Below are 101,262 nucleotides of genomic sequence, written 5' to 3'. Positions count from 1 at the left end.
ACAATATTTCCGGCTTCTATGGAGTGGTTTAACAGCGATGAACGCCAGATGAACGAATTCGTCAACGCCAACAATTGGTACGTGCCGCCATCACCCAACCCGGATGCGACGCCTAGTTCAGGGTTGGCTACCAACATGGACATAACATCGCCAGTTAGCACTGATGAGTACGAAATCAGTTATATGGAGCCCGCTAAGGGAGGGGCAAGGGCAAGGGTGCGGATGATGAGAGGCCGAAGAAGTATAGTCCGCATAAGACATTGTGGTTGGCCAAGAACTTCGTCGACGTCTCTGAGGATCCTATCATCGGCAACCAACGGAGCGACAAAGTGTTCTGGCAACAAATTGCGGATAATTACAATGTTGGTCGTCCTAGAAGGTCGTTCAAGCGTAGCTACGTGAAGCTACGCAAGCATTGGAGTTGGGTCCAAAAGGAGATGAACAAATGGAATGGCAAGTGGACCAACGTAATCCGGATGTGGCCGAGCGGGCACAACGAGATGGACCTCGTGGAGAAGGCCAGGGCGGAGTTCCTCGTTGACGGGAAGAAGCACTTCAAGTACTTCGACATTTAGAAGATTGTCGAGAAGAGCCCGAAATACACCGGTGGGGTAGAACCGATGGCAAGTGGGGCGCCGAAGAGAACCAAAGTTTCCGCCGCCGGAAACTACTCTTTGAGCGAAGGAGGTCCGACGATCGACCTCAAGACGACGACGTCTTCCTCTCATCCCCTAGCACTCAAAGTCGTCCGATGGGAACAAAGAAGGCAAAGAGGAAAGCGAAGGGGAAGGCAACTGCGAGCTACTCCGCTATGCCGTCACCGCCGCCCAATCAGTCTCTGGATAAGATCTCCGACTCTATGTCGGAGATGAGTATTACCTGGCGGATGAGCCAGCTGACGGAGTTGATATAAAGGGATACCTCGAGAATATCGGAGTTCGATCTCGAGTTGCACCTTGAGATGATCGCCTTCGCGCACAAATGAAGAAGAAGTAGTTTTTTCTTTTTTAAAATTTTATGACTTGTATTTTTATTTTCTAGGATTTTTAATTTTCATTTTCTAGGATTTTTAAATTTCTTTGTCTAGGATTTGTAAAAAAAAATTTCGACTGAACAATGAATTTTCCCGATTTGAATTGTTCAACATATTCTATTTTACGAGTAAAATAGGTTGAAGTTGTGAATAGTGCAATTTAATAGTTGTGGCCCGGGATGGGGCCTGCAGGTTTAGAGCAGTTGTAGCCTGATACTCAAATTTAGGGGAATGATGACGTGGAGGGGACTTGGGCCTGAAATGGGGATATGGTTAATGATGCTCTAAAATAATATAAGCACTCCAATATTTGAAGCTCAATTCAGGTGAGACTACCATTCCTCTTCATTACCTTTTTTTCGCTACTATTCATCTTCATTACCTTTTCACTGTGACCAACCTCACAAATTCCATCTCTTTTTGCTACCACTCTTCTTCATTACTTCTTCACTGTGACCAGCCTCACAAATTCCGTTTTCTAGATCCGCTCTTGCACCCGTTCCATCTTTTTTTTGCTACCACTCTTTTTCATTACTTCTTCACTGTGACCAACCTCACAAATTCCGTTTTCTAGATCCCATTCCATCTTTTTTTTGCTACCACTCTTCTTCATTACTTCTTCACTCTGACCAACCTCACAAATTCCGTTTTCTAGATCCGCTCTTGCACCCAAATAAGATCTTATGTTCCAACTCAATCACCCACTATATTTTCTAGATATTTAGGCCATCCGCAATGGCGCGGACGATGGCACGCCCAATGGCGCACATCGTTCGCGCCCGCCATCGTCCGTCCCATTGCGGGTGCGTGACATAGGCCGCGGACGATCGTCGCGCCCTATACTAAGGGCGCGGAGTATAGCGCGGACGATGCCCATCGTCCGCCCCATTGCGGCCTACGCGGACGATGGCCGCGGACGACAGGCCATCGTCCGGCCCACTGTGGGCTACGCGGACGATCGACGTAGACGATGGCACGCGGTTTCATTTTTTTATAAATAGAGTTCATTTGTAATTTCATTTCACGATTTTACTTTTGAAACTTTTTACATTTACACAATTACTACGAAATTGATTCAAGTCCCAATAATCCTATGTTTAGCGGAGAGGCGCGTTGGCCGGGTACAGAACCCAGCGAATATCATTCGTTCGACGCCGACACCCAGTACGATCCCGATTTCAGTACGGAATCGTACGGGTTGTCTGACATGGAGCCGTCTCCAAACCGACCAAGCGCTCCCTCCCGCCGTGACGCCGCAGCGGTCGATCCCAAACCCGCCGCGACTGCTTTCGCCCCAGCCAAGCGGAACCGACAGCGAGCGCAGAAGTTACCGCCTCCCGGAAATTGCGATGAGTACGCCCCTGGCCGTACGAACTACACCGACGACGAAACCCTCATTTTGGCCCGGTGTTGGGTAGATATATCGGAAGACCCGATATTCGCGAACAACCAGAGGCAGGTCGCGTACTGGGAGCGCATCGCCGGCCTCTACAATGAGGCCAAGCCGCCAACCGCGTACAAGCGCAAACGTGAGCAACTCCGCAAGCACTGAGATCAAGTGAAGAAGCAAGTGAACTTGTACGCGGCGGAGTTCGAGAAGTTCACGAGGGCACAGGGGAGCGGCGAGAGCTTGAGCGACGTGCGCGCTAAAGCGCTGTTGTCGTATCGGTCGATGTACGGCGACTTCAAGCACGAGGCCATCTGGGCGCTCTTGAGGGACAAGCAGAAGTTCCAAGGTGGAATTCTGCACACTGGTGCGCCGAAGAGGACGAAGACCACCGAAGCTGGTGATTACACGAGCAGCGGCAGCGGCAATCACCCGGTTGACCTCAACCGGACGTACGTGGATGAAGGAAGTTCCTGCACACCGGTGTCCTCCCGGCGTCAAGGCTGCGAAGGCCAAGGGGAAGACTGTCTCGACCTCATCCTCGATCGCTGCAAACCCATCTCCGTTCCCGGAAACGCTCCCGACCCAGATGGCCACCGCGTTTGAGTTGTTGGCAACAACGTCGATGGCGAGGACGTTATTGCAGACGCACAAGGCCCTCAAGAAGTGTACCGACCCCGACGAAGCCGAATATCTCCGGGCGTTAATCGATGAGCTACGTCGGAAGTTGGGAATTGCACCGACTTAGTTGTTTTTTTTGTAAGTTGAATGGTGTAACTTTTTTTTATTAATGCGTCGCCATTTGTTATTTAGACGTTTTTTATTTACTCGTTACTTGTTATTTGAAAACATTTAAATTAATTAAACAAAACAATAAAGTGATGCTGTGGCGCGCCTTAGGGCGCCCCACTGCAGGTGGGGGGAAGGAGGATAAAACTGATGACGTGGCGCGACATAGGGCGCCCCACTACTGATGCCCTTAATACTCATATAATCTTGTTTTACATTTATTACAAAAAGTCAATTTTTACAAAATTATGTACCCATTTATTTCGAATTATCATTTAAAGGCTAAACTGGATTGATGAAGTAAGCTAATAATACTAAAATTAAACTACTAAACCACCAAACACTAAATTGCATCAAAAAAAATCATACACCAAACCACAACATATTGAACTTGGTGCAATATCCATAGAAAACAGAGTTTTTTAGTATTAAGTACACTTTTTATAGCGCCAAGTACATACAAATGGTGACTTGTGCTACCAGCACAATGAAGGCAGCTTGAACGAGAACGAAGACGAGAACGAAGACGGGAGATGTCCCGTCCTCCTTATATAGTCCGCCCGTTGAGAAGTCTTCACGGCCTTCTCGTTCAAATCTGCCTCAGCATTGGCACGTTTCTCCTCCGCTATCCTTCTAGTTGCTGCCAACTTGTTTGTGCACTTCTCATGTGCTCGAGACTTCAGCCTCTCGGCTTTCACCTAAAGACCAAGCCAATTTTTTTAGACACTAACGTGAAAGGAACACGAAAAATTTGAGAGGATGTGTTACCTCTACTTTCCTCATCTGCATTTCGGCTTTCCTCTTCTGATGATTTTCCCATGCTTGAATCTTCACTTCTTCCCGTTTAAACCTATACAACACGAACATTAGAAAACGAGCAAGTCGTCTACTTTGGGTAATAGAACAGATTGACAATACATGTAGCAACTTTTGAAACAGCACGAGTTTTAATGCACCTCATTAGAGAGAATAAAAGTTCCCTAAAGTAGAAAGTGCATAATTTTAAAAGACTGACTAAAATGGAAACAATTGCTATTTTTAAAGGACGAGTACTTTTTTATCTACCTTGCCATGTATTTGGCACGTTCGGCCTCATCCCAAGCCGCTGCTCGGGTTTCCAGAGGATTCGTCTTACTAGACTGATCATCCGTTTTGTTTTCCAGCACGTCCACGCCAACAAGGCCTTCTCCTCTCCTGTCAACGGGAGATGCAACGGGCAGGCCATTCTCAACCACCATCGCACCGTTCTGCCCCCTGGCCGGAGTCGAGGTCCCTGAAGAAACAGGGCTTCTTGCAGCAGGGGTGGTGGCCCTGATCGGGGTGGCTGTCCTAGACGGCTCCTGGCTCACCATTGGCGTCATCTCGGTCCCCATATCCCTCACACAAACCGACCTAACGACCGATTTGCAACTACTAGCAGGCCTATTGATCCTCCACACAGACTCATCACAGTCCACATTCTTAGTCTCCACATCAAACTGATCAACGCCACCCGAGGCATTCGCCCCCTCCTCATCCTCTTCGTCCTCGCTTGGGTAGTCCTTCTTGGGCACAGGAGGGGCTATCAGCCTCCGGTCATCAGCATTGGAGTTCCGGGGAGAGGCCTTGGTGGGATTCTTCTCCCCTCTGGAGAGATTGACGAGCCACTTCTGGGCGTCGTCCCATTTCGATGGAGTGGGTTTTCCCAAGGACGTTCGATGATGGTGGGAAGCGCTACGAGTGAGTGTGAGGCCGTTGTTCTTGAACTCGAAGCTCATACAACTAGCACCACCAGCTGCAGCTTCTTGTGTCAAGCACCCTTTATCCTCTATGGATCTCATCACTTACTTCATACACCTCTCTCTCAATCTTAAATCCTCCGAAAATCTTTCATGTTTTTCGTGTGTCAATTTCAAGAAAGTGAACCAGAAATCAGGATGAATATCTGCACTGTGTTTTGAGTAAACAACAATCCAATTAGAGACCAAAATTCATGCCAAAAATGAAGTAAAAATTGACAACAATCCATTATAAAAATACCAACTTGAAAGATAATTTTGAAATAACACATAAACATCAAGACACATAGCTCAACTCTTTTAACCTCAAATGCAGTAAAGATTGAATTTTTGGTGGGTTTGAGTAAACAACAATCCAATCACACAAAAATCCATTACAAAAATGCCAATAGAAAATATAAGCACATTACTCATAACTACCTACTTCACAACATCTGATAAAAATACCAACTTGATGTCAATTTCAAGACTTGTAAAACAAAACCCCATTTCCATGATGACAAGTTCAAGAAAATGATCCAGATCTCAGGATGAATATCTGCAATGTGTTTTGAGTAAATAACAATCAAAACTCCATGCCAAAAAAAAAGAAGCAAAAATAGACAATAACCCATTATAAAAATACCAACTTGAAAAATGAAAGCATAAAACACCAAAATCAAGGCACGCATATAGCTCAACTCTTTCAATCTCAAATGCACAGCAGCAACAGAGTAAAGATTCAAAAAAAATCACATTATTCACAGCTATTACTTCACATCACACCTGAGGAAAAAACTATCTTGATAATCCAGGCACACAAAAATCCCTGCCAATTTTTTTTTTTTTTTTTTTTTGAGAAAATATAATCACATTGTTCATAACTACTTCATACACACACAGAAATTTCAAGATTGATGTAAAATCAAACCCCAGCTTGAAAGATAAATCTGAAATCATAAACATACCCAAACCAAGGCACATGGGCTCAGCTCTTACAATCTCAAATGCACAAAAACACAGTAAAGATTCAATTTTTTTTTTAATTTGAGTAAATATAATCACATTATTCACAACTAATTACTCCATAAAGCATCTGAGAAAGCATAAAAATGAACATTAATATTCTCCCAAAATCAGTTTTGGAAAACCACATACATTTAATCTCTGCTTGAAGGAGCCGAGCACAATCAAATGGTGCAGAGAATGAAGGCCTCGAAACCATGAATGAGTTAGAGATGGACAGACTAGTTTATGAAAACTAGCATTATTTTAATGATATTTGCATAAATATTTTAATGCATGGTGAAGCAGTAAAAAGGATACCAGGCAAAAAGCAGTAAAAAAATGCATAGATTGTTGTACAACTTTGGAATCTTGGGAAGAGGTCTCAGTGTCGCCATCAACTCGTAAATAATTTATATTTAATTTTTTTCATTTCTTTCACATTATCAAGACTCAAGACCAAATTTCAAATGCATTACCACTTTTAAATGAGATTCTTTTGAGAGAGTAAAAAAATTGAAATGATGTTAGGAAAATTAAGTAATCCTTCCGTCCACCGTCCATGGAAAATATCCCATTTGACTATTTTTGTAGTACGTTCTTAAATTAATATACTCACTAATCTAATAATCTCATTTATTTATTTTCTATAATTGTTTCTATAAGGGTGGGATCACATTAACTTGTTTTCTCAATTTTCTTTATGAAGTTGAATAAATTCTAAATTCAGATGGAATTAAAATAAATTATGAATAAGAGACGGAGAAATTATTTGTTTTAGTTATTGTAGCGAGGCAAGCACTGCCTTTTTGAGGAAAATATATTGTGTATTTTTTAAAAATATAAAATTAAGAGAAGCACAAAATATCTCTAAATTGATTGTGGCTTATGAGCAAAAACAAATAAACGCCCATATTTGTGTAACACTTGATCGTTTTTAAAGTAGTAAAAAAAATAGAAGTATGATCAAATTAGTATATTTGTGCTACAACTTTGAAAATCAGTCGAGGAAAAGTTATAAATATTGGTTCTTAATTATTGCACGAAATTTATATTATTGATGTTTTTTTATAGGGTGTTATTTTCTTTATGAGTAGATGAAATCGTGTAACTCGTCAACGATAATGTTCACACATCATTTCTCGATTTCTATATCACTTACAAATTTACTAAAAAATATTGGCGTTGGATAATTGACAATAAATTTAAATTTTATGATCTCTACTATCAACTTTAGAAGTTACTAGTAGGTGATTACATTTTATGATTTTTCAGACAATTTGTCATTTGAAATATAAAGTTCAAGAAATGAAAACATAATTAAGATTTGATTAAATTGCAATGATAAGTGAGATTTAGCAAAAAAAATTAAATCAAGAATGACATGTGAGATTTCAGAATATATGGTAAATTAGTATGTCAGACTCAAGGGGCCATTTTTGGGATATTAATTAATTTCTGAGATATTTCACATGGGATGGATGGGCACAAATTGTTACATTAACTGGAGTGGTATAATTTTGGATATATTAATAGAATGATAGTCCCACAACTTGGCATTATATATGTCCTTTATTTTTTTTCCAACTATAAGTCTCCTGTCATATTTTATTGCATTCCCTAATTTTTTCGAACTATAAATCTTCTGTCATATTTTATTGCATTCCCTAATATAAGAGCATCCACATCTTTGCTCTTGCCAACGAGCACGGATGTGAGCCCGGACCCACTTTTACTCAATGTTCTTAGGCAATAGCACAACATCCACATCTGTGCTCTTCCGCAAGAACATGCTCAAGGGTCCCACCATTCTATTATTCAATTTAAATAAAAACATTTCCACAATATTAAAATGCATTAAAAATAATCGGAATAATATTAAAAATTACAAAAAAAATAAAAATTACATAATTAAAATCCTAAAAATTAAAATTTTCATAATTAAAGTCTTAAAAATTAAAAATTAAAAATTACATAATTTAAATCCTAAAAATTAAAAATTACATAAGTAAATTCATAAAATTAAAAAACCCCACTACTCGTGGCCGAATTTCACCCAAATGGATGATGAATGTGTGTATTTATAGATGATGTTGAGATTAAATTTTTTAAAAAAAAATCAAAAAATGGTAATAAAATCTGGATATTTTTGAGAATCCAAAAATATGTTTTTTTTTAATTTTTGGTATTATTTTCGATTTTTTTAAAAAATGAAAAAAAATGTCAAATGCCAATAGAAATGCGCCACGTCGCCCTGCTCGCTGGCACGGACGTGCTCTTAGCTAAGAGCAGCGCCGTGCCAGGAGCAAGAGCGCAGCGGCGGACAGCGGTGTCGTGCCGCTGGCACGGACGGACGGACAGCGGTGTGCTCTCCGCTAATGGCACTAGTGAGGGTGGCACGTGCATTTTCCATCAGCATACAAACAATGCATTAACTTCAATGTTTGATTCATGTTACGCTCCACAATAATTTATTTTACAGCTTATAATAATGTGATTAGTGATAACTCCAAGAGTAAAGACGTTACTCACATGTATTAAAGTATATTCTCCATCTCTAAAAAGTAGAAAGTTGAGAGTTGAGAGTGATGAGAGTTTGAAATTTTCAGAGCAAAAAGACTGGAGAGAGATGATGGCACGAGCATCAATGGATGCTACGCTATCTTATTAGAAAAGGAGTGGTACTTGTGAAAGCAATTGTTCCGTTGTATTGTATCTATAGTAGGGTCCGGTCGAATCGACTCTATCTCGTCTATTTACAAATGCTTAAACTCCATCAAATTTAGTTTTAGAATCACTCATGGCAACATAGATAAACTATGGCTCTTCTATAGACTTGTAAGGGCTTGCTCACTATTAGTACTTTCTAGTAGGGTTGTCGACCATGTTAGAATCGCCATCTGCATATTAGTTTGATATTATACATTTTAGGTTAAGCCCGCACGAATTTATTTTTGGGTCACTCATAAAAGATCTCAAATAAATTGGGGTTGGACAACACTTATGTATTGCATCTAACTTTCCTTCTTCTCCGATGTGGTATGAGTTTGCAACCCAACATGCCATTGCTTTTGGTTTCAATGAAAGTGGAACCGTAACTAAATCAAAAGTCTTATTTGTCACTTTGGTTTTGAACTAAAAAATACTAGTGTTTTTATTCGACTTTCGGCGATTTTTTCAATATTGTGTCAAAATCGTTAGTTTCTCGATATTAGACGGAGACTAGTAGAACCGATATGTTGATTCCGATTAATCCAAAATGCACACGTTACGTTCAAAAATCAAAACTGAGAATCCGATCAAAACCTGACAATCCTCCATGCTAGGCATTAGCCTTTTTGATACACCAGTATTTCTACGAACTATTAACTGTCGATGAACGAGTTTCTGTTGATGAACGAGTTTCTTGAGATTGAAATCTTTTATCTTGTACGTAAAATGATGATAGTATGGGCATGAGCGAAGACTTATTCACCTTAATCTATCCAATCACACCAAGATATATTTTTACTTTTAAATGGCAATTATATACTACAAGGCTCTTATATTTATTTTCCTAGGTATCTATACTACTTTTACCCCTTCCTCAATTAATACTATCAATCTAGACTATTGATTATGGCGTACTACTATATCTTCATATATTTGAACACCCAACTAAGTTATTGTATTTTAGTCCAACATTGGTGAAAGTTGTTACGAGTCTCAATCATCATCAATACTTTCATCTACTTTCTGGAACATAATTATAAGATGAAAAAGATCATGAAAGTAAACTTAAATATTTGCATATCTTGATATTGAGGATTTTTTAGGAGTTTTATTCCATGTTGGGCATTGGTTGGTGCTATCCGAATATTGAAGGAGATTATGATTAGTAGTAGTATTTCGGAAGGACACTATTAATAGATAATTTATTTAGTATTCATGTTTAACTATGATCCACATGTAATGTAACGATAATCTGACTTGCTATTGCATATGATGTGATTTTCATGTTATTATATAGAAACGTGAATTTTTGTATAAAATGCGTTTCGAATTAAATTAAATACAAAAATGACTTCTCAGTTAATAGTTGGGCCTACAACATTCTTCTAGCCCATCTATTAAGGGCCCTAGTTTCACCATTTCAGCCCAAAACTGCACTTATAATAGTTTTTCTCCTTTTGATTAATGATAGCTTGATAAGTACAGTATGAATATTGGATGGCCTCCATGATATATTGTGGATTATCAAAATGTCGCATATTTGACAGGGTAGATAACTCATCTAGAGATAAAATTTTATGAATAAAAATGTCACAAGTCCTGATTTATAAATATATGAATTTTTAAGCATGTAAAACAACAGTATTTGTGTTTCTAAATGAAATAGAGAAATCTAAATCAACATACTAATACTTTGGGTTTGTTATTGACATATCATCTCCTAACACACAAATAAAAAATCAATAGCATAAAGGAGAACATTTGGCACAACGGCAGAACTATCGTCAGCCAGAAAGTAGAACTGACATGAGTTGTTGAACCGATTAATGGAATTTTACAAATATACTTATACGTTTGGGTTTGTTATTGACATATCATCTCCTAACACACAAATAAATAATCAATAGCATAAAGGAGAACAGTTGGCACAACGGCAAAACTATCGTCAGCCGGAAGGTGGAGCTGCCATGAGTTGTTGAACCGATTAATGGAATTTTACAAATATACTTATACGCTGACGGTTGGTCAGGTCACCCTCCTCGACCCCACCTCCACCCGTCACTCGACTCGGATCCGGACCGATTAACCCGCATGGACTTTGCACGAGCCCGCACCGGAGACGGCCCAATACTTTCTTAACACGTTGAAACACGTTGTAAATTTGTAATGTTAGACATGGCATAATTCAATCCATGAGTTCTCCTACCTAATTCGTGTTCTTTAAATCTTAAGAATCATGAGGGTTTTAGCATAAATCCCAAGCTGTATTATCGCGCAACAGAAATAATCAAGATCACTACATTAGAATCAGAGCTTAGTGAATCTTACTAGAATTGTTGGAATTTAAAGTCTCGATTGAATAATTAGCGAAACCGAAGTAGAATTGGCGCAGTGGCTGCTGCAATGGCAGCTCTGAGGCTCACGAGGAGATTCCATGGATTCAACCGCACCAGATTACATAGCAATGCCGTTCTATGCTCTTCTTATGATCCCCGCAGAGATTTGTCAAGCTCTTCCGACGGAATTGACGGCCGCGATTCACGATTGCCTGTCTTGATCGTCGGCGCAGGACCAGTTGGCCTTGTTCTCTCCATTCTCCTCACTAAATTAGGTTCAATTTCCCTACTCACATCTCCGATTTTTCTATTTCTTTTCCATTTCGAAGAGTTTTTTGATGCTTGTGCTTGAAGTTTTTGTACATGGTTTCATTTTCATATATGATGAGGTTCAATTGCATTTTGTAATCTGTATTTATGCCAATTTTCAATTTTTATCTGTTCATTTGTATTACTGTATTTTCATGGCTAATTAATTGAGTTATCAGGGGTTTTGCTTGACGTCAAATTTAAGGTTTATGTATAACTTATAATGGTGCTTGGCTGGCAGGGGTTAAATGTGCAGTTTTGGAGAAAAGTTGTGGTTTCTCAAGACACCCTCAAGCTCATTTCATCAACAATCGATCCATGGAGGTTTTTTGCACCCCCCTTCTTTTTTATTTTTTTTTGGATTAATTTCGAGATATTGAGGCTTTTTTGTACTGAAGTAGATGGTTCGTGCCAGGTGTTTCGCAAATTAAATGGACTGGCTGATGAGATTTTGAGGCATCAACCGCCTGTAGACTTATGGAGGAAGTTTGTGTACTGCACTTCGCTCACCGGGCAAGTTCTTGGTTCAGTTGACCATATGCAACCTAAAGGTGTCTCTTTGTTTCCACAGCTCTTGAATATTGAGAAAATTCTTGTTCCTTGTTGGTTATTGAGATTCATTGTGAATGAAAGGACTCATAGCTAGTACTTACTTGACGTTCCAGCCTGGCTACAAGCCTTTGTCTTGAGCTTGGATTTCATGAGCTTGGCCGTTTTTTTCTATCTTTCGTTGATGATTGTTGTTTATCATGGTTTGCTATTTTAGTTTGTTAAGCCTGTATCTGAAATGTCAGTGTATAGGGGAAGCAAAAAGTTGAATACTATGCTCTCATCAACTCTAAGAATGATATATTAACAATAAATAACAATGGATATGCAACATTAACCGATAACTCACATGAACCTAAAAACACCATGGAGTGTCTATTAGCCGCTTTTCAAATTCTTATGGTGTTCACAAGTTCTGTTGTATGCAGATTTTGACAAGATTGTGAGTCCAGTTTCTGTAGCCCACTTTTCTCAGTATAAACTCACAAGGTTGCTAATTGAACAGCTCAAGCACATAGGGTTTCATGTCAGAAGCGATGTCTTGCTCAACTCTGACGACGTAAAGCTTGCAGAGCAGCAAATATGCTTGGGGCATGAATGCACTTCCATCAACACAACTGAAAATGGTGTAACCGTGACTGCTTCCATAACAAGGGAAGGAAAGCATGTAGAAAAAAACTTCCACTGTGATTTTCTTATCGGCACAGATGGTGCAAGTAGTACAGTAAGAAAACTAGTTGGAATAGGCATGAATGGCGAACATGATCTGCAAAAACTTATCAGCATACATTTTACTAGTCAGGACCTTGGACAGTATTTAATGAATGAAAGACCAGGCATGCTGTTTTTTATATTCAACACTGAAGCCATCGGCGTTCTTGTTGCTCATGACCTGATGCAAGGAGAATTTGTGCTGCAGGTGCTGTATATTCCAACCCAGCTTTAGTTTTGTGTGTATGGATTATCTTGTGCTGTTATGACGCCAATAACTTAGATTTCTGGCATATTATGTTATGCAGGTACCTTTTTATCCTCCCCAACAAAGGTTTGAAGATTTCAGCTCGATGGTAACTCCCTATCTCTATATCCATTTCTTCACCCGTATAGCTTGAGTTTCGTTATAAGATTTTAATGTAGGTGGCTAGGTATTCTTGTGCTGTTAAGAGCCAGAAAATTAATCATGATAAAACAGCTGTTCTAAAGAATTGTTTGTATTGTAGATGTGTGAGAAAATAATTTTCAGTCTGGTTGGTCGAGAGCTTGCAGACGTCAATGTCCTGGATGTAAAGCCTTGGGTAATGCATGCCGAAGTTGCTCAGTCATTCTTAGCTAGTAACAACAGGGTAATACTCGCTGGTGACGCTGCTCATCGCTTTCCCCCTGCTGGCGGCTTTGGTATGAATCTTCGGATATTATACTAAAATTGATACCTTTAGCTAATTACTGCATGCCATCAAAGAGCCAGTTATTCAATCCAGGACCTTTTGCTATATTTTTCAGGAATGAATACCGGAATTCAGGATGCTCATAATCTTGCATGGAAGTTGGCTTCTGTACTCAGGGGAATAGCACCACCATCAATTCTTTCGACTTATGAAACAGAGCGTAGGCAGGTATTGTATACTCATATGTGTAATTGTGCTAATCAGCATTTCCAGATCAAAATTCTTACAAAACCGTTACACTTGGTACTTGTCAGATTGCTCTCTTTAACACTGAACTTAGTGTTCAAAATTTTAAAGCAGCAATGGAAGTTCCTGCTGCTCTTGGTCTTGATCCAAGTATTGCTACTTCAGGTATTACATCTACAATTATGAAATGAACTTTCTCAACTGCTATTGGTAATTCATCAGGTACCTGCACCGTTTCTCAATTTGCAGTACATCGTACCATAAATCAAAAACTTGGTTCCATCTTACCTTCTGATCTGCAAAGGGCGATATTCAATGGAATATTTAGCATAGGCCGCATGCAGCTCTCTGGTTTTATTCTAAATGAAAACAACCCGCTTGGATCTTCAAGGCTTTCAAAACTAAGAGAGATCTTTGAAGAAGGAAAAAGCCTGCAACTCCAGTTTCCTGCTGAAGACCTAGGGTTCAGGTACCATCATTCATTCTAATTGCTTCTAAGCACAATGATTCGAAAGTTTACTCGTGTATGTGCCCCAGTGGGTACTCCGTGATGATTTGTCTAACTATGAGATTTTACCTTAGGTATTATAAAGGGGCACTAGTTTCCGATGGTGATAGTTTTTCAAGCACGCAAGAAAAGCCAACTGGACGGAGGCGGGACTACGTTCCATCCTCGGATCCTGGATCAAGGCTGCCCCATATGAACATTCAGTTATTGTCACATTCAAAAGAGGTATGCCATGCCACCTTCTCTAAAACTGTGCTTGTGAAGGTTTTTAAGCAAAACTCATGATTTTGTCAGGAAACCTGCTCTACCCTGGACCTTGTATCTGCAAACGATGTCGAATTCCTTCTTATTATATCCGCAATTGAAGAATCGTATCAACTAGCTCAGGCTGCATTTAAGATGGCTCAGGAATTTCAACTCCCACTTAAGGTATGCATAATGTGGCAAGACAAAGCAACATATGCAGTCCTTAGCAGCAGCGAAAGGCTACTTTCACCGTGGAAAAACTTCGTAGATGTTGTGGATGCTAAAACTTGTCCCGGTTTACCATCGTGGTGGGATCTCTGTCAGATGACGAATAGAGGAGCTATTCTAGTGAGGCCAGACGAGCACGTAGCATGGCGCACAAAGTCAGGGATCGAGGGTGATCCTGTTTCGGAGCTCAAGAAAGTTTTCTCAGCTATACTGAGATTAGATTCATGATGCAATTGGACATGTATGGAAATAAGAGGCAAGGTTTAGGTTTATAGAACCAAATTTTTCTATTTATCTTTACATCAGATATGTACCTTTAAGCTACCCATTCTCTTAAAAATAGAAATAAAACACAACACAGACTTTTGTTTATGAATAAATAAACATGAATTTTGAAGGTCGTGCCACAGTGAATTTGAACTCGAGACCTTTGGTCTCAACATTAACCACTCTACAACTAGACTAATACACGCACACAACACGACTTTAGCAACACTAAACAAAGTCTTTATCCTGATTGCTTCATATTAAATTTATAACTACTGCTGTAATTGATCCCAGAACAGCACCAGCAGCAACCTGAAGTTAAGCAATGAACACCAAAAAAAAAAAGTTAAAAGAATGAACACCATAATTAATAAAGCAATTAAGGGAGACTGAGATCTTGTACGTATAATTTACAATCGAGTATTTGGTCATGTTTTAAGGTTTCAAGCAACAAATTGATCGTTGATCTATGCAGCGCACGCAAGCAGAGCGCATACACGCCAGGTCGAAGATGGATGAAGCAGAATTTAGTGGAAAAACAAAAGGTGTATTCATTCACATGAGATTCAGAGATGTTCTTCAAATAATCCAAAGCATCAATTCGTAACCTGAGTAGGCGTGTGACCGAGAAGTTCGCGCAGAGGCATGCTCTCAGCAAGAGGGTGCTCAGCTGGAAGTTCACATAAAATCTGATTCAATACCTGGCAGATATAAAGCTAATCAGAAATTTTATGGATGCATTCAAACTCTAGTTTTTGCCCTTTGTTACACATTTATTTGGGTTCTATTTGTGAAATGAACACCAAACAAACTGCAAAATAAGCTACAAACCTCTGCTTGACGTCCGGCATGTAATCTTACACCAGTTGCATCGTACATCACCTGTCAAAACTTGATAGATTAAGACCAGCAGCTACCACATTCCAAGAAAGTACATAGTACTGCACAATATACGGAAGCTTAGAACAAGACTGTAAGTCGACTGTGCAAGTAAAAGCGTATGTCGAAGCTCGGGCATGAGGAAAACTAGGACTCAAACTCCCAAGCAACGTCCCTTTCCCTTAGTATTAGTTCTAAAGAACTTGATCAAATACAATGTACTGTACATCTTTGTATCTTTTCAATATTACTACTTTGATAAAACAGAACAATCATTTTGTAAGGTTATATGAGTGCACATTATGTACAAAGCAAAACTATGCACAATGGAACAAGAGAACATACCACACATGCCAAGACTAACGCAGTTGCAAACTCCGGCCCTCCAAAACCCTCTTGTAGGCCAACGCCAACTGCAAGCGCGGTCACAGTAGCTGAATGTGATGACGGCATGCCACCAGATCCGATAAGTTGCTTCGGATCCCACCGGTTTTCCCTGTACCTGGATCGATACAACCCTCGTAAGACTCCCAAGATTGCAGTTTGCTCTATAACAGAACTCATTAGATCACTTTGGACAGGAAAAGCAACATAAAAAGGCTAAAGAATGAGAATGAATCTTGAATTTATTTGGGGGGAAGAATTTTGCATTTATTCATTAGAGATTGAATGTGGCTGGATATAGCTTAAACCAATTAGTGTTCATAACATAGTAACATACTACTATAAAACAGTAGTATTTCCATTAGAGAGTGGCCAAATCACATAATCTTTCAAATGCAAAGATTCAGTTTATGTAAGAGAACAAGACGCATCTACTTGATAAACTCATTAGACATACACATATTAACATATAGTACCAGAGAGTAAAGAACTTAATGGACTGAGCAATAGCGAAGCCAAGAAAGGCAGACAGCAACGCATGATTTGTGAGAAGCGCCAATATTCCATTTGACAAATCACCCTTCATCTCAACTGGGCTTTACCTTTTCTTCTCAATTTCAAAGCCGATCTTCGGAATCTATACATACATCAGCTGCGTCTTTAACTTAACTAACAAACGGTTGACAATTACTCCTTATTTTTGCTTATGGAATCTGGTATATGCTGCTTTCTATATTCGCTATTTTCAAATTTTTGGTTGCTTTTCGAATTCATCATTTCATTCTTTTCTTCCTCTCTGTCGCTGTGTATTAAATATCTCCAAGATTATTTTGTTTTCATATTTTGCCACTACATAATTATAAACTAAATCGTGATAAAAATACTTTTTTATTCTTACGAAAAATAATTAACCAATTTACAAATTGGCTTATTCCAAAAAGTATATTACTACCTACGTTTCGATCACTTATGTAAAGTTGTTTTATCAAGTATTTTAACTAGAAATAAGAAAAGTAAATTTTATTCTAAAATATGAAAAAAATACATTTAATTGGGACAAATTAAAAATGAACGTACATACTTTAAATGCAGCAGATGATTTAGTAAACGACATGCATATTTCCATTTTTTCGTAAATAAACCAATTAACCCCGCTTTTACAAAAATAAGCTAACGATAAGAAGCACCTAATCTATCGTGCAATTACCAGCTACATAGCCCCATATGGATGGTCTCAACACATGAACTCCCCTATGAAAATTACTACTATAAGCATAACGTGATATGAAATTTGTAGTAAAAATTCTTTTCTTATGCATATATTGTATGAATACCGAATCAAAATCCTTCAATAGTGTATCTAATATATGTATCCTTCAATAGTGTATCTAATATTTTTACATATATTTTATATCTTCTTCTCCATCTACAGCATAATCGATGTTACACATGTAGTAGGAGATGGAGTAGGAAATGACATGGGTGATCTCAAGTGCTTAGAAATAATAGTACAAATTTACTCAATAAGAGACGGCTAATGAATACAAACATACATTCCAACCTGCACGTGCGTCTTTATTGAATAAAATGGCATTACAACCAAAACAAATAGCTACAATTAAATGACCAAGAATAATTGTCTGAATGCACTGTTCTGGTCTGGAGCACCAGAACAAAAGAATCAACCTATACCAAGCACTAACAAGAATGAATACCACACACTATTATCAGCCTAATAAAAATTGCAACTTTACAAAAGGGATTGCATCTAATATCATCTCTTTAATAAACAATTAGCATCAACAAAATCAAATCTATTAAACGCACGTGGTTACCATCTCGGGCTTCACATGATGGTGCAGTTGCACTTGGACTCCAGCTTCGGAGGAGGACGTGTGGTGGCCTCGCCCTTCCTGATAGGGGATCTCACGATGCGAGGACTAAATTTTTCTTCCGTTTCAGGAGTCACAGGCCTTGGCTTTGTCTCTGTCTCTGTCTCCAATCTTCTGTGGCGAGCCTTTTGGGACTTGGAACTGCGTTTACCCAGTGGCCTTGATCGCATCTCCCTTCTGTCGGGATTGGGTTTGCCAACCACTGTCACTGTTGGTCTCGTGACTTCAAGTGACGAGCTCTCCTTCTCTATGGCTATGTTTGCCGCCTCATATGCCAGATTGTGGACAATGGAGCTGCAGAAGAGGATTGTGTCTGTCGCTTCCTCGAGGGTCAGGCTTCTAGCGTTTGTTCCACCAGCGTCTTCTCGTACAATGGTAAAATCTTCTGAAATTCACAAGAGAAGTTAGAGACCTCAAACGGTCAGTCCCAGATCATTAGGGGAGAAAGACATAGAATGATGCAAAGCAGAAAGTATTATCAAAACTTGAATATACTATCTTTCACAAAGTTTACAGGCAGGAGCACCTGCATGTATGTACAGCAAAACGCTTTTCGGGAATTTTTTAGATAAGATCAAACACAAGTTTTAGAATATAATGAAAGCTAAGGCATAAACACATCTCCAAGTCAATATTACGAGTCTTATAATATTGGTAAAACCACTATGGCACAAAAGAAAAAGCAGAAGAAGAAGCTAAATCATAAAGAAAGGGGCAGACTAAGATAAAAACACAACATTTAGAATGCAAGATGCACATACCAAGGACAAAATTTACTGGAACAGGGATGTCAAATTCTTCAGTAGTTTCTGTCATGATATCATTCTGTTCCACTGAGACAAAAGGCTCCAGCAATTCATTCGTACATGTCTTTGAATTTGTGGAATCAACATCAGATTGTGAGTCACAAGATAAAATACCAGAATTCTGAATTTCCATTTCAGATATATCATTCAAAGAACTCAGATGAGGAACTTCTGTGACATCCACATTTCCCCTACAAGAGCTTTGCATGTCTTCCCCTAGGGTAGAAGTCTGTAACTGTGTAGCTGCTGTTTCTTCTCCACTGGATTTGTTTGTCAGGTTTTCACCACTCTCATGTGATACTGGCCCTTCAGAAGCCAGAATTGACTCCTTCGGACTACCTTCCAAATGGGCATTCATCAAATCACTCGATAATTCTGCAGAAACCTTGAGGGTTAGACTGCTTTCCAAATCTGCGCATGTACTTTCTGCTTCTTTTTCAGAGGGCAGTGACTGGATAGGAGGATCTGGATATGTTACCCCGTGAACCTCCCTATCCTTGTCAGAAGACACTAGCTCAAAACTATCCCCTAGGCAACTTGGTGTTGTACTTCGGACCTGGGATCCAAGAGCTGATGCACCAGACAAAGAGGAGATGGAGCGTTTATGCTTCATAGGAATTTCATCTCTGTAATTTTCAATGTCAGATCTCTGGCCACTTGATTGCCAACGAATACGTGCCTCTGTTTGCCTAGAAGATCCCAGATCAGTGGAGGATGATACAGATGCATTACTATACCCACCGGAGCTTCTCATACTATTTATGCTATCCCTCAGATAAGAGAAATCACCATAACAAATGTTACTTGCGGTGAAACTCCTGCTTTGGATGAGATGTCCTTTACTGCTACTTGATGACTTCAGAAGCAATGTTATACCTGTACCTTCTGAAACATCAGCTTCTGAAGTTGAACAGACACCAGACTGGTGTAATTGTTGGGGGGCGGAGTGAAGTTCCACAGCTCCAACTATCTCTTGCTGGCCGGTGACCATAACCTCACTCTTCTCAGACTGCAATACTTCATGATCCATGCTTGGCTCAGTCTTTGAATATTGATCATCAATTGCAGTAGAGTCGAGGTGGTGCATTCCTATTTCACCAGCAGGTACTGAATCTTGAATTGAGAGAGATTGGTCCAAATCTTTCTTCACTGTTGTCACTGGGAGGGTTGCCAGTATATTTGTTTTCAAACTATTGCATTCCAGACAGAACCATAGGTCACCTTCCTTTACCAATTCACTTGAAGGAAACGTGTCACTGCATCGAGCGCATACTTCCATATCAGAAGTCCCATCAACATCGGAATACTCATACTTCACATCCAAGCCTACATCTGCAGAAGTGTCAAGTTGGATGCTACTCTCAGCATCTGACAGAGAATTAACTCTAGCGGGGTTACCAGTTTCCTCATCCTGACAACCAGGTACCTCAATTAGTCTATTCTCAATTGCTTCATTTACTGCATCAGTGTGATCCATGGCAAATACTTCGTAGTGCACAGTTGGGTACTGCCCCTTCACAAAGTCGCTGGTCACATCATCTTGGTTTTGCTCATTTTCTTCAGTGTCAAGTGCACCACTTGTCCCTTGATCAGAACTAGCATTACTGCTAGTTGTGATTGAAGAATTTCTTGATGTCAGGGCGCGATGGTGTGTACTTGTTTTCCCTGCATAAAGTGTTGAACTGGGGACACTGGACAGCAGGGGTCTGAACATATTCTGTGGAGCCTTCCTATCCTGCATAATACACATGGATATATCAGATAAAGGTAGTGAGAGTAATTTGAACAGAATCAGTCACGAGAAAATTGATAATCATGTCCTGCCCAACTTGTAAGTGGAAGGCATTTCATATCTTGAAACGCCTAGAATCTATAATAGAATCCATAATAGAATCTAAAATAGCAGGCTGCCTCAGCAAAGGAAAGAGTATGATAACAGAAGAAAGGTGTTTACCATTTGTCGAAGTGCCAAGTCAAATGACCTTTTGGGAGCAGAATTTGACAAAGTTTTGGCTGGTTTCTTGGAAAATCCCATAGTTTTATTATTTGGGGATCTACCTACGCTTCGTGGAACTGAGCGGCCAGAGGTGCTGATAGGCACAGATTGTAGTGAGTCTGCATCATCATCACCAGATGATGCAGCTGAACCTCTGCTGTAGGAACTAAATTGATCCCTTTCATGACTATGAGATGAACCGACACTTCTAGAGGCAGTTGGGGACATAGACTGCCTAGCAGATCTGGACCCATTTCTCGATGCTGGTGAGGAACCTCTGACATATGATGCTGGCCTATCAGCCAGTGAGGTGCGAAGATTAGGAGGCGCCTCTAAGGAAAACCCAGGGATGTTAGATTGCCATGCTTTTATTTTAGGTGAAGCAGAGTTACCCTGACTTGTCTTGACAGGAGAGGCACCTCTCGCGCTTGAAGGTGCAGTAGCACCAGCTGAACCCGTGCTCATGCTCCTAGGTGTCGGTGTTCTATTCCTTGGAGCAGTTATTGGCTTACTTGGTGGGGGAGACAGCCCCCTTGAAGGAGAAGAACGTCGCAAAGCAGGAGGTGGACTGGAATGTGTGGCAGAAAATGGTCTGCTTTTAGACTGCAATGGACTAGTACCAGACCGAGGAGATGGACTAAGGCGACGGGGACTAGCACTGGTCCTGCCACTCTTATAACCCTTCTCCATCTAAAATTCAACATATTCAGAAACCATTTGGGATACTTATAATCTTATTGCTGTTTCTATATTTGATATCATACCGTGGATGATCGCGAGATTGTAATAGGTTGACTCCTGGGCCTGCCTCTGGGTGCAAGGCTAACTGTCGGTGCTTCGTCATCCAAAGAAGGAAACAGAGGAGTTTCAGGAGGGGTTATTAACCTATAATGACAACATGTATTAGTTGAAAACAAATAAATGTAGCGATGTATGCAAAAAGTTATTCACACCTAACATCAATAAATTACTTTACATATCATGTGACCTATTTATTAGTTCTCTTCATTTAATCCTTTCACAGTTCAGTAGCGATGGCATCTTCCGTTTCCCGGATTGAGTGATTACAGAAAGAGACTAACAAAAGAAACAATCTGAACTAACTAAACTAAATCCAGAAAGTAAACACAGCAGTGATTATTGTTCATAAATGAAACACCAATCAAGATAACATGACTAGTACGCAACATTCATAAGCAAAGAGAAACCTACCAGTCATAGTCATTTTTATCTCCTTCTGCATTAAGCAGGTCACTACTCTCCCCTCGGGCAGGAATGGATATTCCAAGCTTGTAATTCAAGAACTGTCTTGGCCTCGATGCTGTGAAACATAAATGGTAAACATCGACGTATATGTCAGCAAGAATTCATTAAACATGTAAAGCACGCTGCACTAGTGCCAAAACAGGTTCGAGAACTTACAAAACATGTCATCAAAGTCATCATTCGTCTGGAGCAAGAAACTATCAGTTTCTTTGTTCTGCACCTCATTGAACAGAGCAAGATCCTCATCCTTCTCTCGAAAGAGAATCCCACTCTCAAAACTGCCGCCTCTCTTGTGATTCTCTCTCTTCATCTCCCTCCCCGGGGAAACTCTAATAGAAGGTGATGGAGGCATATCCAATACTCTTAAACTTAAATTTAAACACACCTTATAAAATCTCAATCAAATCCTCAAAAAACCAAACCTAAAACTAAACATCATGAAAATCTCTTAAACTCCAACACACCGAATAGAATCTCAATCAAATCCTCAGAGCCCAAACCTAAAGCTACACATTGTGAAAATCACAAAAACTGGTCAGCTGCTGAAATATGAAACTCAACTTCCATCCTCCTCAACCATATAGAGCCAAATCCAACTTCACATTCTCAGCAACCATATCAAATTGAGAACAATTCCTCTTCACTTCCCAAAACCCCCACCTCAAATCACAGATTGAGACGAAATTCACGTAAAACCCCCAAACCCAATCCAATGTGTGAAATATACCAGAATTTAACTGGCAAACCCCTCAAATTTTCTGAAGCAGCAAGCAATAAAGGTGCGTGGATCTAGAGAGGGCTGGAGTAGATCAAAAGAAATCAGAGATCAGAAAGAAAACCCTGAGAGCAGAAGAAGATAAAGCAAAAGAGGAAGAAGAAAAGGTGTGATTATGCTTCACGTGAGAGGTGGATTGTGAATTGAGAAAGAGAAATGTAGCACCACCGCCACAACCACACCACAGCAGCTGAGGCGAAAGCAAAATCAAAATGAAAAAAGAAACAGAAACAGAAACAAAAGAGAAAGCAAGATCAAAATTATCCTTGTTCATGTGATTCGAGTCATAGCAAATACTCCTAGTAATAAAATGAAAAACAGAATCATATCTCAATTTTGTTTATTCTCCACTAGATTTCCAGTTCATGTGTCACTGTCTCTCAAATACACAATTTTAGTGTAAAAAAAATTAAAAGTAGAAATAAAGATGATAGTTCACAAATTTGCTCCTTTCTTTCTCATTCTTTCAAAATATAAACTTTAATTTAACAAATACGATTAGTTAATTAAATATTGTACAAAGTCTTTTTGTTATATGCAATATAATATTGTTTTGATTGACGTTCGATACGATTGTGTTAGATAAGTAAATTGCCAAACAATGTCAACACTTCAATTTTAATTAATTACTAATTGTTGCAAAACGAATACAAATCACTAATTTTTCCAATATTCATGTTTCAATAAGAGTATAATTTATCTAAGAAGTTGTATCATCACCAAAGCCAATGTAAAAAGGGCTTCATAATTCACAAGTTATAGGTCTAGAATAGACCACAAGCCAGCATCTAGAAAGATAATGATGACAATGTTGTCTTAACTTGTGCTTACAATAGGCTAGCTATAAAATCATTTTTTAAATTGGTTGTTTTAGTGATAACTATCAAACTAAGCTTTGGTCATAATGGATAAATTGGTGGCCTCTCTTCTTCTTAGCATTTAATTAATCATGGCTTTTGCTAATACTTATCTCATAATTGCTAGTTGTAATCGACCATTATTGGCGAGCCAAACAAAAACGATTGTGATTTGATTGATAAATTAATAAAGTCGATGTTTTAGGATTATTGATTACGCTACAATCTTAAAATGGTGGACTGTTATTATAGATAGATAGATTACTAAATTGTAGTAATGAGTTCTAGAACATCCATATTTATCAAACTTGATCTCGATAAATTGTAGTCCATCTTTTAATTTGAATAATACTCCACAATAGTCTATTGACCTATTCACCTATTGAGATAGATGAAGATAGAGACTTCGAATCTATTCCGATAATAAATCTCATTCTTATTTCTTTTATAAAAATTAATTAAAATAATACTTTTAAAGACTCCATCCGTCCCAGTTTAAGAATCATGATCACTTTTATATTTCTATTTTATAAAAGTAATAATTAATAATTAAAGTGGAAAATGATAAAGTAAAAAAGAATAATGTTGAGAAAATATGTGATTGAGAGTTTGAGATGAGAACGTGAGGTAAAATATTTTTTTGTTCTTATTTGGCAAGAATTCATAAATAGCCGCGACGGCTATTTTGGGGGACAAAATAGTTCTAAACATTTGATTCTATTATTTCTTTAAAGTTATAATTCAATTCTTATTTTTTTCATTATTTTATTTTTAATATTTGCTATATATATTTTGTGCCGTCTGAGAAATTGATGAGAACATTTGATAAGAGCATAAATTTAGAAATGAGAATTAAAAATTATTATAATGAAGATATTAACAATTGAATGGAACACTAAAATTTCACATACGTTCCGTTCCAGTAGAATCCCTAGATATTCCGGCGACAGGCGACGGCGCAACCGCAATGTGGTCAGCTTTACGCCGCGGAGCCCTATCATCTTCGCATTCCGCCATTTCTCACCACTTGAAAAACCTAGCCTCCTCCAGTCCCATTTTCAGCCGTAATTTTTCTTCATCGGCCCTCAGCAGCGTCGAGAAGAACAAGGAGCTGTTGAGCTTGGCAGAAGTTGAGAAAATACTCCAAGACGTCAGGGCGGATGATGTCACGGTTATCCCGGCGCCAAAAGGCTCTGAATTCGCCGATTACATGGTAATCGCCACCGGTCGATCTCCGTGGCACGTCCGCAATATCTCCCAAGCCCTAATTTACCAGGCAGGTTCGATCGATCCAATTTCCACCACACATGCTTTTGGTTGTGTTTGAATTCAAGCATATCGCGGGCATCTTTTTTAATCCGTTCAAATGAGCGGCGCTATTGTATTTTGAAGATTGATGTGATACGGATGAAACATGATTTTTTCGATAATAGGTTTACCCTTTGTGCATATGAATGTAGATTTGATTATCAGACACATGCTCTTCTCGCGAAGTTAACCATTTTTTGTTAAGCACTTTGTTTCTTTTATAACATGGTTTGCAGTGGACATATATGAATCATTTGATCAAGATGAGCTGTTAGTTTGTGTAGGACTCTACGTGACAATCACTTGGTAATAATTTCGCTCATGTTTTTCTAACCAAGCTATCCAAATTTGTTGGAATAATCTCCTAATAACGACCCTCTGTCACAAGAAACTGAGTGTTCATCTTATAAATCTTGATTTATAGACAGTAATGCTAGTGGACATTGCTTGTCATTTCAGTCAAGTAAGTATCCTAGAAAACTGGAATCGTGCACTTGACATGTTTTTGGGTTCAAATGAGCAGGTTAAGCAAAAGCAGCGAGGTGCAAAGAGAATCTTGCTGCCTAGTGTGGTAGGACAAGAGGGAGGAAAATGGATTGTTATCGACTCTGGTATAGTTTCTGTTCTTCCTCAATCCGTCTCCTTGAATTTACTCATATATTCATCTACTCAATAAAAGCCTTGCCATTAGTAAAGGAAACTGGATTAGTAATAAAAATCTTGTTTTGACTTTTGAGAGTAAATGTATTCAGGAGTAATCGTACTTAGGTGTATGATTCTAAAGATTATGTCATTTGACTCATTTATTGCATTTCTGTAGTATAGGTGATCTCCTAGTACTACCATGAACTGCTCATTTTACATTTGTGGTCAAGAAAAATTTGAATAGGCCAAAAATATGTGATATAGTTGAGAACGTTCCTGTACATATATTATCCATGGTGACAAACTGACAGTATCTCAAAAGCAATGGACTTGATAGACACTATGTGATAGGTAACAAATGGGCTAGCTTTCATCTGAAAATCATTTTACTCAAGCAGGATGAAACTAGATGGTGCTAGATAACGAGTTTCATGTATAGCTAGTTCAGTGTTGCAAGGGGTTTGGATCTTATGTGCTTCACTGAGTAAAAGAAACTTGAAGCTGGCTGTAATGTGGGTGCACCCAACTAGATTAGTTTGAGAAGTTTTAATAAGGTGGTATACTAATTGGTGATTCTGGAATATGTCTAATTTTGCTTGTTGCTGCCAAATTATTAGAAAATATTTTTCTTGACCAGGCTTTGTATACAATGTTTCTTTTTGTCTGAGGTAGTTGGATTATGATCCCATTTTGAGCTGTTTACATAACTAGGGCAATAGTTCATGTAGTAAAATGCAGAGATTTTGACACTTACGGTATCCCCTTAGTGCAAAATTAAGGGGAAAATATCCATGTGTAACTTCAATATGGTCTAACTAGAAAATGGTCACATTGACGAAACAAACATTAGAGGTCGAGTGAGATCTCCCCTTTCCTTATTTTGTTCAAAGTTTTTGGGTCATTTGGTTTGGCTTTAGGTTTTTTACTATAGTGTGAGATGAATCTACGTATTGTTGAAGGCTTGAAGCTCATACGATTAAATCTGACATTTGGGCTTGATCCAAGTTTTCTAATTATGGGCTTGAAGCTCATAAGATTAAATACTGGGAATCTGGGATTAGGGAAGAGAAGTAGTAGTACTCCGTGTATATGTACCAGGAACCTTTGGAATTGTTTATTTCATCTCATGTATGTCTCATTTCATCCTCTGGGGTGCATGTTTGCTTCAGTACATCTCCCATACTCGTGTATGTAACTTATAAAACGAAGTTTTAAATTATAAGTGAAATCCAAAGGAGATGCTTGATATTGAATTATGAGTCTATTGTACCATAAGCATCTTGCCTAAAAATTGATAGCTGGGACTTTATTATAGGTAAGCTAATTGTTCATGCTGTTGATGAGAAAGCAAGATCTTATTACAACTTCGAGGGGCTATGGGCTGCAAAACCATCAAACGTAGAGGATAGTCAGGTAAGAGCGCGGTCACCTTCAATTTCTGATTTATGAGTAAGAGGAAGTGTATTACTAATTCATTGTGAGGTTAAAATGTTTGTAGGATTTGGAGAAGGCTTTCGTGAAAGTTCGCCCCAAGAATAACTCCAAGAAACGCCCACAAGTGCGTGCAGCATAGTTAAATGTTGTACTTCTGGGACGAAAGCTACAAGTTTTCGTTTCTCTCGTCTTCGAGAGCATAATTCATAAGCTCAGTTTGGATATGCTAGAACGAATTATATATCATAAGTTCAGTTTGATGAATATCATGTGCAATGCGTATTGAACAATGAAGCTATAAGTCATTAACTAAAAACAGGGGTCAAATTATATAAAACCTACTTTTAACCGTAATATCTATAGTTGGATGCTACTATAATATAGACCAAATTAATAGTTAAACGATGAGTATTCAATTCAAATTTAGCTAACCAATATTAATGTTGTAGACATTGTCTATGAATTAATAAATTCATTAATAAATTAGTCTAAACTTAATAGGTTCAGGGAAAAACATTTAATGCTTAAAAAGACAATCTTATTGACCTTCTTTTCTTCTACTCCAAAATTTGCAATTTAATTTTATTATTTAATTTTAAGGGTACTGAATATGATTTCGAACAATTTATCGAATCCCATCTCAAATGTGATTGCATTCACCCCTTGAGCCTCACAAAAAAAAATTAGACAATACAAAAATCAAATCATTACCCTTTTAGTTGAGTTACAAGATAAAATTATCATTTAAATCATTTCCACACCACCACTAATTTAGTTGAAAATTAGTCTTGTGGGACAATTGAGAATTTATTACAATTCAATCTCTTGAATCAATTGTTTTTAATTACCATGATTGATAGAAGTCAACAAAAAGCGATAAATTTCTCTTGAAACATTAATTTTTATAAAAAATAATATGTTTTCGCAACAATTAATTTTAATCACAACCCGTGTTGCTTTTTTATTTGAGATATACTTTAGTTATAACAATAGTCTCATTATGATATTTTAGTCCGTTTAATATAATTCATCTATTTTAATTTTGATAAATTTAAACCACATTACACTTCTAATAATAACAATAGTCTTATTATACTTTTTATTTTATTTTTCTATTTTATTTGTTTCGCATTTAAACATGTGTTAGTTCCCTCAAATCTCAATTTGTAGAGAAAATGAGTTCGTAATTTTTATTTGTAAGAAATTAATTTATGTAAAGGCGCAAACGGAAAAAAATGGACATAGTTGTCATCGACAACAGAGTCTCTGCGGAAATACCCAAGCTCCCACCTTTCCGTATATAAACAAAGCACTCAATCTGTTTGTGATATTTCCTCAGTGGCGACTCTCCTCTCCTCTCGTTTCCTTCTCCCCCTCCGCCCCGCCCTTCTTACCACAATGGCCGCCGCCTCCCCCGCCGGATCTGCCCTCCTCTCCCTCAATGCCTCCGGGATTTCCCACACTAAACTCTCCAATTTCACCCAGGCTTCTCTGCCGCTTAAATTTCCTGGCTCCTTCGATCTGCAAACCCGATCTCTTCGCGCCGCTCCTTCCTCGGGTACGCCTGCTGCAAATGTCTGCCTGTCTTCAAATTATGAATTCGTATCATCAATTGATTATTTTAATTGATGGTAAAAGGGGAAGAAGCAATGTTGGAGACATGGTGGTTACTCTTCAAATGGATATCGGGCATGGTTAGGAAAAATAGAGAAGAATAAGTGTTTATTGTATATTCCTTGATGATTATGTTCTACATATGCTTCCCCTTTTTATAGGTGTCATACAATATTCATATATGGAATACTATTAATGCTATCAATCTACTCCTCTAATTCTATTCCATGATTTCTGCAGTATCATTGGTGATTGATAGTCCTCAATCTTCCCTTGTTTAGCATAATTGATACTCCTCAATCTTCCCTTGTTTAACACTCCCCCTCAAGTTGAGTGGTGAGATCTCCAAAACTCAACTTGCACAATACGCTCGTGAGACTTCTCGAGTTAACAGCCTTGGTGAGAATATCAGCTAGTTGATATTCAGATCGAACGAATGGTAGCTCTACTGCTCCATTTTCAATGTTCTCCTTGATGAAATGTCTGTCGACTTCGACATGTTTCGTCCTATCATGTTGTACTGGATTTTCGGATATGCTGATGGCTGCTTTGTTATCACAGAAGAGTTGACTCTTTTCTAAAGTGAGTCCAATCTCCTTCATTAGTCTTCTTAGCCACAGTATTTCCATTAGCCCACTTTTGATCCCTCTGAATTCCGCTTCGGCGCTTGATAATGCCACTACTTTTTGCTTTTTACTTCTCCAAGTGACTAGATTACCTTCAACAAAGGTAAGATAGCCCGCTGTCGATCTTCTGTCAACTGGGTTGCTTGCCCAGTCAGCATCCGTGTATCCATGCACTCCTCGGGATTCATTCTTCTTGAACATTATTCCATGTCCGACCGTTCCCTTGAGGTACTTAACTATTCTCAATGCGGCTTCATGATGGTCCTTCTGTGGTCGATGCATGAACTGACTCACAATTCCGACGGCGTAGGCGATATCAGGTCTAGTGTGGGATAGGTAGATGAGCTTCCCTACCAGACGTTGATATTGACCTTGGTGTGCAAGCTCAGCTCCCTCGGAGATCTGCAGTCCATGATTAACTAAGATTGGTGTATCCGCAGGTTTGCAATCCAGAAGTCCTGTCTCAGCTAGGATGTCTAGTGTATACTTCTTCTGCCTCAGGAAAATCGCTCCTTCAGATCTGAGTACCTCTATTCCCAAGAAGTACTTAAGATTTCCCAAGTCCTTCATCTCGAATTCTTGGGACAGACTTCCCTTGAGTCTTTCGATCTCCTCTTCATCGTCTCCAGTTATGATCATGTCATCCACATAGATGATCAAGCACGTAATCCGGCCTTCTCGCCTCTTCAGGAATAATGTATGATCCGAATGGCTTTGTTTGTACCCATATTTTGTCATCGCCTCGGTGAATCTTCCGAACCAAATTCTTGGGGATTGCTTGAGTCCATATAAAGTTTTCTTCAGTCGACACCCTTCTCCTTTCTTGTACCCCTGTGAGAATCCTGGTGGTGCTTCCATGTATACTTCTCTCTTTAGTTCCCCATGGAGAAAAGCATTTGTGACATCAAATTGATGTAGTGGCCAGTCTCTGTTTGCAGCAACGGACATTAGCACTCGGATCGTGTTCATCTTTGCTACTGGAGAGAATGTGTCATCATAGTCTACCCCATAGGTTTGGGTATACCCCTTTGCTACCAATCGTGCTTTGTACCTTTCTACGGAACCATCTGGTCGGCGTTTGATAGTGAACACCCATTTACACCCGACTGCCTTCTTTCCGTCTGGTATCATGCACTTTTCCCAAGTATTGTTCCTCTCTAGTGCCCCCATTTCCTTTAGCATGGCTTCTCTCCAATGCCTATGTCTCCAAGCCTCTTCCACCGTGCAGGGAATTTCTTCTTCCTCATAAAGTGCTGCTTCAAATGCATGTGCCATTTCGGATAGTTGCCCTTTTGCCATATTTGCAATTGAGTACTTAGCCTTCTTGCCTAATATTTCAGGGCTGTATCTTTTTGGTGGAATTCCTCGGTTGGATCTCGGTGGTAGTATTTTGTATCCTCCAACTCCTTCATTCATCTGTTCTTCTAGTAAGTCGCAGATTTCTGGTTCAGCTCCATTGTCTGGTTCGGACTCATTATCTGTTCCAGGGTCAGTTTCATACGATGTAGGAACATTGTCACCGATATTTCCACCTTCAGAAGGAGTATCGAGAGTACTTACAGCGGATATCAGTAAAGGGTTTTCTTGGGCGATGTCACTGATCGGTGGTCCGGGTTGTACTATTTCGTTGATGACTTCCTTTGGTGGGCCTGGTGGGCCTGCTGCTGAAGGATTTAACCGACTTAGTAGGTCACTATCACTCTCCCCCTGACTAGTAAGGCGGTTAAAGAAGTAGTCTGTTTCGAGGAAATCACAGTTCATGGTGGTAAACATGCGTTTAGATTTAGGATCAAAGCATCGGTATCCTTTCTGGGAAGCCCCATATCCCACGAAAACACACTTTATGGCACAAGGTGATAGTTTGGTACGTTCATGCTTAGGGATGTGGACAAAAACGGAGCATCCAAATACTCGAGGCTGAAGAGTTAGGGGCAACGGAATTTGTGCTTGTGTTGAAAGGACTTCTAGTGGTGTCTTGAGGTTTAGTGTGCTAGAGGGTAGTCGGTTTGTGAGATATACAGATGATGCAATAGCTTCGGGCCAAAAATTTCTGGGGGTGTTGGATTCAATTAGCATTGCACGTGCCATTTCCAGAAGAGTACGGTTTTTTCTCTCAGATACACCGTTTTGTTCAGGGGTATATGGACATGTAGTTTGATGGATTAGACCCTTATCGTGACAGAAGGTTTTCATGCTCAAGTTTACAAATTCTCCCCCGTTGTCGGACCTAAGGGTCTGTATGTTTTTCTGAAATTGGGTTTGTACCAGGGTGTAAAAGTGTTTAAAATGATCGAAGACCTCATTTTTGTGTTTCATAAAGTAGACCCATGTCATGCGAGAGCAATCATCTATGAAGAGAAGAAAGTATTTAAACCCTTGTCCCCCTATAACCGGAGATGGACCCCACACATCAGAGTGGACTAGAGAAAATAATGAATCAACTCGGGTGTTATTGGATTTATAAGAGTGTCTATGACTTTTGGCCAACACACAGGTTTCACAATACATTTCTTGACTAAATTTAGGAAAGAGAATTTTTAAATAACCCGAGGATGGATGTCCTAAACGGCGATGCCAGAGCCAAGCTTCCCTCTCGGACGATCCACGAGTAAGCAAGGCAGTTCCCTGTTGATCTATCTCGTCCACATAATACAACCCGTTCCTTTCAGTGCCACGTCCAATAATTACCCCTGTTCTGATATCCTGCAAAAGGCAAAAGTTGGGTTGCATCAGGAGAGTACAGTTTAACTCTTTTGTCACATGGCTAATTGATAATAATTTGTGTGACATGGAAGGAACATATAAACAGTTGGATAAAGTCAAAGCAGGCGAAATTCTGACAGTTCCTGCTCCTTCCACAGAAGTACATTCTCCACTGGCCGTTTGGATATGAGTTTTTGGTGCCCTATGCATGTTAGAAATATCAGCAATATCATAAGTAATCGTATCGGTGGCTCCACAGTCAAAAATCCATTTGTCAATTTTATTTCCGGAGGAGGCTGATAGGGCGTAAGCTGTGGGCAGATGTTCGAGGACCTGAAATCTATTTTCACAAGATATATGGGCTGTTTGGGGATATCTTGAAGTTTTAGGATTAGGTTTGGCATTTTTCAAGATTCTAGGGTCGATTTGGGAATTTTTAAGAGTTGAGGGTTGTTTCTGCGGTTTTCCAGGGTCATGGGGGTGAATTTGAGTAATATTTTTGATGTGGGGTTTCTGGGGTAATAAATTAGAAGTTTGAGGATTAGAGATTAAATCTCTAACCCTAAAAGTACCTCCGTCTAGATTTACCGCCTCCACATCCGGCTCGGCCTCTCCTCTGGCGATTGACGCTGTCCCGACCGCTGCTGTCCCGACCGCCGCTCCCTCCGTTCCGTTCCGGTTGGTAGTAGCGGCGGCGGCAGGGATTCCTTCACCTCCGGCCACGGCTGCAGCTGCCCGACCCCCTTTGAATGGCGTCGGAGATGAGTGGTGCTTTGATTTTCTTTCTTGCCACCATTCCGGGTAGCCGTGTAACTCGAAGCACGTCTCTCGTGTGTGCTTTCGCTTCCCACAGTGAGTGCACAACATTTTCGACTTGTCTTCCTCCGGTCGTCTGCTCCAATTTCCGCCATTCTCGCCGCTTCGTTGAGGGGGGTTGCGGTGTGCTGCCGGGGTTTTCCACGGCTGGGTTACTGCCAACCCGGCCCCAATCCCCTGTGCGCCGGAGTCTCCGATCTGTAGGACTGCGGATCTGGCGTCTTCTCGCCGGAGGGCAGCATATGCGGCCTCCACTGAGGGAAGTGGTTCTTGCCTCAATATCTCTTTCTTTATGCCTTCATATTTGCCGCTTATGGCTACGAGCAATTGGAACAGCCTTTGTTCTTGTTTCTCTTGGTTGTAAATCTCAATGTCTTCGGTGTATTTCATCCGATTTGGTTGTCTCCTATCAATGGAGATCCATAGATCATTCAACGTCGTCCATATATCCTCCAGGGATTCTTCCTTCTGTTTTAACGTTATTGCCTTTGCGTACAGGTCGTACACTTGAATCTTGTCTCCTCCGCTTGAATATGTGATCTCCAAACTCGTCCATATATCTTTCGCCGTTGGATACTGAGTCAGACGGCTGACTAATTTTTGTTCGACATTTTGGATCAACCACGTAAAAACGCAGTGGTCTGCCTGCTGCCATCTCTCGAAGGCTTGGTCGGTCCTTGCGGGGGGAATTGGAACTCCCGTGAGGTGAGATATCAATCCCCTTCCGCTGACTGCCGCCTTCATGACGACGGCCCATGTGGAGTAGTTTTCGCCGTTTAGTTTTTCTCCGATAACTAACGGTGATGAATCGATTCTGTGGGGTTCAAATTTTTGGTTTGGTGAGGCATCCGTGGTAACTATTTCTCTCTGGCTGTGCGCAATACTTGTGCGCATGAATTCGGCAAACATTCGAGCAAATTGCTCTGTTTCCGATGGCTTTGGTGGTTCATTGCTTTCTGACATGGTTTGGGGTTTTGGCAGGATCTGCCGGGTTTTAGTCGAAGGGTTCGGGATTGGTCCGAGACAGTGATGAGACTACTCTGAGTCTCACCCCTGCTCTGATACCATCTTCAAATGGATATCGGGCATGGTTAGGAAAAATAGAGAAGAATAAGTGTTTATTGTATATTCCTTGATGATTATGTTCTACATATGCTTCCCCTTTTTATAGGTGTCATACAATATTCATATATGGAATACTATTAATGCTATCAATCTACTCCTCTAATTCTATTCCATGATTTCTGCAGTATCATTGGTGATTGATAGTCCTCAATCTTCCCTTGTTTAGCATAATTGATACTCCTCAATCTTCCCTTGTTTAACAGTTACTGCATCAATTATTTACCTCGTTGTGTCTAATTAAGTTATAAATGCAGGCATGAAGGCGCACGTCGCAACTACCGAACAAGCGGCTACTGAAACGTCGCAGAAGGTGGAAGCTCCTGTTGTTGTTATCACTGGAGCTTCCAGAGGAATCGGCAAAGCTGTTGCTTTGGCTCTCGGGAAAGCTGGCTGCAAGGTTGGGTTATTTGTTTCATTGCCGGACATGTTTGCATTATGATGTTCGTGTTCGTCTATTTTTATCGCGTTAGCTTTCTGCAATTATAGGGGTTGATGTTATTTGTCAGTGATTAATCGAGTTGTAGTAGAGGAACAATGTATGATTATGAATAGTTTCTTTTAGCAAGCTACTCTCTAAGAACTCGTAACATTATCTGTGTCTTTTTAGTTTCTTTGTTTTGTTGGCCAGGCTACTGGTGTGGGAGGAACTTTTGTGCTTTCATCCAGCTAGATGAATAAATAATTAAATATACTAGTTTATCATATAGTTGAATATAATACTACTGATTACTGAGTCAAATGAAAATAGTTTATCATCTAGTTAAATATACTAGTTGTATGTTGCTTTGACATATGGTATGGATTTGTGATATTTGGATTCTCTTTCACTTATACTATTATTTCTTGAACTAATTAGGCAATATGTGCTGCAGATTTTAGTTAATTATGCCAGGTCATCAAGTGAGGCAGAACAAGTTTGCAAAGAGGTAACTTACCTCTTACATGAACACATGATGTACTTCTTAGAACTATTTGTTATACCAGATATCTGGGTTGTGACTCCTACCTCCTACCTTATCTTAAAAACTCTCTAGAGATTTGCAAGAAAAAAAACCCCATCAGTGAATCTTTATTGAGCTTATCATAGAAGTTTTTAAATTTTTGGAAAAGGATTCTCAAATTCAAATTTTCAAGCCCAGACCTTCAAATCCTCATAAAGGTTATGGTTGAGTGGTTAGTGTATAATGTGAATGATCATCGTTTATTTCTTCGAGAGAGTATATGTTAAAATTCCCATGTTCATATAGATCCTTCGTATGTTTGGGTAGTTGATTTTCATGACGACTGTATGTCTATCTTCCCTTCTTCCCCAATTCATCTTTGAGAAATACATGCACGTGCATCTAGGCTACCAGCTCTCTTAAGAGAAAATAAGAATTTGTAATCTGATGTTACCAGGATTCTTACAAAGTACTCCCTCCGTCCCACTTTAGGAGTCCCGATCACTTTTGCACACCCGTTTTGTAAAAATCATAATAAATAGTTAAAGTGGAAAAATGGTAAAGTAAGAGAGATAATAATGTAGACAAGACTCTTCTCTATATTATTTTCTCTTTTACTTTACCATTTCTCTACTTTAACTATTTATTATGATTTTTACAAAACGGGTGTGCAAAAGTGACCGGGACTCCTAAAGTGGGATGGAGGGAGTATGTTACTATGTAAGTTATACCGAGTTCTTGTTGCTTTAATGTAAATGCTAAACTTATAAATGGTACTTATTGCAGATAGAAGCATTTGGTGGACAGGCTCTTACTTTTGGGGGAGATGTTTCCAAAGAAGCAGATGTGGATTCAATGATAAAAACTGTGAGAGATTCTCATATTCTGTTGTTTTTCACCTTATGCTGCATGTGTCATTGTCTCAAGCATGTCTCTCCTGCAGGCAGTTGATGCATGGGGAACTGTAGATGTTTTGATCAACAATGCAGGTAGTTGAAGAATCCATTTTTTTGTTGTAATTTGTAAATCCATGTTTTGGTTGTAAATCCGCGAATAAATCACAGGAATTACAAGGGATGGTTTGCTGATGAGAATGAAGACATCTCAATGGCAGGAGGTCATTGATCTGAACCTTACCGGAGTTTTCCTATGCACACAGGTCAATTTGCCACAGCTCCTTTATGTCTGCTGATAGTAATGCCCAAACTTATATTGAACTTAATTCTGATATTTTCGTTCTCTTCAGGCAGCTGCCAAGGTTATGATGAGGAAGAAAAAGGTAACTAGTACACTTAGTTTCCTGATGGTTTGGTTGTGTCCATGAGCTCATTTCTTGTTGTAAATATATCCTCCTAGTTTCTGGACGAGCACATTTGTGTACTCTATTTTTGTGGATTCTTTAATAATACTATTATTATGTTAGTGGGTAGTGGTACTAGAACCTCTGAAATTACACGTAATTGGCCATTATGACTCCTTGTTTAGTTGTTTATATCTTTGTTGCATTCAGAATGTTCTAAACAAATTCTGTGACTCTTAAGTTACTATTCCACTATGCAATATGTTTTCAATTTTTAATGCAATGTAGTTTTTTCTCTATAGGAAAGAAGGTTTATTAATATCTTCTTTTTTTGAATATATAGGGAAGGATCATTAATATCTCATCAGTCGTTGGTCTTGTTGGAAATGTTGGACAAGCCAACTACAGTGCTGCAAAAGCTGGGGTTATTGGACTAACAAAGACAGTTGCCAAGGAATATTCAAGCAGAAATATCACCGTAAGTTTGCTAAAATGGTTTATCTTAACGTATTATGCAAATTGTATGTATCTGCACTCTGCTTCATGCTGAAATTTGAAAATTAATTTATGGTCATATTAACAGGTGAATGCTGTTGCTCCTGGATTCATTGCATCTGATATGACTTCTAAGCTCGGGGAAGAGTTTGAAAAAAAGATATTGGAGGCAATCCCATTAGGTCAGTTGATTTCTCTGATCCTAATCAGTGACATACATGTCATTCACCCTCTCTTTGTGACACAATAAAATCTGCAATTACTATGGACCATGTTTTTTTTTTGCACGTCTCCTTCTGTTAATAGTTTCCAATTGCATCTGAACTTGTAACTATTTAGCCAGCATGAGGCAGATTATATCTTCCATCTATTTCTTGGCCACGTTGAACAGGTTTATGGGAAACCATGAGATGTCTCCATCCACTCATTTTTACGTGTTTTACTCAAGGATGTAAAGGTTAATTTAGTGAATTTTATCAACATGAGGACTGCTTTAATCGATGATAATGCATATTGGTTCATCTTGGCATGTCAATTGCAATTGCAATTGCTCTTGCTCAGAATCACGTTGATATGAAAATATTTTACATTTACTAACTGCTTCGCTATGCAAATTCAGGAAGGTACGGTCAACCAGAAGAAGTCGCTGGGTTGGTGGAATTCTTAGCCCTTAGCCCTGCCGCTAGCTACATCACTGGACAGGTTTGTAACCGATCAACCACTTAGCCTTACTGCACTAATAAGGCACCCACAAAACCTGTCTTGGTAACGCGTTTTATAGTGCTAAAACCAGATTGGTTCTTTATAATGTGCAGGTGCTAACCATTGATGGAGGAATGGTCATGTAAGAAGTTCCTCCCGATTTTCACCATGAGTCGCCTCGCCCGTATGCGTTTGTATTGAGTTTTGACCTTTAAATAAATGCTGAAAGAATTTGATGTTAGACCAAGATTTTAGTTTATTGAAAGCAGGTCGTTTTAGTCATTTTTGTACTTCAAAGTGATGTCATGTTTCTAGGTTTGAAAGACCAGCTGATCAAGTAATTTATGTATTTTGCCAATTCTTTTCCTAGTATTCCCACATCTAAAAGAAAAATGAAAAAGTATTCCCATGTGGTGTGACACTCCACAAATTTTTTAACTTTAAAAAACAAGCCATATTTATAATGATGAATTATCATGAATATTCCAAATTATATCTTTAAAAATGGTTTAATCGCTCAGAAAATCACGAATAATATATCATTTCTGATTTGTCTTGTACACCTGCAGATCCATCTCGTAACAAGGGGTACTATTGTACCCCCAAATATGGCTTGTTTTTTAAAGTTAAAAAAATTGTAGACGTCCACCAAGAATATCGTTTCTTATTATGAATTCTATAGGTAATACTCCATTTATTAAAAAATAGACAAGTTTTATTATTTTGGGAGGTCCACTAAAATTAAATAATAGATAGATGACTATTTCTAAATACCGCAACCTTTAATCAAGTAGGCCATTCAGTGACTATCGAAATTGTGATTTTTTTTGGGATCAACTGAAACACCTAAAAAGTTGAGCATTTTGAAGTCAAATGCTCAGCATAAGAATTCATGGGATCAGCAAAACATAAGCTATTCATCAAGAAAGTAATATTTCCACAAGAAAAGAGGAAGAGGGAAAAGACAAAAAAGAGAACACTAATTTTTATGAGATTTGTTGGAGACTATATTGGTTGAAGATTTTACTTGAGATTAAATTTGTCATGGAGTAAGACTAAGATACATATAACAAAACTGATTCTACCTAGCATCATCCCAAGATTAAATATCGGGCATTAACTACTCAACCGAACAACATTCATAAGATTCAGTCAGTATTATTTAATCCATCGAATCAAACATTGTAATTACAGTCTAATACCTAAATAATTACCAAGGTCGAAGAGACAGATTTATTATATAGGTGCACTGATCCAAAAAATTAATGAAATGGATGATAATTTTGAAACTCTCCTTGTTAGCATATGCAGAAGTACACTATGTTTGATGGTAGTATGTTGGGCTGATAATTCAATATAAACCAAAATATCTCCACATGATGTTGATGCCTTTGTCTTTGCTTTCAAATTTTCTGCAAGAGCATATATATGTACTTGGATCAGAAAAATTAATGAGATGCTGCACAGATCAGAAAAATGAATATCTCACTGTAGGCATTACCAAATTTTAAAGGTTCTAGTTTTGGCTCTGGCTTGAGTGTCTCGTAAGATGGCCCCAAGTCTCCAACTGCCACTTGGATCATTATGCGCCAAATGCCCACCTAACACGAGTCTGGACTGATCTCACTTGGAATGCAGATCACATCCCTGATGGGACACGTCATGGAAACATTAACGTATCTGGTTGCCCCGTCTCTCCCATCGAGCGACATTTTTCAAACTTCATTCGAAGCAGGACTGGCACAGTGGCCAATTCTACTAATGAACATTTTTCAAACTTCATTCGAAGCAGGATTGCTGCACAGGGGCCAATTCTATTAATGAAGAAACGACTCATTCTTTAGTGTAAACTCACACACTTGTCTAATTACTCGACTCTCCCTAACTTCAGAATCAGTGGTGGATTCAGATCAAACACAGGCACAATGGTTGTTAGTCTACATTAACAACAATGAAAACAAGTAATGACTTCAAAGATTCAATGAATACACCCTAATCCAACATATCAAGTCCACCCATACTTTGATATCACTTATCAAGCATGATTCTTCGATATATTTTTGATGCACCAAGAGGAGAAATACACAGATTACAACAACACAGTTGGGGGCTCGAAGATGACCTCTTTGTACAAATAAAACTATATGCAAAAACCATAGCAAGAGTTTCCTTTCTCCTGCCCTAGGGTGTGATTTATATTAAACTATGATATCGCCACAAACACACTCAATAAATGATCAGCTGGGAGAGATCGGGCAACTATTCCAGATAAAGTAGTAAGTTGTTTACCTGCAGTTTTTCTGTCCAGGCGATTTCATTTTCTTCATAACGTCTTCAATCATCTCGGCTGCACCATACATGTTTTTCTCTCTCATTTCTTTCAAAAGCAATGAACATGTTACATATCTAGGCTTTATATTTTGACCTATCATTTCCTTGAAAAGCTGGTATGCCCTCTCATATTTGTTTCCTCTGCAGAATCCATGGATTAAAAGAGTATAAGTTGCCAGATCAGGACATAAATGGTGCTTCTTAACCACGCCATCTACGAGATTCAAGCACTTGCATGCCTTCCCATCTCGAAAACACAACTTCAGCAACAGATAGAATGATTGAACATCAGGTTTACAGTATGGTGACTGTTCTAAAATCCCAAGGTACTCCAGGGCCCTTTGCTCTTGTTTGTGATGACAAAACATAGCAATCATAGAATTGAAAGTTGAAGTATTTGGGTTAATTCTATGTATCAGCGCATTATAGAACTGTGTATCGGGTTTGCAGCCTGCTACTTTCATTTTCTCAGCCACCCGTAATGCTTCATCTATGTAACCTGACTTCGTAAAAGAATTCATAATGGTGGTGAAAGTAACAACATTGGGAGGACATCCTTGCACTTCCATTTCGTCAAGCAGCTCACAAACCCTGTCGAATTTGCATTGCGAGCAAAAAAATTGGATTATGATGGTAGAATAGCTGATGACACATGGGCGAAAACCACGCCCTTTCATTTCCTGGATAGTCCATTCTGCCTCCTCAACCCTCTTTATTTTGCACCATCCATGGATAAAAATGTTATAGGTGTTTGCATTTGGTGCAATATGTGATTTAAGCTCCAAGAATAGTGCACGCACCTGCTCCACTTTGTGTTCTTTGCAGAGGGTATCAAGAAGTATGTTCATAGACTCGGTTTCTTTTCCAAATCCAAATTTCTCTAACTCATCAAAAATCTTGACAGCTTCTTTCCATTCTCCTGCACCAGCCAATCTCCTCATCATCTTTGCTATTGTATTGAAAGAAATGAGATGATTTTCACATATTTCCCCAACTAGTTCCTTCATCTTCTCCATTTGTTTCATCTTTCCCAATATATCCACTAATTTTTCATAATGTTCCAGCAAAGGTTTATACCCTTGACATGTTTCCGCCCATCTAAAAATACCAATTGCAGACTTCAATCATCTTGAAAACGATGAAGCAACCTTTTGGCCAAGCTGTGCGTGATTTGTATCTTGTTACACTCAATGTCTTGTGCCAGAGACTGGAAGATTTCGGATTCACTTTGTGCATTGAGAACTTTGTTGATGATGGCATTAACATCATGATTCCTTTTCTTGTCTCCACATTTTTCAGGTTGCTCAGATGATAGATTGCCAGACAAGGGATAACCGTCTAGCGCAGGAACATCTGAAGTAAACAAACGACCAAAGAAGCTTGTCGAGACAACCGCAAAACGAGCCTTCGATGGAAACAGAGGGAAACTGTTGAATACAGCGAGGATTCTGCCACGAATGACCATGAAGGGATCCTAGCGTTTTTCAAGCCTGCAGCTATAGAAAAACCTAACCACTTTAAAAGCTCATTACGATCATGTAAACAGTTAAAGCAAAACATGCGTATAGATTACACTGATAATCAAAAAAGCATTGATGATCAAATAATTATAACATTCTAGATTCAAGCTCCACCAGTTAGCAATTGAAACATTGATGACAACAACCATGTATAATCAGGGGCGGAGCCAGGATTTGTCCTTAGAAGGGGCAAAATTATAGTACATGAGAAAAATTAGAGTTATTGAGAGGGGCATTTATAAAGAAATATGAATAAAGTTGCAAATTTATCAAAGAAAATATAGTAGTACATGTTAAAGTTTGAGAGGGGGCAAATGCCCCACATGGAGACCATGTGGCTCCGCCCCTGTGTATAATCAAAATATACATGTATCAATTGGACGAATGCTTAGCTTCTGACTCAAGATCATCACATGTACCATACAGGGATTAAACCAATTCTATCAAATTGCATCTCACCGTGCTTTCATATTCTTCGTTTGCATCAAGCAACTCTGCGAACTCCCTAACTATCCTCATATCCTCATTTTCTGCAATGTAATTCCCAAACAAATTCAACATTCAAAAACACAAGAGATGCAAATATTCACATAGACAAGAAAAAAAATCCTAGCTAAACTCGAGCATAAAAAATCTTAGCAATATCAAAGCTGGAGAGCAAATAACCTCTCTCTTTCTCCCTCTAAGGAAAATCTTTTATCTCAGTGATGACCAAGACAATATTTTTCATTGACTAAAAATACAGATGGAGTAATTTATCGTACAAATCAAACCTCATTTCTAATTATTCTGTCAAATCAAATATGAACAAATAAAACATTTTTCCAGTCTCACAATCATCATTTAAATTTGACAGAAAATGCAGCACCTAAATTAAATTTCAAATAAAAAATGACATCTACAGGCAATGAAAGTGCGAGTGATTGGGTGAGGTAATAAAAAGGAGAAGATTAGTAGTACCTGATTGAGGAAAATGAGGGAGGGCGAGGAAACCGCAGAGAGCCCGAGAAGCGAGCGAATTGAGATGAGTTTGGGCCGGGCTCATGAATCGAGCCAGCCCGTCGCCGTACAATACGAGGCCTCTGCTCCGCTTGTTTGCCATCTCTCTGTGTGTGTATAGGTTTGTTTGGATGCCTAATGCAAAGTGCAACTGAGAAGTGACAACTGTGACTGTGGGGGAGAAGAAATTTGCAGTGCAGGGGTTGGGATCCGATGCTCCGCGTCTACGAGGAGCAACCGTTGGTTTAACGACATACGTGGATACACAGATTAGGTTTCAAACTCTCAATAAAGAAATAGTATGAATTTTACTAAGTAAAAATCATTCAGCGTTAAAATAATAGAATTTCAACTAATCTGAGTGTTATTTATTGGGCCGGCCCAATACCAATTAATCTGTTGTCAGTTTTGGCCTAATAAATAGAATTTCAATCTAGGGTTTATGCTCCCTACTGCGCACTTCTTCTATAATATTCATCTCTGCAAATCAATCTCTGTTGCGAAGAAACCAACTGCTGAATCATGGCTGCCCCTCAGAGGATCCTGTCGACCAGGGAGGCCGACATTCAGCTTATGCTGGCGTCTGAGGTTCATCTGGGAACCAAAAATTGCGACTTTCAGATGGAGCGCTATGCCTTTAAGCGCCGCAATGATGGTAAAATCAGCTATTTCTTTGTCTACCTATATCGTTTCAGTATCGTAATTAGATCTGCTGATTATCGTGCTAGTTTTTCTGCTATTCAATCGATAGTGTGTTTTGATTTCTAATTCAAGCGCTGCTGTGTTTTATCGTCTAATTTATATTGCGACATACGCTAAAACATTAATAATTATAAGAATTTATAGATTTTACCTAGTTTTACGTTTATGAATTTTCAACTGTGTATTGATTTTCTCTTGGTTCTTCACTTTGAGGAGGTTAATGCTTAGTAGACTCGATTGGTATTTGTTTATGAAGCTCTTGACCTCTGTTAATATTAGTGTCATAGAAACAGTAGATATCATCAAATTGACCACTAGGAATATTATTCATGATTTCATTCTGCCTTAGTCTATGAAGAATGCCGCTTAGAATTGTATTTTACTTAAGTTGCATCTTCTTAAAGATGTATTTTCAACTGTAACGCGTCTTCATTGGTATTTTACAATATGTTGCAATTTATTCACCATATTGATTGGCTGTTGATATCGGTTTTAATATTTTTACCACTCAGGGATTTACATCATCAATCTTGGAAAGACGTGGGAGAAGCTGCAGATGGCTGCCCGTGTTATTGTTGGTATCGAGAATCCCCAGGACATCATTGTCCAATCTGCTAGGCCTTATGGTCAGAGAGCCGTTCTGAAATTTGCTCAGTACACTGGTGCTAATGCTATCGCTGGGCGTCACACGCCTGGAACTTTCACCAATCAGCTCCAGACAACTTTCAGCGAGCCAAGACTCCTGATTCTAACCGACCCAAGAACTGACCACCAGGTGAGCTAATAATTGTGATTGTGTAACGATGCTCTATGTCGCGTTGTATTCAATATTGGCTCTAACATTTTAAATTCTTGTACAGCCTATCAAAGAAGCTGCTTTGTACAATATCCCCACAATTGCTTTCTGTGATACTGACTCGCCTATGCGTTATGTGGATATTGGAATTCCTGCCAATAACAAGGGAAAACACAGTATTGGCTGCCTGTTCTGGCTTCTGGCCAGGATGGTGCTGCAGATGCGTGGTGTCATTGCTCCCGGTCACAAATGGGATATTATGGTAAGATTCAGGAGTATAATATATTGAGATTTTTTGTTTGACATGACATATTCTGATGCTTTGAGGCTTTGTGTTGCAACTGGAAATCATCTGTTTTACTTATATTATATTTAAAAACATGTGTATGTGATGTGAAACGAAAATATGGAGTACAATATACTTCTTGACACTCTTTGTACTGTCCCATCTTATTATCTTTTTCTATTCTGGCAGGTGGATCTGTTCTTCTATAGGGAGCCTGAGGAGGCTAAGGAAGAGGAACAGGAGGATGCTCCAGCTCTTGATTATGCTGATTACGGTGCTGCTGTTAGTGGAGGCGACTGGTCTACTGCTCAAATCCCAGAGGCTCAATGGGCTCCCGACTTGGCTGGTGCAGCTGCACCAGTTGCCGGTGGTTGGGCAGCAGCTGAAACAGGTAAAAGTATGCAGGGAGATTTTAAGAATATTGGAGGGTGAAATTTGAAAAATTGAAGAACAAAAAGGCGTATATCGATATAGTGTTTGATTGGAGTTGTCTTTTAGTAATAGATTCTCTTTTTATAGAAATAAACTCGAATGGTAAATGATATGTGTAGGTCCCGATGGATGGGATGCAGCTGTGGCACCTCCCGCTGATGCTGCAACAACTGCAGTTCCACCACCAGCTGCTCCGGTGGACATTGCTCCGACTGGCTGGGAATGAACCATTCTCGTTAGTGAGACGAAGAAGATTGGAGGTTGCGTTGCGCATGAGAGATTACAGAAATCCTACCAATAATCTGTTCGCGTTTTATATTGTTATAATCGAGTTTTGATTGCTAGATGTTATTAGTGTTTTACTTTGAAAGTATTTAACTCATTTTGTTTATTATAATCTGCTCTTACGCACTGGTTTTTGCTTAAACATTATTAATTATATTGAATATGCTCACGATGTTTCTCAATTCTCACCTAGACTCATTAGAAGCTGCTTTTAATAATGTTGAATTGCTGGTATTGGTATAAATTAATGTTTGATTTTTGAATGCGACTTTTTTTTACAAATTTTGCATTATTTGGATTTAGGCTGTTGCGAAAGATGAATCATAGAGTGTAATTTTTCTTTTTTTTTGCTCGGCTGGATTGAGCCCTTTTTGCTCTAAATTATTTTCTACAGCAGCCCCCCACCTTTCCGTAATAGTAGATACGTTTCTTTTCAATACATGATTTATGAAAAAATTGTTTTAAATGAGTTAAGTAAATGAAGAATAAAGGTGGTAATGAAAAGGTAGTGATATAGAAAGAGAGAATAATTTCAAATTTTACTTACTATAATTTCAACCAATAATCAGAAACTTAAAAACTGAATAATAACGTTCAAGTCTTAAAGAGGAATGCTAGGTGGTAAGTTGAAACTTTTATTACTTTTCAAACATTTGTATTTCAAACGTTATTTATTGAATTTTCGTTTTACATATTTTCGTACCCTATTCATGGCAATGAACAAAATGGAATATTTTCAATTTCAACTCCAAGAAAAACTGCTTTTTCCATGATAAAAAGATACTCAATTTATTTCAAATAAATTAAAATAAATAATTTCATGTAATGGTAAAAAAATACTAGTCATATCATGATAAACACAATTTGTTTGAATAAAATTGATATTATATATTTTTTAGTATATGTAACAAGGATGTTATGTAAATATACCTTTATTTTTCAAAGTAATAAAATTGAACATATTCAAATTTTGCCAATATCGAATTAACCAAAAAAATAAAATTCTTTATAAAATGAAACCGAACCAAACAAAAAATCCAAACGAAACTAAACTTGAAAAATCAAACACTAATAATTTGGTTTGATTATGTGATTTTGGTTTGTTTTCATTTAATCTGATATAAGGTATGTGAAAAAATAATTTCAATCGGTTTTCACTTATGTGGTTTAGGTTTGATTTCATTTGATGTGATATAAGGTGTGTAAATAATAATTTCAATCGTCCACAATAAACTCAAACAAAAAAATTATTATTGAAAAATAAACAAATTTTATTTATTTTTAATTCACCCCAAACTCAAACTCTTAAAAAAGAAAATAAATTTTGTGTATGACTTCTGTATTTACATAGACAATTAAGTGTTGTTTTTTATTTAGCTCTTCTACATTTCAACTCCGACTAGAAAATAATTTCCCACTTCCATATCTATAGAAAAGAATTTTAAAAAAATTATTCATAAAATGGCTTCGCCCGGGTTCGAACCGGAGACCTTCAGTGTGTTAGACTGACGTGATAACCAACTACACCACGAAACCTCGACATCAACGTTTTTTACTTAATTATAAATATACATATTTTCTCATTCAGTACTACTAAATCATTATTTTGTGCTATATTTAATTCCATTTAGCAGTTTAATCTAGAGACTCACTAGTATAACATTGGTATTTGTCTGTGAAAAGCTATTCCCATTCCTACATCCATAATTATTTGTTAATATAAATGTCTAGATTAGTCTTAATAGCACTTATTAAACATGAAAGTTTGCTGATTTTGCACATAACTTTATAAAGTTTTGAATAGCATACGTCAAATTTTAATTTTTCTGACTGTCCCAAATTTTTAATTTAGGTCAGATTGCAGATTACTTGGCTAAAATATATGTGACACGACATACATTTTATTTTATTTAGTATTTCCACTATATCATACAAATAGATACTTTTTGGTTAACTTATTTTATTTTTAATGTAATGAATCTTATTTTTCATTATTATTTTACCAATTGTGTATTAAAACCATATAATCATAAAAGGTGTTATTTTTATTGGATGGAGGGAGTAATTGTTATCATCAATATCAATTTAAGAATTAAAACTTATACTAGTACTAGTATTTTACAACATTTTTGCGCATTCGTTGTCAAACTTTTGAATTTGATTTTCTAGAAAATTACGGAAAATTGCTCTTTAGACCAATGATATCAATGTTGTTGCCTAACACCTACTTATTTTGTTCTCTTGTACCGACTTTACAAGTTTGATTCATCGTCTAGTACTCCATTTAATATGGATGATTAATTTATAATTAAATAGTACTTGTAAATAAGTAGCACAGAATATTGGTTTAAAAAAAGTGACATTTTGAATATCATGGGAAAATTCATTTAAAGGTAACGACACAAATAACTGCTAAAAAGAGGTGCAGTCACATGAATTATTACAAGTCTCTCGACTCTTCGGTCATAACTAGAAAGGGAAATGCCACAAAACAATGCCGGAAAGATGAAATAAAGAGGGGGAAAAAAGGCCTTCATCTTCATGCAACAGATGCCATGTGAGCAATCAGATCGATCACTCTTGAGCTGTATCCCCACTCGTTGTCGTACCACGACACGAGCTTCACGAAGTTCTTGCTCAGTGCAATTCCGGCCTTGGCATCAAAGATGCTCGATCTGCTATCGCCAACGAAGTCTGTGGAAACCACATCATCCTCGGTGTATCCCAAGATGCCCTTGAGCTTGTTCTCCGACTCCTCCCTGCGAATAACAACAACATTATTAGATGACATTCTCAGCAAAGTCCAAACACGCATTCTTCAAATGAAATAGCTCACTTGATGGCAGCTTTGATCTCGTCATAAGTGGCCTCCTTCTCTAGCCTGACCGTGAGGTCAACGACTGAGACATCAACGGTGGGGACACGGAATGACATGCCGGTCAGCTTTCCATTTAGAGCCGGAAGCACTTTGCCAACAGCCTACACATCATATCAATTAGTATGTCTCTATAATGTAGTATCAAATCTAGGAATTGTGATGAGTGAATGGACACAATACCTTGGCAGCTCCAGTGCTGCTGGGGATGATGTTGAATGAGGCAGCTCTTCCGCCTCTCCAGTCCTTGCTTGAGGGACCATCAACAGTCTTTTGAGTGGCTGAATGCAGACAAATACCGGATCAACGAGAGTCGTAAGATTAAATTCAACCTCGATCAACAAACGTAAGCAAACAGAAGTTACCGGTGATGGAGTGGACAGTGGTCATGAGACCCTCAACAATGCCGAACCTATCATTGATAACCTTGGCCAATGGAGCAAGGCAGTTGGTGGTGCAACTGGCGTTGGAAACAATGTCAAACTCGGGTTTGTATTCCTTCTCGTTCACACCCACAACAAACATTGGGGCATCTTTGCTAGGGGCGGAGATCACAACCTTCTTGGCACCACCCTAATTCCCAAAAATTCAACATACACAACACAATCAATCACTTATAACAAGCACATCTATGATCTAATCATGAAATCCAAGGCAATATCATTGTACAATGAACAATATATTCAGATCTTGACCAGATAGATTTATTTAGTTCAAATAAACACTTATAAAATCCAAAGCACTATTGTTTGACAATGCATATTATATTCAGATCTTAACCGTATAGACTTATTGAGTTCAGTAAACACACCACAACCCGACAGATCAAAGAAAATGAATACAAATTGAACGATTATGCTATCAAATTGGATTCAGAAACAGAATAAAGAGCGACCTTCAAGTGAGCAGCGGCTTTGTCCTTGTCAGTGAAGACTCCAGTAGACTCCACGACATACTCGGCGCCAGTCTCACCCCATGGGATCTCCTCAGGGTTCCTGGAAACCAACAGTCATAAACAAATCAATTTCCTCATTCTATTCAATTACACATCGAAACATAATAAAAAAAACAAGCAAACAAACTAGCACCTGCATCCGAAGACTCTGACAGACTTCTCACCGAAGAGAAGGCTCTTCTCGTCCTGCACCTTCACATCGTGGTGCTTCCACTGGCCGTGCACACTGTCGTACTTGAACATGTACGTCTGCAGGGGAAAAAATCAACCAGCATTAATCTCTCACGCTCGAGTACAAGCAGATCTCAAAATCTACTAATAATTTGTCAATTAATGCGGTTTACCATGTACTCGGTGGTGATGAATGGATCGTTAATGGCGACAAGCTCGACATCGTCCCTCTGCAGAGCGACTCTCGCGACCAAACGGCCGATTCTACCGAATCCTGAGCAAACAACACAAAAAGGAGCGGAATCAACAGATCGGAACAATGCAGATGAAGCTGAAGCGAAACAGCACGTATATAATAAAACTACGGAATTAAACTAGAATTTAAGTGTAGATCTAGTAATATACCATTGATTCCGATCTTGATCTTGGCCATTTGCTGGAAAGTGAAACGAAAACTGAAACCTTTGTTGGTGAATGAGCGAAAGAGAGTGGTGAGAAGAAGTGGTTTGGTGAACCTGAAGAGAAATGCAAAAGTGGGGGCAATATTTAAAAGCGTTTCAAAGCCGGTTTTTTTCAAAACCGGCTTTATCAAAACCGGTTGTTGGGAAGGGCGGTTTCCTTTCTTTTCGTGGGGGAAAAGAAAATTAAGGTTTTGATAGTAAAAGGGAAAAAGGATTTGAAATTAATGTCCTCCTAAATATAACTGCAAATTGAGTAAAAATCAAAAGTGGTTAATTTCTGGTTAATCATTACTTCAAATTATGGTATTGTATCATAATTTTGAATTTTCACAATTATTCTATAACAATGAATTTTGGCATGTTAAGTGTATAAATATATTGGCGTGGTACATGAATGTGTAGAAATTAAAGATATGTATAACTAGGGGTATTAAACGCAATCATTTAAATAGTCGAATGTTTTTATCCGCATAGTATTTTCCGTATGCTGCGTCATAACATAATTTGTCACACCTCAACCCCTCTGACGTATACTCTTTTAATAAATAAATCCCTTATCATATAAGCAATCAATACACGTGTCTAATTCATAGAACACCCATATTATATAAGTTCAAACCAACACTTATCAGATACATATATCATGTAAAGTAGTGGAACCCTCTCACTAGTCTATATACTATACATTTATCTACATGCAAAAAGATGAGGAGGAGAAGGTTGTCAATATGCGTCAGCCGCCGAACCTAATAACACGTGGAGTTCCTATGACCCATGTCAGTCAAAACTTTACTGCTATCTTATTCCTGAAAAATTTAGTGGTTTATATGAGCCACAACTCGTATATATAAATTTCCACCTTTAATCTCACATGATACAAACATCAAGCATATTCTTTTATCAATACATAGGGGTGAGCAAAAAAACCGGAAACCGAATATCCGAACCGAACCAAACCGAAATTTTGAAATTCGGTTCGGTTATTTCGGTTTTTCGGTTCGGTTCGGTTTTGAAAATATAAAAATTTCGGTTTTTCGGTTCGGTTCGGTTCGGGTAAAGAAAAAAACCGAAAAACCGAATAACCGAATTTATTTAATATAAATATAATATATATATATATATATATATATATATATATATATATATATATATATATATATATATATATATATATATATATATATATATATATATATATAACTCTAACCCTAAAAAAATTTCTGCATCCATTCCCAATCCGCCTCTCCGCCTCCATTCTCAATTTCTCCACCTCCATTCTCAATCTCTCTTCCTCCACTCTCAACTCCGGTTTCCACTCTAAGTCTCTAACCCTAAAGGCTAAATCTCACGAGCTCTAAGCCTCCAACGGACTCGGCAAGTTCCTCACGCTGCTCAGGAGCATGAAGAACGGCTCCGACTTCAATTTCTCCGAGCTCAAATTGCCGCTCCACGCCGGCACTCACGTCGACGCGCCTGGCCATTTCTACTTCGAACTACTTCGAACAAGGCTTTGATGCCGATACCCTTGACCTCAGAGTACTCAACGGTAACCATTGTATTCTATGCTTCATTGTACATATACATAACTTATGTATTATTTCCTTATACATTCATATATTCTATGCTTCATTGTACATAACTTATGTATTATTTTGTATTTCAGATTTTACAAAGTTGATTCAAAGCTTATGATAAAAATTATGGCCAAAAGATATGGCCAAAGCTCATCCCGTGGAACGAAGAAGATTGAAGACTTGTGAATGGATTTACATTGTTAATTTGTTATAATATGTTGTAAATTAATTAGATATCATGAAACTTTATTTTTTATTATGTTTTGGTGGATGTTATTTGTGTTACTATGATTTTTTGTGTTATTTTCGATTTTAAGTTTTTAGGCCTTTTAAAATTGCACAAAATTTCGGTTTTTCGGTTTATTTCGGTTTTTAAGTTCGGTTTTCGGTTTTTTCGGTTTTCGGTTTTTCGGTTTTCGGATTCGGTTCGGTTATGATTTTAGCCTAAATTCGGTTTTTCGGTTTCGGTTCGGTTTGGGTGAAAAACCGAACCGAAACCCGAATGCACACCCCTATCAATACATATAATCAGAAACAATATATAACATAATTTAAAAACAAACCATTTCATATTCATATGCATATGCCACTCTATTCAGTTTATTATTCTGTAACAGTCAAGTCTGGTATCTGCCCGGGATTCCTCTATGACCCGAAGGTCCCTCTGTAATTGGACTCATAGGTCCCTCTGTATTTGACCCCGAAGGTCCCAATATGTTTGACCCGAAGGTCCCAATATATCCACTGTGATTTCAGATCCAGGGCAAAACCGTCACAGATCCTCTTTAATCCAATGATTCACATAATCGGTATCATAAACATATCCTTTGCACCAATAACATATCCATATCATATTCCATCAAACTATCCAATATATCTAAACAAACATGTCCATTTAAGCAATCAAATATTCATATCATATTCGACCATCAAAATCAAACAATTCATAATCATATCAATTTCACACCATATAATCCAATAATTCACTCCAATTCAACATATAACAAGCAACCACATAACACATGTAAAACTAAAAGTGTGATTTATACACACCTACTTATGCCAAAGATTCCAAATCTTGATTTATAGCTTTTGAACATCAAGATCACTATATTTTTTTTTTCTTATTTCCTTCTCCCTCCTAACTCTCTATTTCTTTTCCTCTTTCTTTTCTTACATGTGTCTCTATGTGTAATCAAATATATTTTTTTATCAAAGAACTCAAGCTACATATGTATAAGGACTTTAACTATTAAAATATTGGACAACATTTCTTATACAAACACATATACGTATATATCTATATAGTTTTATTACTTTCATTAGTTAAATATTTAAATTGCTATATACATTCTTAATATACAGACTTAGATTAAATATACTGAACATAGTTTTAATATAATACCATATTTTATAACAATCCATTTATATATCTATACTTCTAATGAATATAAATGCTAATATGTAAAAATAAAGCATATTTTGGGTCATGGATGTCACATAATTTCCTCAAATCCAAGACTAAAAGATAATTGAGAATAATGTCCACACTATAATATTATCGACTACTTTTCTAATTTGTGAAATTGATCAGAAATTCAAATTTTGGTGATTTATTGATAATTTGTCTTATATATAAATATTACTACTATTTTCATTTACGGACCACTGAGATTATTACATATCCAAAGTCAACGATTGATAATTAATTTTAGAAAGGGTGTCCTAATTTTGATTATTATAGGTTATTATCTTGATAATTAATTTAAGAAATTTCAATCAATTTTGAGTCCCAATCTGGGATGAATGTATAATCTCACCTTTAAAGTTTAGAAAGATAAAGTAGAATGTTCAATTTTGCAACAAATTTAAAACATTTGAAGACTAGGGCGAATTTTATTGAGATCCAAGATTTAAAGTTACAATTATCTCTTCCTATATAGCATAGATACTAGCTTGATCCCTAATTGAATGAACGAATACGAAATACTTTTTCCCTCTTTCTGTAAAACCATTATAGTAGAAACAAACAATTAATAAATTAGTCGACTTTTGCATAGTGCAATAAATACTTTGATTTTGTTTGATAATATATTTATTGTGGATACCTAAAAGGTAATTAGACACAATTATTATTAATGAAAAATCTTATACGAGCTTAGAAAGCAAGCAATTGTATAGAAAATAATTATGTGTTGATAGGAATATTCGCAGGAACAATTGGAGAATCTTGGTTGGTAGGTTGAAAATAATTAATTAGTTTTTGTTTTTTCTATCATGACTTTGGGCCTGTAAAGTGTCACCTAAATTTGGAATAGGATCCTTACTTTTTCAACTCTTTTATTTATTATTGAATTATAGTATAAAAGTAGAAATATTTAAGAAAATACAGAGAGGACAATAAATAGTTGAGTATGCATGATGTATAAAATGTGAATTGTGAACCATATTGAATTTATTTTTAAAATTTTGTTACTCCATGTTAAATTAAAATGAAATCCATTATTTGGGCAAAAAAAACTACTGTTAACTAAATCTGTATGGTTAAATTGCAATCGGGGGTTGAGCTCAAAACCGGACATTGATCGCCGATTTGAGAGCATTGAACTTGACCATGGCTTTGGGCCATACCACAATCGGAATTGTGCAATAGGTATTCCACTTCCCGTTCCAAAATGTGAACTGGTGGTTAATAAATATGGATAAAATTAAAAAATCAAAGACGATGAAAAAACAAACAAGAGAAAAAAAAAACGTTTATATCCTTCATGAGCCAGCTACATTTTTTTATGTTACTTTTGTTTGGTTTAACTATTTGGAAAAGAAAAATATTTACACATTAATTGTAGGAAAATTCTTTACTATGAGATTCTCTGACTATATTAGTTATTAAATGTCAACGTAAAATTCAAATACTAGTACCACCAATTTGTGGTAGGCGTGACACTGGTCGTCACTGCTGCGGTGTTTTTCACACTTGTTCGAGATATAATTTGTGTAAAAAAATATTGTTTGTCAACTAAAAAAGCATCTATTTTAAAGCACCAGAAATATAAAAGGATAAAATTAAAAACCCGAAAATTTGGAAAGAAATGATCTGTATTTCACATTTAATTGAGATATAATTTCTATAAAAAATATTGTATGCCGACTAAAAAAGCATCCATTTGAACGCCAAACTGCATCGGAAATTGTGTAAAAAAGACATTTTAAAAACGGAGATTTAGAAAATAAAAATAAAACAAATATTGGCTTCGCCCGGGCTCGAACCGGAGACCTTCAGTGTGTTAGACTGACGTGATAACCAACTACACCACGAAACCATTCACATGCAATCTTAGAATATAAATTTATTTATTAATTTATTATGATTCTTGAGGAAATATACATTTTATTTTCGAGCACCATATGTACGATAAAAAAAAAACTTGAATTATACACTATATATGCCATTGACATGATGACATGACATAACATTTTTTTGCAACTTCATAATCATATTTAAGGATTCAATTTTATCCAAGATTAATGAGGGAGGATTTTTATTATGGGAAATGCAAGTATAGTTTGTAATGGTTACATATGAACTACATCCAGAATTGTTTAGTGGAATCATGAGCAATAAATGGTCACAAAACAACAGTTGCTCGAGATGTTTGCTTAGGGAAGAGGCCGTCATTGTTATATTGAACAGAATAATATATTTCCTGAAGACAAAGGTCTCGAGTTTGAATCCATCGTGATACGACCTTAAATTATATTCATCTCATCAATTACCTATATTCATTTTAGATTTTTTGACTCGGGCCTCAAAACAATCACGGGCCTCGAAGCTTAGGGAATTGGGCAACTTTGTTGTTGTTTATATTGTTGGACCAGGATTAATAATAAGTTAACCTTAGCCTAACATCTCATGCTAAACATACCCTACTATCAATAATTTATAAAAATACTATTAACTATTAAATAAATAATTAATATATAGATATGTATATAGCTAATACTTTGTTTAAATATTTCGGTTTGATCATTAACTAAATCGATGTAACTGACTGAATCATAAATCAATAGCAATAGCTTTACTGGTTTATTCACCAATCAAGATTTTAAAACACTGCTTCTCACTTACTTATTAATTTATATTTCAAAATTATTCTCCACTTACTAGCGTCTCATTTATAAACATAGAGTAGTCGTATACCATGATCTGCAATTCGATTTCAAAAATTTAATGAAAGATTAAAGATTATTTTAGTGTATGATGGATCAGGCGAGTTTTTGATGGTGATGAATGCTGGAAAATACAGATCACGACACAGAGATTTACGTGGTTCGATTTACTGAGGTAAATCTACGTCCACGGGAAGAAAAGAGGGCAGAGTTGTATTGCTTGATCTGTTTTCTACGGCTTACAATACAGACTTGCTATTTGATATTTGATCTCTAGAGAACTTAACCCCAGTCTATCTGATCTAAGTTCTATTTATACATTGAACTAAGATCGTGGCTTGCATCACCACTAATGATGATTGTGGATGTCGTGGAGGTCATGGAGATCCTGCATGGGTCCACTACCTCTTTGTTTGGTCCGCTTATCCCGCGTGAGATCCTGCATGATTTGACACCACTAAATAGATCGTGTAGTGGTCATGAGATCCTGCATGGGTCCACTATCTCCCAGTTCGGTCGAATACTGAGACCGAACTGCTGAACTATTGCCGAGCAGCTTTTGCCGATCTGAGAGTAGAGCTTGATTGGTCGGCTTTTACCGAGCTGTAGGCTGGGGCCGAACTCTTTGGTAATGCCGAACTGATTGGTCGGCTTTTACCGAGCTGTAGGCTGGGGCCGAACTCTTTGGTAATGCCGAACTGATACTCTTCCTTGGGCTTTGGGCTGATGGGCCGTCACTGCTATTGGGCTTGTTTAGTACGTACCCCATCACTACCCCCCCCCGAAAAGCGAAGTGAATCACTTCGGCGAAGCGAGTCACTTCGGCATTCTGGATAAAGGTACGGGGGAGGCTGACGTCAGGGGACGTGCCTTGCGCGTGACTGCATTAAATGCGACAGTAAAATCCGGCCGTTGAATCCTGAAAAGGTGGGATTCGAAACGGTGCGATGATTTTGAAATCTTCTCCGAATCTGATAAATACGTCCTTTCTTCATCATTTGAATACTTTTGCTATTGCTTCTTCTGCATCCTCTCTCTTTTGCGTAAAAATTTCCTTCCGCTTTCAAGAGTTTCTTCAGAATTTCTTCAAACTTTCAAAGAGTAAGAACTATGTCTTCTTCTTCTTCTTCTGAGTCAGGTAGCGGTAGGAAAGGGGATAAGGGGTCTTCTAGCCGGAAAGAATCCGGGGAGAAGACCGTAGAGTATTTTCACAGCATCTTGAGTAAGGATACTGTGATATCCATATACGAAAAATATCTTCTTCCCAGGGGGAAGGCGGTGGTTCCCGACGACGATCATAGGGCTAACGAGCCGCCGGAGGGTTATGCCACCGTTTACGAAGCCGGCTTGGAATGCGGGCTTCGTTTCCCTCTTTCCCCTGCCTTTGTAGAGCTGCTAGATTTTTTTCAACTCCCTTTAGGTCAGGTGACTCCGAACTCTTGGAGGCACTTATCGGCCTTTGCTGCCGAACTGCGTAGGCTAGATAAGGATCTGTCTCTGAGGGCAATCCTTAATTTTTTCCAGTTTAAAAGGAAGGGATCTTGGTTTTACTTGATCCCTTTACAGCCTTTTAGGGCCTTCTGCAAAACCAAATGGCCGAAATGGCAAAACCGCTTCTTTTTTTATAATAGGACAGCGGCTCCGGGCTTTCCCTGGAGAGGGCCGAAGTCCGTGATTCCTCATCCTCGGTTAGAACCGTTGGCCGAGCTCGAGGGCGAGCTCAATAAGATTCCTATGATTAGGAAACAGTACTCGGAAACTGAGCTCGTCAAGGGCGACCTCGTGTTCAATATCTCGTCTTCGGACGAAGAAACTGAGGGTGAGGATTTCTTTTTTATGCTTTACTGCTTTAGCGGCAAAAACTAACCTTGTTTCCTTGCTTTTCGGCAGTGAACATGCTAAATAAGCTCAGTCGCAAATCCTCGGAGCCCAAGGAGCCGGAGAGGCCGAAAACCACCAGCTCGGCGTCTGATGCCGAGAAGAATCCGAAGAGGCAAAAGACCTCTTCGGACCCAAAGAAGCCGGAGTCGACTTCGGCAAGTAGGAAGGGGAAGACCCAGAAGCCCCCAAGAGCGCCGGAGAAAGACGTGGTCTTGGCGCCTCCTTCGGAACATATCTGTGAGCCCTTTTTATGGCCCACGGACTTCGCCGAGGTGAACTTTCTTCTTGATTTTCTGGCCTTGCTTTTTTTTTCTGTATTTTTTGTAGCCCCTCTGTTGACTTTTTGCTTTTTCCATTTTCAGAGGAACGATATGCTCTCCAAGCTCGTCGCCGTCGAACTCTCCAAAGCGTCCAACGACTATGCTGAGATGCAGAGGAAGTTGGCGGCTGCTTGTCATCGGGCCGAGCAGGCTGAGGCAAACTTTGAGAAAGCCAGAGCTGCTAGGATTTCGGCCCAAGATGAAGCTCAGTTTGCCAAAAACCAGCTCGTCATCCAGCGAGAGCAGACGAAACGGAGGGATGCTGCCGCCGTGGTTGCCCAAGGAGAGGTTCTCCGTGCTTTCGCGGAGAAACTCTTTCTGAGCAACCAATTTTCGGCCTTTGTCGGTGATCTGCTGAAACTGATGACCGATAAAGCCGAGCAGGGTCCCGAAGTCATCCTGCCGCTGTACGGCCGAGAGATAGCAGCTCGGCTTCAGAGTCTGCCGGTGCTTGAGGAGCTTGCTTCGTCCTCGGTCCTGCTTTCTGCAGACCAAGTTCGTAGTTGCCGAGCTGACCGCGATGAGAATATGGAGGCTATCTTTGCCTCCATAGGGTCAGTTTCACCCGCTCCAATTTTCCACGGAGAGGGTGAGACCGAGCAGCATGAGCGGCAGACCGGCGATGAGCAGGCCGAGCAGGAGGCGCAGCAGATCGGCTATGGTGGCGCTGAGCAGGCTGGGGAGAGCAGGGAGGCCGAGGCTGAAGCTGAAGCAGACAAGGAGAAGGAAGCTGAACCTCACCGAGAAGGCGGAGACGAAGCTGGCGGAGTATGATTTCGTCTCCCTTCTCTTAGTTTAGTTTCTTCCTTCTTGTAAAACGGCTTTGAAGCCCTTGTGTAGAAAAAATTTTTCTTATGAATGATAAAATTCTTCTTTCTGCTCTTGTGTCTTCGTATAGCCTTTCGTACTCTCTTTTACTCCTGTTGTGGTTTACTACCTGCTCAGTAATCTGAAATGCCGAACTGACATAGCTGCTCTATATTCTGAACTCTTAAGGAGCTGGAGGTACTTCACTGGAAGCGGCTGTACTCTTCGGCTTTAGACGAAGCTGAGAAAAGAGCCATAGCTGACCAGGTGAAGAATGACGAACTCTTGGCTCGTTCAGTGAAGCTGGAGGCCGATAATAAGGACTTAGAGTCCGAAAAGAAAGATCTGGAGGCCGAGCTGAATACCGCCGTCGCTGAGAGGACTGCGTATGAGGATTTCATCTGCAGGCGCGGGGGAATGACCATCTCTGAAGTTCAGGAACGAGTTGACGAACTGTGGGAGGAATATCATGTATTCCGGAGGAACAATGCGCTGGAGAGCTCGGCTTGCCAACAAGTCGTGAAATCATTGCGGCGCTGGGCTTCTCGGTACGACATCATTCTTTCCCGGCGTCCCTCAATCGAGAGATTCCTTAGGCATTTCCCGCCAACAGATGGTCACACTCTAGCTCAAACCCCTGATTCACTTGCTCAAAACCCTACTCCAAGTCAGCAACGAACTCAGGAACAGCCGGAAACGTCAAGACGAGAACGGACTGAAGTTCGTAGAGGAGCTGTGATTATGAGTGAGCAAGATCAACAAATGCTTCGTGAAGAGACTCTTCGCCGCCGAGGTGCTAGAGCTTCCCGGGCTCAGGGAAGAGGCGGTAGGTCGATTAGAGCATCTCGTCAACCTGCTTATTCTTCAGCTGCCGAGAACGCCCGAACTCGGCTTCACGAGGATTTTGTGAATAGATGGCTCAACTTTAGCAACCAGGGACAGTAGAATAGTCCTTTGTAATAGCGTAACGCCTTCCCGTAGGGCAGCGGAGTTGTATGCCGAACAAGTTTTAATAAATGAAATCTTCATTTCGCTTCTAACACTGCGTATTTACAGCTCGGCGAAAAAATTTCATCGTGCTCGTCCTCGGTCTTATGAAGTAAACTTCTTTTGACCGGACTCGTCCTCGGTCTTATGAAGTGAGCTTCTTTGACCGGACTCGTCTTTGGTCTTATGAAGTAAACTTCTTTGACCGGACTTGGTCCTCGGTCTTATGAAATAAACTTCTTTGACCGGACTCGTCTTTGGTCTTATGAAGTAAATTTCTTTGACCGGACTAAGCTTGTGTCCTAATTCGGCGAGTTTTATCGCGTGGATCGGACTTTCCCTTGTCCTAATTCGGCGAGTTTTATCGCGTGGATCGGACTTTCCCTTGTCCTAATTCGGCGAGTTTTATCGCGTGGATCGGACTTTCCCTTTGTTGCAGTTCGTTTCAGACGAACTGCTTGTTTCTTAAGCTGAATTGTGGTCTTGTATCCTCCTTAGAAGCTTGGACTCACAATCGTTGGCTTATATATGTTCTAAGAAGGGGATCAGCCTTTAAAGAACAAGATACCTCAGTAACATTTGTAAGAGACGACACGCACATAGACAGACAAAACGCACATAGACAAACCAAACGCACATAGACAAACCAAACGCACATAGACAAAAAAGGACGAACAAGCACAAAGAAAGCACATACCTCTAGGACCGAACTAGACACAAGACTGACTGACCGGACTGTCTCTTACAAATGGAACTTCTTGAGGTTGGAAATGTACCATGTTCGGGGTGCTTGTTCTCCTGACATGTGAGTCAATTTATAAGACCCTTTGCCGAGGACTTCTGACACCCGATATGGACCTTCCCATGTGGGTTCGAGTTTGCCCAGCTTTTCTGCTCGGCTTACTTCGTTGTTTCTCAAGACGAGATCTCCCACTTGAAATTGCAGCTTTTTCACCCTTTTGTTATAATACCGGGCTACTTGCTCCTTGTACGTGGCTGCTTTTATGCAGGCCAATTCTCTTCTTTCTTCGGCCAGATCTAGTTCGGCTCTCAGTCCGTCCTCATTCAGTTCTGCTGAGAAATTAAGAGTTCGGGGACTGGGTATGCCGATCTCAACCGGAATCACGGCTTCAGTGCCGTACACCATCGAGTTCGGCTCCGGTGTGACTTCGGTCATTTCGCCTGCCTCTGACTCCGGCTGCTGTGATTGCTATGCTTGATGGTGCCGATCTTATTACTCGGCACTTTTAAGCGCAATCAGCAAACACTCTTGCTCTTTTTTGATCACCTCGGATGACCGCTATCCCTCCTTTAGTGGGGAAGGAGTTCGGCGAAGAAGCCTCTGATCGCTATGATCGGGCTTCTTTTTGTCTTCTCTAGATGAGCTGTCTAAAGACCGTTTTCGACGGTCTGACTCATCGGCACGAGAAAACTGGTCCGCAATGTCCCACATCTCTTGAGCTGTTTGCGGACTACATTCCACGAGCTTTCTGTAGAGAGCTCCGGGCAGGATTCCATTTTGGAATGCCGAAATGACAAGTAGATCATTGAGATCATCTACTTGTAGGCATTCCTTGTGGAATCTCGTCATAAAGTCGCTGATCTTTTCGTCACGACCTTGACGTATAGAAAGCAGCTGAGCCGAAGTGCTTCGGGCTTCCGCTTTCTGAAAGAACCTCCTGTGGAAAGCATCCATTAGATCTCGGTAAGATCTAATGCTGCCTTGGGGGAGGCTATCGAACCACCTTCTTGCGTTCCCGATAAGCAGCTCGGGAAACAGCTTGCACATATGGACCTCATTGAGACCCTGGTTCACCATGTTATACTGATAGCGTCCCAGGAAGTCATGAGGATTCACTAACCCGTCATAAGTCATTGACGGAGTTCGGTAGTTCTGTGGTAAGGGAGTTCGGGTGATATCGTCCGAGAACGGAGTCTTCAATGCTCCGTACATGGCGAACCCGACATCTCTTCGGTATGGAGGAGATGGAGTTCTCCTGTGATTCCGGTACCGAGGAGGAACAGGAACATGTCGGGGTTGAGGATTCTTCTTCCTGGAAGACACGGCACTGCTGCGGTAGTGACTTTCATGTCTGGATGAGGAGGGAGAATCCACTGTTTTCGTCTCCGGCTTTTGGCCTGTTTGCAGGAATGTTAAGAATTCATCCTGCTTCTCGGCCAAAAACAACTTGACAGCCTCGTTCAAATCGGGCTGCTGGGAAGACTCGGTGCGACTTCTGGAGTGGCTTGTTCCTTCACCGTGAGGACTGGAGACAGATTTCTCACGAGGCTGCTTTCCAGGCCTACGGGCTGCTGGACTAGCTTCCTCACATTCCTCACGGACGGAAGTATGGGTGTTACGTGATCTGGTATGCATTTTTTTGGTGGAAGATCAAAAACTCGCTTTATCACAAATTTTGTTCTCTGTTTCCCACAGACGGCGCCAGTGATGGATCAGGCGAGTTTTTGATGGTGATGAATGCTGGAAAATACAGATCACGACACAGAGATTTACGTGGTTCGATTTACTGAGGTAAATCTACGTCCACGGGAAGAAAAGAGGGCAGAGTTGTATTGCTTGATCTGTTTTCTACGGCTTACAATACAGACTTGCTATTTGATATTTGATCTCTAGAGAACTTAACCCCAGTCTATCTGATCTAAGTTCTATTTATACATTGAACTAAGATCGTGGCTTGCATCACCACTAATGATGATTGTGGATGTCGTGGAGGTCATGGAGATCCTGCATGGGTCCACTACCTCTTTGTTTGGTCCGCTTATCCCGCGTGAGATCCTGCATGATTTGACACCACTAAATAGATCGTGTAGTGGTCATGAGATCCTGCATGGGTCCACTATCTCCCAGTTCGGTCGAATACTGAGACCGAACTGCTGAACTATTGCCGAGCAGCTTTTGCCGATCTGAGAGTAGAGCTTGATTGGTCGGCTTTTACCGAGCTGTAGGCTGGGGCCGAACTCTTTGGTAATGCCGAACTGATTGGTCGGCTTTTACCGAGCTGTAGGCTGGGGCCGAACTCTTTGGTAATGCCGAACTGATACTCTTCCTTGGGCTTTGGGCTGATGGGCCGTCACTGCTATTGGGCTTGTTTAGTACGTACCCCATCAGTGTAGTCTTGAGATTTTAAAACATAGCTCCTCATCATTTATAAACATAGTGCTGTGTACTAAATTCCTTCCATCATCTTAAAGATTTTAATAATATTAACAGCGTATTTGTTTGTCTGTTTTAATTACCAAGGGTACAATGGATTTAATGACTATTTCTCGCCTTAATTTATAGGCATCTCAATAAATGAAATGGAATGGATGACCCAAGCATTTAAATTGCTCCATCCCCTAAGATAGAGATTTATTCCTTATGATTGAAATAAACTCGTATTGTATGTGTAGGTCCCGATGGATGGGATGCAGCTGTTGCTGCAACAACTGCGGTTCCACCGGCAGCTACTCCGGTGGACATTGCTCCGACTGGCTGAGAATGAAACCTTTCTTAAAATTTTGTATCGTTTATTATTTCTCTAATTTAATTATTTATTAGTATCGTTTTTATAAAATGAGTACAGAAAAGTCAACGAGATTGCTATTTGAAATTCTCATTATTTACTTTTGACATGAAATTAAGAGAAATTGAAATTATAATTTAATTAAATTTTGTATCGTTTATTATTTCTCTAATTTAATTATTCATTAGTATCGTTTTTATAAAATGAGTACATAAAAGTCAACGGGATTGCTATTTGAAATTCTCATTATTTACTTTTGACATGAAATTAAGAGAAATTGAAATTATAATTTAATTCTAAATTCGTGTTCATGAAGGATCCCAATGAAAAATATATAGTATGATGAATTGAATGATATACTGATACTCACTTAATGGTAGTAAATTGTAAGAAAAAAGCTGATCAAATTTTAGTTCATAACACAATTTAAAAGGGTTCTAGTTGGGAAAACCATTGATCTGTTCATAACGATCTTATAACCAATAATTTAAGTAAATTATAGAAAAAATTTAGATGAAATCGTATCTAATATGAAATCGTAAAATTATAGTATGTTGATATCACTCAAAGTAAGTTAAAAGATGTCATCTATTTATAAACAAAAAATATGTTGCTTGGTAATTGAGAAAATCAAACTTAATGATATAATCATTTTATATTAATACTCCTATGAAACAATTATGAAATTTTTTGTATGAATAGTGTAATAACTCTTTTAACTTATATTTTATTATTATAAAATTATCATACAAATGAAAAACTTACTACATTTCAATTATCTTTTTCACCCACTTTATTTCATTTTACATTTTCCCAAAATCGCGTTACTCAATTTCAAATTATTTATATAGATTTTAATATTTTTAGTTTTATGGTTTTATGTTAAAGAACACAAAACTAAAATAAATGACCGTTGCGTTGAAGGGAGTGGATCCCCTGCTGTGGTGAAAACACAGCAGGGGCTGCTGTGGTGCAAAAACGGCCGCGTTTCATATAATTGCTTCTATCCCCTATTTAAATACTGATTTTGGTTACTATTCTACAAAGAAAACGGCGGCTTTTTGTCTCAACCTTTTCTTCAAACTTCATTCTTTTTAAATTGCTTTAATACAAGTTGCCTTAACTAATCCAACTAATCCATAGTAAATTGGTAATCAATATTTTAAGCAATTCACGTTCAACCATGATTTTATTAAATATCGATTCATTACCATTGAACTATCATTATTATTATTTTACTTATTAACATTTCATAATTTTATATTCACTTGCATGCTCATTTAAAGTTTACATATTTAACTACTAATATTAGGACTGATAATTATTAATATGACACAATAATTCTACACAAATTCGTATGAATGTAATGAATCTGGCTCAAGCTTTAATGGATTTGGAGTTCATATCGGGTCGACGCAGAAAAACCCGGTGAATATATATTGGGTTTGGGTTATTCTATAATTATAACTATTAAATTTAAAATATTATACTTAATTACTATTATTTAGATTTAAATCGGTTTTAATCATGTTATAACTGTGTAATCGTGTAATATCATGTTCCGGTTGTTTTTGATTTATCATGTCAAGTCAAACTATTTATATAGTTACTTACGAAAAAAGTGTTTTCAAATTTGATACTCCCTCCGTCCGCGAATAGGAGTCCCGTTTTGCCATTTTGGTCCGCCCACGAATAGGAGTTTCAGTTCATTATTTCTATAAATGGTAAAAGACCCCACATTCTATCAACTTATTTCACTCACATATCATTTAAAACTAATATATACAAGTATGACTTATATTCCACTAACTTTCTTTCACTCACTTTTCTTAATACAGTATTTTTTAAAACCTTTGACAGAAAGAAATGAAACTTTTATTTGCGGACTGAGGGAAGAGTAAATGTTTAGTCAAATAAATTAGAATTGAAATATAACATTAATTTATAACAACATTCATCATACAAGCTGTAACTATAAATTTAAAATAACAAGATATTCATTATTTATAATAATAACCATTAGTTAAAATAAGTTAAAATGATAAATTTTATTACTGAAATTAACATTCAACAAACATTATTATATTATACTATAACTAAGTTTACAATTCAACAAAGTGATAAATTATTCGGATTTCATCTTTGTGGAGTATGTAGACACGAGTGGTGCAATAAATAAGTGTTAACCAAAATTATTGTTCAACGAACTTATGGATAGTAGAAATAAAAGTTTAGATGCAAAGAAAGGGAATAAAGCAATTATATGAAACGCTGCCGTTTTTGCACCACAGCAGCCCCTGCTGTGTTTTCAGCACAGCAGGGGATCCACTCCCTGCGTTGAAACCCCACTGACAAACAAAGACGTCACCAAAGACGATGAAAATCTAGCCGTTGCATTTCCATTAAAACCCCTCTTTTTAAACTTCCTCATTAAATTTGTTTCCAATTTTCATCTCATCACCTTCATTTTCAGCCCTTCTGCCCTAAATCTGTTACTCTGTGATATAGATCTGAAAACTCGAGAGAAAAAAGGAATTATGGCGTCGAAAACTGCCACTAAAGACATCATCACTCTGCGAGGATCAGCCGCCATCGTTAGTGAATTTTTCGGTATGCGCATTGTTGCGTTTTTCAATTGCTTATTTTCTTCTTCTGATTAGGTTTGTGCGTTTCTCCTCTTCGTTATAAATCCTTTACTAATCAAACTTTTTATTTGGGGGAAAAACTATTTCAGGTTATGCAGCAAACAGGTAAGGGGATCTACTGTTCCGTTTATCTCAAAATTTATCTTTTATTTACTCGTATTTAATTTTTTGGGGATGAGAAACAAAATTTTGATTTAGAAATAATTTTTTGTAGTATTTTGTACAATCGTGGATTATATCCAGAAGAAAGTTTTGCGAGAGTTAAGAAATATGGTCTCCCGTTGTTGCTTACTCAAGACGAGGGAGTTAAATCCTTCATTTCGAATCTCACTTCTCAACTCTCTGGTAAAAATTTCAGCTAATGTTAATGCATTTTCAGAGTTGGATTAGTTGGTATGCAGATTGTGTAGATGTTAGTATGTTTATCGAAAATGAATTCGTCTCGTGAACAAATACGTAGAGTGGCTGGAGGCAGGGAAGCTGCAGAGGGTGGTGCTGGTGATCATGAGCAAAGCTAGTGGAGAGGTTCTAGAGCGATGGAATTTCAGCATCGAGACGGATGGAGAGGTCATTGAGACGGGGTAATATGATGTTTTTTTATTGCTTTTTTAAGGTATGTGAAGCTAGTTTGTTGCAAGCTATGTATATTGAATGGGATCTCGATGTTCAGAGTGTCGAGGGAGAAGAGTGATAAAGAGATTATGAGGGAAATTCAGGCAATCATGAGGCAGATAGCATCCAGCATTACGTACTTGCCATGCCTCGATGAAACATGTAAGACTCTTGAAATCTATTGGACACAAATACATGATCAAGATAATATGTATGTGTTATGTCTCTGTCCAAGTATGTGTGTGTTTGATTTTGTTTTTTTGTGGCTGTTGTAGGTGTGTTTGATGTCTTAGCCTACACTGATAAAGATTGCTCGGTCCCTTTTACTTGGATGGAGAGTGACGCTAAGCTTATTGCCAACCCGCAAATGGTGAAACTACACTCTTTTGATACCAAGGTAAAATTTCATTTAGTCCGAATCTGATGGATATGAGATATCTAGAGTGTTGCAAGTAAAATCTGACGTGAGGAGGCTATGTCTCGCGTTGCAGATTCACAAGGTTGACACTCTGGTATCATACAAGAACGATGACTGGGACGAGCCATGAATGAAGATAATAAACCATATGCTGCAGCAGCTTTTATTTTCTCTCCTTGAGATTTCTGTGACCGTATATCATACAAGAACGATGACTGGGACGAGCCATTAATAACTAGACTTTTTGCTGCAGCTTTTGTGTTTCTCTCCTTGAGATTTTTGTGGCTGAAAGGAACAGAACAATGGTGACTCACTCTTGTGAATCATTCATTTATAATTTGTGTTTGTTATGTATGATTGATTCATGGAAGTTGGTAATGTTGCATTGTTTAAAGCTTTGAATGAATTATGAAGTGTGTAGTTTTTGAGTGCATTTTTTGGGGCCAAAATCTCAAACAAACCATGATGCATTCTCTCCTAAATTTATATGCTGAAATTATGAATAATCAGATTCTGAAATTAAATGATCATAAAAGTTCAAAACTATCTATATTATCCAGAAATTTTGAATGATATACAGTGGTGTCTAATTGTTTTACAATTTATCACAAGAATATAACCAAGCATTGAATTATAGCATTTTGACACAAGAATATAACCAAGCATTGAATTATAGCATTTTGACACAAGAATCCATGCTGTCAATATGCCAGTAGCCATCGTTCTCTCTCAGAATAGAATGCTCTCAGTTGATGGATGACACACCACGATACACAGCCCCGGGACATAGCTCGTCCATGCTGTCAATATACCGGTAGCCATTGTTCTCTCTCAAACAAGTCCAGCAACGTCTCGAGAGGAACTGGCGAAAATCATCATCTGTATAGAAGGTTTTCTCCTCTGTGTGCACTGGCAAGTGCTCTGGCAAACAAACTCTAATCATCAGGCCTGCATTGAGGGTTGTCATTTTCGAGCTTTACACGTTGATCAAGGGAACTTCAACCGACAATCACCTTATAAGTAATTAATGTGGCATTTTGTGCAGTACCTTCATCGACGTGAAGAATGTAGTTCCCTATCGGCATATCTCTGTCCAGTGCTCGAACAATATTATCTTCATCTTCCAACCAGAAAGCGCGTTTTGTCCTCAGCCTGAATGCAGATTTGATGGTTTCCTTTATAGCATCTCCACTGCCATCAATACCTATCCTCTTTGTATACTCTCCCATCTTTACTGTTATCACCCTCCCACAGTTAGTGTTTCTTTGCTCACCTGCAGAATATGGAATGTATCGATCATCTAATATCCGTACAAGACTTTAACAAAAGGCAGATCATCCACTAATGTAAACCGAAATGTGGACTAACCTTTTCCAGGAAGAGTATCTCCCCAATTCCATGGAGAAACATTAACCGCATCAGCTTCCGTGATGATGGAAAAAGGATGTGCCTCGAGATCCATATGTGTTTCAGAGTTGAGCGCTGATCCGCCAGAACCTGTAGGCCGAAGATTTTTTTTTGTTAGGAAGTTAGATCATTGCTGCTAGTAAGAGAGACAACAGCTTAAAGTTGATCCTCACCAATATGAACAGACATATCACTTAACATCATAGACATAAACCAGTTCAACAATCACTCATTTAGGTGTTAACGAAATGCCAGAGAACATGGTGTAATCTGGCAAGTAGAGATATTCGACATTCTTGATATGACGCTTGAATTAGCAATAGATCACTCAGTAGAATGAGTTGAGATCTTTATCTTTAACATCTATTCTCATATCAGCCTAATAACTTCCCTTCATTCTTGAGATTTCTGTACAACAAGAGTCCACTGCTCTTCAGCAACATATTAAGCACAGTGACGAAGGAACGACATGCAAAGATCCTATGGACAACGCACATACCTTCCATATGTCCAAAAGTTAGACTAGCATCATCCATATCTGCATAGGCCAAGTAAAATAAAAAATTCAATGGGCATGTAAAGGAGAGAACGTAGAAGATGGTAGCACTAAGTGAATTGATAGAACATGATTCTAAGATGTATAGATACAACTACACTACAGAACTAGTCATCATTTATCCGTGATGAAAAACCTACCACGACCAATCCACGCACATAAAATGTCACAGAACTCTCATAAGTGAAGAAGCCACCACAACAGCATCTATGCTGTAGTTCATCAACCCACTGTCTCACAAAATTTCTACAGCAGAGGGGAGAAGGGTATCACGTGTATACCCTGGTACAGAAAAGCCAGAGTGTCCGGGAAGGCCGGGAAGGGACTGACTAGATTGCAAACGAGAGGTACAATTAGCCCTTTATCTTACTTTATTGGGACATTAAACCCTCAAACTCTTTTTAGTCCAATTTAACCATCTTTTCTTTCCAACATAGAAGTACCGAACTAAGAAAAACCAAATAAAATGGACACTCCATCTAATTGAGTTAGGATGCTTTTCGTTTATTGCTTTACACGGACACGTGGGCTTGCAGTTCTCTACCACAATGGGGGTGACAAAGAAGAGGAAAAATCAGGATGGATGGAAACAAGCAAATTCTGACTGATTTTGAAAATCAATACAGCAACACCAATGTTGCAAAAAAGATTTTGAAAATCAATACATTACTATGCTTCTACTGATTTCATTTCATATCGTTCGAGGACATACAATACAACACTGACTTCTGTTCTTGTAACTCAGCTGCTCAATAAAATAAGAGGAGACTCTACAACTACACATTTCTAAAGAAGACATAGGCCAATCCCTACACTGAATTCCATCACATCATCCCACCAGAACTAGTTCTTCTTGAATTTGAATCATTGATTGTACCAAACAACACATACAATGAAGTGATATGACTCAATGAACCCCTAAACCATCGAACAAGGGAACAATTTATCTCTTTACAGTCAATTTTGAATATAAGATATTCCTAAAAAACAAACAGTATTGAATCAAAGAAAGGGGAAAATCAAACCTAACCTTTCTCACCAACAGATTGCACAAACGAGTCCAATTCAGAATCCTTCCCATTTCCGCCTCTCTCCATCATAAACTCATCGATTTCACTGTAGAAGTTCATCTCATCGCTCCCATCCGCATCAGGATTTTTGTTCTGCTTCACCCTTCTGTACTGCTTGAGCAGATTCCTCCACTTTTCCATACACATAGCCGCCGATCGATCGAACCCCTTCTCCCTCATCGTGGCGTCAATGTAGTCCCAGAGATGCTGGTTGAACTTTGTTGCATGCACAAGATTAACATCAACAACATACATGCATGCAACGTGGGCATGTGTATTAACATACATGTGATCTCAGTGACGTGGCAGGAGTTAGTTGAGTTAGTTAAGAGCAATTGATCGACCAATGAGAGAGCGGGAACACGTGTGATCAACCAATAGGAGCCGAGCTATGATGTGTATAACAATCCGACGTGGAAGATGATCGAGACGAGCTAAGATGCGAGCTAAGATGTGAACTATAAATAGCCATAGTTACTTTGTTTTTGAGCTATCGTTGAAGTTGCTTAGTTGAGAGTTAATCAGCTCAGATCGTGGATCTGGAGCTCCTCTTTGTGTAATCGTTACAATTGTAGACACTTTTATCAATACAATCATCCTTTCATTGATCATTCAAGTGTTGAGATTTGCGTTTTATCGCTGAGTTCGGCAACGCCGAACTAATAGAGGAAGACCGAGAAGAAGTCATTGAGCTCGGCAGTGACGAACTAAGAGAGGAAGACCGAGAAGAAGTTACTGAGTTCGGTCGTGACGAGCTAAAATAGGTCGACCGCGGAGTAAGATCGTAACAAGTGGTATCAGAGCAATCGATCTCCGGACGTAGGAACGGTGACTCGAGGCGCAGAAATGGAGAAGAAAATGCTAGAGATGATGGAGCAGAAAATGCAGGAGATGCGAGAGGAGCATAAAAACGACATTAGAGAGTTGATGCAATCAATGGCAGCAATTAACCTGCAAAATCAGAAGAATCATGAAATGGAAACCGGTGAAGGCAGTAGCAAGGGAAATCGGTATGAAAATGGATCCGATTGGGGAAGATCGACGCGATATGAGTTTCCTAAGTTTGATGGTGACGGTTTTGAAGGATGGATGATGAGAGCTGAGTATTTTTTCCAAGTGGCTAAGGTACCGGATGAGGAGAGGGTTAGAGTGGCTGCGATTCATCTAGAAGGGAAAGCATTGCAGTGGCATAGAGGCTTTGAGAGCTTACATGGAGATATGGCCTATGCTGATTGGCCGTGTTATAGCTCATCTCTAGCAGCTCGTTTTGGTGCTCATGCGTACGAGGATCCTTTGGCTGATCTCAGGAACCTCAAACAAAAAGGTACGCTACAAGACTATATGGACATTTTTGATGAATTATATCCTAGAGCTGGAATTAGAGAAGATCAAGCTTTAAGTTTCTTTTTGTCCGGATTGATTGATGAATTACAAATGCCTGTGCGTATGTTTCGACCTAAGACCTTAGCTGAAGCTTACTCCTTAGCTAAGCTGCAAGAACTTACTGTTAGAGCCTTAGGAGTTAAGGCTAAGGGAAATCAGAACACTCTACAGGCTAGTAGCAGCTATTATTCGAGTAGCAGACCAATGTCAGTGACTGCTACTAATAATAAAGTGGGAACTATGAATAATTGGAATGGAGGAAACAAGGAGAGTAACAGAATTGGAGGGGTTAGAGCTAGTACCAACTTAACTCCTAAAGAAATGGATGAAAAAGAGCAAGGAAGGAATGTTTTTGGTGCACTGAAAAGTTTACTCCAAATCATCAGTGTAGCAAAAGGAAATCATATGTTGTGCAGCTATTGGATGTGGGTGAAGTGGAACGTAATGAAGAACAAGAGGAAGCAGATGAAGAAATTGAGGATGAAAAGTCTGAATTACAGCTTTCATTACATGCGGTTTGGGGTAAGGATGGACCTCAAATAATGAGGATTAGAGGGAAATGTCAGAAGAGGATCTTAAGGATTCTAATAGATACTGGCAGTACTCATAATTTTCTGAGTGCTAAAGTGGCTAAAAGAATCAGCTGTAAGTTACTTCCTGTTAACTCAAAGGCTGTGGAAGTAGCCAATGGACAAATTTTGCAATGTACTCAAAAGTGTAGCAAATTAGAGTGGGAAATGCAAGGGTCCAGATTTCATGCAGAGGTTTATCTTATTCCTCTGGAAACTTATGATCTTATCTTGGGTGGAGAATGGTTGTCTACCTTGGGTGAAATCAAATGGAACTTTAATAATCTCAGTATGATCTTCAATTTCCATGGAGAAGAAGTGAAATTGCAAGGTGAGAGGTGGATACCAAAGGCTGAGCAGTTGAACTTTCTACACATCATGAATCCAGAAGAAGAGGATGTAAATCAGAGGAAATTGAATCAGTGCATGCCTGCTGTGGAAGTTGAAACAGACTACTGTTATGAAATCAGTGTTGAGGAAATTTGGCCTAATCTTAAGTTGATTCTGGGAGAATTTGCTGAAGTATTTGAGGAGCCAAAAACACTACCACCACAAAGAGAGCAAGATCACAAGATTGTACTGAAAGAGGGAGCTGAAGCAGTGAATATGAGACCCTATAAATATGCAGCACATCAGAAAAATGTCATTGAGACAATGATTGAGGAGATGCTTAAGGCTGGGGTTATTAGGCATAGTGAGAGTTCTTTTGCAAGCTCAATTGTGTTGGTAAAGAAAAAAGACTCTACGTGGAGAATGTGTGTGGACTATAGAGCCTTAAATGCCATCACTGTCAAAGATAAATACCCCATACCTGTGATTGAGGAACTGTTGGATGAGCTAGGAGAGGCAGCTTGGTTTTCCAAAATTGATTTGAGATCTGGCTATTGGCAAGTGAGGATGAAGCCAGAGGATATTCATAAGACTGCTTTTAAGACTCATTCAGGGCATTATGAGTTCCTAGTTATGCCATTTGGCTTAACAAATGCACCTGCAACATTTCAGAATCTGATGAACACTATCTTCAGAAATCATTTGAGGAAATTTATATTGGTGTTTTTTTGATGACATCTTGATATATAGTAGTAGTCAAGCAGCTCATGAGCAACATTTGAGAGTTGTTATGGAATTAATGAGGGAGCACAGCTTATTGGCAAAAAGAAGTAAGTGTACTTTTGGGTGTAAAAAAGTAGAATATCTTGGCCATGTTATCTCTGAAGCTGGAGTCTCAACTGATGAGGGCAAAATAGAAGCAGTAAGAAATTGGCCTCAGCCTAAATCTGTGAAACAAGTGAGAAGTTTCTTGGGCTTGACTGGTTATTACAGGAGGTTTGTGCAAAATTATGGGGTGATAGCAAGGCCTCTGATAGAAGTGATTAAGGGTAATGTGTTCAAATGGACTGGAGAAGCACAAGAAGCTTTTGATAAACTCAAAGCAGCTATGACTACAGCCCCTGTGTTGGCCCTACCAGATTTTAGCAAGGAGTTTGTAGTAGAAACTGATGCTTCAGGGTTTGGAATTGGAGCTGTGCTAATGCAAGACAAGCATCCCTTAGCCTTCATCAGTAAATCCCTCTCTCCCAAATATCAGGCTCTATCAGTGTATGAAAAAGAGCTGCTAGCTATTTTGATGGCTGTGAAGAAATGGTCTCACTATTTGCAGAGTAAAAAATTCATCATTCTAACTGATCATCAGAGTTTGAAGTACCTGATGGATCAGAAATTAACTACTCCTACGCAGCAAGCTTGGATGACTAAGCTAATGCACTTTGACTATGAAATCAGATACAAGAAAGGCTGTGATAATTCAGTAGCTGATGCTCTTTCCAGAGTTCCAGAAATAATGACTTATACCTTGACTTCTTTTGTGATTCCTCTTGAGTTGATTGCAAAAATCAAGGAGTCATGGAAACAAGATCCTTTGATACAAAAGATTCTTCATGAAAAACAACAAGACAAGGATTCTCACCCAAAGTTCAGTTGGAATAAAGATGAACTGAGAAGGAAAGGCAGGTTAGTGGTGGGAAATGATGTGATTTTAAAGGCTCAAATCTTGTCTACTTTTCATGGAACTACCTTAGCTGGTCACTCAGGAGTATTGGGTACTTACAAGAGGATATCTGCTCTCTTATATTGGCCAAAATTGAGAAAGGATGTCAGGGAATTTGTTCGATTATGTGTTACTTGCCAGAGATACAAGCCAAGTAACTCAGCTCCATCCGGACTATTACAACCTCTTCCAGTTCCTACTGCACTTTTCACAGATCTCTCTATGGATTTCATTGAAGCATTGCCAAGTTCACAGGGTTTTGATACTATATTTGTGGTGGTGGATCGATTGAGTAAGTATGCACACTTTATGGCTCTCTCACATCCTTTTACAGCAAAAAAGGTGGCTGAGGTATTCCTTGATTCTGTTTTTAAATTACATGGGATGCCCATTAAAATTGTAAGTGACAGGGGAGCCATCTTTGTGGGAAATTTCTGGAAAGAATTCATGAACTTACTTGGAGTGGAGTTGCTATATTCTACTGCTTACCATCCAGAGACTGATGGACAGACTGAGATAGTCAATAGGAGTTTACAATGCTATTTGAGATGTGCTATGGGTGAGAAACCACATACTTGGGTCCATTGGTTAGGATTGGCTGAGTATTGGTACAACACTACATATCATTCTAGTATCCAAATGACTCCTTTTGAAGCTCTATATGGTTTTGAACCTCCTTTACATGTTCCTTATCTGCCGGGTGACTCTAATGTTGAAGCAGTAGATCTGGCGTTAAGGGACCGAGAAGAAATGCTGAGCATACTTAAAAGAAATGTGCAAAAAGCTGCTGATAGAATGAAAAAACAAGCTGATCAGCATCGAGTTGATAGAGAGTTTGATGTGGGGGAATGGGTTTGGTTGAAATTAAGGGAGTATCGGCAGAGATCAGTGCGAGGGAAACACCATAAGTTTGAGCCTAAATATTTCGGTCCTTATCAAATTGCAGACAGAATTGGAGCAGTAGCTTATAAGCTTAATCTGCCCGCTTCAGCTACGATCCACAATGTGTTTCATGTGTCCTTATTGAAGCCGGCTTCTCCACCAACAGGTCCTATTATTGATCTACCTAATATTTCTCATATTAATGATGCTATTCCACAGGCTGTGCTCGATAGGAAGATGGTTAAACGGCAGAACCAAGCGGCTACTAAGTGGCTTATTCATTGGGAAGGGAGATCACCAGCTGATGCTTCTTGGGAGTTCGCGGACGTCATTAAGGCAAGATTTCCTTGGTTCCTTGCGGACAAGGAACCTTAAGGGGGGAGTATTGTTGCATGCACAAGATTAACATCAACAACATACATGCATGCAACGTGGGCATGTGTATTAACATACATGTGATCTCAGTGACGTGGCAGGAGTTAGTTGAGTTAGTTAAGAGCAATTGATCGACCAATGAGAGAGCGGGAACACGTGTGATCAACCAATAGGAGCCGAGCTATGATGTGTATAACAATCCGACGTGGAAGATGATCGAGACGAGCTAAGATGCGAGCTAAGATGTGAACTATAAATAGCCATAGTTACTTTGTTTTTGAGCTATCGTTGAAGTTGCTTAGTTGAGAGTTAATCAGCTCAGATCGTGGATCTGGAGCTCCTCTTTGTGTAATCGTTACAATTGTAGACACTTTTATCAATACAATCATCCTTTCATTGATCATTCAAGTGTTGAGATTTGCGTTTTATCGCTGAGTTCGGCAACGCCGAACTAATAGAGGAAGACCGAGAAGAAGTCATTGAGCTCGGCAGTGACGAACTAAGAGAGGAAGACCGAGAAGAAGTTACTGAGTTCGGTCGTGACGAGCTAAAATAGGTCGACCGCGGAGTAAGATCGTAACAAACTTGAAGGTGCTGAACATGAAATCGGTTTGTTTGCGGAGGGATATGAGGGCGCGGGTTTCCTCTTCACTCCATGTCTCCCCCCGTTTCCTGGGAGCAGGTGGAGGCAGTAGTGGCTTGAATGAACTCTGGTTTGCGGTATCATCTCCGCCGCTGATTCCGGCGATCATGGTATTTTCGTTGTTGAAATCTGTGGCGGATTCTTCTTGTTCTTGATGCATTTCTGATTTCGTTTTTCCTATGAATCGAACTTTTTTGGGGTTTTCTGAATTGAAAATTGAAGTGGAATTTGAGAATTTGAGCCGTAAAGGAGCTCGGAGAATCTGACAGTTAGTACAGTTATGATTTTATGAAGAGATGCTTTGTTTTATTGCGCGCAAATATACATACATTTAATTATCTTCAAAATATTTTAAAGTTCTACTTTAAATTATCAACTTCTTTATTTAAAACTTGTAAAATTACATAAGTTCGCATTCGCGCCATTTTCGGTCAACCACAATTTAGAGTCACATTTTTTGATTATACTCCTCCAAGTGTATGACCTTGGTTCGTTTTAAGTTTTAAGAAATACTACTACTATAAAGAACAATGAATAAAAAAATTATTTTACAATAAAATATGGATGATAAGGGTTAGTAGATGAAAATAATAAAGGATAAGTAAATGAGACAATTCCTAAGTGGATCACTCGTCTCACAATTTCCTTTAGTTAAGCATCCTTAACTTTAGAGTTCTTATGAAATAGATCTTACAATTTCCAAATGCATATAGTTTTCTAGTGTCCATCTCATAAGAATTTCAAAATTAAGTATGCTTAGCTTGAGAAAATTGCAAGAAGAGTGACCCCCTTTCGAAAGTGTCACAATAGGTATCGGTAGAGATGCCCAAGGTTTTCGGTTCCGAACCGGAACCGTGACTTTTTCTTGAACCGGAATCGCCATATTTTGAACCGCGGGTCGGTTCCAGTTCCAAATTTTTCGATGCGAAACCGTCCCAACACCGCCGGTTCTGGACGGTTCCAAACCGGAACCGTGAAATCTAGCCGGAACCGCGAAAAACCACCGGAAACCGGCGGTTCGGAACCGTGAAAAATGCCGGTTCAGAACCGGAACCGGAACCAGAACCGTGAAATAGCCTCACGGTTAGGTTCCGGTTCCACATTTCTCGAAATCGGAACCGGCGGTTCCAAACCGGAACCGCCGGTTTACGAACCGTGGGCATGTCTAGGTATCGGGTATGGACATAGAGAAAATGTTTACTAATCTACAACACTCTAAAATTATTATTTACATTATATGTTGTACAACATACTGAAAAGTTAAAGCTTTCTTTTGTCAATTTTATTTGAAGTAATAAATAAAATGAGCAAGTTCATTGCTAACTCACCTTATTCTTAATGTAAGTTTCATTTCTTGGCAATTTATTTTTGATGATATTGAGTGGTTGTGATAGCATGCATCATAAAGACCTCTTACTACAAGGGGATGAGAATGTTTCCTTACTTTCCAAAAATAGTAGTTTCATGCATGTAGGGAGCTCAAAAAACAACCATATTTAGAAAATCATAAAAAACATTAGACAATCTCCTCTCTGCGTCCTAGCAAAGTAAGGTAGAGACGAAACAAGAGAGGAGAAGATCGATGGATATATATGAGTCGAACGGGCTATCGTGGGCGGATCAATGGGACCCTCAACCGGCCCCATCGGAAATGCCAGAGAATAATAAGGAGAAAGATGATTCTGACAAGTCCAAGAAGAAGCTAATCAACTTCAAATGGGTCAAGAAGTGGTACAAGAAATCCAAGAATAACACTTAGATTTCCATGCACAATGTGGTCACATATATAAGTATATAATTTTAGGATGCTATCTTCAACTGTTTCTTGGATTTGTTTCTTTTTTTTCTTGTTCGAATTAATTCCATATATAATTTTGTTTATTAAGTTCAATTTATACTTTATATCCTAAAATTTCCCTTGTTATTTTAAAAAAATGTATTTTATCAACATGTAACCTAATTTTTTAATTGGAGGGCAGATTGATTATGGCTATGGTTTATGTTAGTGGCAATACTCAATAAGGAGATAGAAGAGAGTGAAGAAATTTGACAGAAAATATTGAACATAAAGTCATATAATACACAATTATTTGTAAATCTACAAAATCAACAAAAATTAGGGAGTCAAAAACCTTGAATGAGAGGAATATTATAATTTCACAATGTTACATGTCCAGGGGCGACCGCCACTTCTTGCCCCCAAGCCGGCCGTTACGAGAGGGAGATGTAGCACGGTTGCGTCAGTTCGAATGACATGTGTAATTTATTTATGAAGTTATATTTTAAGTTAATATATTGTGTTTATAAAGATATTAGTGTTTATTTTCTTACAAGTAAATGGCTAACATGTTAAACAATAACATGTGTAGAAATGGATGTATATGATTTGATAGTGGGCCTAAGTACAATAACGATTGGAAAGTATATATAATTCTTCTACACAATTTTTATTCCAAAAGTGTAGAAATAAACTTTCTACTATTATGAGCCAAGTATTTAAACAATTTAATTTCGCAAAGCTACCTCATAACATTATTTGCAGAGTATGTCACAAATATATATTATAAATAACAAATTGATACTACGTGACTCACCTTTTTTTAGTCTTAATAAATACTAGTACTAAAACTAATCACTCAGTAACATTACCACAACAACAAAAGTTAAAATCTTGAGTTATACAATCTATACACATTCAGTCTCTAGTTTTTCAATCTATGTAGTCGAGCATCCAATAGTGGAAATGGATAGCAAGATGACTACCAAGTATCGTCTTGTTCCGAGATTTAAAGCCATTGAAACTGAAGTGACGACTTACACAATGTCAACCGTTACAAATTTGGTTTCCTCTTTAAACTTGTCTTCTTGCGCGATATAATACTTATAACAATCTGAGCATAGTATATTCATACGATTGTCCACCCCAAATTTATTACCATTAACGGTTGATGTTAGCGCACACCTTTTATAAATCATTTTAAAGTCCTCACATTTCAAACACATTTTAACATCAATGGTGTGATCATCATCAAGTGGAAGATAGAACTTCTTTGTGTTGTAGAAATGGGGCCAGTGAGTACTTTCTTTAATCTTCTTGTTCGTGGAAACCAATAATGAGTTCAACTCTTCAAATTGATCGTGACTCACACCACCATAGATGCCTCCAAGTCTCAAATGTTTTATACCTCCAAATTCATTCTTGTAGTTGTAGGATCTGATGTAATTCAATATGCATTCCAATGTGATCTTTGTACAACATACCTAGAACACACACCTACATAATGAACATATTAGTTGACCACTAAATATCACATTAAATAAGCAAAACTTAAGAAAACACAATTTATTTACTAACATGTGGAAATTTAGATATTGATTTCAAATTCATCAGTTGAACTTCTACTAAGATAGGAAGCATGATACAACTATGTTTTAAGGGTTTAATTTCACCTAAACCCCACCCCGACTAATTTAATAGATAATTAAAACATCTTCTGCTAATTAACTTCACCTGAACCCCACCCATAACCACATAATATATCATATAGAAACTTGCCCAATGTTTTGTAAACCAACAACTGAAGACACAACAATGACAATCATATGCAAGTTATGTAACACTTGATATAAATAAGTGAATAATTGAGTCTAGCTGGACCACGAACCTTAGTTAATCGTCGATTTGCTTCAAGTACACGCTTCACACCATCATTAGTTATTTTGAAGCACTCCACTAAGCTCATGCATTCAAGATTACCCTGAGCCATACCCACCAATTGCATGAGACCAACGTCCGTGATCCTTTCACACAGAGGTCGGTGTATGTGGATAGTCTTCCAAAACAAGGGATTCTCTCGAACAATAGATGACGGGAAATTATAAACCCTTTCTACAGACAAAAGGTCCTTCAGATGGCTAAAAACGTAAGTAAAAAAGCTTCGTTAAGATCTCCTTCAAATTCAAGCGCACCATCTACTTCCCTTGCGGATACCATATCAAGACCGCATCCAACGTTCTCCACATTGCAAGCTCGTTCGACTCCAACATCACCCTCATATGTACTTAACGCAAGATTGTGGTCAAACTGAAAACCGCTAGGTAAATTTTACAGCATGCAGAGAAGGCCCGTCAGTTCAAATTTTACTCCATTTAGCAGTGCTGTAAAAAGCTTTGAACATAACACTTTTTGGATTTTATTCCTTACTTTTGGATTGATTAAAAAAATCAATCGAAATATATTATGACCTGACAATGCATATCTCTATTGCTGCTACAAAATTAAATACCATATAATATTAAGCTAGATAAAGATTTCCATACATAAACTACTATACGTAATTTTTCAACGAAAAAAATTGTCATCATTAAAACAGTCACCAATTTTACGTTATCTCCAATTCTCTCTCCATAAATTATTCTTTCCATATTAAAATATCGAATTCTCATAGTAAAGGGCTTCTCATCATCCCTATAAAAACCCTCATTCCATCACCAAAAATTTCCAGATTGAATCATAAAGAAAGATGATGGAGTATAGAGATATTGATTGAAATCCATGGGTTCATCCTAAAACCAATTGGTGATAGGAGGAGTGGCCCATTAGAATTATATAATGATTTCAGGTCTATGCGAACACCGATGTGGGATAGTTATAATTTTATATCAATTTTCAAGTGCCAACACCCTCCCTCAAACCCTTCAATGTGAACTTGGAGGGGTTGGACTTTTTTTTCTGATCGATTGGGCAACTGTTCCAATTTTTTTCCAATCGGTTGGACCACTGGCCCAAATTTTAGATGTGTTAGATAAAGAATCTTGTAGCATTTTACTTATTTGAGAGTTACAATTAAATCTGATGCACACATCGTCTTTCCATATTGCTGCAATGTAATGTTATTTTCCAACTTGGTGATAAACTCGTATTTTAACTGTTTTATTGGGCATTAAACGTGATGATAATTGGTGTTTAAATGCATATTACTTGAGTTTACGTCCATATTTCACTATAAAGGTGCTTTGATGAGTTTATCCAGTGTTTAAAGTTAAAATAGGTAAAAAGGAGTCAAAATGAGCCAAACCGTGACTGGGGTCTGCTTCAAACGTTAATCTGCCTATCAATATGGGGTCCAAATCCTATTTTGAGAGTACCATTGTCTTCATCATCGAAATAGCTTCGCGTGGGTACCTTACACGCCCCAATCGGAGTTCGGATGAGAGAGATATGACCGATCTACGAAAGCCGCGCGGACTGCCGGGAGCTACCCGGCCGGGTGGATTTTATGTGCAATAATTCCACCCGGCCGGGTGGCCAATTTTGTTCATAAAGAGTCCAAAGACTTCTACCCGACCGGGTGGATTTTATGTGCAATAATTCCACCCGGTCGGGTCCGTCTGACTGACGATTTTTAGCCCAGAATCGATTTTTCTGAGGAAAATAAAAAAGAGAAAGGCTAGGGCAACGAAAATTCATTCTCTCCAAGCCGCAAAAACACACACTCTCTCTCTAGGAAGCACTCTTGGAAGAAGATTGGAGATTCAAGCTTCAATTCCTCCGCCAATTGTAATCCGTATCATGGTTTCCCTTGTTTTTCTTAGTTTCTTTTTGTTATCTACCTTGAACATGAGTAACTAAACCTTTTATGTAGAATTCTTGGTGAAGATGCATTGATTCATAGTTTTAATCCAATTAATTTCGTTTTTATCTTGCTCTTGTAATTGTTTGAATTATTCTTGTGCTTTTTCCTATCAATTGCTTGATCACCAATTGAGAGTGTTAGGATTTCTTAGAGTAATCGGGAGATGAAATATTTAATCTTGAAAGAAGAATAATTCACACCTTAATTCAATAAACTCGGGAGAGTTGAGATTATGAGTGGGATCTTTAATCTAATTAAACCTTTGGGAGTTAGGTCTAAGATTTAGAAGGGGACTTCACTTATTACACCTAATCTACAGATTTCTCACCTCGGGAGGGGGTTTAATCTACAATTGTGATTGATTCAACAATTCTAGAGACTTTAAATGGTAAATTGGTTTTAATTGGGTTAAGCTATGAGTTGTGCATCGAATCCTTGAATTCTGCATATTTCTCCATCATCTACACAACTTGCTTTATCACTCTCTTGTTTATTTGTTCTATTTTATTCTCTGAATTTACATGCTTTTAGTAGTTGTTAGTTTCAAAACCAAATTTCCTGATTGTCTGGATAGTAGTTGAAATTTGTTCGTGGTACTTAGGTTTACACTTAATTGTCTCTGTGGGATACGATATACTCTTGCTTGCTATTTGCTACGATAACCCCGTACACTTGCGGGTATTATTTGGGTAAAATAAAGTTGAGTCAAGTTTTTGGCGCCGTTGCCGGGGACAATTTTTGTGTTATATAGCTTGATATCGTGATAATAATCAAGATTACTACTTCAGATTTTACTGCTTTATTTTTCGTTTAATTTTTTTTGAGTTCTCACATTTGTGTTTCTTGTTCAGGTGTATGCACACACGCTCTAAAGGCTTGCCTCTAGAACCTTTCGATCCGGAGATCGAAGCAACAAACCGGAAGAGGAACGCTTATAGGAGGCTCACACAGAAAGTTCAAGCTTCTTCGCCTAACCGCATAGGAGCATCCTCAGTTCAGAGGGACCTTTCACCCATCCGATCACCAGTTCAGGACCATCAACTGTTTGATCCCGTTTCTCCTAGTCTGATGGAGTACGAAGAGGGTAACAACGGTCCACCACCCCCCTCCTCCCAATTATGCTGAGCTTCTACGACAGCTGGAGGAGTTGCGTCAACAGGTCAACCGTGGACCACCCGTGCCTGTGCAGAATCAATATGTATACCAAGGCCAGGCAAATCCAACTGTTCATAGCAACATCGCGGCCAATACTTTTGAGTTGAAAATAGGACTAATCCAGATGGCGGAGAACATTGCTTTTAGGGGCAAATCCACAGATGACCCTAACAAGCATATCACTAAGTTCATTCAGATTTGCAACACAACAAAGATGAATGGAGTGACAGATGAGCAGGTTCGACTAAGGCTGTTTCCTTTCTCTTTAGAGGATTCAGCAAAGGATTGGTTGGAGAGTTTGGAGTCGGGCTCAATCAGAACATGGGATGCTATGGTAGAGAAGTTTTTAGAAAAGTTTTATCCCCCCAGTGAGGCGATTAAGAGGCAACATGAGATCATTGCCTTTCATATGAACCCTGCGGAGAATATCAGAGAAGCATGGGGGAGGTTCAAAGCTTTGATGAAGCGGTGTCCCAACCATGGGTTAACCCCGACAGTGCAAGTCATTACATTCTTCAAAGGGTGCGTGCCTGAAGCACAACGGGAGTTGAATTTGAGCTCAGGTGGAAATATTCTCTAGAAAGGAGTGAATGAAGCTATGGAAGTGATAGAGGAGCTTGCATCTAATGACGAAGGATGGAGCAACGACAGGAGTAAGGTGCATAGGGTGGCTTCTACTACAGATCATGATCCTATGAGCGCCCTATCCGACAAGTTGGATGCGCTGACCATGAAATTCGACTGTATAGCAATGGGGCAACCGTCTCAAGAACCCCAAGGAAAAATGGGGGACGTGAACTATGTGAATCAAGGGGACAACAACCGGTACTTCAATAATCACCGCCCCAACTTTCAGGGTGGAGGATATAATCAGTTCGGGAACAAATGGCATCCCAATCTCTCTTATGGAAACCCAAATAATGCTCTGCAACCACCCCCGGGGTTCACAGTTACTGATGGAGTGGTTAATGATCCGAAGAAGATGACCACGGAAGACATACTCAAGTCTTTCATGCTACAGTCCAACAAGCTCATGGAGCAGAACAATCAAAGGATGGAGAAGGTTGAGACAGATGTGCAAAGTATGGCCACTCATCTGAAGAACATCGACACACAGATCAGCCAGATTTCCCAGACTGTGAGTACTATTACTCAATCGGGAAAATTCCCTTCGAACACCATCATAAATCCCAAAGAATGCAAAGCTGTGCATCTAAGGAGTGGCACTATTTATGAAGCTCCCTCACTGCCTGCGACCACATCTGATACCGTTCTTGAGCCCAAGGCTGCCGTGGCAGAGAAGGAAAAGGAGGCTGAAAAGGAGAATACTGGCACCACTTTTGGAGTAAAGGTGCCATTCCCGCAGGTACTGAATCAGAAGAAGAAGAAAGATGAACAGTTCACTCGATTTCTGGACATCTTCAGAAAGGTGCATGTGAACATCCCTTTGATCGAGGCACTGCAGCAGATGCCTAAGTACCCTAAGTTTCTGAAGGAGGTGATAGCCCAGAAGACCAGTTGGGGGCAGGTTGACACTATTAATCTAACTGAAAATTGTAGTGCTCTGCTGCAAAGGAAACTGCCTGCCAAGCTGAAGGATCCTGGAAGTTTCACTGTCGACTGCCTCATTGGGGGCTATAAGGTGGAGAATGCTCTCTGCGATCTAGGCGCGAGCATTAATCTAATGCCACTATCGGTGTTCAAGCAACTGAACATCGGTACTTTGAAGCCCACCTCAGCCACACTACAGATGGCAGACAGATCTGTCGCGTATCCAGAGGGCATCGTGGAAGACCTACTGATTAAGGTTGGGGAATTTATTTTCCCTGTTGACTTTATGGTCTTGGACATGGAAGAAGACAAGGGAGTCCCCCTACTGCTAGGACGTCCCTTTCTTGCCACTGCTGAGGCAAATATAAACGTGAAAAGGGGAGAGTTGACAATCTTCATGGGAGAAGAAAGTCAAACGTTTTCCCACAAACCGAGAAGCATGGATGGAAGAACTGAGGTGTGCAAGGTGGTGCGTCTGAAGCACCAAGTGACTACTGAAGAAGGAGGATCGAGTGCAGTCAGAAAAGTGAAGCAGAAGGACTTTTATGAGCCTCACATGGAGATGATGGCTTCCACTGACTCAGAGCCATTAGCATGGATTGATGCAGACCATAGTCGCTCTTCACCGGTGCACGCGGTGATCACTACTGAACCCCCTAGGATGGGGGGTAAAATACCAACTACTGTCAAGGGAAGAAAGATAACAGCTCCAACACTGAAGAAGTCTATCCCGAGAGAGCCTGAAAAGTGGTGGCTCACCAAGACTTGGAACGATCTATTTCCTCATGGAGGAGGAGCCAAGCGATCACCTGGAGGCAACTCTGGGATGAAAGGGGATCTCGGTTGATATTTGAAGACGTCGGGCACACGACGATAAAAAGGTGCGCTGCATGGGAGGCAACCCATGAAAGGTATTTTTTTATTGTTTTATGTATTTCTTTTAGTGTGTTTGCTCAGTAGGCATCACCTCTCCACCAACGTTTCAAACTTATTTCTTTGCGTAGCTTTGAATAAGTTTGGGGGGTGATATGGTGGATGGTGAACATATGAGCATGTTTATTGTTTTCATGTTATTGTTGGGTAGTTTTAAAATTTTTGGGTAGTTTTAAAATTTTTGCTTAGGATTTTAATTGACTTGGATGAAACTGAATGGGGTCGGAGCAATTTGAATTGAATTCAAGCATGTTTGTTGGATGAGTTGCTAATGATGCTTTATGTTAAAATGTTTGTGAAAACTTGTTGATATGACCAAGCATGCTTGTATGTCCTTATTGTGATTTGCCTAAAGTGAATTGCTCGTTGCATTGTCCTTTGCCATAACCTTGTGAGACTTGAGCCTATATATTTCTAAATGTGTGATTATCGTCATTGTGTATATGTTTCTAGAACTTGCTCGCGATCTTCCTTGAGTCTACATAGTGAGTATAGATTTAGGAAGTGACGTTAGGCCATCCGTTCTAGCCTTGTTTTTACTTTCACCCTAAAATAAAAATCATAATCCTTTGTTAGCCATATTTGAGCCTAATAGCCTTTTTCTTTGATAACTTGGGGTTGTATATATGCTTGAAAATAAGTTTGGGAGAAAAGAACACTTTTGGATGATAAGAAGAGTTTAAAGATGAAGTATTGGCTTGAATATCTTTGGGAAAGTGGATGTATGCTTTTAGTTGTGAAAAAAAAAGAGTTGTAAAAAAAAAAGAATAATTTGGTGGTATAAGCTAGGCGAAGCCTAGAGGGGGTATAAGCTAGATGAAGTCTAGAAATGCGTAAGAAACCAAGTTTGGGGGAGAATTGGTAGATGAGAAGAGTCTATAAAGACTACTGAGGAGTTGAGTTGTTTTAAGAACGAAGTTATTATAGTTTCGAAAGGGATTATAAGTCACTTTGGCCAAATTTTCCTCACCTAACCAAAAAGCCTACATTGCAACCTACAAATAAGACCTTTCAGATCCTTGATTTATAGTCACAAAATAGTAGATGAGAGGTTAGATTTCGAGCAAGCCTATGGTAAACTATGCATGATTGATTGATTTGAGAGCTTGTATTTTACCTATACACTTTGAGAGTGGGAGAATTATACTACATATCTATCTTGTGAGGGCAAATTGACAAGGTTGCATACGTGTTAGTAACTTGAAGCAATGATCAGTTGGTTTACATGTGTGTGAAGTTATTGATGCATGCTATTGTTTATTAACTGAGGCAATGATGAGATCCAACTTATGTGTACGAGTTTATATTTGATTGTTGTCTGCTTCTTGTTTGAGGACAAACAAGTGATTAAGTTTGGGGGAGTTGATAAACTCGTATTTTAACTGTTTTATTGGCATTAAACGTGATGATAATTGGTGTTTAAATGCATATTACTTGAGTTTACGTCCATATTTCACTATAAAGGTGCTTTGATGAGTTTATCCAGTGTTTGAAGTTAAAATAGGTAAAAAGGAGTCAAAATGAGCCAAACCGTGACTGGGGTCTGCTTCAAACGTTAATCTGCCTATCAATATGGGGTCCAAATCCTATTTTGAGAGTACCATTGTCTTCATCATCGAAAGAGCTTCGCGTGGGTACCTCACACGCCCCAATCGGAGTTCGGATGAGAGAGATATGACCGATCTACGAAAGCCGCGCGGACTGCCGGGAGCTACCCGGCCGGGTGGATTTTATGTGCAATAATTCCACCCGGCCGGGTGGCCAATTTTGTTCATAAAGAGTCCAGAGACTTCTACCCGACCGGGTGGATTTTATGTGCAATAATTCCACCCGGCCGGGTCCGTCTGACTGACGATTTTTAGCCCAGAATCGATTTTTCTGAGGAAAATAAAAAAGAGAAAGGCTAGGGCAACGAAAATTCATTCTCTCCAAGCCGCAAAAACACACACTCTCTCTCTAGGAAGCACTCTTGGAAGAAGATTGGAGATTCAAGCTTCAATTCCTCCGCCAATTGTAATCCGTATCATGGTTTCCCTTGTTTTTCTTAGTTTCTTTTTGTTATCTACCTTGAACATGAGTAACTAAACCTTTTATGTAGAATTCTTGGTGAAGATGCATTGATTCATAGTTTTAATCCAATTAATTTCGTTTTTATCTTGCTCTTGTAATTGTTTGAATTATTCTTGTGCTTTTTCCTATCAATTGCTTGATCACCAATTGAGAGTGTTAGGATTTCTTAGAGTAATCGGGAGATGAAATATTTAATCTTGAAAGAAGAATAATTCACACCTTAATTCAATAAAACTCGGGAGAGTTGAGATTATGAGTGGGATCTTTAATCTAATTAAACCTTTGGGAGTTAGGTCTAAGATTTAGAAGGGGACTTCACTTATTACACCTAATCTACAGATTTCTCACCTCGGGAGGGGGTTTAATCTACAATTGTGATTGATTCAACAATTCTAGAGACTTTAAATGGTAAATTGGTTTTAATTGGGTTAAGCTATGAGTTGTGCATCGGATCCTTGAATTCTGCATATTTCTCCATCATCTACACAACTTGCTTTATCACTCTCTTGTTTATTTGTTCTATTTTATTCTCTGAATTTACATGCTTTTAGTAGTTGTTAGTTTCAAAACCAAATTTCCTGATTGTCTGGATAGTAGTTGAAATTTGTTCGTGGTACTTAGGTTTACACTTAATTGTCTCTGTGGGATACGATATACTCTTGCTTGCTATTTGCTACGATAACCACGTACACTTGCGGGTATTATTTGGGTAAAATAAAGTTGAGTCACTTGGCATTGCATTCATTTCTGCCGATGACTTCTTCAATTTTGATGTTTAAAGAAGAGGTTTCAATATCCCCCTCAATTCGAGCGCGGACTGAGGACAAACAATGAGTTTGTTGCGAAGTTTAGAGAAGAATTGGTAAGAAAGTGGCTTGGTGGATATCTGCAATTTGGTCGGCAGATGAAACATGACGAAGATCCACTAATTTGTTTTGAACCTTGTCGCGAGCAAAATGTATATCTAATTCAATATGCTTGGAGCGGGCGTGAAGAACTGGGTTGCTGGTCAACCGATGGTACTGATATTATCCACCCACACAATCGTAGTGCGAGATGATGAGATTTTCAATTCGAAGAGGAGATAAGTTACCCAAGTGACTTCACAGACAGCTTGAGCAAGATTCCAGTATTCAGCCTCAGTGCTGCTTCAAGAGACAACAAGCTGCTTTTTGGAACATCAAGAGATAAAGTTCTTACCCATAAAAACACAATAGTCGATGACAAATTGATGTGTATTTTTCGAGATCAAATATTACGTGCAAGATCACACAAGCTTAATAAAATAACTCTAATATTACAACCTTTCTGCAAGAGTACAGATGTAGTTGTAGTAAAAGAGTGTCGAACCACAGGGAGGCGTATGATTATTTAACTTGAGATTGATAAAATAAAAATTGATAAAGAGATGATAAAACATACAAAGATAAACAAAACACAAACTTTAGAAAATAGGATAAGAAGAAAGCATTGCTCCTATATGTCTCGGGCATATGAATTGGGATACTTCGATGGACTACTACGATCAAGACTATGCTTAAGAGGATTAAGTTTGTTTTACACTCCCTATCCGTTGAACACTTCAAGGGAATTGTACACCTAGGATAGGCTGAACACGTCTCCCAAGTTCTACTCACTAATCTATTACTACTACTAGGCCGCGTAGCAAGCTTTAGATTAGTTTCTTCAATTGTCAAACTCGATAATTAAATCATATTAACTTAATGCCCACACGGAAGCGCAGCAGACACCAAACCAAATTTACAGATAAAAACTATTGATCAACTCGAGACTATCTCTCTGAACAAGTATCCAATCTCGGGTTCCTTGCATATGAGTAATGACCAAAATCTATGCTAAAGAGGCAATAGAATAATGGCTACAAAATTCTACCTATCTAGACGTCTCAAGATTAGTAGAATAATTAAACAATTCATAAACAAGAATCACACATAAATTAAACCATAAAAGTCATCAAAGTATCCAACAATTCACCCTACAACATATTTGGAGCAACAAAGAAGATCTAGCCAAACATACTAAAATGAATTACACCAAAAGAACCGTGAACCGTGAACCGTGAACTCCATGGTGTTCTCCAACTCTAGATGATGCATGATCTCCCCGGAGTGAAGGTTTGGATCGTTCCTTCCTCTTCTCTTTTCTTCTTCTTTCTCCAATTTCTTGTCTATGTTTCTTTTTTTTCTTCCAATTCATCTGCGTCCCTTTTCTTCTTTCGAGCAGAACCGCTCAAGTAACTGCCAGTTTGCAGTTAAAAATAATTCACCCAGACGGGTGGATTTTTGAAACTGAAAAATCACCCGGTCGGGTGATTGAAATTCCACCCATTCTGGACTCCTCACGCCTTACGAATTTCACCCGACCGGGTGTTTTGTTGGTGTAAAAAGGCACCCGGGCGGGTGGATGCTGCTGCGTGAAATGGCAGTTGTTTGGAGCATTGGGTGTTCATTTCCGGCGGGATTTCGGCGAGATTCTACCCTCCACGTTGCGGTTGTGCTGAATTTTGGAGATGCTTGCGAACTCCGGCAGATTGTCGGCTTCATTTGCTGGACCAGATTCACGAGCTTTTAGACAAAGGAGTTTCCCTGCAACTTATTAGCTCCAATTAGATGATTAGGTGCTGAATTGACTTCTCTTAATACGGAGGCATGCGTTGTTAGATATGAGCTTCGATAGAGAAGAATCTCTTGACATTCCTATCACCAAAACCAACACAAAGACAGCCACAATCCCAAAACATCCAATATTTGATAAGTACAATTTTAGCACTAAATGTGTTTGAGGAAATGCTTCAAAAAGGATTCTTTGTTGTAAAACCACACAAAGTTGAGGGCGTAAAAATTGAGTATTTGATTTGCATCACAAATCGTCGGTCGCCAATATCTGAAGCCCAATCAGAGTCGGAGAAGGCTATAAGATTGGTGTGAGATGCTTGGATATTTATATCGTAATCGACCGAGCTGGCAAGGTATCAGATAATACGTTTCACTGCTTAGATGTTGATGTGAATTGCCAAATTTAACAATGGTTAAGATGTTGAACTTCTACAAATAAAAGAAGCGTGATACGACTATGTTTTAAGTATTTAATTTCACCCAAACCCCACCCCGAACAACCAACTAAAACATCTTCTGCTAATTAACTTCACCCGAACCCCACCCTGGCCACATACTATCATCATATAGAAACTTTCCCAATGTTTTGTAAACCAAGAATTGAAGACACAACAATCATATGCAACATTTGGATAAAAATAAGTGAATTGTTGAGTCTGACAGGAGCACGAACCTTAGTTAATCGTCGATTTGCTTTAAGTACACGCTTCACACCATCATTAGTGATTCTGAAGCACTCCACTAAGCTCAAACATTCTAGATTTCCCTTAGTCCTACCTACCAATTGCATGAGACCAGCGTCTGTGATCCTTTCACACAGAGACCGGTGAATGTGGATAGTCTTCCAAAACAAGGGATCCCATCGGACAATAGATGACAAGGAATTACAAACCCTTTCTACAAACAAAAGGTCCTTCATTTCCAAATAGCTAAGAACGTAAGTAAAAGCTTCGTGAGGTTCTCTTTCAAATTTTGTTGGAACTTAGGGTTCACAAATATTCAAATAGTGGTTTGGGCCGTTTGAAACAAATTGAGTTGGCTGACTCATGAAAGGAATAAGTTGTTGGGCAGTTAATTAGTTGAGTCCATACTATAAAGTTCAATTTGTGAGTGAAGGAGAAACATTACAACACACACATACTCATTCAATCTCTCTCCCATTTTGTGACATTCTCAAGAAGAAGAAGCAAAACTCGAGTGAATCTTAAGGATCAGATTCAGGAGCTGAGATTGGTATAGGAATTAGTCGCTGCTGTTTGGTTAGTTCTTGTTAGTTCAATTGCGTTTTTGAGCTAGTTAGTTGAGGATTGTAATTGTGGTGTTTCTTGAGAGAGATATTTATATTGTATTGTTCCACACTCAATAAATCGTTGCTAGAGTTTCCCGTGGACGTAGGATTCATCCGAACCACGTATATGCTTGTGTGCTTTACATTCTTGCTTCTTGGTTATTGTTTGTTCATTCAATCGATTTCACAAATTCAGATGCACCCTCCGCTTCCCTTGCAGATCCTATGGACGTCAAAGAATGATTCCAAAAATATCCCGCATAAACCATAACCTTCTTGACAAAACATGCTCCTCATGTAATTGTAACCTCTATTATAAACTTTAAAGAAGAAAGAAAAGATCATAATGAACTTTAATTTTTATACTCTATTATGTATAAAATTAATGATGTTAGTAATGAATTTTAAGAATGAATAAAATAAAAAATTATGCTAAAATAAATTATACTAGTACTAAGAACCGTGCTCAGTAATGTTATATATACCCGTTATATATACCCCTGGGAGATGATCTAAACAAGAATGCGTCTAAATCCAGAAAAGCATGTCAAATCTTGGCTCTAGGATTAAGTGATCTAATGGTCAATAATTAACCAAAAATACGGAGGGTCATTATTAGGCAGTTTTAGGTCATATTATAAAATTCGGGTTTGATGTCATGTTAAGATCATTTTAGGTCATCCTTTGTTAGAATGACCTAAAAATACACTAACAATGACCTAAAAATGCCCTACATCTGATTTTGTTCTGCGTTTCCGTATTTAAATCTAATTTTTCATAGATCAAAACCCTATACCCCTACCATGATATATTTCTAAATATACATATATTTATTTGGTTAGGAACTTAGGAGATTAGAGTTAAGGGATACAATCAACGGTGAGCAATCATTCCAACATGTGGGGTTTAAATTTATTTCATTTTACTAAGGTGGTGATTATGGTATATATGGCCCCCTAGCTATTGTATATTACAAAAAATGAATATTTAAGAACGAAAAAGGAAATATTGGGAGAAAGAACTTTTGATATAATAACAAAATACACCTCCAAGAAAGAATTCGTACAAAAAATTATTAGAAGCACTTGACGAATTTATTGGTGCAAGCTCGATTTTATTTAGTAAAAAAAACATAAAAGTCAATTTAAGTATCACTTTTATTTGGCCCGTGGTTTCTAAAAAGATCATTATAATTGGGCCATTCTTGCATGTCAATTCATAAATTAGATTATCTTTTTCATGAAAATAAAAATGGAATCTTTATACTACATGATTCCCATTATTTTTCAAGAGTCTCATGTTATGATATAGATAGGTACAACCTACATTGCTTCAGCATAGGTTAAAGTAAGAGTTTTATGATATGGGTGCATCCCACATCGGTCAAATGTATATATGTTTCCTCGGGGTCAACCCACTTAGTTTCTATTATTATCGAGCTACAGCTACCTTCGGAGCGGTTGTCGACCTCGTGGTGCGACAATGGCGTCTCAGTGTTCGGGATTGAGGTCTGCTTTCGTTCTTCGTCCATCATCTATGCCAATGATGGCCGTTGTTGCACAACTTCTACCTTCTCACTCTAACGATCGATGATCTTTACATTGTGCTCAGTCCGATGAATTTCATTCGTATATGCTTTCTTGCTTTGCTCTTCCTTGGTCTTATTTTTTCTGTCTTGTCCATGTCCCCATCTAATAAATTAGTCTCACTTTAATCATGTAGTAAAATATAAAATAATATATATTGGGTCTTTCCACTAACATTGCGCAATGTTATTTTAATAAAAGAATATTTTAAAACAATCTCAATTGAAAAATTAGAGAAAATTCTAATAATAGACACACGAAAAATGTTGTGGGACCGTATTATATTTGGCCAATATAAAGTCTAATTTTATTGTTTATGATACCAATTTATGTTCATAAATCATAGACAAAGTCAGGGTAGGAAAACCGATAATCTAAATATTCGACTCTGAAAAATTAGGTATCAACACTTGAAAATGCATTAACACTATATCCGATTCTCGACCTCATTATTGGTTCGAGTTCTCAATTACTTGACGCGAGTATCCGAAATAATCAATCGGGTATCAAAAACCCATGTTTTGGACATTGTCTAAATTTTCAAATAAAGTTGAATTCCCAAAATATATATTATGACTCTACAAAATGAAAAGTAGTTTAGCTTTAATAATAAAAAAAATACTATTATTTTTTTGTTGTATATTTTTTAAGTAAAATGTCAAACTGAACTATGTTTAATTGTATTTTTGTGTGATGTAAACATGGCCGCTAAGCACATTAACTATAAATAGCAGAGCGAGAGTTTTATGGTAAAAATAGCCAAAGATTAATGAAATACTAGAGCTCCTTATGAGTAATAAAAATAACATACTACTACTTAGTTTATAAGGAATTATAGAATTGATAGAAATAAATGGTTGAATTAAAAGTTTTAAGGTGTTATATCATCATTGTTGTGCGTGTAGTTTGTACTTGGTTAAAAAATCACATTTAAATCATCTTTGAAAAAGACCCTTGCTAATTAATAAAGTGATTATTAAAAAATCACTTAGTCTATCGAGTATTCAGAAAATACACGATACCTAAAATATTCTAAATTTTACTCGCTTTCGATACCATAAATACTACTATAAAGTAAAATGACGTAGTCCACATAGTCTATCGGGTAGTAGTATTGGGTTGCATGTACCCGACGAATATTGGGTATGTGTATACGATGGAGTATTTTTTTTGTTTCCCTACCCTAAACAAAGTAAAATGAGCACGTTGTAAATGTTTTTTACTCTTCTAATTGTAAGTCAAGAAATCCATTTTTGAATCGTAAACAAATAGACAAAATAGAATAAAACAAAAGATCATTCAAAAGATCCTTAATTTGTTTTGAAAAGTCGTTTTAGGGGGTCAAGGTTCGAATTTAAATAATGCAAATTTCTACTAAGATTACAAATTTGTCATTCGATATTTAATTCATTCTGATCAGATTGAAATCTTATAATTACATTTTTTTGTGATTTAATATCGCTTACTTTTGGGAAATTAAATCTATTTTCACCTACTTTTTTTTTCATGCCAACTTATTTTTAAATCAACTCAACCACGGTTAAATATCATTTAGTAAAGGGACTGGTAAATTTGACTCTACAAATTTTACTTCTAGTCCATGGCTTTATATACATCAAATTAATAATTTTTTTTTAACTTTGAGAATAGGAAAAAGGTACTAGTATTCGATAGTAAGAGTATATTAGTAAGACATATTGCATATTTCATAAGTTATTTTATTATGAAATCAATAGATATATAACTTTGAGAATGATAAAAAGGTTTCGATAGAATGAGTATTAGTACTAGTAGGAGTATAAAATATTTTATCTATGCCCATGTATGTAGACTTTAAAGTACGGCCTGAAATTTATAAACGAATAAAATTATGGTATGATTGAACCACAATTCGAATAGAACTTATTCGAATTTGAACGAATTAATTCAATTAACATCTCTAAAATCATCACATTTATATTTCATTATAAAATTCATCCAATATATAGTAATAAAATTGAAATTATGTTCTATTAACTGCTTTCTATACATTTTTAAAAAATTTTGCAGTCAACTGATCTTTTAAAAGTCAGTATTAATCAGTATTTGGTTGTTGCCACCAAACTTATTTATCGAATTATTAAATAGTAAATTGAATCAATTGATGATAAACAAACTTCTTAGAACACAAATTAAGAGGAATGAAGCGCTTCTTTTGACTTTGACCTGAGATGAATGTGGATAATTATCTGTGATTAAATTGAAACTGTCCTACTCGGCTACTCCTAATTAATCAAACACAAGTATTGCGAGTCAACAAATTACAAATAAATTAAATAAAGAAAATTACAGATAAGGGGAGAGAGAAAGTAAAAGGAATTTCAAGCAGAAAGCAGAATAGTGAAGTTTGTTCCCTTTCCATCTCATTTAACCTTGCCCCGTCGTTCTAACACTGCCTCGTGTATTGTGCAGATTTTGAATTCCTCCATTTCTTCAACAAAAATCTATCTTTTTGCTTATTCCATTTGTTCGAATTTTGAAGTTCTTGATTTGGTTAAGCTTTAATTTTAGCATTTGCTGCAGTTTTCTGTGGGATTATTGAGTTTTCTGATCGTTTGCTTCTGTGGGTTTGTGAAGTTGATTTCTGGGTCTCGGAGTTTAAGTCAAAATATTGCAAATTTAATGCAAAGATTGGATTTTTGAGTGAAAAGTGGGAAATTTTGATTAAGGCATGAAGGAGGCATGGGGTCGTATGTATTGACTGCGACACTAGTGGGGTTTCTTGATCTTTGGTTGAGAGGGGGTTTCTGCATTTAAAAAAGTGGTCTTTGCCCCCTTTGATTAGTTAAATCAAGGAGATTGAGAAAAAGTGCACAAGGGTTGACGCGTATTCAGCAATTTTGGTGAGTCAAGCCTCGAGCTCATGAATTCTTTAATGTTAATACTGTTTCTTGACTTTTGCATCTGTGTTTGAGGGTTTGTGGAGAAAGAAAGAAAGGAGAGAGAGTTTTGTGTGTTGATTCAGTTTGTTTTGATTGTGAGTTTTTTTGGGGTTGGTATTGGTTTTAGTTAGTTACTCTTAACATGATTAACAAGATATTTAGTAAGATTCCAAGGAAGAGCTCAAAATCTGGAGGAGAGCCTAGCCCCTCCTCAAGTTCTTCGACTGCTTCGAAGAGAAATGAAGGGGGGAACAAGAGATTGAGCAGTGCAGTGGATGATGCTAATGCTATCACTGCCCCGTTCTCAGTTTTAAGCGTTCGCAACAACGTAGATGATAGGTTTCTTCGAGATAGGAACTTGAGAGGGGATGTAAACATAGCTTCTGCTTCGTATGAAGCGTTGTCAAGCTTTAGGGATGTCCCGAGCTCTGAGAAGCAGCTCTTGTTCATCAGGAAGGTGAAGATGTGTTGTGTCGAATTTGACTTCACTGACCCCACGAAGAATCTCAAAGAGAAAGAAATCAAGCGGCAGACTTTGTTAGAGTTAGTCGAGTACTTGACTTCTGCAAGTGGGAAGTTTAGTGAAAATGTGATGCAGGAGGCTGTTAAGATGGTGTCGGCCAACATCTTTAGGGAGTTCACGCCTCAGCCTAGGGAGAACAAGCTCGTTGATGGCGTTGATTTGGAAGAGGAAGAGCCTGCAATGGATCCCGCGTGGTCTCATTTGCAAGTTGTGTATGAATTCTTGCTGAGGTTTGTTGCTTCGCCAGAGACAGATCCAAAAATTGCCAAAAGATATGTGGATCATTCCTTTGTGCTGAAACTGCTCGGCCTCTTCGACTCTGAAGATCCTAGGGAGAGGGAGTATTTGAAAACCATACTGCACCGCATCTATGGGAAGTTCATGGTGCACCGGCCCTTCATTAGGAAATCGATCAATAACATATTCTACCATTTTGTTTTTGAGACAGAGAAACACAATGGTATTGCTGAGTTTCTTGAAGTCCTTGGCAGCATAATCAACGGGTTTGCTCTGCCGCTCAAAGAGGAACATAAACTGTTTCTTGTCAGGACTTTGATTCCTCTGCATAAGCCGAAATGTTTGGGGATGTATCATCAGCAGTTATCTTACTGCATTACGCAATTTGTCGAGAAAGACTGCAAGCTTGCTGATATTATTATCAGGGGACTGATTAAGTACTGGCCCGTTACAAACAGCTCGAAGGAAGTTCTGTTTCTAAATGAGCTCGAGGAGGTCTTGGAAGCTACTCAGGCGCCAGAATTCCAGCGCTGTATGGTACCTTTGTTTCATCAAATTTCGCGAAGCTTGAATAGTTTGCACTTTCAGGTACTTATTATACACTCCCCGAATCCTTTGCTTGCTGGTGTTTAATTCATTCTGAATTTTGTTTGAATGCCTGTTTCTAAGAATCTTTGATATGTTCCTATGGCCTCCTAGAACTTTTATACACCAATCTTTTTTTGACGATGGGATTTAGCTCATTAATAGTTCGTATTATGAATTTATGATGAGTTGAGGTCATTGATGATTGATGCATATGCCAATCGGGGTGGGATCTGCAACTTGTTGCGTGCTTCATATTTCGAGGTTCAGATTGTATACTACCTTTTCGTACGAAGTGTGGTTCAGTCAATTACTATTTGAACGTGTTATTATTTTCATTATTTATACGTGTTTTTTCTCCAGTATCATAACGCTGTGAACTCCTTTGGAAAATTGAACTTAGCTTAGCTTTAATATCTGCATTTAAGCTTATAACCGAGATATGGCAATCGAAATAGAAATGATTGCAATGATTGTTGAGTTTCTCCATAGAGAACTGAAGACTGCACGTGGTCACATTAATGGGCCACTGGTATAGTAATTTCAGGTGGGAATTTCCATGTCATAAACCTCATACAGTTTATTACCGAAGATAGTGATGGGTGATGAGTAGGAGGGACTGGTGATGTAACCCACACCTTGCCCTGGCTTCAACCGTTTATTTAAACGGGATATATTTCTCCTTGTTTCACGTGTGGTTCCTGATCCCATATCCATAGGATAGGATGCTGCTCTTTATGAGGATACTTTATCTTATCAATTACTAATAATTTGTACTTGTAATTTGATTGAATCCAAACTAGATTCGCTTATAGGTGGCTAATGAACTTAAAAACTTGGAAGACAAACTGCAGATGTAACGCATAGAAAGCACTAAGATTTATTACGTATTCGAGGATTACAAGGCTGGGGCAAGAACATTCACCCTTGTGCCATCCTTCTCGTCGGGGGAAAAAGAAATCTTGACCGTCATTGCGAACTTAATGGATGCATATAGTTATCAGTGGTATGGTTTGGAAACGGTAAAACAACGTTTGCAATAACTTTATTTTAAGAAGATTGTTGTATAGAATGGATCGTATAGATATTGTCATATGTAGCAATGCTCATTGAGACTACCTTGCCCTGTTAAACTTATTGCTTTGTGCTATGATATAGAGCTGTCTACAAAAATTGCAATTGGTTTTAGACTTAAGTATTAGTTTCTTCCAATTTTATGCTCTGTCATGTTTTGTTAAAAAATGAAACAAAAATTTGCAATTGCTTTTAGTATTAGTGTCTTCCAATTTTTATGGTTTATCCTGTTTTGTTTGAAAATGAAAGTTTGTGAAAAGGTTGGCAGATAGAAGTTTCTGATACTAGAGAAAAATGGTCCTTGGATACGAGAATGATGTTCTTGAATGTGCTCCAATTTGCACGAAATCTTGATATTTCCATAGTTGATGTAAATTCATATAAAGAATGTGTTGTAGTTGTATCTTTTGGCTGATCATGTATTTATTTGTCGATTAGGTGGCGGAGAGGGCTTTGTTTCTGTGGAACAACGACCACATCGAGAACCTGGTAAAGCAGAACCGCAAGGTCATACTTCCAATCATCTTCCCCGTGCTGGAGAAGAACGCTCGGCATCACTGGAATCAGGCAGTCCACAGCCTGACCTTGAACGTCCGCAAGTTCTTCTATGATCTCGACCCGGACCTATTCAAGGCCTGCCAGATCAAATTCCAAGACGACGAAGCGAAGGAGAATGACATCCGAGAGAGACGCGAAAGCACGTGGAATCGCTTGGAACAGGTGGCTGCTGCTAAGAAGGCTGCAAATAATGGAGCTGTTGCTGGTCCTTGAACTGGATTGTTTTTGTTTCTTGAAGATTTGTTCTCATATTTCTTTTGATTTTCTGAATTTTTGTCAATTTCTATATATTCTTTCCCTTTTTGTGGTTTGCATGAGGGTTGAGATGAGCTTCATAATTAGACGTTAGGTGTATTTCTTTTGATTTTTGTGACATGCTGAATTTCAGTTTCTTTTTATGGCAGCCAATTTAAGGATATTTATTTCGTATATCTGTATTTTGTTAAGAAATCTCTTAATAAGCCTAAATTAGGTTTACTCTTGCTCCATTCAAATAATATGAAATTATTATGGTAGTCTGTTTTGTGTTATTTTTATTTTTTTGGAAAACAAATTATGTTCTTTTTAAATTTTAATTATGTCATTTTTATTTCAATTGTTTAATTTTAATGAATTAAGTTTTAAAATATTAGGACGATTTAAATATTTAAGAATGAAATTTGCAATTTGCATATATTTTAACTTGCAAATTTGCACTTAAGATGTTTTTGGACGTTTTACTTTTCATTTTATTCATTATTTTAACATTTTTTTCATTTCTCAAGTCAATTTTTGAAGTCCTTTTTCTCTCTAATTCTCCTCTCCAAATCATACCATCTTTGACAATTTGATTTTCAATGGGCATCACAACATACTCTATTCATCCCATAAGAATATGCATTCTTTACTTTTGAGTCCATCCCACAAAATTATGCATTAATCCATTATATAATTCAAATGGATTTGAGATTTTGAGGCAATGGATTAAAAGGAATGTATATTCAAGTGGGGCAAATAGCATAAAGATTGAATTTTTTTATTAAATTCGGCATTTAGAGACATCACCAACCCCAATATCCAAACGATCAACCCAACTCTTGTGAGTTGATATTCATTTTCATTTTTTATCTGTCACTCTTTATCATTTTATCAGTAACAATCGCTACACAACTCCTACCTTTTGACGATGTCACCTGGACTTTCTTAACCATCACAAGTTCTGTTTCCTAAATCTGCATTTAAACACAATCCATTCATATCTCTTACAAATAATTAAAACGCCAATTATTTCAACCCGCCCCAAATGACCAAATTCTCAATAGATTCTCCAATAGTTTAATTTTAAAACAAAATAAGGCGACTATTAGAGCATCTCCAATGGCGGACGTGAGAGCGATATTCGGTGTGCGGTATCTTCGGAGTCCGAGCCCCGAAGACTGCCAGAGTCTGGTAGATATGCATGGGTCGGTCCACGGGTTCCCTGAGATGTTGGGCAACATAGATTGTATGCATTGGGAGTGGAAGAACTGCCCCGCCGCCTGGAAGGGGATGTACATTACTGGCTTCAAAGCCAAGCATCCCACGATGATCCTAGAAGCTGTAGCTGACTACCGGCTGTGGATATGACATGCTTATTTTGGAGTCGTCGGGTCGAACAACGACATCAACGTTCTCCAGTCGTCGCCCATGTTCAATGCTCAGTGCGCGGGCGTTGGTCCCGCCATCAGTTTTGTCGCCAACGGCAACCAGCACAATATGGGATACTATCTGGCAGATGGGATATACCCAAACTGGCCCGTCTTTGTGAAGACAATCAAGCATCCGCTCGGACAAAAGAAGTCATACTTTGCGAGCCGTCAGGAAGCAGCGCGCAAGGATGTGGAGCGAGCATTTGGTGTGCTCCAGAGTCGATGGGCGGTAGTCAAGGGTCCTGCACGGCAGTGGTATATTCCCAACATCGGCGATGTCATGTACGCATGTATCATAATGCACAACATGATTGTAAAAAATGAAGGTGCGGAACTGACTCTGTGGACCAATGAAGATGATACGGGTGCAGGTCCAAGTCACGGCGTGGCCACCGCGAATGTGAATATGGGGGTACCTCATGGAGAGGTCGAGCGGATGCGTGCATTTGCCGACATGCGGCAAACAGATGCCCATGTTCGACTTCAGAACGATATTATCGAAGAGGTTTGGACGCGGAAGGGTTGACGTTGATGTTAGTACTTTTTTTTGTTTTATTACTATGTAATTTTTTTTTCAAATCATGTATGCTTTTTTTTAAATGAAGTTATTAATTTTTCCCGTTCGTATTCGTGTTGAAATTTTATTTCCGTAAACGTAAATTGTTTTATTTGTGAATTTGTGATTTTTTTTATTGCGGGAAGTCCTAGTGGGAAGGGCGATGGGAAGGGCGGATTGTGAAGGGGATGTCCTAGTGACGTGGCAGTGGGATGGGAAGTCCTAGTGACGTGGCGGGAGGTGTTTTCGGGATGTCTTAATGGATGTCCGAGTGGGACATCCGCCCACTGGAGATGCTCTTATTGGCAGCCGTTGTAACTTCCAGCAAATGGTACAACCAATCAATGCTGGCACCAAAGTCCTGCTTGGAATCAAATTATCAGTCACATTTTCACAACAATAAATATATAAACAAAATACATTCAAAACTCTGGAAAATATTCTCTCTAGAAGCTCTCTCTCATCACCATCATCCATGGAATTGAATCAGTCTCGTTCAAATCTATCTTTCTCCATGTAAAATTCAAATCTTTTTTCACACACGCAGAAAATTCCCTTCGATAAATGCTTCCATTTCTGCGTGTGAATCAACAATGCCGACCGTCACAGTCAAATTGTACAGCGTCCTCTTCAAATTCTTCCTCAAACGCAAGCTCCTCACCTTGATCGACGCCGCAATTGACCCCTACGGGATCGCAATCCGCCCCGATGAAGCCGTGGCTGCCGCTAACCCCAGCTTCTCCGACGACGGCGTCGCCACCAAGGACCTCCACATCGACCCCTTAACCCCCCTCTCTCTGCGGATTTTCCTCCCGGACTCCGCCCTCGTTTCCCCCAAATCGGTCCCCAACCTTAGGGTTAGGGTTCCGAAGGGGGCGCCGGGCGGCGCGGGCGTTTACGGCGGGTATTTGCCGGAGAGCAGCGGGCGGAATTGCCGGAAGCTGCCGGTTATTCTGCAATTCCACGGTGGGGGGTGGGTTAGCGGGGGAAGCGACACGGTGGCGAACGATGTGTTTTGCAGGAGGGTGGCGAGATCATGCGACGCGGTGGTGGTGGCGGTGGGGTATAGGCTGGCGCCGGAGAGTCGGTATCCGGCGCCGTTTGAGGATGGTGTGAAGGTGTTGAATTGGCTGGCGAAGCAGGCGAATTTGGCGGAGTGGGGCCGGTCGTTGGGGAATAAGAGGAGCGGTGGCGGTGGCGGTGGCGGAGGAGATGGGAGGAGGTTGCAGATTGCTGATGGATTTGGGGCTTCCATGGCTGAGCCGTGGTTGGCTGCTCA

At 38.7% G+C, this 101,262-nt stretch overlaps 14 protein-coding genes, 2 non-coding genes and 1 pseudogene across 18 annotated transcripts in view; 9 read left to right on the top strand and 8 right to left on the bottom strand.

Moving 5' to 3' along the window:
- Positions 1-3,529: 3,529 nt before the first annotated feature.
- LOC121806656 (remorin-like) lies at positions 3,530-6,262 on the bottom strand. 3 transcript variants are annotated; one of them, XM_042206774.1, is made up of 5 exons: positions 6,125-6,226; positions 5,408-5,525; positions 4,275-5,138; positions 3,978-4,059; positions 3,530-3,907 (listed from the first exon to the last, which is right to left on the bottom strand). In XM_042206774.1, exons 3-5 carry the CDS (start codon positions 5,027-5,029, stop codon positions 3,686-3,688), a joined length of 1,059 nt encoding a protein of 352 aa, XP_042062708.1. In that variant the 5' UTR covers positions 5,030-5,138; positions 5,408-5,525; positions 6,125-6,226; the 3' UTR covers positions 3,530-3,685. The 3 variants fall into 3 exon arrangements, with proteins under 3 accessions (XP_042062708.1, XP_042062710.1, XP_042062709.1); XM_042206776.1 differs by having other exon boundaries at positions 5,412-5,525; XM_042206775.1 differs by lacking the exon at positions 5,408-5,525 and having other exon boundaries at positions 6,125-6,262.
- Positions 6,263-10,862: 4,600 nt separating this feature from the next.
- On the top strand, positions 10,863-14,870 carry LOC121807495 (putative polyketide hydroxylase). The gene is made up of 11 exons (XM_042207734.1): positions 10,863-11,294; positions 11,570-11,652; positions 11,744-11,879; positions 12,306-12,796; positions 12,897-12,944; positions 13,098-13,272; positions 13,378-13,490; positions 13,577-13,673; positions 13,758-13,977; positions 14,091-14,241; positions 14,311-14,870. The coding sequence occupies exons 1-11, from the start codon at positions 11,087-11,089 to the stop codon at positions 14,716-14,718; spliced, it is 2,130 nt and encodes a 709-aa protein (XP_042063668.1). The 5' UTR covers positions 10,863-11,086; the 3' UTR covers positions 14,719-14,870.
- LOC121807497 (uncharacterized membrane protein YuiD-like) lies at positions 14,759-16,818 on the bottom strand. The gene is made up of 5 exons (XM_042207735.1): positions 16,497-16,818; positions 15,982-16,138; positions 15,589-15,639; positions 15,366-15,458; positions 14,759-15,069 (listed from the first exon to the last, which is right to left on the bottom strand). The coding sequence occupies exons 1-5, from the start codon at positions 16,604-16,606 to the stop codon at positions 15,013-15,015; spliced, it is 468 nt and encodes a 155-aa protein (XP_042063669.1). The 5' UTR covers positions 16,607-16,818; the 3' UTR covers positions 14,759-15,012.
- Positions 16,819-17,570: 752 nt separating this feature from the next.
- On the bottom strand, positions 17,571-23,184 carry LOC121807494 (mucin-19-like). Its single transcript, XM_042207733.1, has 6 exons — positions 22,137-23,184; positions 21,927-22,035; positions 21,479-21,599; positions 20,673-21,404; positions 18,674-20,453; positions 17,571-18,297 (listed from the first exon to the last, which is right to left on the bottom strand). Exons 1-6 carry the CDS (start codon positions 22,330-22,332, stop codon positions 17,867-17,869), a joined length of 3,369 nt encoding a protein of 1,122 aa, XP_042063667.1. The 5' UTR covers positions 22,333-23,184; the 3' UTR covers positions 17,571-17,866.
- A 1,252-nt stretch (positions 23,185-24,436) lies between these two features.
- LOC121808347 (protein Iojap-related, mitochondrial-like) lies at positions 24,437-27,263 on the top strand. Its single transcript, XM_042208773.1, has 4 exons — positions 24,437-24,888; positions 25,444-25,531; positions 26,881-26,978; positions 27,064-27,263. The coding sequence occupies exons 1-4, from the start codon at positions 24,580-24,582 to the stop codon at positions 27,136-27,138; spliced, it is 570 nt and encodes a 189-aa protein (XP_042064707.1). The 5' UTR covers positions 24,437-24,579; the 3' UTR covers positions 27,139-27,263.
- A 969-nt stretch (positions 27,264-28,232) lies between these two features.
- LOC121808346 (3-oxoacyl-[acyl-carrier-protein] reductase 4-like) lies at positions 28,233-37,679 on the top strand. The gene is made up of 11 exons (XM_042208772.1): positions 28,233-28,557; positions 34,138-34,280; positions 34,756-34,809; positions 35,611-35,691; positions 35,768-35,813; positions 35,889-35,983; positions 36,071-36,103; positions 36,468-36,602; positions 36,708-36,801; positions 37,239-37,321; positions 37,435-37,679. The coding sequence occupies exons 1-11, from the start codon at positions 28,398-28,400 to the stop codon at positions 37,465-37,467; spliced, it is 957 nt and encodes a 318-aa protein (XP_042064706.1). The 5' UTR covers positions 28,233-28,397; the 3' UTR covers positions 37,468-37,679.
- Positions 37,680-38,459: 780 nt separating this feature from the next.
- On the bottom strand, positions 38,460-42,449 carry LOC121808432 (annotated as a pseudogene).
- A 156-nt stretch (positions 42,450-42,605) lies between these two features.
- LOC121808433 (40S ribosomal protein SA-like) lies at positions 42,606-44,854 on the top strand. The gene is made up of 5 exons (XM_042208915.1): positions 42,606-42,826; positions 43,386-43,648; positions 43,734-43,931; positions 44,145-44,346; positions 44,507-44,854. Exons 1-5 carry the CDS (start codon positions 42,694-42,696, stop codon positions 44,611-44,613), a joined length of 903 nt encoding a protein of 300 aa, XP_042064849.1. The 5' UTR covers positions 42,606-42,693; the 3' UTR covers positions 44,614-44,854.
- A 1,280-nt stretch (positions 44,855-46,134) lies between these two features.
- TRNAV-AAC lies at positions 46,135-46,208 on the bottom strand. The gene has a single exon. It is a non-coding gene; the product is annotated as a tRNA-Val (tRNA).
- Positions 46,209-47,014: 806 nt separating this feature from the next.
- Positions 47,015-49,201, bottom strand: LOC121807493 (glyceraldehyde-3-phosphate dehydrogenase, cytosolic). The gene is made up of 8 exons (XM_042207732.1): positions 49,079-49,201; positions 48,847-48,947; positions 48,636-48,751; positions 48,443-48,542; positions 47,913-48,120; positions 47,731-47,828; positions 47,509-47,651; positions 47,015-47,431 (listed from the first exon to the last, which is right to left on the bottom strand). Exons 1-8 carry the CDS (start codon positions 49,104-49,106, stop codon positions 47,212-47,214), a joined length of 1,014 nt encoding a protein of 337 aa, XP_042063666.1. The 5' UTR covers positions 49,107-49,201; the 3' UTR covers positions 47,015-47,211.
- Positions 49,202-53,957: 4,756 nt separating this feature from the next.
- TRNAV-AAC lies at positions 53,958-54,031 on the bottom strand. The gene has a single exon. It is a non-coding gene; the product is annotated as a tRNA-Val (tRNA).
- A 10,669-nt stretch (positions 54,032-64,700) lies between these two features.
- Positions 64,701-66,481, top strand: LOC121806917 (mitotic spindle checkpoint protein MAD2). The gene is made up of 7 exons (XM_042207092.1): positions 64,701-65,010; positions 65,135-65,150; positions 65,260-65,390; positions 65,506-65,626; positions 65,716-65,819; positions 65,933-66,054; positions 66,149-66,481. Exons 1-7 carry the CDS (start codon positions 64,938-64,940, stop codon positions 66,203-66,205), a joined length of 624 nt encoding a protein of 207 aa, XP_042063026.1. The 5' UTR covers positions 64,701-64,937; the 3' UTR covers positions 66,206-66,481.
- A 265-nt stretch (positions 66,482-66,746) lies between these two features.
- On the bottom strand, positions 66,747-69,363 carry LOC121809208 (trihelix transcription factor GT-4-like). Its single transcript, XM_042209746.1, has 5 exons — positions 69,069-69,363; positions 67,982-68,020; positions 67,444-67,572; positions 67,124-67,348; positions 66,747-67,023 (listed from the first exon to the last, which is right to left on the bottom strand). Exons 1-5 carry the CDS (start codon positions 69,361-69,363, stop codon positions 66,821-66,823), a joined length of 891 nt encoding a protein of 296 aa, XP_042065680.1. The 3' UTR covers positions 66,747-66,820.
- A 591-nt stretch (positions 69,364-69,954) lies between these two features.
- On the top strand, positions 69,955-72,122 carry LOC121809207. Its single transcript, XM_042209745.1, has 2 exons — positions 69,955-70,779; positions 70,878-72,122. Exons 1-2 carry the CDS (start codon positions 69,955-69,957, stop codon positions 72,120-72,122), a joined length of 2,070 nt encoding a protein of 689 aa, XP_042065679.1.
- A 10,274-nt stretch (positions 72,123-82,396) lies between these two features.
- LOC121809205 lies at positions 82,397-84,196 on the top strand. The gene has a single exon (XM_042209744.1). It carries the CDS (start codon positions 82,397-82,399, stop codon positions 84,194-84,196), a length of 1,800 nt encoding a protein of 599 aa, XP_042065678.1.
- Positions 84,197-94,187: 9,991 nt separating this feature from the next.
- On the top strand, positions 94,188-98,189 carry LOC121809384 (serine/threonine protein phosphatase 2A 57 kDa regulatory subunit B' theta isoform-like). The gene is made up of 2 exons (XM_042209967.1): positions 94,188-96,131; positions 97,641-98,189. Exons 1-2 carry the CDS (start codon positions 94,926-94,928, stop codon positions 97,971-97,973), a joined length of 1,539 nt encoding a protein of 512 aa, XP_042065901.1. The 5' UTR covers positions 94,188-94,925; the 3' UTR covers positions 97,974-98,189.
- A 2,190-nt stretch (positions 98,190-100,379) lies between these two features.
- LOC121809664 (probable carboxylesterase 11) overlaps positions 100,380-101,262 on the top strand; it is a 3,897-nt gene continuing 3,014 nt past the window's right edge. The window contains exon 1 of the mRNA XM_042210413.1: positions 100,380-101,262. This exon is cut by the window's right edge and continues 15 nt beyond it. Within this exon, the coding sequence (XP_042066347.1) occupies positions 100,577-101,262 (686 nt within the window). The 5' untranslated portion in view covers positions 100,380-100,576.

This window comes from Salvia splendens, chromosome 6 (assembly GCF_004379255.2).
Source record: "Salvia splendens isolate huo1 chromosome 6, SspV2, whole genome shotgun sequence".
NCBI lineage: Eukaryota > Viridiplantae > Streptophyta > Magnoliopsida > Lamiales > Lamiaceae > Salvia > Salvia splendens.
The sequence above is the reverse complement of the archived record's forward strand: the minus strand, read 5'-3'. Positions and strand labels throughout refer to the sequence as shown.

Bases quoted from the DNA above. Each gene is read 5' to 3' on its own strand.
- LOC121806917 (XM_042207092.1), top strand. From the start codon at position 64,938: ATGGCGTCGAAAACTGCCACTAAAGACATCATCACTCTGCGAGGATCA. The intron at 65,391-65,505 runs GTAAAAATTTCA...ACAAATACGTAG, and splicing joins TCTCACTTCTCAACTCTCTG to AGTGGCTGGAGGCAGGGAAG. The intron at 65,820-65,932 runs GTAAGACTCTTG...TGGCTGTTGTAG, and splicing joins GCCATGCCTCGATGAAACAT to GTGTGTTTGATGTCTTAGCC.
- LOC121807493 (XM_042207732.1), bottom strand. From the start codon at position 49,106: ATGGCCAAGATCAAGATCGGAATCAATG. The intron at 48,543-48,635 runs GTGCTAGTTTGT...GTTGGTTTCCAG, and splicing joins GTCAGAGTCTTCGGATGCAG to GAACCCTGAGGAGATCCCAT. The intron at 48,121-48,442 runs GTCGCTCTTTAT...TTTGGGAATTAG, and splicing joins AAGCCGCTGCTCACTTGAAG to GGTGGTGCCAAGAAGGTTGT.
- LOC121809208 (XM_042209746.1), bottom strand. From the start codon at position 69,363: ATGTATGTTGTTGATGTTAATCTTGTGCATGCAACAAAGTTCAACCAG. The intron at 68,021-69,068 runs GTTAGGTTTGAT...TGGCCTATGCAG, and splicing joins GCAATCTGTTGGTGAGAAAG to ATATGGATGATGCTAGTCTA. The intron at 67,349-67,443 runs GTTAGTCCACAT...CATATTCTGCAG, and splicing joins AGATACTCTTCCTGGAAAAG to GTGAGCAAAGAAACACTAAC.
- LOC121807497 (XM_042207735.1), bottom strand. From the start codon at position 16,606: ATGAAGGGTGATTTGTCAAATGGAATATTGGCGCTTCTCACAAATCAT. The intron at 15,459-15,588 runs GTTTGTAGCTTA...TATATCTGCCAG, and splicing joins ATGCCGGACGTCAAGCAGAG to GTATTGAATCAGATTTTATG. The intron at 15,070-15,365 runs GTTACGAATTGA...GCTTAACTTCAG, and splicing joins TCGGTCACACGCCTACTCAG to GTTGCTGCTGGTGCTGTTCT.
- LOC121806656 (XM_042206775.1), bottom strand. From the start codon at position 5,029: ATGAGATCCATAGAGGATAAAGGGTGCTTGACACAAGAAGCTGCAGCT. The intron at 4,060-4,274 runs GTAGATAAAAAA...CGTGTTGTATAG, and splicing joins CGTGCCAAATACATGGCAAG to GTTTAAACGGGAAGAAGTGA. The intron at 3,908-3,977 runs GTAACACATCCT...CTTGGTCTTTAG, and splicing joins TGCAGATGAGGAAAGTAGAG to GTGAAAGCCGAGAGGCTGAA.
- LOC121809205 (XM_042209744.1), top strand. From the start codon at position 82,397: ATGGAAGTGATAGAGGAGCTTGCATCTAATGACGAAGGATGGAGCAAC.
- LOC121808433 (XM_042208915.1), top strand. From the start codon at position 42,694: ATGGCTGCCCCTCAGAGGATCCTGTCGACCAGGGAGGCCGACATTCAG. The intron at 42,827-43,385 runs GTAAAATCAGCT...TTTACCACTCAG, and splicing joins CTTTAAGCGCCGCAATGATG to GGATTTACATCATCAATCTT. The intron at 43,932-44,144 runs GTAAGATTCAGG...CTATTCTGGCAG, and splicing joins GTCACAAATGGGATATTATG to GTGGATCTGTTCTTCTATAG.
- LOC121807494 (XM_042207733.1), bottom strand. From the start codon at position 22,332: ATGCCTCCATCACCTTCTATTAGAGTTTCCCCGGGGAGGGAGATGAAG. The intron at 22,036-22,136 runs GTAAGTTCTCGA...TATGTTTCACAG, and splicing joins TGACTTTGATGACATGTTTT to CATCGAGGCCAAGACAGTTC. The intron at 21,405-21,478 runs GTATGATATCAA...GTTGAATTTTAG, and splicing joins CAATCTCGCGATCATCCACG to ATGGAGAAGGGTTATAAGAG.
- LOC121808347 (XM_042208773.1), top strand. From the start codon at position 24,580: ATGTGGTCAGCTTTACGCCGCGGAGCCCTATCATCTTCGCATTCCGCC. The intron at 25,532-26,880 runs GTATAGTTTCTG...ACTTTATTATAG, and splicing joins ATGGATTGTTATCGACTCTG to GTAAGCTAATTGTTCATGCT. The intron at 26,979-27,063 runs GTAAGAGCGCGG...AAATGTTTGTAG, and splicing joins CAAACGTAGAGGATAGTCAG to GATTTGGAGAAGGCTTTCGT.
- LOC121808346 (XM_042208772.1), top strand. From the start codon at position 28,398: ATGGCCGCCGCCTCCCCCGCCGGATCTGCCCTCCTCTCCCTCAATGCC. The intron at 34,810-35,610 runs GTAACTTACCTC...TACTTATTGCAG, and splicing joins CAGAACAAGTTTGCAAAGAG to ATAGAAGCATTTGGTGGACA. The intron at 37,322-37,434 runs GTTTGTAACCGA...TATAATGTGCAG, and splicing joins CTAGCTACATCACTGGACAG to GTGCTAACCATTGATGGAGG.
- LOC121809384 (XM_042209967.1), top strand. From the start codon at position 94,926: ATGATTAACAAGATATTTAGTAAGATTCCAAGGAAGAGCTCAAAATCT. The intron at 96,132-97,640 runs GTACTTATTATA...TTTGTCGATTAG, and splicing joins TGAATAGTTTGCACTTTCAG to GTGGCGGAGAGGGCTTTGTT.
- LOC121809207 (XM_042209745.1), top strand. From the start codon at position 69,955: ATGGAGAAGAAAATGCTAGAGATGATGGAGCAGAAAATGCAGGAGATG. The intron at 70,780-70,877 runs GTTAGAGCTAGT...CCAAATCATCAG, and splicing joins AGAGTAACAGAATTGGAGGG to TGTAGCAAAAGGAAATCATA.
- LOC121807495 (XM_042207734.1), top strand. From the start codon at position 11,087: ATGGCAGCTCTGAGGCTCACGAGGAGATTCCATGGATTCAACCGCACC. The intron at 11,295-11,569 runs GTTCAATTTCCC...CTTGGCTGGCAG, and splicing joins CATTCTCCTCACTAAATTAG to GGGTTAAATGTGCAGTTTTG. The intron at 12,945-13,097 runs GTAACTCCCTAT...TTTGTATTGTAG, and splicing joins TTGAAGATTTCAGCTCGATG to ATGTGTGAGAAAATAATTTT.